We start from the raw sequence: 121,896 nt of genomic DNA on the forward strand, positions 1-121,896 counted from the left end.
AGAATTCAAAGGAAATACAAATAAATAGCTGAGTAAAATAAGGAAGACTATGCAAGACATTAAAGAGGAATTCAATAAAGGTATAGATATCCTGAGAAAAACGAATGAAACTCTGGAAATAAAACTTTCAATATTAAACAAAAAACTCAGTTGATAGCCTCACCAATATATTGGATCAAGGTGAAGACAAAATGTCAGGGCTTGAAAATAAGGTAAATGAACTCACATACAAACAGAATGTGCAAACCCTATGGGACACCAATGAATGACTAAACCTATAAATCATGGTCATAGAAAAATGAGTAGAGTTGCAAGCTAAGGCTATGGAAAAATATTCAATGAAATAATAATATGAAATTTCACAAATTTGAGAAAGATATTGACATCTAAGTATAAGCTTTTTTTACTACAAACAGACAAGACCAGAAAAAAACCTCTTCACATCATATTATAATTAAAATATTAAGTATACAGAACAAGAAAAGAACATTGAAAGTTATAAGACAGAAGCATCAAGAAGAGGAAGATAAAGGCAACCATAAAAATACTAAAAAAGAATGAATCTCCCTAGATGAGTAGATAAGCAAATGAGAATTAGGAAAGAATCAAACACTACAAAAAGAACAAAATGACAGGAATTAGTACATACCTTTAAATTAACTTTGGATGTTAATAGTCTCAATTCTTCAATCAAAAGACACAGACTGGCAGATTGTATTTTTTAAAAAAGAACCAACCATGTGCTGCTTAGAAGAAATGCATCTAACTGGCAACAAAAGACAAAGTGTTAAAGTGAAAACATGGAAAAAGATTTTCCAAGTGAATGAATCTAGAAAAAAAAACAGAAGTAGCTATACTCATATCTGACAAAGCAAATCTCAAACCAAAATTACTCACAAGAAACAAAGAAGGTAACTTCATATTGATGTATGGAATAACCCATCAAGAGCATAAAACAGCCAGACACCAGTGGCTCATGCCTGCAATCCTAGCTATTCAAGAGGCAGAAATCAGGAGGATTGTGGTTTGAAGCCAGCCTGGGCAAATAGCTCCCAAGACCCTATCTCAAGAAATCTCATCACTAAAAAGGGCTGGTGGAGTGACTCAAGGTGTAGGCCCTGAGTTCAAACTCCAGTACCACAAAAAAGAGCATAAAACAATTATAAACATATATGTACCAAATGTCAGCCCAATTCATAAAACAAACACTAATAGACTTAAAAGCACACAAGAGTGAATGACTTTAATGCCACACTCTCAATAGATATATCATCCCAATAAAAAAATCAACAAGGGAACTTCAGAATTAAATGACACTATAGATCAAATAGATTTAAGACATTTATAGAATATTCCACCCAGCAGTTTTAGAATATACTTCTCAGTAACACACAGAATTTTCTCCAAATTAGAGCATGTGATAGGACACAAAGCAAGTATTAACAAATACTTTGTTAACTTATTTAATAAAAAATTAAAATAACTTCCTGTATTTTATTAGACCACAATGGAATAAAATTAAAATTCAATAGCAAGATAAACTACAGAAAATATTCAAACAGATGGAGACTGAAGAATTAACTTTTAGATGATCAGTAAGTCATTAAAGAATAAGTAGAGAAGTGAAAAACGTTACTAGAATCAAAGGAAAATGAAAAGGCAACTTACCAGAACCTCAGGGAGACAGCAAAGGTAGTGCTAAGAGGAAAGTTTACAGATATGAATGCCTATATTAAAAGATCAGAGAGATGTAAATAAATAACCTAATGATGTACCTCAAGCTCTTTGAAAAACAAGAACAAGTCAAACCCCAAATCAGTAGATTAAAAAGAAATAAAGATCAAGGCAGAAATTAATGAAGTGGAGGCTAAAAGAATACAAAGGACCAATAAAACAAAGAGCTTGTTCTTTAAAAAGATAAACAACAGTTGATAAACCCTTAGCCAAACTAACCAAAACAAAGAGGGAAAAGAACCATATTAATAAAATTAGATATGAAAAGGGGCTATCACAAAAAAAAATTAATGAAAATCAGAGGATTTTTAGGGAATACTTCAAAACTTATATTTGAATAAATTGGAAAATATGGAAGAAAGGGATAAAAGTCTAGATACATATGATCCATCAAAAGAATATAAACCAATTAACACATCTATAATGAGCAATAACCTAGAAGGATTAATAGAGTCTCACAAGAAAGAAGAGCCTGGGGCCAAAGGGATGCACTACTGAATTCCAGCAGACATTTTAAAAAACTAACACAAAAGGCTCCTCAAACTATTCCTTAAAAAAGGAAGCGAAGGAACTCTATCAAACTCATTCTATGAAGCCAGTAATACCCTAATATGAAAACCAGATATGGACACACACACAAAAGAAAATTGTAGAGGGGATTCCAAGATGGTGGCTAGAGGGAGGAAGCAGAAAGCGAGCCTCCTATAGTGAAATCTTGGAGAGACGCTGGAGACACACTTTGCAGGCATAATCACTGAGAAGAGGCATAACTTTGACCCCTCCACACCTCCAGCCAGCGCAGAGAATCTCCACTTCATGTTAAACGGAGAAACCAGGAGGGCCCCCGGGCTGCCAGTCACCCGCGCCCAGACAGCTTGGGAAGATGGGGACCGTGAGCTTCACAGTACCGCGGTACTCCCACAGACAAGCCTAGGCCAGAGCAGCATAGCCCCCTGGACAGACTGACCTCCACCCGGGGAAAAAAGAGAAACTGACTAATAAGCAATAAGAACAATAAAGACATGCAGGAAAGAGGGTGGGGTGCCCTAAGCGCCAAAGATTGGGGGAAGGGAATCCTTCCCAGGACTGTAAATAAATAAGCCAGGTGGGCCAGAGAGGCTCTGGCAGGAGCTGGGGTGCGTGCCCAGCAACCAGGAGCAGGAAAGCTTGTGAGAGTGGCAGAGGGAGGAAAACTCCACAGGAGAGGAGGGAAGACCCATTTCCCACATGAACTGTAAACAAACATGGCGGCTGGCAGGAGCAGCAGCACCACGCAGTAATCAGGAGCAGGAAAGCTTGTGAAAGTGGCAGTGGGAGGAAAACTCCACAGGAGAGGGGGGAAGACCCACCTCCCACATGAACTGTAAATAAACACGCAGGCCTGACAACGCAGGTGCAGTGTCACCTTTCCCAGTGTGCTTGGAAAGGGGAAAGCTGTAGCAGAGGCTCCCACACAAGAGAACTCTGAGCAAACAAAGCCATCGGGGCCAGGTGAGTGCTAAGCTCACCCCAGAGATCTGCATAAATAACGCCACCAGCAACAGCAGGCTGACAGCAGTGGGCAGGCAAGCCACAGCTGGAGATACCATTCTCAGAACTGTCTCCAGACTTGTTTTTTTCTTTTTCACCCTACTTTTGATGAGAGAACAACTGAATTACACCTGCATGCTGAAAAACTTACTGAAACTGTATTGCATTTGAACCTGGGACACTTGGTGGGGTTGTGTGTGTGTGTGTGTGTGTGTGTGTGTGTGTGTGTGTGTGTGTAGTTGTCTTCTACTTTATGCATCCCATTTGATGAGACAACTACAGAACAACATCTGAGGCACCATCTCCAGGATTGGAGACTGAGACAGACACCGAAATTATTAAGACTGAAACTTCATTGCATTTGAACTTGGAGGTTTTTTGGTTTTTGGGGTTTTTTTTAATTTTCTATTTTTCATTTTATTTTAATTCGTTTTTATATATAGATATTTCTTTCATTTACTTATTTTTTATTTTTATTCTTATCTTTATTTTTTTTATTTTTGATTTTCAATCCTCTCTCTGTCTCTCTAATGTCTGTTCAGCTTACTGTCGATTAGTACACTAACGCTCGCTGTTTATACCTTTGAAACTTTCTTGTCTGATACCTTCTTCTATTTTCTCCTTCTTCTCTGTGTATTTGCTTTTCCCTTTTCTTTAACTTCTTGCTTTCCATCTCAGCTCACACTTCCATTCCAAATATTACCATTGTATTATTACAAGCTAGAAAATACTTAATTGCACACAGTACAGGGACAGTAACAACACCAAATACAATGACAGGAAGACAGAAAAAACAGGGAAACCAGTTTCCCCACAGCAAAAAATTAGTACAGGAACCAGAGGGGAATGAAGAAAACATATACTCAGATCCAGACTCCAACAAAATGAAGATAAACTATGCCAAAGGACCCAATGAAGCCCACAAGAATAATTTAAAAGAAGACATACTACAGGTACTCAATGAGAATTTTATAGAGATGATACTGGATAGGGTCAACCAAAATGTATAGGAGACACTCAAGAAATTCCAAGACAACAAAAATAGAGAATTTGAAAAAGCAAAAGAAGAAATAAAGGAAACCATAGAAACACTGTATAAACACCAAAGTGAAACAGAGAACACGATAAATAAACGGATAAATGAACTCAGTACAAAAATAGACAACATTAAAGAGGAAACCACCCAGGATATGGAAAACCTCAGAAAAAAGAATGAAACAGAATTGCAAAACAAAACGGAAGGCCAATCCAGCAGAATAGAACAAACAGAAGACAGAATCTCAGAACTTGAAGATGAAATGGTAATGAAAGGAAAAACCAAAGAACTATTAATTAAACAACTCAAGACCTGTGAAAAGAAAATGCAAGAACTCACCGACTCCACCAAAAGACCAAACTTGAGAATCATGGGCATCGAAGGAGAAGAGGTGCAATCGGAGGGAATGCATAATCTATTCAACAAAATAATAATGGAAAATTTCCCAAATCTAAAGAAAGATATTCCCATACAGATGCAAGAGGCCTCCAGGACACCAAACAGACCAGATCAAAATAGAACTACTCCACGACATATCATCATTAAAACAAGTTCAGAAACTAAGGAAAGAATATTGAAGGCTGTAAGAGAGAAAAAACAAGTAACATACAAAGGTAAACCCATCAAAATCACAGCACACTTCTCAACAGAAACATTAAAAGCAAGAAGAGCGTGTGGTGAGATCTTCTGGGCACTGAATGAAAATAACTTCAACCCCAGGATACTCTACCCAGCAAAGTTATCATGCAAAATAGATGGAGCAATAAAAGTCTTCCATGATAAGCAGAAACTAAAACAATACGTGACCACAAAGCCACCACTACAGAAGATTCTGCAAAGGATTCTGCACACAGAAAGTGAAACCAAACTTAACCATGAAAAGACAGGCAGCACCAAATCACAGGAAAAGAAAAGCAAGACAGTAGAGAGTAACCTCAACTTAGGTACACACAATCAAACCTTCAAACAATTAAGACAACTAAATGACAGGAATCACCACATACCTATCAGTACTAACACTTAAAGTTAATGGACTTAATTCGCCCATCAAAAGGCACTGCTTGATGAAATGGATTAAAAAGGAAGATCCAACAATTTGTTCCTTACAGGACACCCATCTCACCAACAGAAATAAGCATAGGCTTAGGATGAAAGGCTGGAAGAAGATTTACCAAGCCAATGGCCCCCAAAACAGGCAGGAGTAGCAACTTATCTCTGACAAAGTAGACTTCAAACCTACATTGATCAAACGAGATAAAGAAGGACATTCCATACTAATAAAAGGGGAAATAGACCAAAAGGAAATAATAATCATCAACCTGTATGCACCCAATGTCAATACACCCAATTTCATCAAACATACCCTGAAAGACCTAAAAGCATATATAAACGCCAACACAGTGGTTGTGGGAGACATTAACACCCCATTATCATCAATAGATAGGTCATACAAACAAAAAATGAATAAAGAAATCCTAGATCTAAAATATGCAATAGATCAAATGGATCTAGTTGATGTCTACAGAACATTTCATCCAACCTCTACACAATATACATTCTTCTCAGCAGCCCATGGAACCTTCTCCAAAATACATCATATCCTAGGGCACAAAGCAAGCCTCAGCAAATATAAGAAAATAGAAATTATACCGTGCATACTATCTGATCACAATGCAGTAAAAGTAGAACTCAACAACAAAAGTAAAGACAAAAAACATGCAAACAGCTGGAAACTAAATAACTCATTACTTAATGAACAATGGATCATCGATGAAATAAAAGAGGAAATTAAAAAGTTCCTGGAAGTCAATGAAAATGAGAACACAACCTACCGGAACCTATGGGACACAGCTAAGGCAGTCCTGAGAGGAAAGTTTATAGCCATGAGTGCATATATTAAAAAGACTGAAAGATCCCAAATCAATGACCTAACGATACATCTCAAACTCCTAGAAAAACAAGAACAAGCAAATCCCAAAACAAATAGAAGGAGACAAATAATAAAAATAAGAGCTGAAATCAATGAAATACAAACCAAAAAAACCATACAAAGAATTAATGAAACAAAAAGTTGGTTCTTTGAAAAAAATAAACAAGATCGATAGACCCCTGGCAAACCTGACTAAAATGAGGAGAGAAAAAACCCAAATTAGTAGAATCAGGAATGCAAAAGGAGAGATAACAACAAACACTATGGAAGTCCAGGAAATCATCAGAGACTACTTTGAGAACCTATATTCAAATAAATTTGAAAATCTTAAAGAAATGGACAGATTTCTAGATGCATATGATCATCCAAAACTGAACCAAGAGGAAATTAATCACCTGAATAGACCTATAACACAAAATGAAATTGAAGCAGCAATCAAGAGTCTCCCCAAAAAGAAAAGTCTAGGACCTGATGGATTCTCTGCTGAATTCTATCAGACCTTTAAAGAAGAACTGATACCAACCCTCCTTAAAATGTTCCATGAAATAGAAAGGGAAGAAAACAGCCAAACACATTTTATTAAGCCAGTATTACACTTACCCAAAACCAGGCAAAGACACCTCCAAAAAGGAAAACCATAGGCCATTCTCCTTAATGAACATTGAGACAAAAATCCTCAACAAAATAATGGCAAAACGAATTCAACAACACATCAAAAAGATTATTCACCACGACCAAGTAGGCTTCATCCCAGGGATGCAGGGGTGGTTCAACATACGAAAAATCAATAAATGTAATAAACCACATTAACAGAAGCAAAGACAAAAACCACTTGATCATTTCAATAGATACAGAAAAAGCCTTTGATAATATCCAACACCATTTCATGGTAAAAGCTCTAAGAAAACTAGGAATAGAAGGAAAGTACCTCAACATTATAAAAGCTATATATGACAAACCTACAGCCAGCATTATACTTAACGGAGAAAAACTGAAACCATTCCCTCTAAAATCAGGAACCAGACAAGAATGCCCACTATCTCCACTCCTATTCAACATAGTACTGGAATTCCTAGCCAGAGCAATTAGGCAAGAAGAAGGAATAAAAGGAATACAAATAGGTAAAGAAACTGTCAAAATATCCCTATTTGCAGACAACATGATCCTATACTTTAAAGACCCAAAAAACACTACTCAGAAGCTTCTAGACATCATCAATAGCTATAGCAAGGTAGCAGGATATAAAATCAACATAGAAAAATCATTAGCATTTCTATACACTAACATTGAGCAAACGGAAAAAGAATGTATGAAAACAATTCCATTTACAATAGCCTCAAAAAAAATCAAATACCTAGGTGTAAACCTAACAAAAGATGTGAAAGACCTCTACATGGAAAACTATACACTTCTGAAGAAGGAGATTGAGGAAGACTATAGAAAGTGGAGAGATCTCCCATGCTCATGGATTGGTGGAATCAACATAGTAAAAATGTCAATACTCCCAAAAGTAATCTACATGTTTAAAGCAATTCCCATCAAAATTCCAATGACATTCATTAAAGAGATCGAAAAATCTATGGTGAAATTTATATGGAAACACAAGAAGCCATGAATAGCCAAGGCAATACTCAGTCAAAAGAACAATGCAGGAGGTGTCACAATACCTGACTTCAAACTATATTAGAAAGCAATAACAATTAAAACAGCATGGTACTGGCACAAAAACAGACATGAAGACCAGTGGAACAGAATAGAGGACCCAGATATGAAGCCACACAACTATAACCAACTTGTCTTTGACAAAGGAGCTAAAAATATACGATGGAGAAATAGCAGCCTCTTCAACAAAAACTGCTGGGAAAACTGGTTAGCAGTCTGCAAAAAACTGAAACTAGATCCATGTATATCACCCCATACCAAGATTAACTCAAAATGGATCAAGGATCTTAATATCAGACCCCAACTCTAAAGTTGATACAGGAAAGAGTAGGAACTACTCTGGAGTTAGTAGGTATAGGTAAGAACTTTCTCAACGAAACCCCAGCAGCACAGCAACTAAGAGATAGCATAGATAAATGGGACCTCATAAAGCTAAAAAGCTTCTGTTCATCAAAAGAAATGGTCTCTAAACTGAAGAGAACACCCACAGAGTGGGAGAAAATATTTGCCAACTATACATCAGACAAAGGACTGATAACCAGAATATATGGGGAACTTAAAAAACTAAATTCTCCCAAAACTAGTGAACCAATAAAGAAATGGGCAAGTGAACTAAACAGAACTTTCTCAAAAGAAGAAATTCAAATGGCCAAAAAACACATGAAAAAATGCTCACCATCTCTAGCAATAAAGGAAATGCAAATTAAAACCACACTAAGATTCCACCTCACCCCTGTTAGAATAGTCATCATTAGCAACACCACCAACAACAGGTGTTGGCGAGGATGCAGGGAAAAAGGAACCCTCTTACACTGTTGGTGGGAATGTAAACTAGTACAACCACTCTGGAAAAAAATTTGGAGGCTACTTAAAAAGCTAAACATTGATCTACCATTTGATCCAGCAATACCACTCTTGGGGATATACCCAAAAGACTGTGACACAGGTTACTCCAGAGGCACCTGCACACCCATGTTTATTGCGGCATTATTCACAATAGCCAAGTTATGGAAACAGCCAAGATGCCCCACTACCAATGAATGGATTAAGAAAATGTGGTATCTATACACAATGTAATTTTATGCAGCCATGAAGAAGAATGAAATGTTATCATTCGCTGGTAAATGGATGGAATTGGAGAACATCATTCTGAGCGAGGTTAGCCTGGCCCAAAAGACCAAAAATCGTATGTTCTCCCTCATATGTGGACATTAGATCAAGGGCAAACACAACAAGGGGATTGGACTTTGAGCACATGATAAAAGCGAGAGCACACAAGGGAGTGGTGAGGATAGGTAAGACACCTAAAAAATTAGTTAGCATTTGTTGCCCTCAATGCAGAGAAACTAAAGCAGATACCTTAAAAGCAACTGAGGCCAATAGGAAAAGGGGACCAGGAACTAGAGAAAAGGTTAGATCAAAAAGAATTAACCTAGAAGGTAACACACAGACACAGGAAATTAATGTGAGTCAACTCCCTGTATAGCTATCCTTATTTCAACCAGCAAAAACCCTTGTTCCTTCCTATTATGGCTTATACTCTCTCTACAACAAAATTAGAAATAAGGGCAAAATAGTTTCTGCTGGGTATTGAGGGCGTGGTGGGGAGAGGGAGGGGGTGGAGTGGGTGGTAAGGGAGGGGGTGGGGACAGGGGGGAGAAATGACCCAAGCCTTGTATGCACATATAAATAATAAAATTTAAAAAAAAGAAAATTTTATACCAATGCCCTTGATGAGCATAAATGCAAAAATTCTCAAAAATTGAAAACAGAATTCAAAGGACACATTAAAAAGATCATACACTTTGTGTATGTGTGTGTTGTTCTTGTCAGCTTGGTGGTGGTGGTGGTGACTTCCTTCTCTCCTCTGTCCTTACCCCCTTCCTACCACTGCACCAGTGGCCTATCACTAGGCATAGGAAATGAACAATAATTGAGGTAGAGAGCAACAAAGCGCAACTGTGGCTGACAAATGAGCTCATCATAATGCACTGGAAAATTTAGGGACCACACCAAAGACAGCTTTCACTGTTATGGGACTCGGTCCCATCACTCCAAGGAGAGCAGGATCCCAGGCCCAAATCCTAGACAAAACTATTGAGCATATTCAGTAGATATGCAGGAAAAAACATATATTTCAGAAAGATATTGATAACCTTAAGTGGGAGAACACTCTTCTACAACAGCAAGTCTGGAGACAGTGAGGTCAAGGGCCCAACTGAGGACGATACTACCTCTCCTTACACAATAGTCCCTACACCAATGCCTAGGGAAGCACCATTTCTGCCTTAATGAGAGGTTGTACTCTAGTTCAGAGTCAAAGCCTGAAGAGCCCCAAAGCAGGAAGAAACTGGATGGAGGGCAGCTAAGCCGTGTGAGGCAGGTCAGCAATTAAAAAAGCATCTGTCTTCTCTGTAATCTCATCCACCTCTCAGTTCATTGATAGAACCCTCAGAACCATTTAAGAGACTCTATTCTTTTTCTATTTTTTAATCTTTTATTTTTACATAGAAGTTCACAGACAAAAGCTCTCATTCACCTTCTCTGTTTTCACTGTTTTTCAAATGTAGTCCTTTCAGGGATTCCCTGTCCCCTCCAGCAGTTTTTAAAACAAAGTATCCAAACTTGGCAGCTTTTTCTTGAAGGACAGAAGGCTGGCCAGACTTCTGAGCACATGGTATCCTCCTCTAGCTACACCAGCTACATGCTTGAAGGATGCCTGCACTGCCAGGCCTCTTTTTCCAGTTTCCCTTCACCTCCAGTTGATAGGCTTGTGAATCTGTAACTGCTGTGCTTTGAGAAGATGACTGGGTTGGAGTAATCAGAATTATCCCCCACTTAAGGAAGTTTTTTTTTTTTCTGGAAAGACCAGATCCTTGAAGAAGTGTGGGTGTAAAAGGAAAGTGGGAACATATTTTCAGAGTCCTTGACAATGTTTCATTCCCTCTCTCCTCAGTCGTCTTTTTAAATCTGCCATGCTTGCCTTATGGAGGGCCACATGACACCTGTGGTGTGTATAGGAGACAGCAGCAGTGAAACAGCAGTCACCAGAGTGGTAGGGGGTGATTATTTGGGGGTGGGACAGAGTAGAACTGGGTGGTATAGAGATTTTATGTTGAGGGCAGGGGATATTTTGATCACTGCTACTGAAATGGGAATCTGACTGAATTATCCCTATTTCTGATGATGTCAATATTGCAAAGCAACAGATTCATAAAGTAATGAACAAATCTTCTTTCTTTTCATATGTGTCTGTGAAAAATAGAGTCAACTGATCTTGTATGTAAATGTCAAGATTAATTTATCTGTTACTAAACCCTCACCCAAGCATGGCCCCTTTCCCACCCTTGCTGCATGTCATTTCCCCTATCCTAGAACCTATCTCCACTGTATGATCAAGCCCTAATTCCAGCTGTGGTCCACAGACTCCAATGAAAGGCTTTACCTCCTTAGGGCTCATTTGTCTTTTTCTTACTCTGTTCCCAGAATTTGCTGATCTCTAGTATATACTCAGTAGTCTCAGTCCATTTTTTATTCCATTCCACGGAAGTAAAAATATGAAGTACATACGGGCCAAAGATGTCTTGCAAGTTAAGTCTTTTCCCGTTTTTATAAAACTATAAATAAAAACTTATTTTACACTTTTTAAAAACATCATACATCATAATCAAGTTGGTTTCATTCCAGGGATACAAGAATCATTCCAGGGATGCAAATCAATAAACATAATACAACGCATAAATAGAATCAAGGATAAGGATCACATGACCTTCTCAATATATGCAAAAAAATCCGTAACAAAATTCAACAAACCTTCCTGGTAAAAGCACTGAAAAAACTAAGAAAAGAAGGAACATACCTCAACATAATAAAGGCTATACACAAAAACATAACTAACACTGTACTAAATGGGGGGAAATTAAAAATATTTCCTCTAAAATCAGGGACAAGACAAAGGTATCAAATGTCTCCATTCTTATGAAACATAGTGCTTGAATTCTTAGGCAGAGCAATGAGGCAAGAGAAATAAAAAGGATGAAAATAGGGAAGGAAGAAGTCAAATTATCCCTATTTGAAGATGATATGATCCTATATTTAAAAGATCCTAAAGACTCCACCAAAAACCTCTTAGATCTGATAAACATGTTCAGCAAAGCATCAGGATTCAAAGTCAACATGCAACAATCAGTAGCCTTTCTGTATACCAATAATGAGCAGACTAAGAAAGAAATAAGAAAAATAATTCCACTCACAATAGTCTCAAAAAAGTAAAATACTGGGAATAAACTTAACTAATAGATAAAAGACCTCCACAATGAAAACTATAAAACACTGAAGAAAGAAATTGAAGAAGACACGAGAAGATGAAAAAGACCTCTCATGTGTATGAATCAGCAGATTTAATATTGAGAAAATGACTATGCTGCCAAAAGTAACCTCATTTCAATGCAACCCCATCATAATTCCAATGTCATTATTCATGTAAATGGAAAAATCGATCCTAAAATTCACATGGAAGCAAAAAATACTTCAAATCCCCAAAGCAATCCTCAGCAATAAAAGCAATGCTAGAACCACAATGCCTGACTTCAACTATATCACAGAGCTCTAGTAACAAAATGAGCATGGTACTGGGACACAACAAACACATTGACAAATGGAATAGATAGAAGACCTAGAAATAAGACCAAACAGATGTTTCCATTCGATTTTTGACAAAGATGTCTAAACATACATTGGAGAAAAGATAACTTCTTCAACAAATAGTATCCACATGTAGAAGACCAAAACTAGATCATTATCTTTCATGCTATCCAATACTCAATATGAAATAGATGAAAGATCTTAATGAAAGACCTGAAACTTTGAAACTGTTACAGGAAAACACTTGAAGATATAGGTATAGGCCATGGCTTTCTAAACAGGATTTCATTTGCTTAAAAAAGAAGAGCAAGAATTGAGGTTTGGAACAGTGCCTCACTCCTGTAATCCTAGCTACTTGGGAGGTGGAGAGAGGGAGGATCACAGTTCAAGGCCTGCCTGGGCAAAAGTTTGTGACACCCCCATCAACCAACAAAAGCTGGGCATTGTGGCACACTCCTGTCATCACAGATACACAGGAAGTGTAAATAAGAGGATCACAGTCAAGGCCAGCCTAGGCATAAATGCAAGACCTTATTCAAAAATACCTAAAGCAAAAAAAGTTAAGAGAATGGCTCAAATAGTAGAGTGCTTGCCTAGTCATCATAAGGCCCTAAATTCAAACCCCAAAGTAAAAAAGAAAGAAAAAGAAAAAAGCACGAACTGATAAATGGGATTTTATCAAATTAAAAAGCTTCTGCACAATAAAGGAAACAAATACCCAATGAAGAAACAACCTACAGAATAGAAGAAAATCTTTCTCATCTATTAATCACGGAATGAATATTCAGAATGTTTAAAAAACTCAAAAAACCCCAAAAGAACAAATAATCCAATTAATAAATACAAAATAATACATGTCTGTAATTCTAACTACTTGGGAGGCTGAGGTTGAGAGGATCACAGTTCAAAGTTAGCCAGAGCAAAAACATTCACAAGACCGCATCTCAGCCAATGACTGGGTGTAGTGGCACGCGCCTGTCATCCCAGCTACTGCAGGGGAGCACAGAATCATGGTTGAGAATGGCCCAAGCATAAAGTGAGATTCTATTTAACCAAAGCAAAAAAGGGCTGGTAGAGTGGCTCAAGTTCTGGAGTACCTGCCTAGCAGGCATGGCAATGAGTTCAACCTCCAGTATCGCAAAACAAAATTTACATGAATGTAAAATGGGGACTATTTGATGGAGGAACCAGAGAGAGTGACGCGGTAGCAGAGGAGGTTGATGGGGAGGATGAATACGATCAAAGTTCTTTATATGCTTGTATGAAAATAGAATAATGAAACTCATTAAAACTTGTATACAAAAGTAGGGTAGCTCCCCATGACTCAAGTGGTAGGTCACTTGCCTAGCAAGTGCAAGACCCTGAGTTCAAACCCCCAGTACCACCAAAAAGGAGAGGAAAATAAGAAAGGGTAATTGAGTGAATTTAATCAAAGTACATTATATGCATGTATGGAAATAACATAATGAATTACTCTTTCTTATCACACCTCCCCACAACCTTCCTTTTTTAACTTTCTTTCAAATTTTATATGGGTTTCATTATGACTTTTTCACACGTATGCATAAAGTACTTCGCTCATGCTCTCCCCTCATCCTCTTTTTTCTACTTTCCACTTCCCACTAGTCCCCCCGACAAAATAGTTATCCATTTATGTTTATGGTGCTCTTTTTTTAAATCTAGCTCCACATAAGAGAAAACACGTGGTATTTGTCTCTATGAGTTTGACTTATTTCACTTAACATGGTGTCTCTAGTTCCATTCATTTTCCTGCAAACACCACCATTTCATTTTTTGTCTTAATAATAACCTACTGTGTATATATACCACGTTTTCTTTTTCATTCATCTAGATCAGCACCTAGACTGAGTCCATAACTTAGTTATCATGAATAATGCTGCAATAAGCACGCATGTGCAGGTATCAGCATTGTATGCTGTCTTAATTTTCCTTCGGGTATATGCCCAAGAGTGATATAGAAGGATCCTATGGCAGTTCTATTTTTAATTTTTTGAGGGGTATCCCTACTGATTTCCATAGCAGCTGCACTAATTTATATTTGCACCAATAGTATAAGTGTTCTCCCCCTCATCCTCACCAGAATTTATTTTCTTGATGATAGCCATTCTGAATAGAGTGAAATGGAATCAAGATGTTATTTTCATTTTTATTTCCTTTATGTGTTTTCCTTTTTGCATTTTCTTCATGTGTTTGTTGGCCATTTGTAATTTTTCCTTCAAAAGTTACCTATTCAATTCACTTGTCCATTAATTGGATTACTTATTCTTGTGGTGTTTAATTTTGGGGTCTTCATATATTCTGGATATTAATCCTTTCTTAGATGAGTAACTGGCAAAAATGTTCTCCCATTCTATACTGTCTCTTACTCTGGTAAGTGTTTCCTTTGATGTGCAGAAGCTTTTTAATTTGATTCAATCCTACTTGCCAATTCTTGCAAAACTACTGGAGTCCTATTCAGAAAGTCTTTGCCTATGCCTATATCTTCCAGAGTTTTTCCTGTTTTCTGCTAGTAGGTTCAACATTTCAGGTCTTACATTGAGGTCTTTGATCCATTTTGAATTGGTTATTGTACTGGGTTAGAGATAGAGATCTAGTTTCAGTCTAGTACATCTGAATATCCAGTTTACCCAACACCATTTGTCAAAGACGCTATCTTTTCTCCAAGGTATGTTTTTGGTACATTTGTCAAGAATCAGATGACTGTGTTTATATGGACTTATTTCTGAGTCCTCTATTCTACTCTACTTGTGTACATGTCTGTTTTGGTATCAGTACCTGCTGTTTTGTTACTATGGCTCTGCAGTATAATTTGAAGTCAGATTTTGAAGCATCTCCAGCATTGCTCTTTTTTATCAGGACTGCCTTATCTATTTGGGGTTTGTTGAGATTACCTGTGGATTTTTGTATTGATTTTACTATTTCTGTGAAGAATGTTATTGGGATTTTTGTGGAAATTCCATTAAATCTGTAGACCACTTTCAGTCATATAACCATTTTTTTTCAATATTATAATTCTACCTATCCATGAACATGTGGCATCTTTCCATCTTCTAGTGTCTTCTTCAGTTTCTTCCTTCAATGTTTCATAGTTTCCATTGTAGCGGTCTTTTATCTCCTTAAGTTTAGTCCTAGGTATTTTATGAGGTTATTGTGAATGGAATTATTTTCCTGACTTTCTTTCTCTGCCTGTTCATTACTGGTACACAGAAAAGATACTGATTTTTGCATGTTGATTTTGGGCCCTGATACTTTATTGAATGTGCTTATCAGATCTAAAGTTTTCTCTTGGATCTTAGGTCTTAAGTATAGGATTATATCAACTGCAAATAGGGATAATTTGACTTCTCCCTTTCCTTATCTTATTGCTGTGGCTAAGAATTCAAGCTCTGTGCTGAATAAGAATAGATAGAGTGGACACCCTTGTCTTGTTCTTGGTTTTAGAGGAAATGGTTTGTTTCTACTCATTTACTACAATATTGGCTATAGGTTTGAAATGTACAGCCTTTATTATGTTGAAGTATGATCCTTCTACTCCTAGTTTCTTCAGTACTTTTGTCATGAAGATCTGTTGAATTTTGTCAAAGGCTTTTTCTGCATCTATTGAAATAATCATGTGATTCCTGTCCTTGATTCTATTTATGTGTTATAGTAAGTTTATTCATTTGCCTATGTTGAACTATTCTTGTATACCTATAATAAACCAACTTGATCATGGTATATGATCTTTTTAATGTGTGATCTACTTAATGTGCAATTATTTTGTTGGGAATTTTTGTATCTATGTTCATTAAGGAAATTGGTCTGTAGTTTTTGTTGTTGTTGGGTCCATATCTGGTTTTGGTATTGAGTAACACAGAGAAATACAATAGGGACAGAAAAAGTAAAAATAAGAACCAAAAAATGAAAAATAAAAAAGCAGCATTTCTTCTTTGCTGAGGAGGAGAGGGTATAGCATCTGGTCTTTGTCAGGGCAGCAGATATTTTCCTCCTACCTCTGACTCTCAGAGTTCTGTCTGTGGCTCTCCCAGTGTGTTCACTTCCAGTTCCGTGTAGTCACAGGGTAGTCCATGATTCCACCTGGGTGCAGCCTGAATAGGGTGGTCAGCTAAGGCTCTGGGTCTGTGGCTCTGGAGGGGATAGAGGTGGAGTGATTTTTAGGCATACAGCAGTAGCTGGGGGAGCAGGGTAAGGAACATCTCCTTGTGTAGCAGCAAGCACTGGAAGCAGGGCAGGTCTGGTATCTTGGCAGCAGCTCCAGGGGCAGGGCAGTTGGGTGACTGAAGCAGTGGATCCAGGGGGGCAGAGCAGCTCCAAGCACACAGTAGCAGCTGGGGGGTGGGGCGGTGTAAGAGCAGCTTTAACATACTGTTAGCACTCTCTACCAAAGTACACAGGGCAGTGACTTCAGGTAAAGTGGATCAGGGCTCTCCCTCTGAAGTTTTCACACTCCACTGGCTTGCTCAGGAGACTCAGGACATTAGGGCAGCTCCAACTCATCCCAAATAAGGTTTATAGTCTCCACTCAAGACCTCTGAGCTGGCACCAGCTCCCCACCCAAGTATATGGGGCAGTAGATCCAGGCAAAGAGTGAGTCAGGGTGTGTACCCTGTGCAATTTGCATTCTCCACTGGATTATGCAGGGGATATGCTCAGGGAACAGGGAAGCTCTAGACTTAGAGCAAGGTTTTTTTCTTTGTTAATTTGTAGATCTAAAGTTTAATATTTCTAGTTTCCCTAGTCTCTGTCTACTGTTTACTGGTTTCCTTCCCTACCTTTCTAAGCCACCCTCCTTTCCTTACAACCACATACCCAAGGTACTATTTGATTCATGAAGATGCAAGAATGTGGTTGATATCTCTAGTCTTCCATCTCACTCATAGAAAAGGTTGATAGGACTGTAAATTAGTGCAGCCATTATGGAAATCAGTATGGATATTCTTCAAAAAAGTAAAAATAGAACTACTATACAATCCAATTATACATTCCTGAATATGCTTCACCATTTAAAAATCAAATTGAGCAGGGATGGAGGTGTAGCTCAGTGGTAGAGCACTTACCTAGCATGTTTGGTTCAATCTCCTTGTTATTCTCAAGTATGAAATGTCCTCCAAAGGCTCATGTGTTAAAGACTTGGTTGCCAACAATAGGTTTTTGGTAGGTGACCAGATCGTGAGGGCTCTGACCTAATTAATGGCTTCCCCACTGATGGATTCATAATTTGATAACATTTGTTGGGAAATGGTAGGAACCATGAGGCAGGGTCTTGTTGGGGGAATTAGCTCATTGGGGGCATGTCATTTGAAAGATATATTTGTAGAAACTGTAAAGATTTCACACACAAAAAAGTCTAATATTACCAATTCAGTGAAGTTTCAGGATATCAACACACAAAAATCAGTTGCATTTCTATATAATCTGAAAAGGAAATTAAGAAAACACTCCTATTAACAAGATAATAAAAAAAATAAAATAGTTACTTAACAAATGAGAAAAAAGACTTGCATACTGAAAACTACAATATAGTACTAAAATAAGCTACAGAAGGTACAAATAAATGAAGCGATATTCCATGTTCATGAATGGGAAGAATTAATATTGTTAACATGTCAATATTGCCCAAAGTAATCTGCAGAGTCAATCTCTAACAAAATCCAATGGCATTATTTGCAGAAACAGAAAAACCCATATCCTAAAATTCATATGGAATTTCAAGGGACACAGCATAGGCAGAACAATCTTGAAAAAGAAGAATAAAGGTGGAAATCTCACACTTCCTGATTTCAAAACATATTACAAAGCTTAGTAATCATAATAATATGGTACTGGCATGAAAACACGCCTATAACCCTATAGAACAGAATAGAATGGAACAAAACAGAACAGAATAGAATAAGAGAGCCCAGAAATAAATACTTATGTTGTATACACCCAAATGATCTTTGACAAGTATTCTGTGACTACTCAATGAGAAAAGGTTAATCTCTTCAACGAATGATGTTGGCAAACTTGATATTCACATGTAAAAGAATCAAGTTGGGTTCTTATATAGCACCATATACAAGACTTAATTCAAAATGACTTTAGTCAGAACTAAGTATATAAAACTCCTAGAAGAAAATAAAGTAAATACCTTCATGATATTGGATTTGGTAATGACTTCTTGGATGTGACATCAAAAGCAAAGCACATAAAAGCAAAATTAGACAAATGGGATTACATCAAACTAAAAAATGTCTGTGCATTGAAGAACAAAATTGCCACGCATGGTGGGGAATGCCTGTAATCTCAGCCCTCTAAAGGCAGGAGGATTGTGATTTTGAGGCTTATCTGGGATCCATAGCAAGACTTTGTCTAAAAAAAATAATAAAAATAAATAAATGAAAGTGACACTTGCCTGTAATCCAAGCTACTTGAGAGGCAGAGATAGGAGGATTGAAGTTCAAGGCTAAGCCCAGGCAAAAGTGAGAACCTATCTGAAAAATAACTAAAGCAAAAAAGGGCTGAGTGTGTGGCTCTAGCAAGTGTGAGTCTCTGAGTTCAAACCCCAGTACCACAAAAAAAAAAACATAATCCAGAGTGGAAAAACAGCATATGAAGTGTGAGAAAATGTTTGCAAATCATGTATCTGATATATGAGGTGTTACTATCCAGAATATATAAAGAATTCCTACAATTGAACAACAGAAAAATAATCCAACTACAATTAGGCAAGAGCTGAAATAGACATTTCTCCAAAAATGATGTTGGATCTGGGAACCTAAGGGACAGATGAGTGAGTCAGTATCCCATCCCCCATGGAGAACACTGTGAGCCCTGTACCCTTAGGAGAAGATACATGGTCTCATAAATCTGCCATGGGACTGATAGATAGGATGCTCTCAAGGTTGTTTCCCCCCATAAGGGGCAAACAGACCAGCTCATCGAGGAGAGCCCATGGCCAATGAGAAGAGCCCATCTAACCCTTACCCTGACCCAGAGTTAAAGCATCCATAAAAAGCCCCAGCCTTCACCTCAGTGGGAGCCACCGGTTTCCTGGCTCCACTGCACTGCTCTAGCTGTAGCCTTTTCTTTCTCTAATAAATCCTACTTTGTATGCCAACCTTATTGTCTCACAAGTCAATCAGCTGCCACATGATCCAATTCTTTGGCCTGTGAAGGCAAGAACTCTCAACACCGAGCTGCAACAATGATACACAGTGATTAGCAAAAATATGAAATATGCTCAATATCATTAGTCATTAGATGAATGCAAATCAAAACAACAATAAATATCATCTCCCACCCATTAAGCTAGGAAGGAAAGAAAGAAGGGAGGGAGGGAAATAGCAAATGTTGGCAAGATTGTGGAGAAACTAAACCCTTTGTGCACTGTTGGTGGTATAACCACTATGGAAAACAATATGGAAGTTTCTGAGATTAAAAATATGTATAGATTTTTGGACAGCATAGAAGCCACTTCTTAGTCTTAAACACATGGAAATAAAATATAGCCAAAAACAAATATGTCATTGCAGGAACAGGATAAAAGCTAGAGAAATGCTACACATAGGAATTGGAAAAGGAAAAGACAGAAATCTTGTATCATTCATCTAAGACTAAGACTAAGAATTTAGAGGTCATCTAATGTAGCCCTCTCACTTTAGGAACAAGAAATCTGGGTCCAGACAGGTTACTTGCCTAATTATCAAAGTAATATGAACTTCATAAGAAATTACTTGATACATGTGTATATATGGTAGATAACTGAAAGGACGAAAAAATAAATTGATTGGGAAACGTAGAGGTTGGACAGAAAGTCCCAGGTTAATTTTTTTTCTTTTTTTCTTTGTTTGTTCATTTAGTCATTTGGAGGCATTTTAGTGCAAGGCATGTACAGTTACAGAACAAAATCATAAATACCATGATTTCTGTAAACCTAATCACAGAAGCATGCTTTGTTCCTTAACTCTTCCATGTAGGCAGACCCAGAGAGACCTGAGCAATGCTGTCAATGAAGTCACTCTCCTATTCCTATTTTGCCTTTCAAAACGGCATTCCAAAACTATCCAAAGTTGTTTACTTTAAAAGCCTTATTAGATATTTATTTCTTTACCATTCTAGCTACAGTATCCAAAATGAATTAAATCCTAACCTGAAGACTTATGTTCCTTTGTAGTTATATCAAATAGTGTGCAAGCATCCCAGGTATAATGTATGTTTGGTTATATTTCAACTCCAAGTGATACCACATTGAGATCTCTTTAACAGTCAAGTAAATGTGACCTGAGTCATAACCTGGATCCAAAAATGTCATCTAATACTGTGTTATGCAGGTGATGATAAAAGAAAAACAGTCCAACTTAGAACTTCAGCCTAAAGGGATGCCTGGCTAGAGTTTCACACTAGGTGTTTCCTAGCTTCAACTGCGGTTTCTGTCCAATGGACCAGAAGTACCTTCCTCATTGTCTTCAGCAGCTCCCCAGGACACCTGAAGAGGTGGCCATCCTCTCTCTGTCCAGGAAGTAGACCTCCTCTCTGTATGGGTGGCTTTATGCCTTGCAACATTCAGTGACTTGCAATCTTGGAGATCTTGCAATAAGTTCATTCTGGTATTCATGACCTTGCAATCCATAACTTTCCCTAGGATTCCTGTAGACAGTTGTATCCTAGAATGGAGACGTGGTGTGATTTCTAAGACCTCCCAGGGGTCTCAAAGTTCTGAAAGATCAGGAGGCATAATTTTACCGTCATGTGGGCACCTGAACTCAAAACTCAGCTCCTTGAAAACCTCAACCAGCCTCTCCCCAACAATCCTGAGTGGATCCTGTCATTGGAATATTTTTTTTTATTTTATTACTCATATGTGCATACAAGGCTTGGGTCATTTCTCCCCCTTACCCCCACCCCCTCCCTTACCACCCACTCCGCCCCCTCTCTCTCCCCCCCACCTCCTCAATACCCAGCAGAAACTATTTTGCCCTTATTTCTAATTTTGTTGTAGAGAGAGTATAAGCAATAATAGGAAGGAACAAGGGTTTTTGCTGGTTGAGATAAGGATAGCTATACAGGGAGTTGACTCACATTAATTTCCTGTGCGTGTGTGTTACCTTCTAGGTTAATTCTTTTTGATCTAACCTTTTCTCTAGTTCTGGTTCCCTTTTCCTATTGGCCTCAGTTGCTTTTAAGGTATCTGCTTTAGTTTCTCTGCATTAAGGGCAACAAATGCTATCTAATTTTTTAGGTGTCTTACCTATCCTCACCCCTTCCTTGTGTGCTCTCGCTTTTATCATGTGCTCAAAGTCCAATCCCCTTGTTGTGTTTGCCCTTGATCTAATGTCCACATATGAGGGAGAACATACGATTTTTGGTCTTTTGGGCCAGGCTAACCTTACTCAAAATGATGTTCTCCAATTCCATCCATTTACCAGCGAATGATAACATTTCGTTCTTCTTCATGGCTGCATAAAATTACATTGTGTATAGAGACCACATTTTCTTAATCCATTCGTCAGTGGTGGGGCTTCTTGGCTGTTTCCATAACTTGGCTATTGTGAATAGTGCCGCAATAAACATGGGTGTGCAGGTGCCTCTGGAGTAACCTGTGTCACAGTCTTTTGGGTATATCCCCAAGAGTGGTATTGCTGGATCAAATGGTAGATCAATGTTTAGCTTTTTAAGTAGCCTCCAAATTTTTTTCCAGAGTGGTTGTACTAGTTTACATTCCCACCAACAGTGTAAGAGGGTTCCTTTTTCCCTGCATCCTCGCCAACACCTGTTGTTGGTGGTGTTGCTAATGATGGCTATTCTAACAGGGGTGAGGTGAAATCTTAGCGTGGTTTTAATTTGCATTTCCTTTATTGCTAGAGATGGTGAGCATTTTTTCATGTGTTTTTTGGCCATTTGAATTTCTTCTTTTGAGAAAGTTCTGTTTAATTCACTTGCCCATTTCTTTATTGGTTCATTAGTTTTGGGAGAATTTAGTTTTTTAAGTTCCCCATATATTCTGGTTATCAGTCCTTTGTCTGATGTATAGTTGGCAAATATTTTCTCCCACTCTGTGGGTGTTCTCTTCAGTTTAGAGACCATTTCTTTTGATGAACAGAAGCTTTTTAGCTTTATGAGGTCCCATTTATCTATGCTATCTCTTAGTTGCTGTGCTGCTGGGGTTTCGTTGAGAAAGTTCTTACCTATACCTACTAACTCCAGAGTAGTTCCTACTCTTTCCTGTATCAACTTTAGAGTTGGGGTCTGATATTAAGATCCTTGATCCATTTTGAGTTAATCTTGGTATGGGGTGATATACATGGATCTAGTTTCAGTTTTTTGCAGACTGCTAACCAGTTTTCCCAGCAGTTTTTGTTGAAGAGGCTGCTATTTCTCCATCGTATATTTTTAGCTCCTTTGTCAAAGACAAGTTGGTTATAGTTGTGTGGCTTCATATCTGGGTCCTCTATTCTGTTCCACTGGTCTTCATGTCTGTTTTTGTGCCAGTACCATGCTGTTTTAATTGTTATTGCTTTCTAATATAGTTTGAAGTCAGGTATTGTGACACCTCCTGCATTGTTCTTTTGACTGAGTATTGCCTTGGCTATTCATGGCTTCTTGTGTTTCCATATAAATTTCACCATAGATTTTTCGATCTCTTTAATGAATGTCATTGGAATTTTGATGGGAATTGCGTTAAACATGTAGATTACTTTTGGGAGTATAGACATTTTTACTATGTTGATTCTACCAATCCATGAGCATGGGAGATCTCTCCACTTTCTATAGTCTTCCTCAATCTCTTTCTTCAGAAGTGTATAGTTTTCCATGTAGAGGTCTTTCACATCTTTTGTTAGGTTTACACCTAGGTATTTGATTTTTTTTGAGGCTATTGTAAATGGAATTGTTTTCATACATTCTTTTTCAGTTTGCTCAATGTTAGTGTATAGAAATGCTAATGATTTTTCTATGTTGATTTTATATCCTGCTACCTTGCTATAGCTATTGATGATGTCTAGAAGCTTCTGAGTAGTGTTTTTTTTGGGTCTTTAAGGTATAGGATCATGTTGTCTGCAAATAGGGATATTTTGACAGTTTCTTTACCTATTTGTATTCCTTTTATTCCTTCTTCTTGCCTAATTGCTCTGGCTAGGAATTCCAGTACTATGTTGAATAGGAGTGGAGATAGTGGGCATTCTTGTCTGGTTCCTGATTTTAGAGGGAATGGTTTCAGTTTTTCTCCATTAAGTATAATGCTGGCTGTAGGTTTGTCATATATACCTTTTATAATGTTGAGGTACTTTCCTTCTATTCCTAGTTTTCTTAGAGCTTTTATCATGAATTGATATTGGATCTTATCAAAGGCTTTTTCTGTATCTATTGAGGTGATCAAGTGGTTTTTGTCTTTGCTTCTGTTAATGTGGTTTATTACTTTATTGATTTTCATATGTTGAACCACCCCTGCATCCCTGGGATGAAGCCTACTTGGTCGTGGTGAATAATCTTTTTGATGTGTTATTGAATTCGGTTTGCCATTATTTTGTGGAGGATGTTTGCATCAATGTTCATAAAGGAGATTGGCCTATAGTTCTTCTTTTTGGAGGTATCTTTGCCTGGTTTCACGATAAGTGTAATATTGGCTTAATAAAATGTGTTTGGCAGTTTTCCTTCCTTTTCTATTTCGTGGAACAGTTTAAGGAGGGTTGGTATCAGCTCTTCTTTAAAGGTCTGATAGAATTCAGCAGAGAATCCATCAGGTCCTGGACTTTTCTTTTTGGGGAGACTCTTGATTGCTGCTTCAATTTCATTTTGTGTTATAGGTCTATTCAGGTGATTAATTTCCTCTTGGTTCAGTTTTGGATGATCATATGTATCTAGAAATCTGTCTATTTCTTTAAGATTTTCAAATTTATTTGAATATAGGTTCTCAAAGTAGTCTCTGATGATTTCCTGGACTTCCATAGTGTTTGTTGTTATCTCCCCTTTTGCATTCCTGATTCTACTAATTTGGGTTTTTTCTCTCCTCATTTTAGTCAGGTTTGCCAGGGGTCTATCGATCTTGTTTATTTTTTTCAAAGAACCAACTTTTTGTTTCATTAATTCTTTGTATGGTTTTTTTGGTTTGTATTTCATTGATTTCAGCTCTTATTTTTATTATTTGTCTCCTTCTATTTGTTTTGGGATTTGCTTGTTCTTGTTTTTCTAGGAGTTTGAGATGTATCATTAGGTCATTGATTTGGGATCTTTCAGTCTTTTTAATATATGCACTCATGGCTATAAACTTTCCTCTCAGGACTGCCTTAGCTGTGTCCCATAGGTTCCGGTAGGTTGTGTTCTCATTTTCATTGACTTCCAGGAACTTTTTAATTTCCTCTTTTATTTCATCGATGATCCATTGTTCATTAAGTAATGAGTTATTTAGTTTCCAGCTGTTTGCATGTTTTTTGTCTTTACTTTTGTTGTTGAGTTCTACTTTTACTGCATTGTGATCAGATAGTATGCACGGTAATTTCTATTTTCTTATATTTGCTGAGACTTGCTTTGTGCCCTAGGATATGATGTATTTTGGAGAAGGTTCCATGGGCTGCTGAGAAGAATGTATATTGTGTAGAAGTTGGATGAAATGTTCTGTAGACATCAACTAGGTCCATTTGATCTATTGCATATTTTAGAACTTGGATTTCTTTATTGAGTTTTTGTTTGTATGACCTATCTATTGATGATAATGGGGTGTTAATGTCTCCCACAACCACTGTGTTGGCATTTATATATGCTTTTAGGTCTTTCAGGGTGTTTGATGAAATTGGGTGCGTTGACGTTGGGTGCATACAGATTATTATATCCTTTTGGTCTATTTCCCCTTTTATTAGTATGGAATGTCCTTCTTTATCTCGTTTAATCAATGTAGGTTTGAAGTCTATTTGTCAGAGATAAGTATTGCTACTCCTGCCTGTTTTCAGGGGCCATTGGCTTGGTAAATCTTCTTCCAGCCTTTCATCCTAAGCCTACACTTATTTGTGTCAGTGAGATGGGTCTCCTGTAAGCAACAAATTGTTGGATCTTCCTTTTTAATCCATTTTGTCAAGCAGTGCCTTTTGATGGGTGAATTAAGTCCGTTAACATTAAGCGTTAGTACTGATAGGTATGTGGTGATTCCTGTCATTTAGTTGTCTTAATTGTTTGAAGGTTTGATTGTGTGTACCTAAGTTGAGGTTGCTCTCTACTGTCTTGCTTTTTCTTTTTCTGTGGTTTGGTGCTGCCTGTCTTTTCATGGTTAAGTTTGGTTTCACTTTCTGTGTGCAGAATCCCTTGCAGAATCTTTTGTAGTGGTGGTTTTGTGGTCACATATTGTTTTAGTTTCTGCTTATCATGGAAGACTTTTATTGCTCCATCTATTTTGCATGATAACTTTGCTGGGTAGAGTATCCTGGGGTTGAAGTTATTTTCATTCAGTGCCCGGAAGATCTCACCCCACGCTCTTCTTGCTTTTAATGTTTCTGTTGAGAAGTGTGCTGTGATTTTGATGGGTTTACCTTTGTATGTTACTTGTTTTTTCTCTCTTACAGCCTTCAATATTCTTTCCCTAGTTTCTGAACTTGTTGTTTTAATGATGATATGTCATGGAGTAGTTCTATTTTGATCTGGTCTGTTTGGTGTCCTGGAGGCCTCTTGCATCTGTATGGGAATATCTTTCTCTAGATTTGGGAAATTTTCCAGTATTATTTTGTTGAATAGATTATGCATTCCCTCCGATTGCACCTCTTCTCCTTCTTCGATGCCCATGATTCTCAAGTTTGGTCTTTTGGTGGAGTCGGTGAGTTCTTGCATTTTCTTTTCACAGGTCTTGAGTTGTTTAATTAATAGTTCTTTGGTTTTTCCTTTCATTACCATTTCATCTTCAAGTTCTGAGATTCTGTCTTCTGTTTGTTCTACTCTGCTGGATTGGCCTTCCGTTTTGTTTTGCAGTTCTGTTTCGTTCTTTTTTCTGAGGTCTTCCATATCCTGGGTGGTTTCCTCTTTAATGTTGTCTATTTTTGTCCTGAGCTCATTTATCCATTTATTCATCGTGTTCTCTGTTTCACTTTGGTGTTTATACAGTGCTTCTATGGTTTCCTTTATTTCTTCTTTTGCTTTTTCAAATTCTCTATTTTTGTTGTCTTGGAATTTCTTGGGTGTCTCCTGTACATTTTGGTTGACCCTATCCAGTATCATCTCTATAAAATTCTCATTGAGTACCTGTAGTATATCTTCTATTAAATTATTCTTGTGGGTTAAGCCCCATTTTAAATGCTCCCTCTTCAATGAAACCTCTCATGAACCTCTTGTTTAGGAATGATCCCTCTTAGGTTAATTCGAGGGCAATGTAATTGAGTAAAACATGACAGATTAACTTTAGCCCATAGTGGTGAAGTAAGTGCACCACAAAAAGATCAACTGAGTAAATCAGAAAGAAAAAGTAGGTATTTAACTAGAGAAAATCCAGTTATAACAGTGGTTCTCAACCTAAAACATATTGTGTGTTGGGATGACCTGATAGAAAAGACATACCCATGACAATAAATGAACAGCTACTCTCCCAGGCCAAAGAGCATTGGCTCTTGTTTCAGAAACATCTCAGATGATTCTAAGACCCAGAGACAAGAACATTTGAGTTAGATTATAAACATGTATTGGGAAATTGTGGGAGTTTAAAACAGCAAGGAAAGCCAGGTGTGGTGATACATGCTTCTGAGCTCAGCACTCAAGAGGCTAAGGCAGGAGGATTGAGAGTTCAAGGCCAGCCTGGGCTACATGCCAAGATCCTGTCTCAAAAGATTTTTTAAATAAAAGAAATAAGAATACAAATTTAAAAGAAAGCCAAATGCATTAAGTTTCTATACTCATTATAGATTAAGGAAGTATTGCAGGTAGATGCTCTGTAGGACATTGTGGTTAGTTATATGTGGGTTTAAGATGAAGGAAATATCAGTGGATAAAAAAAATGGTAGAAGTTTCACTTCGGGGACTGTGGAATAGAAAAAGCTATGAGCTCTATTGGGACAAATACCTAAGGTACCGGAAGGATTGCCAACAAATTGTTCTTAAGGAGGTCTAGGTGATGGCCTATCATCTACATGAAGCAACAGAAGATCCAAATTTTAGAACTCTAATGGGAAAGAATGGATTTAAAGTCAAATTTGGGACACATTTTGAAAAATTATCTGGGAAAAACATATGACCAATATATAAGTCATGTGATCTAAGAAACAGAGTAGAAAAATGGTAGATTTTAGAAACTTAAGAAAGGAAATTTCAATATGAAAATTAGCGATAAAGTGTCAAAGGCTATGGACATTCCTTACTGAATTTGGTCAATGGTATTGGAATAAAAAATCAGGTGGAATGGGACAAGCAAAACTTACAGATGGTGAAACATGCAGAAACAGCAAGGGATATTTCTTTTAGAAAAACAGAGGCTTAAGCCTTTTGAAGGAAGATGACAAGAACAATCAAGAGAGACGTAGAGATTGTATGGTGTGAGGTGCGTGTTCAGACTCTCACCGTCCCCGCACCCGCACCGCGGCTACTGCCTTTCGGTCCGCCATTACACAGCCAGCCTTGGGACCCGTCAGCCATGGACGTGCCGCGTCTACAAAGCACGCCTGAGCTACAACGTCCGGGAAAAGGACATCCAGCAACTTTTTAGCGGCTATGGCTGCCTCCTCGAAGTAGACCTCAAAAATGGGTACGGCTTCGTGGAGTTCGAGGACTCCCGCGTCGCCCTTTACGAGCTGAACGGCAAGGAGCTCTGCGGCCAGCGCGTGATCGTGGAGCACGCCCGGGCCGCGCGGGATGGCGACCGCTACAGCTACAGAGGCCGCAGTGGTGGAGGTGGCTGCAGCAGTCGGAGAACCTCTGGCAGAGACAAATATGGACCACCTGTTCCTACAGAATACAGACTTAGCGTAGAAAATCTTTCTAGTCATTGAAGTTGGCAAGATTTAAAGGATTTCACGCAGCAAGCAGGTGAAGTAACATATACAGATGCTCACAAAGAACACACAAATGAGGGGGTAATTGAATTTCGTTCCTACTCTGACATGAAGCGTGCTTTGGATAAGCTGGATGGTACAGAAATAAATGGCAGAAATACCAGGCTTATTGAAGATAAGTCACGAACAAGCCATAGGTGATCTTATTCTGGGAGCAGATAGATCCAAGTCACGCTCTAGAAGGAGGTTACGAAGTAGGAGGTGTAGCCGCAGTAGATCTCGAAGTGTCTCCAAAAGATGCTCCCGGCCCAGGTCGAGGAGCAAAGGTCGATCACTGCCCAGGTCGAGGAGCAAAGGTCGATCACCGTCTCGATCAAAAGGCAGGAAATCTAGATCAAAGAGCAAATCTAAGCCCAAGTCTGATCGAGGCTCTCACTCACACTCTCGAAGCAGATCTAAGGATGAGTACGAGAAATCTCGAAGCAGGTCTCGGTCTCAATCTCGGTCCCCCAAAGAAAATGGAAAGGGTGATATAAAGTCAAAGCCCAGATCAAGGAGCCAGTCCCGCTCCCGTTCACCCCTACCTGTTCCACCCTCAAAGGCTCGTTCTGTGTCCCCTCCGCCAAAAAGAGCTACTTCCAGATCCCGTTCTAGATCTCACTCAAGGTCAAGGTCCAGATCAAGTTCCAGAGATCAACCCAGAACCCTGTGTTCTTTGCACACTGTTATGGAACACTTTCCTACTTGCTTAGGCAGTTACTCTTACATGTTTGTACTTGGCCTCTTCTGTGATAGGAGCTCCTGAAAACAGGAGCACACAAATTTGATTTGTGGGCAAATTTGATGAAAAAGATGAGGTTCTAAAATGATGGCATGAAGTCAAAGACCCTCTCTCTCTCCCTTCTTTGTAGAATCAAGATAACTTTGATTTTATAGCTTTTGAGATAAAATAACTTTTGTAAAGATTAAGCTCCTTTAGATTTTTTTTTTTTAAGTATTTCAGCAGGATCTGCTGCAGGGGGTTTTGTTGTTTTATTCACTTATTTTTAAATTAACTGTTTCAAGTTTTGGGTACTTTCAGGCTTTAGAGGGAGAACCCAATTTTCAATTATGTTGGCTTCTTATAAAGCTTGAGTTATGTAAGATTTAAATAAAAGTTTGCTACCAAGAAGAAAAAAGAGAGAGAGAGAAGTAGATCAGGGCAAAGAACTAAAGAAATACCATCTTGAAAGAGGAAAGTAGGGGGAAAGGCTATTTTTTCCTGGAGGCCCCTATGAGCCTCCAGGATGGTCAAGGCTCTTCCAGCACAAACTTCAGCTCAAAAGAAAGATTTTATTGCTCTAGTTAAAGTCTCACAGCTGGAATGCGATACGAGGTTAGAATTTTTACTATTGGGTATGTTAATAGATTAGTTTCTGGGACAAACAGCTCCCCAGTACTCAGAGAAGTATTAATTATATTGCTAAGGGATATAATAAAAATCTCCTCAGGATTGTGGACAGATAAAGGGGATCAGATTCTCCCCCCTGAGGCTAGCGAGTGGAAGGTCATCTAGGAGCCTCATATGGCAACACATGGGCAGGACTCTCTATAATGCCTACTCCATAACTCATTTATAATGAATAGGCTTAGGAAGATAATTAAGCATGTGGCTGAAGCTTGTGACCTTCCTGTACCTTAAGTCACACTCCATTCTTCCCACACTGGCTCACTCAGTTCCATGTATTCCCACTAATTTATTCAGTTTATGGGCCACCTATAACTCCAGCAGGACTGTCACTCACTCTTGGGAGGGAAATTGTCAGATCTACTTTTCCGTACTTTTTTATTGAAAGGTCAATAGCGTGGCTGGTTGGGAAGGAGCATCTGGCAGATAGTGCAAGTCTTCTTCCTCAGTGGTACATGTACACATCACTGTTCACGAATAGTGCTAACACTCCCATCATGTGCACCCAGGACTAACCACCTTCTTAGAGTTCATGGACTTTTTCATAGGAGATTGAGACTTCTTTTCCAATTTCTCTTTTCTTTGTCAATAGTAAAATTAAGAAGGATGAAGACTGAAGAGGGAATGAAACAGATCAAAGCCCAATCCTCCCTAAGGGCAAGAAGTTAGGGCTTAAGCATGGTTAAATACTTCGAAGAACTTTAATTTCCTAGGTATAAGCACCTTTTAATGTTTTTTTTTTCTTGGTGAATAAGCAAAACTGCCAGGAGCTGCCACTCACTCCATGAATAACAACGGACAGACCCTCGCCTTATGCACAGCTTTCTTGAGCAGAGAGCTATCAGCCAAGCAGCCCCTGCTTTGGCAACCAGTCAGTTGCCACCACGGCAGTCTGGCTGTTTCACATACTCCAGGATCACTCTGAGGAAATTCCACTCCATCTGCAAAAAACCACTGCAACCACAACTAGACTAAAGTCATGACTCCTGCTTCAAAAGGCCCTGCTCCCATCATGCCACCCTAGACAACTGGATGACTCCACTCAAGGCAAAACAAGCCTCGGGGAACTTTATTTCTTTTCCACATTGAAAGTGTTTATTAACATAGTCAAGTCACACAGAGCAGGTTGGCAAGCCCATGGCAAAATCTGCTATATGAAGAGCACACACCTGCCAGAACCAGAACAAGAACTTCAAATAACTGCTACACTTACTAATTCCTAAAACTTCTGAGACTCTGTACATCAGATATCCTGCTCTCAAGTCTCAGAACTACCAGCTTATGCAAGAAGAATGTGGCCTGCCCTCTAGTCCAGAAGCAATGTGGGCATTTCCCTTTCCAGCCCGATGGCTGGCAGCTTTGTGAGGCCCTGTGAAGCATGCACCTGTTGCTCAGAACCTCCTTCTACACTTCTCATAGTTTACTTCTTTTTATTTTTATTAGTGTATATTAATTTTACAGAGGGATTTCATTGTGATATTTCCATACATGTATATAATGTATTTTGATCAAATGCACCCGCTCTTTATTCTTTCTTATCCCCCTTCCTCCTCCCTTCTCATAGTTTATTTATGAAGTAACTTTAGTTCTTCATACCCTTCTACATCATCTTTTGTTACATATGAGACACTGAAAAAATGTTTTCTTTTTTAGATGGCTAATGTTTAACTAGTCACAGAGGACTGTGACTTTCACTCTCAGGAGGCCCCTTTCTGGCCATGCTGAGAATATGGTTTATAGTCTGATTCTAAACTGAAGATGTACTATTAAAATGCACAAAGGCAACCCAGCACAGGCATGTACAATAATCCCAGCACTCTGGAGGCAGAGGCAAGACTGTAGAGAGTTCAAGGCCAGTCTGAGCTACATGGTGAGATTGTCTCAAAAAAACAAGGGCTGTGGATATAGTTCAGTGGTAAAGCACTTGCTAGCATGTTGTTTGGCCTTGGGTTTGATCTCCAGCCTAAAGGGATAAATGAGAGAGTACCTAAGAAAATGAATGTGGCTACAGACTTTGGCCTCAAGCCTCTAGGCACAATTTGCCTCAAGAAGTTATACTTTATAGAAGTTAAACTTTAGCTTATTAAGAACATATTAATGGGCTAGCCATGTGGCTCAAGTGGTAGAGCATTTGTCTAGTAAGTGCAAGGTCCTGAGTTCAAGCTCCAATACCACCAAGAAAAAGAAATCCTTACAAACAGAACTCAACAACTTGTTAAAAAGATCATATGCCAAGATCAAGTTGGTTTCATATCAGAAATATAAGGATACTTCAAAATATGCAATGCAAAAGGCATTAATATAGCACATAAATAGAATCAAAGACAAAAATCATAGAATTATTTCAATAGATGCAGAAAAAGTCTTCAACAATTTTCAACAACTCTTCATAATAAAAGCCATGAAGAAACTAGTAACAGAAGGATCCTCTCTAAACATAATAAAGGCTATATATGACAAACCAACTGCCAACATAATACTGAGTAGTGAAAACTAAAAGCGGACTGGAGGTATGGCTCCAGCAGTAGAGCACCTGCCTTGCAAGCATAAAGCCCAAGTTCAAACCCTAGTACTGAAAAAAAAAAAAGAAGAAAAGCTGAAAGAAATTCCTTTAAAATAAGGAATGAGACAAGGGTGTCCACTCTCATTATTCTTGTTCAATATAGTGTTTGAAGTCTTAGCTAGAGAAATATGGCAAGAAAAAACAATAAAACTGATACAAACAGGAATAAAAGAAGGTGGCCCATGCCTACAATCCTAGCTACTTAGGAGGCACAGATCAGGAGGAGCATGGTTCAAAGCCAGTCTGAGCAAATATTTCAAGAGACCCTATCTCAAAAAAGCCCATCACAAAAAAGCACTAGCAGAGTGGCTCGAGGTGTAGGCCCTGACTTCAAACTCCAGTACCACAAAACAAAGAAGTCAAATTATCCCTGTTTGCAGAAACTGTACTTCAGACTTGACTAGAACACTCTATCAGAAGACCCTTAGATCTGATAAACACTTTTGGCAAAGTAGCAGGATACAAAATCCACAAACAGTAGCTTGGCATGGTGGTTCGTTCCTGTGATCCCACCTACTTAGTTGGTGGAGACAGGAGAATTGCAGTTTGAGGCCAACCCAGGCAGAAGTTAGCATGAGACCCTATTTGAAAAACAAAAAACTAAGAGCAAAGGGGCTGCAGGCGTGGCTTAAGTGGTGGAGGGTCATGGAATTTTGTAAAAGGTTTTTTTTTTTCTACATCTATTAAAATGACTGTATGATTTTTGTCCTTGATTCTATTCATGTGCTGAATTATGTTTTTTGATTTCCATATTTTGAAGTATACTTGCATTCCTGATATGAAAACAACCCGATCATGGTGTATGATCTTTTTAACATATTGTTGAATACTGTTTGCAAGAATTTTACTGATTTTTTACATCTATATTCTCCAGAAAATTGGTCTATAGTATTGTGTGTATGTGTGGTTGTCCTTATCCGGTTTTAGTATCAGGGTAATTCTGGTTTGGTAGAATGAGTTTGGAAGTGTTCCTTTCCTTTCTGTTTTTGTTTGATTGGTTTTTTTGTTTTCATTTTGTGGTACCGGGGTTTGAACTCAGGGCCCTGCACTTGCCAGGCAGGTTCTCTACTACTGAGCCATAGCCTCTAACCCTCTACTTTACTATTTTTCAAATAGGGTCTGGCTTTTATGCCTGAGACAGCCTAAATTGCAATTCTCTTATTTATGCTTCCTGCATAGCTAGGATGACAGATGTGTGCCACCACATCCAGCTTTTTATTGGGTGGGGGGGTGCTAGTGATTGAAGCCAAGGTCTTTAGCATGCTAGGCAAGCACCCTTCCACTGAACTACATTCCTAACCTTGCACCTCTAATTTTGTTAATTTAGAACTTCCCTCTTTTTGTTAGTTTGGGTAAGGGTGTATCAGTCTTATCTTTTCATAGAGCCAACTCCATTTCATTGATCCTCTGCATTGTTCTTTTGGTTTTCATTTCATTAATTTCAGCTCTGTTCTTCATTGTTTTTTTCCTGTAGGAAGGTTTGTCTTAGTCTTGTTTCTCTAAGACCTTGAGATATATCTCTAAGTTATTTTTTTAATTTCTCTGATTTTTTTAATGTAGGCACTCATAACTATAAAATTTCCTCTTAGAAATGTTTTCCTCTAGCCTAAAGATTTTGGTAAGTTGTGTTTTCATTTTCATTTTAATCTAAGAATTTTTAAATTTCCCCTCTGATTTCTCTAATGAATCCCTGGTCAATCAAAAGGATAGTGTACAATCTCTATGCTTTTGTGTGTTTATGATAGTTTCTCAAGCTGTTGACTTCTAGTTTTCTTTATGATCTAATAAGATGCAAGAAATTATTTAAATTTTTTGTATTTGTTAATTGGAGAGTGAAGATCATTCACATTTAAGTTTATTATTGAGAGATATGTGTTGGTTCCTGTAATTTTGTTGGGTTACTTTCCTGACTGATTCAAGTATACTTCATTATTCTTGCTCCCTTATTCATCTTAGATGTTTAATGATTTCTGAGTTGAACATGCATTATTCATTCCTACTTCTCAATTTTTCACCTGTTCCTCTTATGAAATTTTTTTTCTTCTAAAGCTCTGGTATTGTCACTGTCTTTCTTTCTCATCTGTATATACAATGCCTTTAAGTATGTTGTGTAATATTGGCTTATTGCTCATGAACTGCTTTAATTTGTACTTATCTTAGAAAGCCTCTTTTATCCATTGATTTTTAAGGATAAATTTGCTGGATATAATAATCTTAGTTAACAGCTGCCTTAATGAAATATGTTACTCCATGCTTTCCTGGCTTTTAGGGTTTCTGCGAGAGGTCTGGTGTAATTCTGATGAGTTTGCCTTTGCAATAAGTTGGCACGTCTCTCTTAAAGCTTTCAATATTCTTTGCTCTGCATGCTTGGCATTTTAACTACAATGTGACATGGATAGGTTGTCTTCTAGTCATGCCTATTTGGAATTCTAAATGCCTCCTGTATTTGGATGTCCATATCTTTCCCTAGATTTGGGAAATTTTCTACTAAAATTTAATTGAACAGTTTTGTATGCCTTTAGTTTGCATGTCAGCTCCTTCTATCCATGAATTCTTAGGTTTTGTCCCTTGATCATGTCCCAGAGTTCTTGAAAGTTGTAGTCATGATTGCTTTTTTTGCTATTGTTGCTATAATTCCTCAGCCTTGTCTTCAAGACTTGGTATTCTTTCTGCTGATTTATCTTGTCTACTGATGATATTTTCCACTGAGTTTTTCATTTGATATATTAATTTCCAAGATTTCTGGGGGTTTTTATCTCAATTTCCTTGCTGAATTTTTCATCCAGCTTTTTTTTTTTTTTTTTTGGACAGCACTGGGGTTTGAACTCAGGGTCTTACACTTTGCTAGGCAGGTGCTCTTATCACTTGATCCACTCCACTTTTTTGTGATGAGATTTTTCCAGAAAGGGTGTCAGAAACCATTTGCTTGAGTTGGCTTCAAGTCACAATCCTCCTGTTCCCTGACTCCTAAGTAGTTAAGATTACAAGTGTGAGCCAACGGTGCCAGGCCCTCTTCCAGCTCTTGAATTGATTTCCTTACTTCATCTGTTTGTTTGAATCTTCTTTGAGGTCAGTGATCAATTTTTAAAATATACTTTTGAATTCCTTGCCCAGCATCTTAATCATTTCAGCATCTTCATATTTAGTGATTGAAGCATTATTAACTTTTGGAGATGTCATGTTCCCTTGCTTTTTCATATTTCCTGTGTTTCTGTGTTGTAATTTGCACATCTGTTTGATGTGTCTTTCAGTTTTTTTTTTTATGAGGATCTTCTTAATGGGAAGTCTTCTCTTGGGGCCTCAATTCTCACTACCCTCAAAGATCAGACAGTAGAAAGCCATAATAAAAACAATTTGATAAACAACCAGATATTTAAATGCAGAAATTTTTTTTGAAACACCAACTCTATTCCCAATAAAGTCAGAAAAGAAACTGACTAAAGTACTTATAGGATAAACTACGAATTTAAAAATCATTAAAGCTAAAAGTATTAAATAGCAATAAAAAGGGTAATGGAGTAAGAAAAAAAAAAGAGAAGAAGCAAGGTAGAAAAGAAAGCTTTTGGAATGAAAGTATAAAAAATAAAGTGAGGAGCTGAGCACCCGTGACACACCTGTAATACTAGCTACTTGGCAGGCTGAGATCGGGAGAATTGTAGTTCAAGGACAGCACAGGCAAGTAGTTTAGGAGACCCCATCTCCAAAAATAACCAGAATAAACATGGACTGCAGGTATGACTCAAGCAGTAAAGCACCTACTTTGCAAGCATAAAGCCCTGAGTTCAAACCCCAGTGCTACCAAAAACAACAAAGAAAACAAATACAGCAAGACAAAAACAAAACAGATATTTAGAATGGAGATGCTTAACAAAAATACAGAAACAAAAACAGAATGGAGATGCTTCATTATTCCCCCAGGCTTGTCATTTTGCAGTTTACTTGATGTGGCAAGTGGGGGTTGATAGAGTAATAATGTCGCCATTTTGTGAATCAGCCAAAATGGCAACCTCGCCCCTTACCAGAAATTCCCATGCTCTAAGACAACCCCACCCCTACCAGAGTCTACCACGCATGTGCTAACTTCCTTAACCTCCCTCTTCTATAAAAGCCACACCTGGCCCAGAGTCTGTGCTGCGCCATCTTTCCCCAGCCAGCCTGGCAGTTCGAGCCTGCCATTAAACCTTGCTCTTGGACGTGAGACTTTTCTCATGACCTTTCTTTGTGAGTGGAGTTTTTCCTAACATTTTGGTGCTGTGACTCGGATCAGGTGTGCTCCCAGCACTGACCTTGCTCTCCCGGCTTCCCCCACCCCATCCTGCACTCTCTCTCACTCTCTCTCTCTCTCTCTTTCTCTCTCTTTCTCTCAACTCCCATTCCCTTCCTCCAGGATCTGAGCTGCTTTGCCGGAACCCCCATCCTAGAATGCACCACTCCCTCACTTGCTCACAGGGAATTTCCTCTGCCCCAGTGCACCTCCAATTGCCATCCATCACCAGCCAATCTTCCCTCAAGGTCCTCTCTTTCAGTGAGTCCTCCTCGCATGCAGAGCTGTGATCTCTTTCTCATTTCCTTGAAATCCTAGCACTAGGTCTTGGCTCACCCTCATCCCTGGGAACCAGGTTCCCTAGGACTGTGAACCCCAATTGTGAAGACATTCCCTCTGGGTACTCCATATCTCTCTCTCTCTCTCCTGAAGAACTGACATTTCAGGGATGCCCGCCATATCTCTCCTCAGGTCAGACCTCACTATGGGAGTTGGACCACCCAAAATTCCTTCAGACTCCCCATCGGGATGTCTTCTGGCCAATCTTGGGCCCCTACGCTTCATGCCTGATCTTAAGCCCCGAAAGCTCATTTTTCTCTGTAATCAGGCATGGTCCCAATATCCATTAGATAATGCCTCCAAATGGCCACTTAATGGCACTTTTGATCCCAATATTTTAAGGGATTTATACAATTTCTGTGAGCATGCTGGTAAATGGAAGGAAATACCCTATGCCCAATCCTTTTCCTATCTGCACACCAAACCCTCCCTCTGTACTTCCTGTTCTCCTGCACAGGTTCTGTTAGCCTCTAAACCAGCTTCTAAATGAACCAAATCCTCTCCCAAACCTCCTCCTTCCCCATGTAAGTAGACTTCTTGCACTACTCAGGCTGCCTGTCTCTTCCTATCTTCCTGAGGGACTTTCCCATCATGGTGTCAAGCCACTCCTTGCCAATTCTGGCCTCAAGGTGATTCCAGCTCTGGGAGAGCTCATGCTCCCTCCCTGTGGGCTGAGACCAAGCCCAGGGTTTATTCAGTGACCAGAGAGCGGAGGTTTCATGTTGCTGTAAGTGTTCCAGTACCAGTCAATGAGAGAGACCTAGAGGCACAGGTGATGGCTAATCCCTCAGGTGTGTGTCATGCCTCCAGGCGCTGCCTTCCCTTCCCTTACCTAAGATGTCAGAACACCTTTTCTGCTTCCTACATGGTCTCACCATGTGTCCTTTGTCTCTGTCTGCCTTTCCCTCCCTGGGCTTACTGGGACCCTGCTTACCATGAAAAACTTGCAGCATGGTACATTATGACTTAAGTTATGCCAACTAGTTTTCCAGGCCTCTCAGTCTAAAGTAACATTAAATCAGCTGCTAGGCACCCGGTGAGGCAAAAGCGCTTACAAAAAAACTGCAGCTGCCATGCTAATGCCATAACTCCACCCCTACAAGGGGAGGAGGGAAAGCAAACAGGCACACTTGTGCACAGTGGGAATGCCTGCCATAGCTAAGAGAATCCATAGGCCAACCCAACACACATCCTAAGCCGCCAGCCACACATGGCAGTGGCTGCGGCCCACCGCAGGAAGGGGAAAGGGGCAACAAACCATAGGATCAGGCCTAGGCAGTCAGGCTCACTTGTCCCAGGTGTGTGTGGAGGGCATTGGTGCCTTGCACACTCCCTGCTCCTAGCCCCACCTCACATCCTGGGGCACTGGACCCAGGCCTTGTAAGCCAATTGTTAGCTCAAAGTTATAGTCCCAGAAACTGCAAAATGGACAGTATGGTACTGTTATTGGCCTGGGATGCCCTCTGAATGCCCTTCTGTAACTTTACAGATGATTTATTCCTTTGTTTAAAAAAAAAGTAGCCTTTATTAAGGAGGCTGCATGCTGTTAGCTAAAAGACAGGATCCTAACATTTTGTTCCCTCTAGATGGGATCTGTACCTTCCAGTCTTCTGGCTTGTAGATGTTGGAAGCTTTGTACTGAGGCCTGGACTCAGAATGCCTTGGGTGACCAAGAGAAGTGGCCTTCACAGGGTTCCTTAAATTACAGTACCATACACCAATTAGACCTTTCCTATAAAAGGGAAAAAAGTAAACTGAGGTCCCCTATACAAATTTTCTTTCATCTCAGATTGGCTCCACAATTACTATTTAGATACTCAAATGCTGACCATTCTTTGTAAGCCACAGGATAAACATGGAAAGGAGGCCCAGAAAAGCACCTTATCAATGACAAAGCCCACCCCTACTGCTCCACCCTCTGCCCTACCTTCTAAGCCACCCCAATATTCAAAACATCCTAATGGGTGCTTCCCCCTTCAACAGGTAATGGAAGGAAGAGGATGAGTCTATGTCCCCTTCCAGCTATCAGATCTAAAGGAAATTTAAAAACATCTGGACAGCTATACTGATGCCCAAATACATTTCAGCCTTTATCTCTGTGATCCAAACCTTTCAATTGACATGAAAGGATATTATGCTTGTACCAGACCAGACTCTTTTCTCATTAGAAAAGCAATGGGTTCTGACCCAGGCCACTCAGGTTGGAAATGATTACCATTTACAATGAGCTTGAACCCAGGTCTATATATTTGGGGATAAGGACATAGCTCAGTGGGAGAGTGTCTGCCCAGCATGTGCAAGGCCCTGGGTTCAATTCCCCAGCATTGCTAAATCAAAAAAAATAAAAAAGGTAAGGAATATAAGTGTTGTTAATGTCACTTCAGCCATCTCATAGTGGAAGAAAGTAGTTTAACCTAGACCAGATCCCTCATTCTTCAAGTGAGGAAACTGAGGCCCAGAACAGTTCAGAGACCTCAGAAAGCATACCATGGTGGACCCAGAGTCACTGGTGAGAGAAGTTCTCCTCAAAGATAAATTTCTAACACAGTCAGCCCCAGATATTCATAAAAAACTCAAAGTCTGTGGCTGAAGGAGAAAAGTCATTGAACCAAATAATACAGCTAGCCATGTCTGTATTTATAGCTATGTCTGTATGTGCAGGACCTTACTAACAGGAAAGAAAAAGATAAGAGACACCATAGCCTCACTGCTGCACTCAGAGAGGGCCCCACCCAACTGGGGCCTGTATCCTGAACTTGCTACCATGGTGGACAGGAGGGGCACTTCTGCAGAGAATGCTTAAGGGGGGACAGCCCGGGAGACAGCCCTGCCCCCAACTGGGACCCTGTCCTCTCTGCAAAGGTAACCACTGGAGGTCTAAGTGCCCCCGCCTCCAGATGGAAGGCAGGGTGCCACCCCCTATGGATTGATGAGTCCTGGCCCCCTGTCCACGCTCCACTTCTTGGCATCGATGTTGAGGAGCCTCATGGTAGCCATTATGGCAGAAAAAAACAAAAGATCATTTTCCGGCTAGACAGTGGAGCTCATTTCTCTGTTTTACCTTTCTCTCCATGTCCCCGGTCCAATGACAAAAGTTATCATTCGGGGCAAATCTGGCCAGGCCCTAGAACGCTAGTTTACCTGGCCTCTGGCCTCTCTTGGGGAGACCTCCTCTTCAGTCACACTTCGTCATAGTTCCTGAAACTCCAGTGACTGCTGGGATGGGATTTACTATCTCAACCAAAAGCTCAATTCTCCTCCCCCCAGCCAGCTATCTCTGCTGCTCCCTCCTTCAGGAACAAAGAAGATTCCACAGAGTGGACTGATGAGTATAGGGCAAGCCTGGATGGCTCTCCCTATTCAAATAAAACTCAAAAATCCCTCACAATTTCCACACCCAAAACAATATCCCCTCAAGCCTGAGGGATGATGAGGCCTTAAGCCTATCATAAATTCCTTAAAACAACAAGGTCAACTAGTTAGTTGCTTCAGCCCCTATAATAAATTCAAAATTCTTCTACAAGTCAATTTTAAAATACAAGTTACAAAGTAAACAGCTGGAAAGAATATAGATAGGTAGTGAATGTATTTTTTGAGAAGTTAAAGGAAAAAGGAATGTTTTTTGGATGAGAAAGGATTTTATAGAGAAGAGTTTGTCCTAAAGATTGTTTCAAGTAGGATGGATAAGGACAAGCCATCAAAGGGTTTACTATGTTATATAAAGGTCTGGGTAAGTTTTAAAAGTGTATAATAAAAAGCTTTGGTGTGTGATAAAGTTAAAGTTGAATATAATCTAAGAGTTGCCTAAAAGATTTTTAGGGTCATGTCAAACTAAAATCAAATTCTCTATGTCTATAAAATAACAAGGTTCTCTTAATATTGTTCTGCTCTGAGTAACATCTACAAAAAACCATTACAGAGAAAGATTTTATCAAAGAAATTATTTGTGTTTTCTGCTGATCTTGTCAAGCTGCAAGTACTACTAAATCAGAGTTCATTTACATATTTGCTTATGTTCTTAAATGACCACCTTGTAACAGTGTTGTGTCTATACTTTATCTAAATATGGTACAAACATTTACAAAGTTATATAAAAAATGAGCTGGAGCTCTCTTTTATCCAAGAGTGTTACATTTAAATTCTGACAGCCCCTGCCTCCCACAGGTCACCTACCTAGGTGTGGCCTTAAAGGGACAGACTCACTCCCTGAGTCATAAATGCATCAACCCAATCTTCCATTTCCCTCCCTCCCCCCTGCCCCATCCATACCATAAGGCAGCTTACAGCTGTCTTGGGAGTTACAGGATTTTGCAGAATCTGTATCCCTAGATATGCAGTCCTTTAGCAGACACTTGTATGCTCCTTCTAAAAAACCTGCCTCCAACAGACCCTGCTCCTCTGGCTGACTATCTACCTTATCTTAACCTTCTCAGGGAACTTCTCAGATAGCATACAGACCAGATCCTGCCCCACCCTATAACAATTTCTGTTAAACCAGGGGATCTTGTTCTCCTAAAAGATCTTCTACCCTCTCCATTGGGACTTCAGTGGACCAGCCCTCATCTAGTCATTCTCACAACACCCACTGCTGTCAAGCTCAATGGGATCCCCCAGTGGTGACACCTCTCAAGAAACAGTTAGAAAAATGGAGAAGGGAGATGGAGGACTCTTGGAATCCTTTGGGAACATTTCACAGTGGTTCTCCTGGCCAATGCCCATCCTAATGCCTATGTTCTTGCTCTGCTATTCTTAAGCTTCCTCCCTTGTATCATACCACATGTCTGCCATCACTAATCAAAAGTTTAACCAGTTGTACCTCCAGGGATACCAACCTCTCCAAAACTGTCCAGAGGACTGCTATGAGGGCTCCTACCAGGACGCCACAGGAGTCTGAGGATCTCACCCCATCCAGTGCCCCCTACCAGCAGGAAGCAGCTAAGAGACTGACACTTCGCCCCAATTCCCAATTCTCAGTCCCTACCCCCACCACTATTAAAGAAAAAATGGGGGAATGATAGAGTAATAATGTTGTCAATTTGTGAATCGGCCAAAATGGCAGCCCCGCCCTTTAACAGAAATTCCCATGCTCTTAGACAGCCCCACCCCTACCAGAGACTACTGCACATGCACTAACTTCCTTAACCTCCCCCTTCTATAAAAGCCATGCCCGGCCCAGAGTCTGTGCTGTGCCATCTTTTCCCCGGCCAGCCTGGCAGTTCGAGCCTGCCATTAAACCTTGCTCTTGGATGTGAGACTTTTCTCATGAGCTTTCTTTGTGAGTGGCATTTTTCCTAACAGGGGTGGTGAGTATTGAGTCATTTTCTCTCTGAACTCCAAATAGGTTAGACCCAAAAATGTGTTTTTTCAGGCTTAGCCCCATTGCCTGCCAGGAAACAAGCTGGACCAGTGGCTCATGCTTGTAATCCTAGCTATTTGGGAGGCTGCAATCAGGAGGATTAGGGTTTGAGGCCAGCCCAGGCAAAGAGTTAGTGAGACCCCATCTCAACCAACAGCTGAGTGTGGTGGTTCCCGCCTGTTGCCCCAAGCTATGCAGAAGGCTAAGACTGGATCATGGGTTCAGGCCAGCCCAGGCAAAAAATGTTCATGAGACCCCACCTCAATGGGAAAAAAGCTGGGCATGGTAGCATATACCCATCATCCCAGCAAGTCAGGGGAGTCTGTAGGATCCAGTCTGTGGCTGGACCCACCCTCGGAAAAAACACATGCATGACCCTACCAGAAAAACAAAGCAAAACGGGGGGCTGAGGGTGTGGCTGAGGTGGTAATCCCTGAGTACAACCCCCAGCACAGCAAACGGAAGGAAGGAAGGAAATAACAAGTAAGGATGTGGAAAAATTAGAATATTTCTGCAGTCAGTGGGAATGTAAATTATGAAGCCACTATGGAAAGCAGTTCCTTAAACAATTAAAAATAGAACATGACCCAACAATTCCTCTTCTAGGCAAATATGGAAAATGACTGAGATGGGTATTTGTTATTTAATGTGCAAATAACTGAGAAAATAACTGAAATTGGGATTTGTTATTTAATATGCATAGGTTCAGTTTCACCAAATGAAAAGAAATCTGGAGATGGACAGTGGTAATCATTGCACAGCAATGTGAATGTACTCACCACCACTGAATTGAACATTTGAAATGGTTAAGATGGTAAATTTTACGTTCTGTGTATTTTACTGTAAGCAAAAAAATTTTAAGTAAAACAAAAACAAATGAATTGGCTTCCAGATTTCCATAGAATAATATCAGTCTCCTGAATTTGAATCTTTCGAATTTCAGCCACATCCTAAAAACAAAGCTAAGGAGAGCAGATAAAACCACCAACGTCTACAGCATCACTTGAGACAGAGACACTTATGAGTCTTGTTTTACACAAATGCAGGTAAATATTCCTCCCAAACCAGCAAACCCAGTCACAGAGCCATGCGAAAGAACAGAAGCCAAGAAGGCACAGAAAAGGTTAGAAAGTAATAGTGGGCTAGCAATGATGTAAGACAGGTAAAACCATCACCGGAAAAAGCCCATCTTAAATGGAGAAATACGGACAGATTTAAGAAATGACTGATGAACTGAGAAATCAGAACTTGAAAGTTTGAGACTAGAAACGGCAATCTTGGGAAAGCCTGTCTTCCTAAGGAAAGAGGTGATGTGAAGGGGCTGGAGACTTTCGAAGCTTAATTATGAAGAGAAAGAAGGTAGCACGCAGTGAAAATTAAGAATCCCACGGAAATAAAAGAGAATCACAAAAATCGAAGACCTCAATCCGGGTTCCGTCGCCTGGCACCCAACCCCCACACCTACGAAAAAAGGGCCTTCTATCTGGGGTGCATTTTGCTCTTCTAACACAAGAGGGCGCTCTTAAACTAAGAAACCTGGTAAACTGCCTCATTTGCAATTGTGGAAACGAAAATAAAACATTTCAAAATCCACAGAAAATAACAGACATAATATTATATGAAGGAAATTAAAAATGAAAATCAATATTTAAAAAACTAACCCTGGAACATGAAATTTAAAAACACCCCAACCTAAATTAAATAACCTTAAACATTCATTCAGTGACATGAAAAAATACTGTGAACCACAAAAATAATTCAGAAAAGGGACAAAAAATAAAAAGAGTTGGTCAAAATTAGGAGCTTCTAAAAAACAAAAACAAATTTCAGGAAAAAAATAAAAGGAAATTTATAAGAAAGATGTCCAAAAGGGGGCTATGGCTCAAGTGGTGGAACACTTGCCCAACAAGAGCAGGGAGACCCTGGATTTGAACTCTCAGACAGACAGACAGACACACACGCACACGCACACACACACAACACAAATCCAAAGAGAAATTTTTTATATAATAATAACTGGTATTGAGGAAAGGAAGTTAAATAGCTAAGAAAATAAAAATAAAATCAAGAAATTAGCAAGGATCAGTCCCTGAAGAAGAAAGTAACGGAACAGATGTAATATTCAAAACTGTCATACAAGAAAACTTTCTAGAAACAAAACTTGAATCTTTATATCGAAAGTGTCTTCCAAGAGCCTGGGAAAATTCATCTAGAATGACCAACTCTACGTATGTCTTATAAAATTAGTTAGATCTGAAACAAAAATCCTCTGGGTCTCAGGCAAAAAAGGATATTAGAAAAAGATATAAAATTACCTACTGAAACAGAAACAGAAACATTACTAAACATCTAAAGTAATTTAAAAGTTACTTGCTTTTGTTTTTAAGCACTCCCTTATTTTCTGGTACTTTACAAGATGCTCCTGGTTTATGTCTACAAGTCTTGCTTGTGGTTTCTCCAAGACGCCTGATTCCTTTTATCATGGAAAGGGGGCTGAACTGCCGAGGGAAACGGGTCTTTCCCGACTAAGAAGGGATCTCAAAAGTGTTCTTCCAAGGCGGCGCTGGCTGCCTGGAAAAATGAAGGCAGCTCGGGCGGCAGCAATAGGACTGGAAAGCGCCCGCGGGTCTCGAACCACCCACGAGTGGGTAAGTGGTTGGTGAAGTTTGTACGAAGGAACCGCTGAGCTAGAGCCAGTCCGGGAGCAGGTTCCTGGTTGTGTTGTCTTGACTGGAAGTGAAGCGTGCGTCACAAAGGGCGAGTCCACTTAGGAGTGTCCAGGCCGGCTCCAGGTCCACCGTCCAACCGCCTGCGGAGTGCGCGGGGCGGCGGGGACTCAGCCCTGCGGATAGCTATTCCGCGGTAGTGTCCAGCCTACCCTCAAATCCTCCATCCTCGGCCTCCTGCAGCGGTCACCTGGTTCACAACAAATCTGTAGAAGCCCCGACCCCACCTCCACCACCTCCACCACCTCCACCACCTCCACCACCCAGTCTCCGCGCTCCCCCAGCAGCCACGCGAAGTCACTATGCAAATCAACTTTTACAGCCAGTGCCTGACTCCACTCGAGGAACTGGAAGCGTTACACCGCGCAAAGTGTATTTCGGACTTTTCTTGGAACTTTGCTACTTAGACCAGGTAAGCCCCGAAGTCCCTCTCCCATGTGTTATATATTTCTCGTATTATTTCCTCTTACTATTTTTAAACTTTCAAACGCCACACAGTTGGCCTATACCTTTTATGTGTAAACAGCTTAACTTTCCTCAAAAGTCCTACTTTTCTATTATTGCTTATACTCTCTCTACAACAAAATTAGAAATAAGGGCAAAATAGTTTCTGCTGGGTATTGAGGGCGTGGGGGGGGAGAGAGAGGAGGTAGAAGGGGTGGTAAGGGAGGGGGTGGGGGCAGGGAGGAGAAATGACCCAAGCTTTGTATGCACATATGAATAATAAAAGAAAAAAAAAAGTTCTACTTTTCTTCTGCCAGCCACTATTAATACTTCAGTGTGGATCCTTTCTATCCTTTTCCTAAATCTGTATATGCAACTATATACAACATATAGGTTTGTGGTTTTGTTTTGTTTTGTTCCTGGTTGACGGAAATGATTGCTGAGGGTCTTTTTTTTTTTTAATGTTTTTTGCTTGCTTAACAGTCTTGGAGAGCTTTTCTGCCCTGACATATAGACCCAGTTCATCTATATTGTAATGGCTGTCTTTTATTCAAGTAGAAATGCAGTGGGGTTGAGATGTTTCACCACTGTAAAACTGAGGTAAATATCCTTGTACATCTGCATACACATGAAAGTATGCAAGTGTACATGTACATGTAACAAACGATAGAAGCATGTACAAGAATGTTGTTTTGTTTTGGAGGCAGGGTCTCAATATGTATCCCAGGCTGGCCTTAAACTTTTGATCCTCCTGTCTCAGCCACCCAAGCACTTGGGATTATAGACATGCACTAACACACTGGGTGCTTTTTTGTTTGTTGTGCTGGAGATCAAATCCAGGGCATCATACACACTAAGCACATCACATGCATGTTGGTGCTTAGAAATGCTGGGCAAATCTGCACATTTAACTTTTTTTGGAGTTATGGTGGGAAAAATGCAAGCCCCAAGAATGCCTGCAGTCAGAGGGTCACCTAAAATCACAAGGATCTTTTGTTCTGTTTTAAACAGCAATTCCACCAGAATGTGAATCCCATGACCTTTGATGCCTTACCCCAGAAGATGCTATCAGTAACTATAGCTTGCACACCTCTTTAGCACTGGCTGAATGAACACATGTAGGTCAGTCACAGGTATACTCAACTAGAATGCAATATTCACGTGGATTAAACAAATAAGTTTAATCACATCAAATAAGTTTCTCTTCCCGATTTCTGAGTTATCTGGGATTGTTCTGGGTTAATTTTCATGCCGTCTCCTGCCTCCCATTTTCCAAGCACTACCTTAAGTCCCTCCAAACACTGGAGACCTAGACAGATCCCTTTAAAAACACATCACTTACTTGCTTGTCCCATGAGAATTTAGGCAGCCTGGGATTCACTACTTTTTGGTAGAGATGATCAGAGGGAAAGTCTCATTGTACTAAAGAAAATAATCATTTGAAACTGAGTTGAATCAGGTTTCCTGAAGAATGAATACCGAACCACAGGAGGAACTCCCCTCACTGAAACCTTCTCCAGCCTGCCTTGAAAGGGGTAACAAAAAGACCCAGTTTAACAAGGCACTTTTACCCAAGGACTTGGAGTGTGCACAATCCTGTCAAGGAAAGCACCCATAATCTACTCCCAGTTGGCCAGCAAATACTGTACCTAAAATTTTTGAGCCGGGCCTTCAGCTTATAGGCAGACATTTTCAGTGTTCCCAGTGGCCAGATTCAGTGTCAAAATTCACTAGACAAAAAGCATGCCTCACAGCAGGGGAATTTTACAAGTCCAAAGGGAAGAGTATGGTGCTTTGTGGGACCAAAAGAGGTTCAGACACTACAGAAAAATGTGTGAGGAGCAACATGGGCAAAAAAAGAAAGAAAAAAAAAGCCATACAGTGGCCATCTTTGTAACCCAAAAGGATCCCTTTATTCAGGGTATAGAACCAGCAAAAAGGCATCTGAAGTCTACGTGTCTGTTGTTCTTTTTGGTGTACAACTTTTTTTCCTTTGCATTCCCTGGACCTGGCACAGTACCTGATCCAGGAACTATCAGTTTTTTGTTTTGTTTTGTTTTGTGGGGGAATGTTTTGTTTCTAACTAGTCAGTCTATGTCATCTAATTCTGAAGTTAGACAACAGTAGAGATGACAGCTTCTCTTCAGTGATTCTCAGTGAGCAGAAGGGAGAGGGAATGTGCCTCCTCCCAGGGAATGCAGACATTTTTAGCTGTCACAAATTGGAGGGTGCTACCAGCATCTAGTGAGGCTGAGGATGCTGCTAAGTATCCTGCAATGCACAGAATAAAATACTTATCTGGCCCAAAACATCAATAATGCCAAGACTGAGTAACCCAGTGCCTAGTCCAATTGCACACAGTAAGAAAACCCAAAGTTTAACCCTTAGCTCTGCTGTTCAAGATCAAATAGGCTGGCCAGATGCCAGTGGCTCACACCTATAATCCAAGCTAGTCAGAAGGCAGAGATCAGGAGGATCATGGTTCAAAATCAGCGTGGGCAAATAGTTCTTGAGACCCTATCTTGAAAATAAAGCAGGACTGGTAAGTGGCTCAAGTGGTAGAGAGCCTACTGAGTACATGGGGAGGCCCTAAGTTCAAACCACACTACTGCCAAAAAGGAGGCTGAAATTACAGGTGGCTGAATAGTTCTGTGAACACAAATCTTGGTATCGGAGAAGAAAAGGCTCTATATGGAAATCTCAGTGTGGTAAGGAAAAATGTAACACACACACAGGGCAGAATATAGAATGTTCCCACCAAATGTGAAACGGGCCCAGACAAGGTCATTTATTACATGTGTTGAATACCCTGTGAGACCCAAGGTCTCTCATAGCAACCACAGCAAGTTTATTTGTTTGGTTTTTTGTTTTTGTTTTTTGCATCAAACAGGTTCCTCCAAGAGCCTGCTCATAAGGAAGACAAAAACAGAGAAGTGTTCAGTAAAATGAAACAAACAGGAGAAGCTGAAACAGTCTACATCTGAAGAACAATGTAAAAAACTCACCAGACACAAACCACACCAAACACTCATCCCATTTAATTGCCTGTTACATGCGCTGAGGAAACCAAGAACATCAGGCCTCAGGGCAGCAATGCTCTGAGATTCTAGCTCAGGCCCCCTCTTGTGACAGATTCATGCACACATATCCACACATACCATTGACCCAGGCAGAAGTACACATGCATGCACAGATGGCTAGAGAACCACAGAGTGGGGTGGGAAAAGGAGGACTGGTCAAGAATATGGTATCAACTGGAAACTAGGGACCCAGAAAACCTTTCCATTACAGGCTAACAAGAGTCAAAGTTTAAACAAAGGAAAAAGGTAAGATGCTGGTAAGATGCAAGAGGTTGGATAGATGAAGAGGGAAAGATGCAGGGGGAGTTTTGGGAAAGCATCCACAGAGGGGGAGGTCTTTCTTTATTGGGAACTCAGATGAACAGAGGTCTTGTGACTCCAGTGATAAACGAGGCTGAAGGAATGCACCACATCACTACCTCTGCATCCTTTGACTACCCCCAAGGCAGAGGGAAACACCCACCCTCTATCCCTGCCTGTTACCACTCTAAAGGACTTTCCCCAGTACCCAAAAAGAAATTACCCCCCACCCCAACAGACACACAAAGTTTAGGTCCAGCATAGGCCAAACTTAGGCCCTACACAGAAAGCCTCAGTAACTCTTCTTGGTGGAACCAAATCCAGAAAAACCCATCACAGCTGCCATCTCGTCATCTTCCTCAAATGTCAAGTCCTCCTCCGCCCTCCTTTTCTTCTCCTTCTGTTTCTCTTTCTTGTAAGCTTTAGCCTTCTCCTCCTAGAGGTGGGGGTGGGAGGAAGGAAATCACTCAGAATCAGTTCAGGCTCCTGAGCTAATGTTGTTCAAAGAAATGTGAGCTCTGAGATTCCTTTCTGTCTTTAGGAGAAAATAAAATCTCAAAGGCAGAATAAAAGCCACAGTAAAGATTATAGGTCAGTGATAGAGCACTTGCCCTAGTACATACCAGGCCTGGGTACGCATGGCAAAAAAAAAAAAAACAAAAAGGACAACAAAGAGAAGTTTTAGTCACTGGAGAGTTGAGTTGTTCTCAATCCTACACCCAGGCTCATCTCTAGTTCTTAACAGGGTGTGGAAGTAAAACCACATAACATTCTGAAGCAGCAGTACATGCCAAGAACTGTTCCGAGTACTTTATGTATATTATACTAAAATCTCATGTGGAGAAACTGAAGCACAGAACAGTTATATAACTTGCCCAAGATTCATAGCCAGCAAGTAGAAGAAACAGAATTCTGACCCTGTCAGTCTGGATTCACAGGCCACTTGGGGACTAGGTACATTTAGTTAATTCCTCTTTAGTTAAAACAAAACAAAAGTTTGAGAGCAGGTACGCATGTGTGGGAGATAGGATATAAATGGGAAGTCTCGATTTTGCCATGAACCTAAAACTGCTCTTAAAAAAAAAAAGTCTTTAGGCCAGGTACAATGGTTCACACTTATAATCCTAGCTATTCGGGAAGATTGTGGTTCAAAGCCAGCACAGCAAAAAAGTTCATGAGACCCAATCTCAACCAATAAAAGCTGAGCATGGTGTATTCACAATAGCCAAGTTATGGAAACAGCCAAGATGTCCCACCACTGACGAATGGATTAAGAAAATGTGGTATCTATACACAATGGAATTTTATGCAGCCATGAAGAAGAACAAAATGTTATCATTCGCTGGTAAATGGATGGAATTGGAGAACATCATTCTGAGTGAGGTTAGCCTGGCTCAAAAAACCAAAAATCGTATGTTCTCCCTCATATGTGGACATTAGATCAAGGGCAAACACAACAAGGGGATTGGACTATAAGCACATGATAAAAGTGAGAGCACACAAGGGAGGGATGAGGATAGGTAAGACACCTAAAAAACTAGCTAGCATTTGTTGCCCTTAACGCAGAGAAACTAAAGCAGATACCTTAAAGCAACTGAGGCCAATAGGAAAAGGGGAACAAGTACTAGAGAAAAGGTGAGATCAAAAAGAATTAACCTAGAAGGTAACACCCACGCACAGGAAATCAATGTGAGTCAATGCCCTGTATAGCTATCCTTATCTCAACCAGCAAATACCCTTGTTCCTTCCTATTATTGCTTATACTCTCTCTACAACAAAATTAGAAATAAGGGCAAAATAGTTTCTGCTGGGTATTGAGGGGGGGTGAGAGGGAGGGGGCGGAGTGGGTGGTAAGGGAGGGGGTGGGGGCAGTGGGGAGAAATGAACCAATCCTTGTATGCACATATGAATAATAAAAGAAAAATGAAAAAAAAAAAAAAAGCTGAGCATGGTGGCCCACATCTGTCATCCCAATTATATGGGAAGCATAAATAGGAAGATCATGGTCCAGGCCAGTCTGGGCATAAAATTAGACCCCCATCTCAAAAACAAACAAAGCAACAAGGGGTGGGAGGGCAGGGGAGGAGGGCAGAGATGATTTAGATGGTAAAGCAACTGCCCAGCAAGCACAAGGCCCTGAGTTCAAATCCCATTACTACCCAAAAAAAAGTTTTTAAAAAAATTAAAGAATAATTGCCCAAAACAAGTATGGCCCAAAGAGCCCAGGAGAAAAGGAGGTTTGGAGCCATTAGCATCTCAAGTGGGAAAAAAGGTTTCTCCTATCCCAAGATACTGAAATTCAGAGACAACACTGGGAGTGAAAGGAATGGGATGAGAAAGAGAGCCACTCATAATTAACAAAATAAATAAAAGGGCCTCACCTCTTCTCTGAGCTCCTTCATCCTTTCCTCGAAATCATAATCCTTCTGCTTCTCTTCCATTTTTTTCTTATTGACCTCAAAACGTTTTTTCACCTGATCCAGAGTGGAACGTTCCACACGCATAGACATGCCCAGGTTTCGCTGATCTAGGTGGCATCAACAGCAAAGAAGGCAAGGTCATTACATCTTCAGCCCCTCAAAAAGTTTGGTCCTAGCTTTTTTCAAAAAAATATTTTTTTATAAAATACACAGCAAACATAATTATGTCTAAAAAGGTCTCGGCCTCACCTCTTCCCAGAAGCAGCAGCTGTAGATACCAAGATACAGGTGGTTTTCAACTGCTTACTGAGCAGGTGAACAACAGTGAGACCACCTAGACCCAGGTGAAGACTATGGTTTGGGTTTGCTGAGAACCTAGAACAGTATCTCACCTCATATGGTTTCCAAAAATATTACATAATGAAGTAAAGGATGGCCTGATGAAGCAACTGGAGCACTCCGTGGGCATCAAAAAGGGCTCATAAGAAATCACCCTTCCCCTCTCCCCCATCTCCATAAGCCAATCCCAATCCCAGCCACAAACTACCTCCAAGCCTTACGTTTCTTTCCATTAATGTGATCCAGGAAGTTGATGGAGTCCTTTACCACACAGTCACACACATTGCAGTAATATCTGACAGATGGGAAGAAACAGCACATGGGTCAAATCTGGTTTTAAGGATGTTACTGTTTTCAACTAAGAAACTCAAATTTTTAACCTTTTTTAGATATTTTATAAGGTCCCATTTCCAAAAAGCCTTAGCTCTTGGAAGAGGGTATCAGCAATCCTCCAAAGTAATCCCACCCTGGGTATCCTCTCATTCTGTACCAGGGTGGTCTGTGTGACCAACAGAGAATGTCAAAAGTGATGGCATGTCACTTCCAAGATTAGGTTATAAAAGCCATGGCTTCTGTCTTTGGATCACTTGCTCCGGAAAAGCTATATGCTTTATTGTGAGCAAACCTATGGAGAGGCCCACAAGGTAAAGAACTTTAGCCTCCAAACCATAAGCATGCGAGAGAGCTTAAAGCAGATCCTCCAACCTCATTCAAGCCTCAGCTAAATGCAGACCAAGCCAACTCCATAACTGCAGTTTCCTGAGAGACCCTCATCCAGAACCACCTACATAAACTAAGATTCCTTTTCCACAGAAACTACGAGCTGTGTTATTTTATGATGCTAAACTTTTAGTTAATTTACATAGCAAAGGATAACACAAAAAGAGGAATGAAAATGGGCTTACTAAACAGCTCAGAGAAGTGTCACTAATTGCTATGTGTGTTCCTCCTGCTGGAAATTCTAGCTGGACAGAGAAAGAGTGGTAGGAAAAGGTTAACAAGCTCTTGTGGTACCCTTCTTCCTACAAGTCTTGGTCTGGTAAGAATGTACACAACTAGGAACCTTCCATGACAACTACACCCTCTGCAATTAGTCTGGAACCTCAAACCTCTTTTTTCCCCCAATAACAGCTCCTGGCCTCCATTCCAGCTCCACCTCTTTTCTCCCCTAGAAATCGCTCAGTAGTCCTTTCATTTCTTCTGACAGAACAAATAATTCCTTTTCAGATATTGAAAGGAAGTCATAGTGCTAATATGATGAAGCCCACAGACTGACCCGCCTAGAGATACTACAGAATTAACTTGAGACTTTGAGGGACAAAGCCAAATCTAAGGATGGAATTAAGGGCACCAAGGTAATTATCCTGGGGCCAAGGACTCTCAACACTTCTTTTTTTTTTTTTTAGGTTGACTTTATTTATTTTTTTTTTCATTTTTCTTTTATTATTCATATGTGCATACAAGGCTTGTCAACACTTCTTAAAACCAACATATGTAATTTGTTAGGCCCAGTCTTGGCTTCAGAGAAAGACAAAAAGTTACTCACCCTCCCATCTCAGACTGTGGAGTGGTCTTGGTAATAACAATTGTCTTCCCAAGCTTGGATTCCAAGTCCACTTTGTAGTCCCTGTGCCGCAGAAGCTCCCTCTTGACTGGCTGTACTGGTTTCCCTGAAACATAGTGGGGATGAAAATCTCTCCAATACTAGTTTCTCAACCAGAAAGGAAAAAAATATATGAAACCCAAAATTCAGAGGACTACTCTCATTCCTTTTTTAATTCCTTAAAAATGGGACACAGCAGATACTTCAAGCAGCAGTTAGCAGCAGCTAGGGAGAATGTGAAAACAAGAAAAAATGATAAACAATCACCAGCTCATCACAACTTTTCTCCAAAGCCAGCACATTTAAAAGCAGTATGTCTTCTACTCTGAACTGAGGGTGGAGAAGTTCTGAATTTTCACTAGAATCAACTGTTTCAAAAGAGCAAGGGCCAGGCTCTGGTGGCTTATGCCTGTAATCCTAGCTACTTAGGAGGCAGAGATCAGGAGGATCACTGTTCAAAGCCAGCCCAGGCAAATAGTTCAAGAAGACTTTATCTCGAAAATACCCAATACAAAAAAGGGCTGGCAGAGTGGCACAAATGGTAAAACGCCTGCCCAACAAGAGTCCCAGTACTACAAAAAAAAAAAAAAAAACAGTAATATGTTCAGGAGATACACTAAGCACAGCAAAAAAGGAACTTGCTGGGGGCTGGGTCTAATTTTAAAAGGGGACCAACGTTTAACACAACAGACATGCAAAGCGCTATTTATAATACATGTTACATAAAACTAAAAGGATGCATACAAGATGATGTGGGAGTAAAGTAGAAAAATGTACGTTTAAAAACATGAAAACAAATATTTCTTTTTGTAAAATGAGATCTATCTAGGAGAGGAGCACCAACTTCCTGACACTGTGCAAGGCACAGAGAAACTGCAACACTAAGCACTAGATGAAACAATTTCTGGTGAGTTTTTCTCAGGCTAGTGGGAGGGTCTTGATTGGACCAGAAATGTTTTCCTCCCCCCATAAAGTTTCAAAGAATAAAGAGTGTCCTCAATAGCAGCAATGTCCTGCAGCAAAATACTCTTCTCTGTCGCTACTAAGTATTCCAGTCTCTTCTCTGTAAGAACTAAATAAGCCAAGTAAAAGGAAGGCAAGGAAACAGAGAATAACAGAGCTGAACAGCACCTCAAAACCCCTTCAGGTCGCCTCCTGACTCTCATTTTTTACAAGTAGAAAAACCGAGGGCTGGGGAAGTAACACTGCCAGAGATAGCACTGAGTAGGAGCGCAGCGCATTTCAATTCCCCACCGGCTCTCGAGCCACTGCATCGCCTCTACGATCCCCTTAGCCCTTGATGAAGTGAGCACCCACCATCCTTCTTTTCTCTTTCTTCCGTGAGCCTCTTCTCGGCGAGTTTCTCATATTCATCTTTATCCCACTTTCGGCGAAAGTCCAAGTTTTTTGTCTGTAGGGGGAAAAAGCGCTCAAGATCCGTCGCTCTAACTATGTCCGGACCCCTAGAGAAACTAAGACAGCTGCCTCCTCGTCACCAAGACGACCCCAAGACCTTTCGAAAGTGAAGCCTCTCTGGACCTCATCAGGAGGTTCAGGTGGACTCAAGACCCCAACCCAAGAGACCTCCGTGATTCCACCTTCTCTGCGCCAGGGCCTTCCGGAGGTTCTCGAACCCGGACCCTAAGATCGCGAAGAGGTATCAAGAAGTCGGTCAGGTGCCCGAGTTGGTCTCTATTCAGCGATGAGAAAGTACCCCCACCCGACCCCACAATCATCCTCCTGGCACACAACACCTACCCCGCTGCCCGACGCCATCTTCACAGCGAAGTGAATGGGAGGCCGGAAAATGCCGTAAAAAAAGGCCTGGAGCCGTAAGGCAAGATCGCCCTCCAATAAAGTTAGAGGCTCGTGTTCTTAACGCGCTAAGGACTGGAGGGATTCTAAAACAGGCTTGTTGGCCCCGCCTCTATTCCAAGGAGATGGCGCAAGCGCAAAGAAAACGTGAAGCAACACGGAAGTAAGGGCGCCTGCAAACGTCTTTGGTTTTTTCTTTGCCCTGGCTTTCAAAACAAGCATGGAAGGATTAGTCAATTTATTTTACAAAAGTTAGGAAGCAGTGCCCTCTCATCTAATCTAATCAACTTTATCATTGTCAAGAGTTTCTACACCTTCGCTTAAAGGCTGAAGAACTCTTAGGTATTCTAAATGTCCCATTTACCAGTATGCACTCGAGGAATATGGTCTTAACTGTACCAGTGTTTGCAATGGCACCTTTCCCAAGGCACGGAAGAAAATCACCTTTTGCACTTGGGAACTTTTTGGTTAAACTCATTTTTCTTTAAACTGGGGAACGTAACAGTCATTCCATGCGTAGGGCACAATTTAATCAACATGATTGTACTTGAGAAGGCAGGTCATCAGCAACACCCTAAAGCACTCTGGCAAATGGCAGATAGCAAATGATTTTTAACAACATAAGTATGTCTACAAGTTAGGGGGAGAGAGAGAAGGGAAACTGATTGTTCCTTTCAGTGAATACAGAAGCATTTCCCCAGGGAGCTTACTCCTGGCTTAGAATTCTCCAGTGTACATTCAAGCATTTTTTTCTATGACCTATGCAAATGAATCCCTTGGTAACAAATTGCCCAAACTACTACCCTTAACATTTTATTTAACATATTATCTAACCACTTCTATAACAGCCTTCATGGCAGGATAATAATCACAGCCGTGATTTTGGCACAGAAAATGGGTTCCAAAATCTCAAAAGATCAGATCTTCATCTTGTCATCTATGAAGTTCAGTTTTCAAGATTATTATACAGCCCCACCCTGCTAGTATTAGCAGTGGATACAATCAGTATGGATACTGCCATGCCCCTAGGATAGCATCTCTGTCCTCAAACAAAGCAGAAAACAGCCATTATTCATCCTTGCTCTTTCCAAAACTCCTGGCCAGGTCAAGGGCTGGATGTAGACAAATTCTCCAGAAGCTGGTTCCAAAGCTACAGTGAAATGCTAAGTATCTGATTGCTGGTCTCAACGGTATAGAATCCTTGGCACAAGGCAATTCTTCCAGGGTCTTGCCCACAGCAACCATCTCAGCTCCTCTTGACAGCATTCAGAGGCATTTTAAATTTGCTTCTGCAGCTAGTGTGTCTTTTCTCATACAAGCCACCTGTACCCATGCACAGTTGCTGCTTACACAAGCCTGTAAGTTCTTAGAGCCTTCTGTAGTTCCTTATCCATGAACGGGAAGAGGAGGCAGAAGGCACTTGTCACCCATGTTGGCTAACTTGTGAAGTCAACCAGGAACTCAGTCCTAGATGAAAACTTTTCTACAAAGAGCAGCAGATGGCAATCAGGCAAGGATCAAGACTCAGACAGTCGCTTCTGAATTTCAGCCACAAGATTTTCCCGTTTGATGGCCACCTGAAACATAAGAGAACCCTTACATGGCAAACTAAAGTGATACTAGCTCCTTAGCCACTGTTTTTCCGGATTCATTTTACTCTGCATCTGTTTCTGCTATTTATTCAACCAGCAGGGAGTAGTGTGGGCATCAAGCTGACCTGGATAATGTATACCCTTGAGACTATAGGCATCCAACCAAGTACCAGTGACTCACACCTATAATCCTAACTACTTGGGAGGCTGAGATCTGGAGGATTGCAGTTCGAGGCCAGCCCAGGCAAACAGTTTGCAAGACCCCCATCTCCAAAATAACCAGAGCGAAATGGACTAGAGGTATGGCTCAAACTGTACAGCATCTACAAATTTGCAAGCACAAAGCCAAGTTCAAACCCCAGTCCCATAAAAAAGGAAAAAAAAAAAGACTATAGGGATCTAAAATAAAGATCTATGTCTATTTCGTCCATTAGTCTCAAAACACCATGTTGAATTTCATTTGTTCTTCTGCCCACACAGTCAATACTAACAGCAACGGTTGCTTGAGATGGGTCTTCATCCATCTCTATCACTCTTAAACCTGAAGACATTTCCTCAGTCAAAAGAACACATTTCTTAAAGAATGTGGGAAATGGGTGTGGTGGCAAACACCTGTACTCCCAGTACTTAAGTGGCTAAGGCAGGAAGATTTCAAGTGTGAAGCCAGCCTGGGCTAAATAGTTCTAGGCCAGCCTGAGCTACATAGAAGACCCTGTCTCAAAAAAAAAAAAAAAATTGGGGGAAAGATAGAAATATTTGGTCTCTTCTATTTCTGCCAGCTCCCACTTACCTCTTCTCTACTGGGCACTGAACGGAGTTTGATGACACCTTCTTTCTGTTCTTGCTCACCAATAATGACCACCAGCGGAATGCCCATGTTCTCACAATAGTGCAGTTGGGTTAATAGTTTAGGGTTGTTCTTGTACAGCATCTCTGCCTGAAAAGGGTAAAGACAGAGTAGGGGAATTAGAGTGACCACAATACATAAGCCCCAAGAACATACACTGCCAAAGAAGCCAGAAGTAAGTGGCTAGCCCTCTAGTGGTAGGCTAAAAAGGTTGAGTTCCACCCTAGGCATAAGGTAGAAATGAGGCTTGCTCATGAATTCCACATATACCTAGATGGCTCAGATATCAGCTCCACCATACCTTGATGCCAGAATCCCAAAGCTCTGCAATTAGCTTCAACCGTTCTTGAAGAAAGTTCTTCTGGGGTGTGGCCACAAACACTTGGGTTTCTGTGGTTCGTACCTTCTCACCAGAAGCCTGATTAAAAAAAGAAGAAAACAAAACTAATTTTAAAAAAAATTCCTCTGCACTAGTAATTTCAAAGAAGAAAAGAATCATCAGAAAAATAGTCCAATTGTACCTTCAGAAACAGGTAATCAGACCTCCAGACCTACCTCACCCCTATCTAGGACCTACCTTCATCTTCTGTTCCATAATGTAGAAAATTCGCTCTACTCCAATGCTCAACCCCACACACGGCACCTTGTGGCCCTTGGGGTCAAACATGGCCACCAGCTCATCATAGCGTCCACCAGCAGCCACACTGCCCACATTCAGAGATTCCTCCCCGGCCTTAGCTGCAGTCTGTAACAGCACTGCTTCATAGATCACTCCTGTGTAGTAATCCAGTCCCCGAGCCAGGCTTAGGTCAAAGGAGATCTGTACAGACAAGACTGCAATCAGTCCCAGACCAGATTCTGAGAGCCCTAGAGATCAGCAGGTCCGTTAACAACTCAACTTAACCTTCTCAGAGATTCCAAATAAAGTCAGGTATTCAAAGAGCAGTTTCAGGTCAGTCAGGCCCTCCAAGGCCTGCTTGTTCTGGGATAATCTGGGATCCTGGAACATTTGTTCTACCAGGGATATTCCACCTGGGGAGAAAAGTGGGGAGAAATAAGATGTATACTATTTACCCAGATGCATTTCATCCAAATTTATTTGTAAATATGCTCTATCTATTCCTCCTCATTTTCATTTTTCTTTTTTTTTTTTTTTTTTTTTGGTGATAACTGGGGTTTGATCTCAGGGCTTCACACTTGCTACTTTTTAAAGTTATTCCACCTGCTCAATTTCTTTAAAAAGAAAAAGATTCTGGTCTCCTATGACCAGACCCTCCTCTTCCACCTCTACCTTTTTATCTGAGACACAAAATAGTTATAAAGAAAAGGGAAATTAAATTCAGGAACTTAAAACCTCTATGGAAAGGAACCAATTCAGAGGTAGAAGTTGAATACATATCACTTTCATCCTGCATCTATCACAATTCTGAAAACCCTGGTTCTTACCGTGACATTTGACATAGTCCCCAATTTGATCAGCCACCTCCGGAGCCAGACCTTTCTTTGCCACCATCTCATGTCTCACATCTTTCCAAGACATCTGCATAAATACCCAAATGTAAGCTCACCCCCAAGTCGTCCTTTCTCTAACTGGAAAAGTACATCTCACTTTCATTCAGTATGTATGTCATGAGTAGCTAATGGTATACTCAACAAAATGAGAGGCAACTTAAGAAATCCACTCACAATCTCTATTGTGAATAGATTCAACACACTGCTTTGGAATATCTCCTAACTTTCCCCCAAAAAACAGCTCACTTCCAGCCACTGTCTCCTTATTTTTCCCTAATGGTATAAATTTGAGGGGAGGACAAAACCCAGACAAGGTCTACTGAAGCATGTTTTCTTTCATTACCTTGTCTAGTTTGTCCATCGAGGCACAGATGGCACGGAATTTGCTTTCAGGAACACCGCAGACAGCAAAAATCCCATCTATAATCCGCCGGTCATTAACCTGTGAACTCAGTGTAACTGAAGTACCCTGTCAATGCTCTTTCCCCCAAAATAATAGCTGTCCCCAGTCTTTTGACTCTAAATTGGATAGAAAGGAAATTTCATAGGAAAAATATGTGCGTATTTAAACATATATTCAATATATTATATACATTTGAGTATATATTCGAATACATATGCGCACATATATATGTCTGTATACATGTATGACACATGTGTATGTATATCTATATACATATATACATATAGGTATGTACATATATAGAGACGTGTACACATACACACACACACATACACACATATATACACACACATGTATTACACACACACACATCAAGCCAAATCCAGACGTCTCCCCAAGTCCCCAGCCCGGGCCTCACCTTAATGAGAAAATCCCCCAGCTGCAATCCACTTAAGATCTCACATATGATCTTCAAACACTCTGCATCCGGGATCATAGGATCAAACTGACCAGCAATGTCGAAATCCTGTAGCAAAGAAAAAGACAAGAAAAAACCTCCACTGATCAACCAATTCCCAGGTTTACTACCAAGTTATGCTGTCCCTGTCAGGTCACTTACACACTGGCAGAATTCCCTGTAGCGGCCTTGGGCTATGGTAGGGCTCTCCCGCCGCCACACCTTTCCAACTTGGTAACGTTTCATCTTCTTCAATTTATTCATGGCCAAATAACGAGCAAAAGGGACCTCACATAAATAGATTAAGGAATAAAGATATTGTATCCAAAGTTTTAGGCCTAGCCTACAGGCATTAAGGAGGACTGGGCCTCTAGATGAAAAGGCTCTTCTCTGTTTTGTTTCTCACTATCCCTGAAACATAGCAGTACTTCCCATTCAATATATATATATTGACTAGTGTCACATGAAGGAATCTTATCTAGCAAAACTGAAACTTGAGCAGAAAAGAGGGAAGGCAGAGATAAAAAATGACCAAAGAAATTCACGTTTCAGCCATTTCATCCCATTCAGATCAATACCCAATGAAGTCAAGCTTCAGAATCTGAATTTACCTGTAACTTCAGACCCTTGTTTCTAAAAGTGCAGGTCAAGGACTACATGCATTTTAGTTACTCAGAATGTCTGTTTAAAATGCAAATTTTTGAACCCCACTTCAGTTACAGAATTAAGACTCCTTGGGGCCAGGCAGTAGTGGTTCATGCCTATAATCCTAGCAACTAAAGAAGCAGCGATCAGAAGGATCACAATTCAAAGTCAGCCTGGGCAAATAGTTCCAGAGAGTCTATCTTGAAAAAACCCATCACAAAAAAGGGCTGGTGGAGTGGCTCAAGTGGTAGAGCACCTGCCTAGCAACATGAGGCCCTGAGTTCAAACCCCAGTACCAAAAAAAAAAAAAAAAAAAAAATCTAGGGGTTGGACCAGGAATCTGTGTTTCTGCAAAATTCCCCAAGGGATTCTCATACACACTGAAATTAAATGACGGGGAAGAAAGAGTAATAGAGGGATGAATTTAACCAAAGCACATTATATACATGAATGGAAATATCACAATAAATTGCTTGTACAATTAATACATACTAATAAAAAAAGTTGGCGGGGGGGGGGGGGGGGTGATTAAATGACAGGGCTCCAAGCCAGGCTCTGATGGTAGAACTGCCTTCTGGGAGAAACTGAAAGTAAAGGCTACTGCCAATCGAGTTATACCTCCACAGAGTTACTGTGTTTCCTTTTGTCAGAGAAAGCATTCTGGATTTGGAAAGAGATAGGTCAGGCTCCAGCACTCAGAAGGATACAGTAAGGTCATAGCGAAGGGACAACAGCTCTCCACCTTGATCCTTCAGGTCATAGATGAGCCCAAAGTTCTCTCCACACTTCTCAGTGAGCATTTCCTGCAGGAGTCAAACAAAAAGAGCCACAGTTCAAAGGATGACTACAGAACACAGATGAGTTCTTTGGAACACTGAAGGCGGGTTAAAAAAAAAGGGGGGGGCGGTATTCCAGGCAGGGGAGACCCTTACCTTCAGTTCAAATGCTGGAGTGTCCAACCCTTTTGCTCCATGACGTTTAAAGCAGCTAACAACCATATCAAGAATTTTTTCTCTCACGACTATCTGCTGAGGACTATGATCCCTGGTACCCTGGAAAACAAAAGCAGCCCTAGTACAAAGACAAAAAAAAGCCCATTTAAGACAAAAAATTAAACTACACTTAAAATCTAAGGTTTAAAACTGAAAGTTCTGAGATCAGATAACCCTGATTTCCATCTAGGATTGCAATACTGGTAAATGAAGTTAGGGCCTCATGCATACTAGGCAAGCACTCTACCACTTGAGCCCCAGTCCCAGCTCTTCTTTTTGTTTAATTGAGTTTAAAAGGCTATTAAATGGGGTCAGAGAAATAAGCAAAGCAGAGGTCAATCCTCCATGACACTCAAATGAGACAGAGTAGGCAAAGGGCATTTACCTTTGGGATCTTGACAATAAAATTTGGTTTCTCTTGATCTGATTTCAGTTGGGCTGTTAACACTGCCTCTGCTACCTAGAAGAAAAAGGAATATGAGATGTGGCTCCCCTGGACACTGGTCAGATCTGTGACATCTCTGACCTATGGATCACCAACCAGCAAAGACCCTTGACAATGAGAAACAGGAGACTGAGCACCATTTTATCTATCCTGACCTCAGCATCCCACCTTCAAGCACCCACAATGTATATACAATTATGCATGCAACATATACAAGGTCAGGTCTCCACTTAAATACAGTGAAACAATATTCAATGTATTTGGAGTTTTTAAAATGCCAGAAAAGGCTCAAGCTCTGAGAACAGTGAGGGCACTGAACAACACTACTACCAACCACCGTGTAGGAGTGGAATTTATATGATCTTTTCTTGTTCTCAGTTCCTACTTAAACAGCAAAACTAAGAATTCTCAACAAGGTAGCATTACTTATCAGGCTTAGAGATAGGGGAAATGTAACTTGAAGAGGTCCAGTCCAAGAACAAAAAACAAATGTGTGGAAGGAAAAGGAATGGATTTCCTGATTGAACTCAACTCAAACTAATAGATGCTGTGACTGAACATAAACAAAAGATCTGAATTCTGTTGTTCATGATAGCATAAAGTAGCTACTTGGGGCTTTAGGGACTTTCCCAAGTAAGGCACAAAAAAATCACTGGCTTTATTACAACCAAGTTGCATGCCCTTCCAGAAAGAGAGGGTGTGGTAATTTCACACACTCTACTGGTGATTCTCTCCCCAAAGATAAGTACAATTCAAGTCCACAATCCCTCCTCCATAATTCCAAAATCCAAAAATCTCATAAAACTGAAAATGTATTCCTGAAATTCATCTCAGTTTCAATTCTTTTGTGAATTTAGTCTACTTAGGATCTTTAACCATCTCATTAATGGAACTATCCATAGGTTTTGAATAAGAAATACGTCAACAATTTTAGATTTAGTGTGTATCTGTATTAAAATACTTCCTTTCCATATATCAGTAGATAAATCACTTTTCAGTCTCCGTTTCGTCAAACTATAAAATGAAAACAAAAGCCCCAACCTCTCAAGATTGCTCTAAATATTAAATGCTTAGCTCAATGCCGGTACAAAATGGGCGCTCAGTAAAAACCAATTGTAATAATACAATACAGGCCACGCGTGTCCATGCTTTCAGACCTCGTCTCCCGGCCCCCGGCAGCCCCGAGACACCTCAGTCTGGCTCACCTGGCCATGACAACCTGCCTCCCGGATGCACACAGCGCGGGGAGGTCGCAGGAGCTGGCTGAGCAGTGTAGCCCAGGCCCTCCTGGGCAGGAGTCCGAGCTGGGGCATCGTGCAGCAGGCTTTCCGGGACAGGAGCCAAATGCCCGAGAAGCAGACAGGCAAGAACCCCACAAAGATGTAGAGCGCTGGAGAAGAGAACGTGGAACATGAAAGACCTGCGCACTGACTTAACCCCGCAGGCTGACCGCCGGTTGGCCCAAGCTCCCTGACCCGGAAGTAGTTTTTGCACTCGGTGGAGACTCTCTAGGCATGCGGGCGGGGGACTCGATAGCCGGAAGTCATCCCGGCTCAGGCTGCGTTCATCCCTGCGGGTGTAGACAGCAGTCAGCTTAAGGTGGCAATCGGAATGGCAGATCGAGCTGCGCTGGAGGAGCTGGTGCGACTTCAGGGAGAGCACGTACGGGGCCTCAAGCACCAGAAGGCCAGCGCTGAGCAGGTGCGACATAGGCGGCAGGAGAGTGGCCAGGCACAGTCAGGGACTTAAAACGGGGGTGGGCTGGCCAGAGGACAGGGATGTGGACGAAGGTACTGGGCTGGGGTGGGGAGGTTAGCCAGGGTGGGTCCCGACAGAAGCAAGGCTGGGCCCAGGCAGAGAGGTCTGCCCCAGTTCCTGATGTGGGAGGAATATCGAATGAATGGCGAGGGAAGAAGGGGCGACATATGGATCGCCCAGAGGCTTCTTTCCCCCACAGATCGAGGAGGAGGTGGCAAAACTCCTGAAACTGAAGGCACAGCTGGGCCCTGATGAAAGCAGACAGAAGTTTGTGCTCAAAACCCCCAAGGTAATAAGGGGCCTCTGAGAGAGTCCCTAATCCACTCCCAAGGGTGGGTAGATCTGCTTCCCTGAACCGGGTCATTGAAGAGGATCTGAAATAATGCAGAGAAAACCATAGTTGCTCTGGGTACTGGGCTGGATTAAACTCCACCTGAGTCATTCTGAGATGGCAAAGTGATAACAGAAATGACTCTGGGTGTTCAAGGGAGTCACCCTGCTGCTCCTACTCCTTTCATTCAGTAAATACTCTTTCAGGGCTTACATTACCCCTAGCACTGAATACACCATGGTAGACAATACAGCCTGCCCTTACGGAACTTACATTCTACTGAAAGAGACAGATTTAGGACAGATAATCCCACACATGGATATATAATTACAAATTGTGATCAGTGATAAAAAGAAATTGACAAGGATTCTCAGAGGAAGGCTTACTGAGGAAGAGATGCACTAATGGACTAAACAGATGGGTAGGAGATAGCCAGGAGAACAGTGTAAGAAAGATACGGCCACAGACTATGGAAGCTCTGAATCAAGAAAGACTGATACTTTCCAGGACTAGAACCCAATACAGAGGGACAGTAGGGTGAGGTGACATTGGAGATTCCTACCTCATCCTCTGGGATTTCAGTTAAGATGCCATTCTCTGTAAGTTCTATGGGTAAAAGTATTTACCTCTTTATTTGGGTTCACTTGGCATTTCATATTACTGTGCTGACTTTTAGTAGTTATTCCTGTGGTTTATTTACCTAATGCTGGGATTAGGTGCCTGTAAATAAATAGGAATGTATTGAATGTATTTGAAATTCAATTTCAAAGAAGAAGATGATCTATTTTCATGTGTTAAGGTTAATTCTTTGAGCTACTAAATTCATTGAGCTGTTCCTTTCCACACACAACTCTTGTTCAGAGGTTAAAGAGATAGTGTAAAATCTCAAAGTAATAATGATCAATAATTATTCCAATTATTGAGTAAGGTAAAAAACTTAATGAAGAATTTATGATAGATCAGTCTATCTAAACCCAATGATCAGTACCCCACCACCATCTTTTTTTCTTCTGATCAGTCTTAACATCACTTAAAAGCAGGAGAACCAGATATGTTCCTGCTGATATGATGCAATCAATAAGAAGTACATAGCACCACATATGAAGAATTCTTGCCAGGAGAATTTGAACTTGAATCTAATTAGGCCTTCAGACTAGCTACCAGTTTATAGGAAATACAAGATGGAGGAACATGTTAAAAAATCTAACTGTGGAAAACTTTTCAGTACAAGATTCCCTCAACAAATAAATGACATGACAAGAAAAAAAAAAAAAAGGAAGATGGGGTGTAACTCAGTGGTAGAGCACATGGTTAGCATGCTTGAAGCCCTGGGTTCCATCCTCAGGACCACAAAAAAAGGTGACTGTTGTAGATTAAATAGCTATATCAGCCAAATACAATGTATAGACTTTATTTAGAATCTGATTAAAATAAGCCAATGATAAAAGGATATTATTAAGGCAGCCAGGGGAAATTAAACATGGCTTTAAAATACTTAAGGAGAAAATGTCAGGGATTAAGTAAGAATAAATGTTACTGGTTGTTGAAGTTGGGTAATGAGTATATGGTGATCTATAATACTATTCTCTATAATGTACCTGAAATTTTCCATAATGTTAAGAAAAAATGAGGTTATGCTGAAAAGTTAATATTCGCTTTAGTTTACTGAAACATTTCTTTTTCTTTACTAGCATATATTATTTGTACAAAAGGATTTCGTTACAATACTTGTAGATGTGCATATGGTGTATCTTGTTCAAATTTATAACCTCTGTCCCTCCTCCTTTTCTCCCCTCCCACCTCCTTAAAACAATTTCAGTAATCTTCATAATTCTAAAGTACTTCAAACATATTTCCCCACACACACCCTCTCCTTTTGCCCTCCCCGCTCCTACTGATAACCACCTCCAAACAGAATCTGTAAACCTTATTTCTTTTTTTTTTTAATTTTTATTTTATTCATATGTGCATACAATGTTTGGATCATTTCTCCCCCCTTCCCTCCACCCCCTCCCTTAACCCCCCCTCACTACCCGGCAGAAACTATTCTGCCCTTATCTCTAATTTTGTGGAAGACAGAGTATAAGCAATAATAGGAATATAAAACTCATTTCTTAATGTGTGGTTCATATTTACAATAGTAATATGGAGACAAGACTTTCAAGGAGTCTTTGTGGTCAAACTATTTTGATGTTATTTTCTTTTTTTACTATGTTAACGTTTGCACTGAAAGTACAAAAGCACTCATGAATAGAACTCCTGGTATCTTAGCAGGAAGGAAAGAGGGGAAATTTACTGGACTTTGGTGTAGTATGAAAAAAGAATATCCACAGTTCTTTGAAAAGTTCATTAAAATACCCCTCCTTTTGTAACTACATATCTGTATAAGGTTAGATTTTGTACATATACTTCAACCAAAACGATACACAACAGAAGTGAGATATAAGAAGCACATATGAGAATCAGCTGTCTTATTAAAGCAGACATTAAAAATTTGTAAAGACGTAATCAGTGCCATTTTTCTCACTTGATTTTTTGTTTTGGAAAATAGTTACACTTTCCTAAAATATTATTTGTGTTAGTTTGTCATGAATGTTAATAAATATTTTAATTTCTAACCCAGTAAATATTGTAAGTATAATCCACTTTGGATTTATAGTGAAAGTGTTAAGAGATCCTGAGACCAAAGACTTTGGAGTAGATTGTAAAAGCCCAGACTAAAAGTTCTGACCTGGAAGGAGAACAGAGTTCTGCCACAAACTGGCTACATGGCATAAGCTAATGACTTAAGCTCTCAACATCATTGATTTACTAGTAAAATGTATCTGCCATGCCTGTGTCTTATAGCTGTTATTGAAACAGGTAACAAATAGTAATATTAATGAGAATTTAAAAGACAATTATGGGGAGAGAAGTAGAGGTTGAGAATAAGAAAGGGGGTGAATTTGATCTAAGTACAATATATGCATGTGTGTAAATATCATGAAACCCCTTTGTACAATGTATAATTTATGCTAATTTTTTTTAATTATGTTGACTCAACTCATTGAGCTAGTTTGAGTTGGTTATGTGCTTGTCATCAAGTAGGTTTGTAGGTGTTTTTTGTTGGTTTTTTTGTTTTTGTTTTTGTTTTTGGCAGTACTAGGGTTTAAACTCAGGGGCTCAGGATTCCTAGATAGGTGCTCTACTACTTAAGCCGCTGTGCCAGTTCTGCTCTGATTATTTTGGAGATGGGGTCCTATGAACTATTTGACTTGGACTGGCCTCAAACCTCAATCCTCCCCATCTTAGCCTCCCAAGTAGCTCAGATTACAGGCATGAGCCACTAGCACCCAGCTAAGTATGCAGGGAAATTTTATTTATTTGTGGTACTAAGGTTTGAACTCAGGAACTTGTGCTTGCTAGGCAGGCACTCTACCACTTGGGACACACCCCCAGCCTAGGGAAATAGTCTCCTATTCCCAGAAAATGTTTTTAGAGCACTGCTTAGAGAAAAGTATTTTAAGAGTTCTAGAAAATAGGGCTGGCAGAGTGGCTCAAGTGCCTAGCAAGCAAGAGGCCCTGAGTTCAAATAAAAAGAATTCTAGAAAACAGAATCAAACTTAAAAGGAAATAGAATGGGATGTAGAAGGCTGTCAGCAAATGAATGTAGGAATTAATAGGTAATTATTTGTTTTGTGTTACTACACAGTGGCCTGTAGGAAAATCTAAGTTTTGGTCAGGATTTGCTTTCTTCATTGTTTAGATCAACCTTACATATTTTCAGAAATTATTACTCTTTTTGTTTTAAGTCTCATCCTTGGTTCTTTGACTGATTTTGACTCTAAGGGCACAAGAGACTACAGTCCTCGGCAGATGGCAGTTCGGGAAAAGGTGTTTGATGTAATCATCCGGTGCTTCAAACGTCATGGTGCAGAAGTGATTGATACACCTGTGTTTGAACTAAAGGTGAGAAATGGGGGATGAGAAGCTGCAAAGTAGAAGAGTGAGTATATGAAAACCAAAGAGAATAACAAAGACAGTCTGTGGTTACTAGAGGTTAGAACTTAACATATGAATAAGAGGGACACACAGTTCAACCCATGACAACAATCCATGTACATATGTTTGAGTCTACACACTGGCAGTTTTCAGGCTTTTTAACTCTTTGCCAGTCTGGTAAGTAAAATATGTTATGCCCTATTGAAGACCTCACTGGGCATGGACTGCTACAGTAATGCCCTTAAGACATTCAGTCTTAGCTTTTAACATTGTTCAGATATCAGATGGTATAAAAACACCTCATGTTTGCTGGTCTGATAATTCATTCCTAGAAGCTTGTCCTCAAGAAAAATAATTTTTTTTTTTTTTGGCAGTGCTGGGGTTTGAACTCAGGGCCTCGTGCTTGCTAGGCAGGCACTCTACCACTTGAGCCACTCCATTAGCCCTTTTTTTGTGTGGGCTGTTTGCTCTGGGGCTGGCTTCAAACCTCGATCCTCCTGATCTCTGTCCTGAGTAGCTTTATACCCAAATATGTTTATTGAAATGTTAAGAAAATTTTGTTTTAAATTGCAATAACCTGAATATCTAACAGTAACATTAGCAAGAAAATAAGTACATAGCTTTTCCTCACTGGAATAATATACATCTTTTAAAAACAATACTTTAGTTCTATCATTAAATAGAAGAAAATCAACTCAAAATGGGTGTTTTCTTTTAATTGTAACTACATCAAACATGTAAGCACTGGAATAAAAAGAGGGAATATAGACACATGGAAACTAGCCAATTATTCATGTTAAAGTAGTAGGTTTTATTCATAATGTTCTTTTAGGGCCTGAGTATGTACCTCAGTGGTAGGACGCTTTCCTACCAAGGCCTGAGTTCTACCCCTAGCACAGCAAAAAATAAAAATAAAAAGTTCTTTTAAATTGTTATATTTATTAGTGTGGTCACATTTCTTTATGGTTTCTCTAGGAAACACTGACTGGAAAGTATGGAGAAGACTCAAAGCTTATTTATGACCTGAAGGACCAGGGTGGGGAGCTGCTGTCACTTCGTTATGACCTCACTGTATCTTTCTAAACTTGGGCTCTTTGGTGTGTGGGGTGGGGGAGGGAACCTGGGTTTGAACTCATTGCTTTGTACTTGCAAAGCAGGCACTCTGCCACTTAAACCACACCTCCACTCCATTTTACTTTGGTTATTTTAGAGATGGGGGTCTCGCAAATTATTTGCCTGGGCTAGCCTCAAACTGCAGTCCTCCCAATCTCAGTCTCCCAAGTACCTAAGATTACAGGCATGAGCCCCAGGCACCCAGCTAAACTTGGGCTCTTGAGACTTTGGATGGATTGGCCCTCACTGGGCTGGGGCTATTTCTAGCCTCACATTTAGGGACAGGCAGACATAGATAAGATTAAATATGAAGCCTCTGGCAATTAGGGGAATTGTTTCTCAAACCAGGATGAGACTTTGGCTAAATAGAACATAGCCTTAGAAATCTTCTGAATCCTGAATGAGACCTCAGCTTTCTGTCAGGGCCCAGTTCCCAGTTCTATAATCCCCTGGCTCTTGAATACCTCTCCCCTACCCTGTCCAGTGGACAAAGTTTTCTCTAATTGACCAGTAGCACATTTTCTTTATTCACAAACTACACAGAGAATCAACTGCTTAGGAATTCTACAAGGGGCCCATTTTCTGCTGTGTCAGTCTGCCCAGACCTTTGCTGTGCTCAGCATAGTCCAGGGAGACACTACCAAAGAGGAAGAAGCCTTAATCTTTTTGAGACTTTAGCTGCCCCTGTGGTAGCACAGTTGATTCTTTCTCATGTTCAGAAATGTTAATCTTATGGGTGGTGGTTTTACCCAGAAAGAAGGGTGGGGAGTGGGGGGTTAGATCCAGCTTCTGTGAGTAATGATAACTTTGAAACAGCAATAGGAGAGTCTTTCTCCTTAACTCTGTCATCAGGTTCCTTTTGCTCGATATTTGGCAATGAATAAACTGACCAACATTAAACGCTACCACATAGCAAAAGTGTATCGGCGGGATAACCCAGCCATGACCCGAGGCAGATACCGGGAATTCTACCAATGTGTGAGTGTTGGGAAACTGTGGGATACAATGGGTAGGTAATTCAAGCTCTTCCTCAAGTCAGTAGAATGAACAAACCAAATGCCCCAGATAATGCTGTTAGGTATTTTCTGCAGTGTTTTATGTAGATTTCACAATGACTTTGTAGAGAGTGGAAGAGAGGGATTTTCTCCATCTTACTTGCATATGAGTAAACTCAATACTCAACAGATGAAGAGATCTTAGGGGTAAAACAAGCAATCCTGGCCCATTGTTCTTTATATTAAACCACAGCATGAGATGAGGAAATTTGAAGTATCTAGATTGATAGCAGGCCTTCTGGTAGATAAAAAAAGTAGTGAAAGACTCAGGCTGAATAATTATGCCACAGCAGAAAGAGGAATTAGGGAAGAAGATGATGAAGAAATAGATGATGAAGGAAAATGGTCCCACAGATGAAATGGACACTGAGACTCTTGAGAACCCAAGAATGCTGGGATTTTCCTCTGAGGTTATGATTAGACATAGAGAAAGAAGGGAGCATGGGAAGGCCTGTGCCTGAGTGCGAAGAAAGCAGAACTCCCAGGATTCCTCCATTAAGATGACTAAATCCCTGAGGACCTCTATAGCCACCCCTTTCCCTACAGGATTTTGACATTGCTGGACAATTTGACCCCATGATCCCTGATGCAGAGTGCCTGAAGATCATGTGTGAGATCCTGAGTTCACTTCAGATAGGTGACTTCCTGGTCAAGGTCAGAGCTGAAGGGGCTGGGAGGGGAAGATAGGGCCTGGCCTCTCAGGAGAAAATCCTATGCAGAGGGACCAGTAGCCCAAGTGACCAAGCCTATTGAGGGTCACAGAAAGAGATTCCCTCCTCACTATGCCTTGGGTCCCCACAGGTAAATGATCGGCGCATTCTGGATGGGATGTTTGCCATCTGTGGTGTTCCTGATAGCAAGTTCCGTACCATCTGCTCCTCAGTGGACAAGCTGGACAAGGTAACTACCCAAACACCTAACTTCTTTTCCCAGATCCCACCCTACTTTAAGCAGTGGAAAACAAGATTAGGAGATGTGACTGCCTCTATGCATTGGAGGAGGATTTGTCCCAGCATGTAGGTTGAAGGGCAGTTTCTACTAGAAAACTACTCTCCCAAGAAGGGTCCACATTTGTTTTGTGGTTGGGATGTTGCCCAGTGGTCTCTGACTAGTGTTGTCTGACCCAGGTATCATGGGAAGAAGTGAAGAATGAGATGGTGGGAGAGAAGGGCCTTGCGCCAGAGGTGGCTGACCATATTGGGGACTACGTCCAACAGCATGGTAAGGAGCAGAACCCAGCTTCCGCACAGCCATGCCTCTGTCCTCAGTTGTACAGTTGAAGAGTGTGTGTGTGTGTGTGTGTGTGTGTGTGTGTGTGTGTTAAGGGAGAGAGAGGTGTGTTCATGTGCACAGTACTTGCAATCCAGGCAAAAGATAGACCCACTGCTTTTTTCTTCTTGTCAGTCTGGCCCACAAATTTGTCTCCCCAGGCGGAGTGTCCCTGGTGGAGCAGCTGCTACAGGATCCTAAACTATCTCAAAACAAGCAGGCCTTAGAGGGCCTGGGAGACCTGAAACTGCTATTTGAATACCTGACCCTGTTTGGCATTGATAACAAGGTGAGTCAAGTTGGGATGGGAGACTGGCTGACCTCTGGCTGATCAGGTCCTTGATATTAATCTGGTACTGGCCATATCCTTATCTCCACAGATCTCCTTTGACCTGAGCCTTGCTCGAGGGCTGGACTATTATACAGGGGTGATCTATGAGGCAGTGCTGCTACAGACCCCAACTCAGGCAGGGGAAGAACCCCTGGGTGTAGGCAGCGTGGCTGCTGGAGGGCGCTATGATGGGCTGGTGGGCATGTTTGACCCCAAAGGGCGCAAGGTACCATGTGTAGGACTCAGCATTGGGGTGGAGCGGATCTTCTCCATTGTAGAGCAGAGACTGGAGGTAAGTCCTAGAGGTGAGTAAAAGACAATCTGGGCAGTTGGTGGCTCCCAAGCTACCTTTGATATTTAAGGGAGTAAATGGTGCTGCTTTTGACAAAGGAGCATCTCTCAGAAATGCAGAAAAGATGATCACTGGTCTTCACAGAGTCTCACTTCATTATAGGCCAGTTTTATGGATTTTTTTTCATTTTTATTAGCACTTATTCATTGTATGGGGGGTTCATTGTGCCAATTCCCAATAGCCTTACATTGTACATTGGTTAGATTGCCCCCACCATCTCCACCACCCCTCTACAACCTCTCCTCTCCCCACTTAAAGCAATTGAAAGAGGTTTCATCATTCTATTTCATGTATGTATATGAAACCCATCAACCATATTCCTTCGCTTTCATCTCCTTCATTCACCCCAAACACACACAAGTACCACCCCAGTTTTAAGGATCTCTAATCTTTCTCCACTAGATCATCTGTGCTGGGCACCTTCCCTTGGAACTGTCTGGAATCTAGGCTGCTGTATTCAAGACTTAGATCTTCCTCATGACATAATACTTAACATTTTTACTGCCATGTACCAGGCACAAGGCTTGCTTCTTTTCATTCATTAGCTAACATAATTCTAACAACAGCCCTCTGAGAGTAGCTACTTCTATTTGCATTTTTTTCAGATGAGGATACTGAAGTGCTAAAAATTACACACTTTGTCAAGTTTATAAAACTTGTGTCAGAGTCAGAATGTGAATCCAAGCAATCAAAACTCCAAAGTCTTGCCTATAACTACTCTGTAATACTCACTCTGTCTCAGTGGGAAGCATGTGTCTGAGGTCCTGGAATTCCTCAGGCTGCTTCCATTCTCTAGCATCTACAGTAACACCAATGAAGCCCCTCATGACCTCAAGCCCTTATTTGTGGTGCTACTCTTAAACGGCTGGTTGTGTTTGATCCTAGGGAATGTATGGCAACCATCCCAATAACTCCTAATCCTTTTCTGTAGGGCAGACACCACCCATCTTTCCCAGTAAAGGTTCTAGTAGGCACCTTACATTGTAAGAACTTTAAAAACTGTTTTCCAGAAAATGTCAAGGGGTATCAACATTCTCCCTTTCTTCCCCTCCCCAATCCATCCACAAATACCTTGGGTTCTGCCCTGTAAGTGGAGTATGCGGGGCATAGTCTCACGAATAGGCAGGTAGAAAGTGGGAACTAAAACTCCAGGGGTGATTTGATTGCCTGGGGTGGGCTCATAGTAATACTTTTTTGTGAATGTTCTTATGAACTCTTAACCAGACAGGTGGAGAAAAGCTTGAAATTACTATAAGTAAGTTTCCTTTGCCCTTGCCCTAAATTATTTATTCTCATAAGTCATATGTACAAGTCAATTCATTTATCTTTCTAAGAGCTACCATATGTCATGTGGCTAGATGAGAAGACTGGTGGAATTCACTGAGTTGGACCTGGTCTCAGAATCCTAACTAGAGCTTGAAGAGCTTTGCCCTTTTTTCTCCTTGGTGGTGTTAGTCTTGCTTTCCTTCTTTTTTTTTTTGCGGTGCTAGGGCTTGAACTCAGGCCACTCCACCAGCCCTATTTTTGTGAAGGCATTTTTTCGAGATAGGGTCTTGAGGAACTATTTGCCAGGGCTGGGTTTGAACCACGATCCTTCTGATCTCTGCCTCCTGAGTAGCTGGGATTACAGGCGTGAGCCACCAGCATCTGGCAGTCTACCTCTCTCTTATCTGCCCCTTCCCCAGGCTTTGGAAGAGAAAGTACGGACCACAGAGACACAGGTGCTTGTGGCATCTGCACAGAAGAAGCTGCTGAAAGAGAGACTGAAGCTTGTATCAGAGCTATGGGATGCTGGGATCAAGGTACAGGAGGCAAGCCACAGGGTGGCAGCAAACTTGGGGTACTAGGCACAAACTACATACAAGTTCACCCTTAGTGCTTTCTGCCATTACTTCTTGGAGTGGATCTAAGAGCAAGGTGCCAACTTGGGCCCCAGGAGGTTGTCCCTGAGGACAGCAGAGGCCAGCCTTCATCTTCTGCCCTGGTCCCATGCAGGCCGAGCTGCTCTACAAGAAGAACCCAAAGTTACTGAACCAGTTGCAATACTGCGAGGAATCAGGCATACCACTGGTGGCCATCATCGGCGAGCAGGAGCTCAAGGACGGGGTCATTAAACTACGTTCAGTTGCTAGCAGAGAAGAGGTGAGGGCGCAGGCAGGAAAGCTAAGGAACAAGGAGTGTTTTCCATGTTGGCAGACCCATGCCCATTTGAGACCCGAGCAAAGCCTGACATAGTACCAATCTGTAAAGAACTTAAAGGCTTAACCTGTTACTGTGATCGTGATAGTTAAGCTCTCCAATCCCCCATACACAGTGTCTTTCTAGCCCCCTAAGAGATACTGTCTACCAGGGGTGCCTGAGTTCCTGTTCTCAGCTGAGCCAAACTTGCTGCCTAGAAGTAGGCACTCAGGGAGCAGTGGAACGGAAGATGCTTATACCACCTTCTTCCCCTATCCTGGCCAGGTGGATGTCCGAAGAGAAGACCTTGTGGAGGAGATCAGAAGGAGAACAAGCCAGCCCCTCTGCATCTGCTGAACTGAGCAAACTACTGGAGGAAGCGGGCCTGGCACTATATGAGGCTAAACCAAAACTGCATATGTACTTCAACAGCTTTGCATACTTCATGTTCCAGCAGAACACCTGAAGAGTGGTCAGAACAGAGACTTTTGTTTTTATTATGATTATCTTATTTATAATCACTGGCAAAAAAAAAAAAAAAATGGCCAGTTACTGTCCCTTGGGGATTAGTCCAGTTTCTGCCTCCTAAGCTCCTGGGATGGACCTGAGATGACCTCGTCTGCAGGGCCCCACATCAGATGGAGCAGCCTCCCCACAACCTGTGGCCAAAGGTCTAATAAAATGCCTCAACCATTGGTGCCTGTCTGTCACTGATGCCTCGCTCTTCCTTCCGCATCAGCTTGACCTACACATTCAGACCACTTTAGCGGTGCAAAAGGAAAGAAGAGAATGAGCCCACCAGTCCTTCCCTTCCCCAGGGTGCAGAGCTGCAGTCAGCGGACAGCCCCACCGCCTGAGGAGTGGCTCCCTAACGATGGGACCTGCAGGATTTCTACCTTTCCACCTGAGGGTCCGAGGGTCTACGGCGCACGTGCAGTAGATGCCACCGCCCCCCGAGAGGCGGGGTCGCGCTCAGAGCCAATGAGAGCTTGGGAGGGGTGGAGGGTAGGGAAGCTTCCAGAGGCCGGATGGGGGAGAGGAAGTTTTAAAGAGGGCACAGGCGGGTTTGGATTCCAGCCATGCAGTCCAAACGGGAGTGTGAGGTAAGTTGCTGGCGCTCGCGGTGGGGGTCTTAAAGCCCCGCCTGAACAGGGGGTTGGTCACCCACCATCACAGGCAAGATGGGGGGCGTGCTCGGTTATCTCCCATTCCAACCTGGTTTTTTCCTCTTAGCAATGGTGTGAGAGGGTGAATCCAGAGAACAAGGCGGCCCTGGAGGCGTGGGTCAGGGAAACGGGCATCCGCCTGGTGCAGGTGAACGGGCAGAGGAAATATGGCGGGCCACCCCCAGGTACGGTAGCTGCAGCTCCTACACCTGTTGTGCTACACCAGCCTCGACGGCTACGCCCGCACCTTTTGGGGGAGGGGTTACATTCGGAAACCCCGAATTACCCGACCTTGGGCCCCTAAGTTGATGAGGACACTTGTCTACGACTCCCCATCTACCCTCCCGTGTAGGAGGGCAGTCGGTCTTGATGCACCTATTCTGTGGCAGCCCTGGTGTTAGCTTGGATACCTAATTATTCCTACTGCCCAGACGCCGTAGGGTTGTCCCATTTTATATACGCGTTTGCGTATACCATCCGCTCCTTTGCTGGGTCCTTGGGCCCAGAATCATCGGTCGATGACAGTAGCCCTCCTCCACACCCTCTTCCCCCAGGCTGGGTAGGCAGCCCGCCGCCGGCTGGGTCAGAGGTGTTTATCGGACGGCTGCCTCAGGACGTGTATGAGCACCAGCTGATCCCACTATTCCAGCGCGTGGGCCGCCTCTACGAGTTCCGCCTGATGATGACCTTCAGCGGCCTGAATCGCGGCTTCGCCTATGCGCGCTACAGCTCGCGGCGTGGCGCGCAGGCCGCCATCGCCACGCTGCACAACCATCCGCTGCGGCCCTCCTGCCCACTGCTGGTGTGCCGCAGCACCGAGAAGTGCGAGCTGAGCGTGGACGGGCTGCCGCAGGGTGTGACCCGCCGCGCACTACTGCTCGCGCTGCAGCCGCTGGGTCCCGGCCTGCAGGAGGCCCTGCTACTGCCCAGTCCCGGGCCGGCATCCGCGCAGATTGCGCTGCTCAAGTTCAGCTCCCACCGCGCCGCCGCTATGGCCAAAAAGGCCCTGGTGGAAGGTAGGGGTGGAGGCTGAGGGAGGGCGGCTGGTTGGGAACAAACGCTTTACACATCTGAGGTTAGAAGTCCGAAAATCCTAAATCAAGCATGTGTGAGCTCGTAGTCTGACACTGTTTTATTTATACTAGTGCTCTACAACTACCACTATCTAAACTTAAAACTTTCAATGCATTATCTCCTGATTTTAATCTTTAGTATTCCAATGGAAAAATTGACTTGCCCAAGGGAATTCAGCTGGGTCTACCTTTTATCTACTGTAGAACCTGTTTTCTCAGACAGTTGTGAGAATTAACAATGGGTACTTAACACATTTCCTGATTCATAGCAACTGTTGACATGAAAGGTTAGCTGTTCTAATAGTTAGCAGACCAAGTCCTCCTCCCAAGAAACTCAAGGTAGCAGTTATTACATCCCTTTTATAGATAAAGGTAATGAAACCTAGAAAAATTGTTTAACAGAATTACACCATCAGGTAATGGTGAAGCTATATATTAAAAACAGGCCTGTGTTACACCCCTAAAGGGCTTGCAAACCCTGAAGGCTTGGGCCCAGGGCTTAGACCTGTCCTGTCTCTCCCCTTTTTTCCTGCAGGGCAGTCACGCCTCTGTGGAGAACAGGTGACTGTGGAGTGGCTCAAGCCAGACCTGAAGCAACGACTCCGCCAGCAGCTCATGAGTCCCTCCCTGCAGCGCCTACAGCCAGATAACAGCCAACTGGCCCTGACCAGGAGCAAGCTAGGGTCCCAAGGGGCTCGGGCTGCCCTGCAGCTGCTGTGCCAACGAATGAAGCTGGGCAGCCCAGTGTTCCTCACCAAGTGTTTGGACACAGGGCCTGCTGGCTGGCATCGCTTCTGGTACCAGGTGGTGATCCCTGGGCATCCAGTGCCTTTCAGTGGCCTTATATGGGTTGTGCTGACCCCAGATGGGCAGGATGGGCATGAAGTGGCTAAGGATGCTGTGTCTGCACAGTTGCTGGAGGCACTGAGTGAGTCTGGGGCCAGCCTCTTGTGGTCTGCAGGGACTGAGACTGGTACTCTGGTGAAGCAGTGACATCACTTCCTCACCCTCACAGGCAGCCTTAACAGGTAGACAGAGCCTATGTCAACCCCCAGCCCAGCAGGCCTGGGCAGCCACTATCTGATCCCAAAGTGGGGAGGGACATGGGCCTTCCAACAGCCTCTCTGCTGGGGCAGGGCCCCACTGCACCTGGGGGCTGCTCAGGTCTTAAGTTGTGGCACGGAAGCTTGCTCTCTCCCTCTGAACCTAGGGTCTGACTTGACCTTGTGAGACACACAGAAGTTTAGCATGAATCTTTATTTCTTTGTTTTTATAATTGAGGACTGGCTGAGCCAAAAGGTGAAATTCTGTCCTTCATTTCCACCACTTGTCATGGTTTTGGTTTATTTGGTTTTTTCTATGCTGGTTGTATTTATATTAAACCCCTGGTTAGTATACATATGTGTCTGTGCTGTCTTGCCACAGCTGAAGGTTTTACATCGATAGTAAGCAGCTACTACCAAACATACCTCCCCACTTCAGTGCCCTGAGTGTGTATAACTCTTTATAATGCTCTCCTGTGGCATGTAAATTTATCTTAGGGCTGGAGGTGTAGTTCAACAGTAAGATTTAAGGGCTTAGCTTAGCATACGCAAGTCCTCTTTGGGGATCCATCCCAGGAAACAAAACTGTTGCTCCATGAAGACCTGTCCTGAAGATTCTGCTCATCCGTCTCTTCAGTCACTGTCATCCTCACTCTCTTCCTGTGGTTCTTTAGAATCCTCTCCATCTTCCCTCAGCCCTGCGAAGAAGTCATCAGTGCTCCAGGCCTTGCTGTTCAGAGCACGCAGAGACCCTCCCTTTTTCTTGCGTCGACGGTAGTCATTCACCACCACAGTTCGCAGCTGAGCCATATCCCAAAACTTAAGGTGCTGGTCATGGCCACTGCTGGCCAGGAAGCGACCGCAGTGGGAGAGAGCCAGCTCCTCCACAGGCTCCCCAGCATGCTGGCCCACAGTGCCTACCACTCGATTTGGCAGGATGTTCACAGCCCTAGGCAGGGAAAACAGTGTTGGGTTCTGGCTAGCTGGACTTTGCCCTTCCTGTGACCTGAGGGCTGTCCTGCTTTCCTCACCTGATGATTCCATCGGTGGAGCCAGTGCACAATAGACTCTCAGTGACTGGTATCATGCAGTCAATGGACTCAGCTCTCAGGGCAAAACGGTCACTTGTGGCCCCAAAACCATTCCAGTTAAACAGGTAGATGGTACCTTCACTAGAGCCACAGGCCACCTTCTTTCCACACTGCAGGGAATAAGGCAAAACCATGTCTGTAGAGCTACCTCAAACCAAGCGCCTAGGCTGAAATCCCATCCCATCATACCCAGCTGTACTTTCATGAGGGTGATAGAGGTCAGGTCTCCTGGCTGAGGCTCTGAAAGTAGCTCGAACCTGCATCTCTTGATGTTGAAGACACCAAGGCAACCATCCCCACTGTAGAGACCAGAGCAGCAGGCTTAATGGAAGCTCCCTTTGAGGAGGGGAGGAAGACAGAGGCAGATACAAGGTTTTACCTGGCTGTCAGCAGCAGCTTTTTGTCTGGGTCCAGAGCCATGTCAGCAATGTACTCTTCATGCTGCCTCATATCCATTAAAGGGCCCTCCTTCCGCTGGTCCCAGAGCCGGAGACCACCTGTGTCATCCCCAGTGGCCAGAACATTCTCATCTACCAGCAGCAGACTGTTGATGGGAGCACTGGAGACAGATGCAGAACCTTAGAGCATCTCTGTTCTAATAAGAACCTCCTGGTTCTTACCCCTCACCTCCATACGTATACACACACTTTGCTCCTCTTACCCATGAGCCTTGGAAATTCGTCTTTCCAATTGGCCTTGCTCCACATTTAGAAAATGGATTGCTTTGTCCTTGGAGACAGTAACAAGTTCTAGAGGAAAAGGTGCGCAGGTCACAATATTGCTCGTTGCCCCATCCACACATTGCTGTCTGCCTTCCCAAGTACTTACTCAGCCCATCTTCAGAGAAGACCACGGCTCGGCAGGACTTGAGGTGGTGACCTGAGGACCAGACCTCCTTGGTTTCTCCTTCTTGACACGAGTAGGAAAAGCTGAAGAGAGGGGGAAGAAGATGAAGGACCCCAGATCCTACCTGGAATGCAGAGAGTAGAGACCAACTAGGTAGACCAACCTGTGCACCTACCTAAGAGTTCTTGCTTACACACCTCCAAATGCAGTGAGCTTACCACTCTGTTTATCTATTTCCAGTAAGCTTCAAGTGTTAGGTCTTGTTTCAGTACACATTAATTCAAGGTATATTTACACAGAAATTTTTTGTGACCTCACCCCACCCTGTCCCTCTTCCAAAGCCCCGAAAGTCTGGGTTTCTATCACTATAGAGAGCAGAGAAACTCATTAAACCAATGACAAACTGGGCATAGTGGTGTACACCTGTATTCTAGACACTCCAGAGGCTAAGGCTAGAGGAGTGTTTGAGCCCAGGATTTTGAGAACAGCTCAGGCAACATAGAACAAGTCTCAAAAAAAAAAAAAAAAAAAAGTGCCAAAAGTAGAAAGGGTAAAAATGAGACAAGGTATTTGCACTCCAGGGCCACAGAAGCTAGAGAAAGCCAGTTAATTACAGCACATTGTGAGGAAAGATGGAAATGAAGGTGGAGGCATGCACAGGGCCCTGGTTTCAATCCCCAGCAGGGGGTGGAGGGAGGAAAGGAGGTGGAGCAGAGAGGTACCAGTCTTTAAACTCAGCTTTGAAGCAAGTACCTGGCCCAGGAATATTCCCAGAACCTGCCTCAGAGCAGATCCTCAACAAGGGCTAAGTGTGTAAGTGCTTAATTGCTAATTAGTTCCAGACAGAACTGGCTTTGCTCATTATTCTCTGTCCCACTGCCTAGCATGAAAAAGTTGCTTAATAAACAGATTGAATACTTGAGAAAAAAAAGCCCTGACAGGCTGTGAATGCTCAGTTTGCTTGAGGTTGAGGTTGGATCCCCAGAATCACAACCAAAAAAAAGCCCTAGAAAGCTAAGGTGATAACATGTCAGTGGATCAAGAGATCACTTGACGGAGAAGGGGCAGCAAAATGGAGGCAGGTATCAATATCACTTCTAAGACAAAGATAAGCAATGAGGAGGGCTCAAGAGGCAGGTAAGTGGTATGGTTGAATATGGAAAGATGGACCGGGCTTGAGATCATATAGGGCAAGCAGAAGTCTGAATTTAATCCTACGGGGAAAGGAACATCTTCAGAATCGTCATGGGTAGCAGAGTTGGAGGCCCACCAAAAGGTAGTGTCTGAGGGTGAAGAATTAGTGAGGACAGCCAAAGGATGTTCTCCAGCTTTTCTGAGACAGAAATTGACAAGAAACGGAAATGGGGAACATAAAGAAAGGTGGAGGTCTAGGGTAATTCTCAAAGCACTATAAATATGGATAGTAGTAGAAGAAAACCTACATTTATTAAATAACTCAGGGGCTGTACTGAACTCCTGTCCCCTCTGCAGGCTAGGTGTTTTTATTTTCAGAGATGAAAATACAGAATGGCAAAGGCCATTACAACTATTGAAGGGTTGAGTTTAAATTCACTAAATATCATAACTCTCCCAATTGTAAACCTTCGATGACTTTCCACCATTTACAGCCTATATATAGAAAGTATGAGCACTTAGCACTTATCTTGAACTGGAGGTAGATAAAATGAACAACAAAATGGACTAGAGATTACACTCCAGAAATGTTTTTCAAATTCTTGTCATAACCCACTAGTGAGCTGCTATCGGCATTTTGTTTGTATGCAATAATGAAAGAGTAAAATGAACCAGAAATTGTCAGAATGCATCATTCATTAATGTAAATGATATTTTAACTGCAGGGCAAGGTCAGAAAAGTTTGAAAAGCATTTCCTTAATGGAGGAGACAAGGATTTAAATAATTACAAAGCAAATGTATGGGTACAAATCATTCTAAAGTTTATGAGGGAAAAGTACTTTGGTGTTTGGTGCCATGGGCAACATCTAACGTATCAAATTTAATCCTGGGCATGAAAGAAGAGGAAAGAGATGCTGAGAACCCAGGGACAGAAGGTAAAAGTGAGGGGGAAGGGAATTTTCCAAGCAGAAGGAATAGTGTACACAGAAGCTGAGGCTCCAAGATACTAAGAAAGGTAAGGCACAGAGAGTAAAAGGAAGAGCAAGGGAAAGACCAGGTGGAAGGCGCCTTGAAAGTCGGATTAAGGAGTTTGTTCCAAATCCTAAAAGCAAAATATCGAGCGGTTTTACAAGGGAAAGATCAGTTAAGGGGCAAAAGCAAAAGTTGAGCCTCTCTTAGGGAAATAACAGGGCCTCAGACGACTTTTTGTCCTGCTATGGTATCGGCTACTTTATCGTTTCAACTCTTTCGACATCGTCGTTACCTTTTTTTATTTTTATTTTTTCCAGGTGGGGACTGGAGTTCTTTCGACAGCTTTGTATGACAACTTATTTATAAATGAACGTTACTGAACGAATCAGACCGGATGAGACTTGCACAATTTGTCTCTGCATCAATCTCTCCTCCCTCCTGGCCCCAGCTCCATCCCTGAGGAGCTTCAAGACCTGGCGCCCCGCGGCCCAGCACCTCACTCACACGAACACGTCCCCGTCTACGTCCCCTGCCGCCAGCAGGTCTCGGATCGGATGGAACGCCAGGCCACTGGCCGGCGCTTCCAGCACGATGTCTTCCGGCGTGTCCCGGATCCGAGCTGGAGCTTCAGTGGAGTCGGAGTCCTCGTCGCTTCCATCGTCTGCAGACCTCTCCTCACACGTGAGATCCATGCTAAGTAAACTCCCAAGCCGCCAGCCCAAGAACCGCTGGAGGTGTGGCCCACGACACGCTTTCGCGCCGGGGACGCTGCGGAACCGGAAGTGCATCCGAGCGTACGTCAGAAGAGGCGGGCCAGCCGTCCCTGAAATGGGTGGGGCGGACCAAGAGGCCACGCCCCCAAGGTCTTGCCCCTTACTTGTCGGGTGAGACCTGCGTTTGGGTTAGCTAGAACATGCGACTCTCTCGGTATTCTCCCTCCCTATTCACTTTGTTTGTGACAGAGGTAAAAGTGAAGAGGAAAGGAGTTTTTCCCAGCATGTGAAAAGGAGCTGAGGCTTCACATAAAGTTGAGAACTACATATAAGTTCCTTCTCATCCTTCCCCATGCTGACAGATGCTTCCTCCAGCAACCAGGAGAACACACTCAGGACAGGAAAGACAGATACCAATCATTCTAGATTGCTGAAACCCACGACTATGGCAAGCAGCAGGCAGGGACCTCAAAAAGCAACCAGGTCCATACAGCCAGAAGATGACATACAGGGGTGGTGAACAGGAGGCAGCCCGCCAACACACTCAAGCCCAAAATATTGGGGCAAAAGAACAATGTCCTGCTACCGTTCCCACAGTTTGGCTTCTATTGTCAGCAGGCCAGACCCATAGTGCTCAGGCTACCAAGGAATTGTTAAAGAGAAAATGTCCAGCTGATGTTCTGGACATTCCCATTACCAAAGGCTCCAATGAGAGTGCTCTGCATAGGGGGCAAAGAGCAATGGGGCTGAAGAGAAACTGCTCACATCTCTGGGGAACTAAGGCTTCTAAGACATTGTATATGCTCATGCCTAACACTCCTAAGAGAGGTGAAAGTGAGGTTAAGGACTTCAGAGAGGCAGTTATGTCCCATTTTCTGAGTGACTGGAAAAGAGGCTGTGGGATACTGAGAGCCCTTATTACCCACCATGTGACCAACCAGGAAGCCTCAATCACTTCCATGAGGCTCAGTGGTGCTTGCAGAAACCAAATTTTGAACTGGCAGTCAACCCCCCCAGGTCTTGTGCTTACTAGGTATCCTTATGAGCCATGTCTTTATGATCTTTTTTCCTCATTGCTACTGTGTTCTACAACTATGGGACCATTACATCATTTATCTGAAATTAGCCATTTCAGGTGCTGTCACAGACAGGGCCCAATTTCAGCCTCTTAAGCACTGTTGATAAAGCTGGCTTTCTCAAAAAGCCCTTTTATTAGGCCTGGGGAGATAAGCTTAGTGGTACAGCACTTGCAAAGAATGTACAAAGCCCTGATATCCAACACTACAAAAACAAAAAACACCTATGAAGGTGAAAATGATCAAAGACAAAACAATGGCTAAGCTTAATGACTTTGTAGCTTCCTTTGGATCCGGTGAACTCACAGGTCTTGGGCTCACAGTAGGTACTGACAGCTTGGCATCCAACCATGAAGTGGCAAACCCTGCTAATGCACACCAGACTAAAGTGTTGGCAATGAACAAAAAGGAAAAAATGGGAAAGGGACACAGTGATAGGAAGGCTAGTAGGCCCACCCTGGGCATTGGCAACTTTTCAGGGTGATGAAGGGCACCAAAACCATTTGGCACAGGAGGGGGATTCTTGTAGCTACAAGACCTGGGTACACGTTTTAGCCCCAGGTTAATCCTTAAACCATGGGGAGGCAGTGATTTGCACTCAGCATTAACGAAGCTCCCAGGAGGGCATAAATTAAGACATTTTTGTTCCATAGGTAATTTTTTTCTGATGCCTTCACCAAAAGCTCAGTCCTATACAGGCTTAACATCAGTCTGGCAACCCACTTAGGATGATCTAAATCCCCAGGGAATCTCTGCTTTGGGACTAGGCCCTAGAGACTAGAAAATGAGTGAGTCTGACACTTGAGACCAATCATCCTTACATCCCTATCTACTTCTTGTCCATCAGTGAATCCTTCTTCCCTTCTCCACTGGTCATACTGGATAGTAATCATCATTACTGCCTAGGATTCCAGAAACACAGCTGAGAAAGAACTGATAGGACTTTCTGCTTGTATAAAATAATAGAACTAGCCATGTTGCTGCTATAGAGGCCTTAGAGGGAAGGGGGAAATGCTCAACACACAGACGACAAGGCAGGAGGTTAACCAATTTTAATGGAACCAAATGCTTATACAATAAAATTTTATACACATTCACAAACAAACAACACCTTGCAACATTCTAGGAATTGTAGAAAGAAAGTAGAAAGGAGTACATCCATGTGGAGATTCTCCAGTTGGAGCTGTAGATTAGTATTTTGGTCTTTTCACTTCAACTCTGCAATGGAAGGAAAAATGAGTCAGTATATGATCAATACACTGAGCAATTTCCACCAGTCCCACAGAGGAAGAATGCTGCTACTCACCCATCAGCTTCCATCTTCTTCCTCTTCTCAATGATCTGCCAAAAGAACAGTGTTAATGTAGTCATACTATGATCTAAGCCCACCTGAGACCCAATCTCATTTCCATGCCTCTCCAACCCCCTGCTTGTTCCTGATGTATAGGCGAGTGTCTCTTCCCAACTGAAACCTTCAATCTGAGTCTCACTTACTGCACTGATCTTCTTCCACTGGCGATCAAGCTCTGCCTTATCATTGGTTTCTTTGAAACGCCTGGTTTTCCGTCCTTCAGACATCTTGATACCATACTGGAATGCAGCCCTGAAAATGTCCATTGGGTGAAGGAAGAAGGCATTAGAGGTTGCATAGCAGTAGTAAGGTTTTCCCAGAGGATTCTGTGGGCAGAGGACCTATCTGAGAATATCTCAGCAAGATCACACCCTTTAAACCTGGTATGGCCTAGTCCACCAAAACACCACACCCCCTTCTCCCTCTCTGTCCATACTTAGTACCAACTCACTTAGGCAAAGCCTCCTTATTATTCATATACTCGCTGTATTCCTCCTGCGTATCAAAGTCCCAGCGGCCTAGAGGACCCTTCTTGTTACCCTATGGCAGAGCAGAATAAGGGAATGAGAAAGAGATGTCAATGGAAAACAAATTGTAGCCCTGAATAAAGCCAGACTCTCACATAATCCCAGGTTGCACCATTTATAAATCCTACCCTAATAAATAATAAATACTTCCTACATACTTACTACATGCCAGACAAAATTCTGAACATTAAGCATGTATCTTAACTATATCTCACAAAGAGCCTATTAAGAGGAAATTATGTTTCTATTTTCCTGATGAAGAAACTAGCATTTTTAAGCAGTGAAAAGACTTGTCAAGGTCACAAAACTACTAATAATTAGCAGAGGCAGAACTAAACAAGGCTCCAAAATTAAACCATGCTTTTAATTACTGCAGTACACTGAGAATAAGGTAAAAGCAGATGAGATTTCTTCAGAACTAATATTATTACTTGTGTTGGGGTATTTTGGGTTTGTTACTACTACTTATATTGTTTAAAATAGAGGAAAACTTCAATCCTGGCTAGAATAAAATTCAGTTACTTTCTAAATACTGCAATTCCTTCCTTTTTTTCCACTTACATGTTAAAGCTTGCTTACTGCCTAGGATGGGAATCAAAGCTTGATACTCTGTTAAAGGATATAAATTTTTGGTCCTATCTCATTTGACTTGTGCAGACCCTCTAAACAGTTAAGTTGCTCATGACCTGCAATGCTGCTGCTTCTATGGCAGCCATTAAAGGTGAGTGGGGCCCAGAAAATAAGTCAGAGTGGGGAAAGGGAGATGTGCTAACGTATAACTGCCCAAAGGCCCCAACCATTCTCTTACCTGGTCCATTTTGCTATAATCCACCTCCTCATCACTATCCACAGCCATGTCATCCATCCTAAAAACAAAGACATACACAGATGCTGTTGACCCAGACTGATGTATTTCATCCAAATCCCACCCAACTAAGAGGCCATTTGTCTAGGTAAAACCACACCGCTAGATCTCCCACTGAAGAGCCTAACAAAACAGTTCATCCAAGTAGAAATACCCTTGGGTCCCAACAAGTCAATTTTTCATTTCACTCCACCTTGTTTCCAGTCATCCCAGCCTCCCTTTACAGGATGTCATACGTACGTGGCTGGGTAGCACTCTGCATAACTGTTGGACATGCCAAAGAAATCTCCCAGTTGCTTTTTATCTTCTGGCTTCTTCAACATATGCTATGATAAAGAAAATTACACTTCTCACAGAAAAGCTCAGACAAGAGGGATCAGGGGCTATGTGCCTCAACATAATTCTCAGAAGCCAACTGTCAGCCTAGATGGGTCCTCTGGGGAAGGAGCAAACCATGCTATCATTCCTGCCAAAATTCAGCACAAAAGGAAAGGAGCACATACGAGTACAAGGGAGCAGGGAAGCAAGTAGCTGGAATGAAAAGAGATAGCTCCTTAAATCCCAAGAACAGGGCTGGGGGCATGGCTCTGGTAGTAGAACCCTACCTAGCAAGCACAGGCCCTGAGTTCAAATACCAATACCACCACCACCGCCCAAAAAATTAAAAAACAAAACTCAGGAGTGTATTTAAATAAAGGATATGATTCAGTGCCTTCCCAACCAGCAGACCCAGCAAACTTCTCATTGATAGATTTGATCAACTCCTTGGCAGATCCAGGCCCTGGGGGAAGAGAACTGTGCTTAGACTTTGGACTGATGTTCTCTCAACCTCCTCCCCACAACACACTTCCAACTTCATTAAAACTTTTTTTTTTTGAGCCCAAGATGGATTCAAGATTGTGATCCTCCCACCTCAACCTCTAGAGTGCTGGGATTATAGGGATGCAAGTAATAATGAACTACTCTGGTAGAACTGACAGTGGGGTACCCAAAACACTGTACATTCGACCTAGGCCTCACTTCCTCAGAACTATAGGACTGGAGGAATTATATCTAAAAGCAAATACTCCCTGCCATTGTCTGAGAACATAGGAGAACTTCAAATTTACTCTGACTATTCCACAAAGCACAACATGGTTCTTATGAGAACCTAGAACCAGGAACTCTCCCCATCCCAACTTCACCAGATCAGGTCAGATTATCAGTCCAGGGGAAAGTAGGACTGTAGAGACAATGCAAGATGTGTATTTAACCCACCTTTGTCGACATCCATAGGCTAAAAAGAAAACAAAAAACAAAGTGAATATCACTATGAGGGATTCCTACTCATCCCTCCCACAAGTCTGAACTGATTCTCTTGACCACCTTGCCCCCATTTCCAGGATCATTCCTACCCTTGGTTTGTTGACTCAGTTGTTGCTGTGGAACCACAAGGCACCTACAGAGTATAGCACCGGACTACACAGGCAAAGAAGGGCAGCTCCACCACCTGGTATCCAAGGGCCACATCTCACCTCATCATCCACTTTTGGCTTCTCAAAATAGCTGTGCCTCTTCTTTTCCTCTTCTCTCTCCCGGTCCCGCTCTCGCTCCCGCTCCCGATCTCGTTCTCGTTCCCGTTCTCGATCCCGGTCTCTATCTCGATCCCGATCACGCTCTCGTTCCCGGTATCTCTCCCGCTCCTTGTCCCGAGGTGTCTTCGTTGTAGAAGGAACATAGTCCCCAATGTCTTCAAAAATACTGGGAAAAAGAGATCAATAACTGTCAAAGTTGCATATACTTTCTACTTATCCTAGTCATTTCTCCAGATTCTCACACCAAGGCCTCCCCAAAATGCCAACAACAAGAAGCCCCTCACTCAGATCAGGTGCATAGAGTTAAGATACATACTTCATGTCCGCCTCAGGAGGTTTCTTCTCTTCCATCTTTCCTACAATGTAAAGAGAGGAGTCAGTAACACTGTCCTGAATTAATTCCTATTCAGCCTCACCATTATCTCCAGCTCTCAATGTCCTTTAAAATATCTTCTATTTAGAATGCAGAACAAAAACTTACCCACTTCTCCCTCTTGGTTTAAACCTGACCACTGTTTTTTTGGGTAAGTCAATGCTCCACTGCTGCCATTTTTCTCTGCTCCCTGGGAGCCTCCCACTGTCCTGGAGACAGAGGCTCCAGAAGATTGGTTCCATTCCCAAATGCCCTTCTAGGAATAATGTTTCTCTCCCAACCCTCCAGATACCTTTATCCTTCTTCTTGAGTTTCTTGTTGCGGGTACCCTGCCTCAGGTATGAAAGGATCTGGGTGAGCTTGCTGATGACAATGTCATTTGTGGTCAGTGTAGTCTGAGCCTAAAAAATTCCAAGCAAAAAAATCATCCCACTGAGCAGGAATTTCCATTTGTTCACTTAACAAATTCAAGGGTGAGTTATAGTTAACAGGTGGAAGATAGGGAAAGGAGGGATAGTGGGACATTCCAGACAGATGAAAAAGCTTGCAAAAAGACCCTAGATTAAAAGTAAATCTAGAACATTCAAGAAAGCCAGGATGACTGGAGAGCAAACAGAAGGGAGGCACAGTACATAGAGGCTAAAAAGACCAGATTTTACAGAAGTTCATAAGAGATTTTGCTCTTTACCCTAAGAACCACAAACCACAGAAAGCTTCTAAACTGTGATGAGACAAAAATTTGCATTTAAAAAAGATAACCTCCACCATATGGAGAAACCATAATGGAAGCGGAAATGGACAGACTAGAGTGATGGATAGCTAAAGAGTACAGGGTTTCTTTTTTGCAGTGAGGACAGTATTCTAAAATTTATTGTAATAGTGGTTACAATCACAGTGGATATACTAAACAATCACTGAAATATACACTTTGAAAGAGTAAATTAGCTGGGCACCAGTGGCTCACACCTATAATCCTAGCTACTCAGGAGAGAGATCAGGAGGATTGAGATTTGAAGCCAGTCAGGGCAAGTAGTTCACAAGACCCTATATGGAAAAAAAACCATCACAAAAAAGGGTTGGTGGAGTGGCTTATAGTGTACACCCTGAGTTCAAACCCCACACCACCAAAAAACCAAAAAAAACAAAAAACCAAATTATATGGCATGTGAATTCTAGCTTAAAAAGAAGTCAACAATATATTGTAATGGAAATCAGAGTAAAAGTGGGAGTAGGAAAAAAAAAATCAGGATCCTTTTTTAATAGCTCAGCAAGACACTGTGGTTTAGACTGGAATGTTACTGGTGGAGATAAAAAGTAAATTGATTTGATTGAGACTGAAGAGGTAAAAAATGAACAGAACTAGTGATATGATGGATGAGGGACAGGGCAGAGGCCAGGCAGATTGCCAGGTTCTCAGAACTCAGTTTCTCACCTCCATGGTGGGGCAATCAGCCTTGCTTCGGATAAGAGTGGTGGGAATATCTGTGTCAGCATATTCATCATCCAGGTCTACCACATAGGCCATGCGGCCTGGCAGAAACAGTTCATTCCGCTCATATGATTTGCTCTTGAAAAGCATACGGTAAACATTGCGACCTACGTAACAGGGAAGAGTAGCAAGTAACCAATAAGAAATTCCTATAACACAAGAAAGGAGGGAGGGAGAGAGGCGCTGAGGGAAGGAGGGAGGGACGGGGGAGGAACTTCTATAACACTCAATTATTAAGTGTTCCCTCTATGCCAGGCACCAGACCAAGAGCTACACATGCTCTTTATTTGCTCTTCAAAACAACCCTGTGAAATAGGTATCATTACTTTTTTACTGAGAAGAACACTAAAGCTGAGAATTAAGTGATTTACCTAAAGTCATACAGCTACCAAGTAACAGAGAAAAGAAAGGGATCTGGGCAGTATAACTTCAAAGCCTGGACTCCCTCCCTATTCACTCTTCTATACTGCCTTCTCAAGGGCACTCTATGCCTGCATTATAGTAGGCCCTGGGAAGAAGGACGAGATTTAAAGTAATATTTATGATGATGGAAAAGACAGCTACACTATAGACATGTCCTATATCTTGTTTCTCTTCATCTCTAAAATAATTTTATGAGGTACACATTAAGGCAGTTTTTACATATGAACAAAATCACACACCTAATGAAGTTTCATCATGAGGACTCAAACTCAAGTCTCTGACTCCATATTCTGAGCTTTGAATCACTAATCATGCTCTTCATTTTTGTTTGTTTACTTATTCTGAATGCTTTTGAGACACCTTCTTTAATGCACAAGCCTGACCTTGAAAGAGCTACCTGTCTAACTGAGGAAACATAAATAACATGTGAAATAAGTAAATCCACGTCTGAGTTCCATTAAGGGAACTTTAGGAGACCTAGCTGATTTGGAGGCAAAAAGAAGAAAGGAAGCTGAGAAAGAGAGGAAGAATAATCCGCTGAGACCATTAAATTCCCTACAATTTACCTAGAATGCAGTCACTGGCGTAGAAACTCTGTACTCACCAAGACGTGTTTTAAATTCAATTTTGTTTTCAGGATCCTCATCTTTCCTGAACAGACAAAAAAGAATTTTTGTTTTGTTTTGGCTAAATGTGTTCCTACTTTATACCTCAGTTTTCTAAACTCCCAAGCCTTCCCTGGGATTTACTTACTTGGTTTCCTTCTGAGGCTTTTCCATCAGTTCCTCTTCCTCTTTCTCTTTGCTGGCAATCTCAGCTCGTACCTAACAGGAAAACAGTAGAGTTTGGGCATGCATTCATTTTACTTACATTTACTGAACATCTACTATACCACACTGTATCAGGAACTAAGAACACAATCTTAAACAAGACAAGACCTTTCCTTACTCTAATGGAGCTTATAGCAGGAAAGACAGAGAAGTTAAACAATTTCAACAAAATGCAGTAACTGTTTTGATAAGTGAAATAGAAAAGCTATGCAAGGGTGCAGAAGTGAGGAATAAAGGGACTTAATCATACCTGAATGATCAGAAAAGGATCCCCCAAGAAAATAAAATTTATGCTGATACTTGAAAGATGAAAATCCTACAGAGGGGCTACACTTTAGTCCTTCTACACTAGATGGTTTGGACTACCTAGTGTCTCCCTCTTCACTTCACAAAGATGCAAACAAGAGCACTCAGTACTCTATTGTTACTCCCCACCTGATCACCAGGACTCACCTTTTGAAGTAGAGCAAAATCCAAACCTTTCACCAAATGGGTGTGTTCCATGTCACCACCCAAGAATTTGGACTCCTGGATCAACTGTCTTCTCTTCTCTGCAGCTGATTTGTCCCTGTATAATGAAAAGGACACATTAGAACAATCTTTTGTGAGTGGCAAGTACCTCATGAAATGGCTTAAAGTAGGCTCCAGAGAAGGGTAAATAAGTGGAAGGTGCATATTGTGATTATGACTCTGATATGCTAAAAGAACTATGCCCCAATCCCTTTAGTACTCACGCTTCAGCAGTAGGGCCCACAGCCCTATAGTTAGCTGTGGTGCTAATCAGCTCAGTTTCCTCATAATCTTTGTTCACACCATCTCTCCGTTCCTTAGCTCGGTCCCGGTACTTTTCTGCTAGTTCTCTCTCTCTCTCAATTTCTTGTTGGCGTAGCTTAGCATAGTAACTGTGAGCAGAGAAAGCAAGTATGTGAGACTCACCAGCTGCTATCTCAGGATAAACAGAACTATACCTGCCTATTTCCCTATATCTTTATCCAGCTATAAATGTTCTAACAGAAGTTCAGGCTACCTCTTGATAGACTTTAAAACTAGAACTACAGTTTCTTTCAGGTCACAGATCATACTTTTCTAATGCCATCATAGGAAACCCCATCTGTCACTATAGAACTCCTTAATGGCTGAGTGCTAGTGGCTCACACTAATTATCCTACCTACTTGGGAGACTGAGATCAGGAGGACTGCAATTTAAGGCCAGTCCAGGCAAGTAGTTTGTGAAACCCCATTTCCAAAATAACCAGAGCAAATGGGTCAGGGGTGTGGCTCAAGTGGTAAAGCACGTGCTTTGCAAGCATGAAGCCCTGAGTTCAAAACACAGTCCCACCCAAAAAAAATAAAAAAGAACTCTTTAATGCCACTTAATTCTACTGATTCTCTACAGGTATGAGACTTTGCCACAAAACAACCAGAAAAATCTCTGAACTTTTATTACCTTTTATATTTCAGCTGAAAATAACTCATTCCTTTCTAGTCTGTCCCAAGACAGGAAAAGCAAAGTAGTAGGTTCAGAAAGTTCAGTACTATGTAGATAAGGATGATGAAAACAGTAATGATGGTAGCAACCAAGTTTTAGTGGATGGTTACTATATGCCCTGGCACTAATGCTTACATGAAGTATCATAGTTGAAACTTGTAGCAGCCTAATAACCATTATCTATATCCTACCCATGGATTAGAAAAGTTAAACAAAATACCCAAGGTTATCCAGTTAGAAACTAGTAAGATCAGATTAAAATATAGGGAGGCTGACTCCAAAGCCCTATCCTTCCACTGTTGAATACCACTCCTCTCCATTAAGAAACAGAGAACCTCAAACAACAAAAGAAAACCTCAGACTCTACTCCTTTCACCCCAAACAGTCTCCACCTTAAAAAGTAACACCTCTTCACCATTCCTTCACCTTTTCTTTTTCCTTCTTCGTGCAGCTGGGTCTTCATCCTCATTGTACTCTCTTGGCATCCTTGAAGAGACAAGAAATTCACTAATAGTAAAATACTGCTCCAGCACTAGAAACCCCAAGAGGCCTTGAGGATTTAAGAAAGAAGACTGTCCAAAACAACAGTTTTAATCAGGCAGAGATCTAAGTCAGTATTTGTAGGTAAGTAGTTCTCAAACTCTAAAAACCATCATAAACATGTAAGGGACTATTAACATTATATATTCCTCAAGTATCTGTCCCAGAAAGTCTGAATCTGTGGGACTGCAAAAGGCCCAGGAATCTGTCCATTTGCACCAACAGTAACTAGTACAAGTGGTCCATGCAACATATTCTGAGAAACCATGAGAACCCAGAACATCCTGGTCATCACTGGCGCATCAGTCTTCACAGGGAGAAAATCAGAACCACTGGGTTCAAAAAAGGACTAGCCTTGCAGCACCTAAGAAATTCTGGTTTGATACAAAGGGTGGGAGACAGATGTGATGACCTAAAGACTTACTCATGGTGACGTGACTTAGAAGGTGGTGCAGAGGTAGGTGCAGCCCTTGGGGTCATGAGAAGTTTCCTGAAGTCTTCATTGGTAAGTTTTGATCTAGAAGAAATGGCAAGGATTTTAAAAATTAGCACCCAATAGAAAATGGAGAAGAAACTTGTAAAAGACATGGTTAACTTTACTAGGAAACAGGGAAATACAAATTAAGGAGATACCACTTTTAGCACATGAGTATTAACTACAAAAAAGTTTAATAAAAAATGAATGTGAATTTAAGAAGTGGATATTCTTGTATACTGCTAAAAGGAATATAAATTAATATAACCAATTTGGAAGGCAATTTGGCAGCATTTGCTAAAATTGAAGTATATATATTATATGAATGAGCAATTCCATTTAGCTATATTTAACCTAAACAATTACTGTCATATGTATGTAAGAAAGCTACAAAGGAGGTTCAAATGTAGTCTGGAAAAATAATGTTGCAAACAATCTAAATGTTCATTAACTAGAGAATAACTAAACAGTGATAATTTTTCTCAACTGTGGCATAGCACTAAGGTAAAGCACAGATATAATTTTAATTAGTCCACTGACAAGGACTTTTTTTTTCTCCTTTTGTTGTTTTTTTTTGGGTTTTTTTTTGGTGGTACTGGAATTTGAATTCAAGGAGTACACCTCTAGGCTGATAGGACTCCTTTGACCAAGCTAGAGTCACATTTCTTTGAGAACCTCTCCTGACAAGGGCTCTCCTTTGGCCTGATGACCCGTTTCAAAAAGCTTATCCTGAGCTAGATGGGTGGCTCACACCGATAATCCTGGCTACTTTGGAGGCTGAGATTGGGAGGATTGTAGCTCGAGGCCACCTAGACAGTTCACGAGACTCCATCTCCAAAATAATCAGACCAAAATGGAATGGAGCTGTGGCTCAAGTGGTAGAGTGCCCGCTTTGCAAGTGCGAAGCCCTGTGTTCAAACCCCAGTTCCATAAATAAGTAAATAAATAAAAAGGAATCTTGTTAGGCCAATTTATTGAGAATCTCATCCTTGATATCTAATCAAGTTCTTCTTCCCTCAAAGGAACTTTATTGCAGTCACGAATACTATAATAAGGGGAGAGAAAGAACTTAACTTCAATACAAAAGAAACAAGTGAGAATTTATAGAAAATTGCTAAGAGAAACTTGGTTAGGTTGGAAGTGTTTAATTCCTTGCTAAAACTGGGTTCAGCAAGCCAAGGACAAAACCTAGTAAAAAAATAGGCCTCTTTGGTTGGGTGTGGTGTCACATGCCTACATTCTCAGCAATAGGGAGGCTGAGGCAGGTTTGTGAATTTGAGGCCAGCCAGGAGTGTAGAGCAAGACCTGTATCAAAATACCAAAGTAAAGGTATGGCTCAAGTGGGAGAGTGCTTGCCTATGCCTATCAAGTGCAAAACCCTGAGTTCAAACTCTAGCAGTATGGGTTGGGGGGTGGGAGTAGGGGAGATGGGGAAGGGTAAGAGGGGGGGAAGCCCATGAAAGTAAATAAAGCTAGCCTGGCACAGATGGCTCACCCTTGTAATCCTAGCTACTCAAGAGGCAGAGATCAGGAGAATGGCGGTTAAAAGCCAGCCCAGGCAAATAGTTCAAGAGACCCTATCTTGAAAAAACCCTTCACAAAAAAGGGCTGGTGGAATGGCTAAAGATGTAGGCCCTGAGTTCAAACCCCAGCACCACAACACAGAAAAAAGAAAACAAATCTTAAAAAGGGCCTAGAATTGTGGCGATTATCAAAGAGCCTTATTTCCGATGCTTTAATTTTGTACAAGAATAACTCCTATATTGTAAATTTAACTATGATATGTTGTAAGAACTTCTGTAAATTTCAATGTACCTCCAGTACAATATAGAAAAATTTTTTAAAGAATTCCTATATAATGTATAATTAACTGACACATTTAAAAAACTAGAATCTTCCCTAGTTTTTCTTCTTTAATAATCTTAAGTAATGCACCTGATCCGCCTAATGTTCACAGAGATATAAAAGTACCAAATGGTACAGTCTTTTCACTGCTTTTGCTGACAAGATAGTAAGAACTCTCACCGTTACCACTACTACTCCTAATTATTATTCAGCTCATTTCATGGTCTTAGGACAAAATACTCACTGGTGGAAAGAGTGAGGATCATCCACATCGTGGCCATCTGGGGCCAAAGGGTTGGAGAACGGCTCACCTAACGAAAAAAATTGACGTTAATTTAATCAGGCTCTTATATGCCAGGTCCAGTGCAAAAACTGGGGATTACAGTAGTGAAGACAGGAGAAAGGCAATAAGAGCGGCGATACAATTGTGATAGTACAATGTAGTATGTGCTGAAATTGGACGATGCAAAGACCTAAGAAAGCACAAAGGAAGGGCCACTTAACCTGAGGAGCAAAGCCTTTCCTAAACATGACATCGAAGAGGACACTCCTGTAATCCCAGCTACTCGGGAGGCGGAGACAGGAGGGGTAGAATTGGAGACTAGCCGGGCCAGCGAGAGCCTCTCAGAAACAATACACAAAAAGGGGGGGGAGTGGAGGCTGAGAGCGTGACTCAAGAGAGAGACCTGTGTTCAATCCCCACTAACGAAAATTCAACAATAAAAACTACGGAGGTTTGTGACGGAGTCTGGAGCTGCCTGCCCTCTTTTGAGGCCCAACGGCTTATCTGGGTTCCAAGTGTCACTCAACACCCTACTTAAATTCTGCCAAATTAACGCGCAAAATGTCCCTAATCCTGCAGGGAAGAAAAGACAGTTGACCGAGTCTTACTATCTCGCTCCGGCATTTTGTCCGCGGTCTTTCAACGCCACCAGGAACCGAACATCGAACAACAAAACGGCGGCGGCAGGCTTTTTCCCACAGTGCTTTGTGCTCGGGCCCTTCCGGCTTCCTCTCTAGCACGTCGGTCCCACTGCACCGAGAGAAATTGGAAAACCTCACTGAGGCCCTGAAATGCTTTCATGTCATTGGTTAAGATTTGTCCCGCCCCTCCCCCTGCGCCAACCAATCTGTGGCTAGACCGAAGGCTCCTCTATTGGTTTGACTGGAGTTGGCTGGAAAGCTTGGGATTGGATGCATCAGTGCTAGCGAAGATGGCGGCGGCCGCGGCGAGTCGAGGGATCGGGACAAAGTTGGCCCTGCGGGAAATTCGCATCCACTTATGCCAGCGCTCGCCTGGCAGCCAGGGTGTCAGGTGAGGCGCGGCGTGGTCAGGCGGACGGGCTTCGGGATACCGGGGTTACGGCCTCGACTTCCCGGGTGTATGGGAGGTCGCATCCACAGAACGGCGGCGCTCTCTCCGACCCCCGCAGGGATTTCATCGAGAAACGCTATGTGGAGCTGAAGAAGGCGCACCCCGGCCTGCCCATTCTAATTCGTGAGTGCTCGGATGTGCAGCCCAAGCTCTGGGCCCGCTACGGTGAGTGCTGGTCACCGGAGGTCTGAGACCCGGTGGGGAACAGGACTCGGGAAAAGAATGGGCTTCCCAAGGTCACGCAAAGACTGGAGACTAGAACTCGAGCTTCAGCCTTGCTATTGCTGATGAAATTCCCATTCCAGGGTTATATTAGGCAGCATATATGTAGAGCCTGGGAGGTCTTGGCGTAAACGCCAGGGATTTTTGCTGTTCGGAATGGGCTTCAGGTAGACGGTTCTTCCAAATTATGTGTGGCCGATGCTGGTTCCGGATACTGCGTGAGAATTTCAGTAATGTTGAGTAATATCCTAGGCCCTGTGCTGAGTGCTTTCCTGCCTACATCTCAATCTTCGTTCTTCATTAATCATATAAGCGGGTGGGTTCCTCCACCCCGTAAAGATTAGAAAACTGAATCAAAACTTCGTGGAACCCACTGCTCCATTATTTCCATCAGTGGAAGGTAACTTTGGGTACAGTGCTCTTTTGTAAGATAAGTGCATCGTACATTCGAAGTAAAATTGTGGATGCAGTGAGCTATCTGCGTAAATGATAAATGACGTTTAAAGGGTATAGCTTGGAACAAGTGAATTTAAAGTCTACCAAAAGAAAAAAAAAAAAAAACTTTGTAGAAGGTATCTAAAATTATGCAGCTAGTGTGTAACACAATTGCTCCTAAACCTGGCCCTCTCTCAGACCTCAGTGGCTTGTGCCCTATTATTATTCTGCCTGGTCACAGATATTACCACTTCAAGGCCTCCTCTGGACTGGGGATGTGGCTCAAGTGGTAGAGTGCCTGCCTGGCAAGCATAAAGCTGAGTTCAAACCCTAGTACTGCAAAAAAATAAATAAATAAGAAGCATCCCTTGATCAATTATTTTAACATTGCCCCAGCCCCTTTTTATCATATTACTATATTCCAGTTTGTCACAATCTAGAAACTTAAAATGTTGCCTAACAGACAGTAGGTATGTAATATATTGGCGGGCACCAGTGGCTCATACCGGTAACTTTAGCAACTCAGGAGGCAGAGATGAGGAAGAGTGCAGTTCAAAGCCAATCGAGCAAATAGTTGGAGAGACCCTATCAAAAATACCCAACACAAAACAGAGCTGGCAGAGTGACTCAAGTGGTAGAGCTCCTGAGGCCCTTAATTCAAACTTTAGTACCACCAAAAGAAAAAAGGAACTATATATATGTACCCAATGGTGGAATTTTAATCATGGCTTTTAATTACATCCTGCCCTAGGAATGTCTTAAGGGTAGGGAAGAAACACACCTAGGCAGATTGATTCTAACAGTGGACACCTTTAGTATGTCATACACTAATTGAGGAAGGAAAAAAACGTTCTTCCTAAAGCCAGTAGACTAGAAGGGGAGATAGACACAAGTAACTTCAGTGTTGTGCTTTGTATTATGCTAGATGGAATATGGGAGCCCAAAGAATGTGCACCCAACCAAGGATAAGCCTGTGTAATGCACTGCTCACTGCAGTTAATAAAAAATGCCTATGGTGACCCTTTACACATCCTTGAAACACCTTCTAATTGAGGCCACCCAGAATCAGCCAAAATTAGTTGGACCTGAGCTTCTAGATATGTTTGACTCACTGGGTTAATTCTAGGCATAGCAAATCCATCTTGGTCATGTCTCTTTACTATCTTTGCCATCCTAACAAGACTTTGAGATAGAGACAATTATAAAGGTATAATTTCATAGCTCCACTGTGCAGGGTACATACTTAGTCATTTCTCTCTCCTTAGCATTTGGGCAAGAGAAGAATGTCTCTTTGAACAACTTCAGTGCTGATCAGGTAACCAGAGCCCTGGAGAATGTACTAAGTGGCAAAGCCTGAAGTCTCTCCAGTATGGATGATGAGGAAGAGCCCCAGAACCCTGGGTTCTGCTGGACTGCAATGTGGAAAAATGTGTTCTCTTATTCCTTATAAAGCTTATGCTGAAAAACACTGCCTCTGGATATTCTTGTCCATGTTTTACCCTGTACATCTTATTGTACAACTACTGAAGCAAAGCAATTTAATATAAAAATAAAACTTTATTCTTATTTAAAGCCACCAGTTGTGGCTGTAGTGACACATGTTGATAAACAAGCTGAAGAGAATGAGAGAAGAGGATCAAGAGTTCACGGCCAATCTTGGCTACACAAAAAGAAAAGCCACCAGCTGATAAATCAAAAACAAAGGTGGGGGGTGGGGGAGGAATGAGAGCCAAGGCCTCAGAAAAATTAGGTCACACAGATCTGCCTCTGGTCCTCATACCTAGACAGTGCTGGGTAAAAGAAGAGAGGTTGGGGAATAAAGATCTTGGCTTAGGTATGAGAGCAGAGGGCATGAAACATTGCAGTTATCCTAATCCCCCCGCCTCCTTTTACGAGGCTCCACTGTTTCTTCAAAGAAAGTGGGCCAAAAAGTCAGAGATAAGGATTACAGCATCAAGAAGCCAGGTCATATCAGGCATGGGTGGCTCACTTCTGTAATCCTAACTACTCAGGAGGCAGAGATCAGGAGGATGGCGGTTCAAAGCCAGTCCCCAGGAAAAAAGCTATCACATAAAGGGGCTGGCAGCAAGTGGCTCAAGTGGTAAAGAGTGCCTGCCTAGCAGGTGTGAGGCCCTGAGTTCAAACTCCAGTGCTGCCAAAAAAAAAAAAAAAAAAGTCCAGGTCACCCATGAAGAGCTGTCTGCCAGAGAGCATGCACCCGATCTTGAAGCTGGGCCTCCTCCTGATGCCTTTCCAAGGCCTGTAGCCCTGACTGCTGCAGGAAGTCCTGGGCAGCCTGAGGTCAAAGAAGAAAAGGATTCAACACGTGGGTCCCTATGCCCTAAGACTCAATTCCCACAGTGACCTGGGTTAGCCTACTTCTCGGAGTGGGTACATTCCCAACAGGATGGTGAAAGTTCTGAGCAGCCACCACAGGCTAGCCCAGCCCAGAAAGCAAATACAGTTCAGACTGGAAAGGAGCCATGGTGAGACCAGAGGCTTCTGAGCAGGAGAGATTGGGGACCAGGTCCGGAAACCTACCTCTGGCTGATAGAGGAACAGCAACTGCAGCAGCTCCAAACTCTGACCTACTACTTCAGTGTCAGAAAGAGCCAATGTGTTCAGCAAGCAGGGAAGCAGGGGCCCTGGCCACAGGTGCTGGCAGTAAGCTGGACCCTTTTCTGCAACGTTGCACAGAACTGTAAGAACCTAAAGAGATACATATACAGTCCCCAAAAGGATGAAAACCGAAGATCATAATTATAGCTAGAATGTATGTAGTGCTGACCACATGGCTCAGGCACTGTGCCAAAATAGACTGAAGCTTCAGGTGGTCAGTTGATTACCGTGAGGAAATTAAGTAGTAACCCATTTTACAGACATAAACCTAGACTGCTCTACCTCTAAAGCCATATCACACCACCTGACCACTCTAAGAGTACTTCTGAGAGACTTCTTGTTTACACTGACCAGGAAGTCTTGGATTCAAGTGATCCCAGTACATACCAGTACGCTCACCACATTAGATAGTGGCACCAGCTGCAAGAGGGGCTCAATCAGATCCAGAGAGAGCAAGGAAGTACAAAAAGTAGGACTGTTTGCTGGAAGGGAAAATGTCAGTGTGAAATACTTTAAACTGGGGCCTGAAGTGCTATCCCCTCCCAGTCCTACCCCTACAGCCTAGGCACTAAGAAAGTACCCCTATGTCTAAAGATCCCAGCACTGCTCAGTTTGGAGCAAGAACTGCTGCTGCCCAGATGGGTGGCCTGCAGTCCCCTGTGGACAAAGAATGCTTGTTCTTGCAGATGGCTACCAACTCATTCCTGGAGCATGTACAGAAGAACTTTGGCCTTCTCCCTGAGTCCACTCCCCACTTTGATTACCACTTTAGCCTCCCAGAGGACAAGGGTATCAGAGATCTCTTTAACTACAACTTTAGGGACCTGACACCCCTGGGCTTCTGATGGAGCTTGGAGGGGTCAGGGTCTCCCAAGAAGCACATCCTGTCTCCGTAGCCTTGGAGACTTCTGCCCCTGGCTGTCCTCCCAACCCTACCTCCAGTAGCTTCTATCTCTGGGGTCTGGTCCCCAGCAGACTGAACAAGTCAGTAAAGGAAGGATTCCATGCCTGTGACATGGTATTTGTATGCACCCAAAACCCTACACGTGCACCTGGGGTGAGTATGTGTGAGCATGTATGTGTGTGCAAATTCTAGGGAATTAAGGTGAACACACCTGTGTACTATGCACATGCCTGGATGTGCATGAATCCATGCATGCACTAGGGGGAGCTCTAACTGCATTTTCACTCTCCTTGTTCCGGAAGTCTAGTGAGGCCCTGGGCTACCTGTCCCAGAATCCTGTGCCAGGACTAGGTCAGGTGGGTAAGGCCTGGCTGGCTGGGTTTTCAGGACAGCAAGAGCACTTCCATTTTAAAAGGTTTTTCTCATCAAAGCTTTAATGGAGTATTATTTATTTATGAAGGCCTCTTTGGCTAGCCTGGCTAACAAGCAAAGTGTAGAAGGGGGGTATAGGGCTAATACCTCACCTCCCTATACTCTTGAGGAAGGATAAGGGGCCCTGAAATGTACTTTCACCCCATTCTGAAAGACCCAAGGCGATTTATTTATTGAGGAACTTGGGCAAGCAAGAGTGCTGACAGTGATGGAGAAGTGGTCCCTCTCTGGGGGCATCACTCGGGGCCCCATCTGCCACCTCTCAGGTTAGATATGAGCTGGGAGAGTTAAAGACCATTACAGACAGGGTGGGCAGAAGGGGTGGGAGAAGGGCCTCCCCAACTGAGAACGCAAGGGCCCAACCTGTAGTGTGTGAAGTGCCTTCTCCCCACTGGGCTCTTCCCCATCCTCCAGTCTACACTTTGTTTCATAACAGCTATGTCCCTCCTGCTTTTGTTTTAATAAATATTTTGATAAAGTTAAAATTTTAAAAAGGTCCTGGGCAGACTGTGGTGCATACCAGTGAGGTTGTTGAGGAGCCACAGGCCCTCAGGAAGCAAGCTGGGCTGTTTCTGAAGAAAGAACTGAAGAAGGATAAATAAGGCTGCCATAACACGCTCATCTATGAGCTCCATTTGCCCTCCCACAGCCTCCACTGGCACGTCTGTTAGCAGGTTACTTAGACACCGAATCACAGGGCATATGAGCTGCAAACATAAATTGAGGGTCAGGTATAAGGAGGAAGGGGAAGGCAGACACCAGACAGGAAGAACATAAAGAAACATGTCCCAAACCCTGACCTGTCCTTTTCACCTACCAGCTCCAGTCCTGCATCCTCCGTTCTCTGGACAGCCCCAGCCAGGTCCAACAGCAGCAGCCCCAGAGTAGACAGAGCACCATGAGTGATAAGCAGGGCATTATTGACCTGGCTGGGCAACAGGAAGCAAGCAGTCACTATCCAGTCGATCCCACCTTTAAGCTAAAACACAGCCTAGGTCTGTGGGTCTCCTAGGCAAAAGAGAGGACCACAGAGGGATGAAAACTCACTACAGCAATTCCAGAGACTGAATTCAGTTCAAAGACCTAAGTGACATGGAAGGGAAAGATCTCTGGATTTTCCCAATTGTCTGTGTACCTGCAGATGATGTAGTGAAGGCACCAAGCAAACTCCACAGCCACCCCAGGGCTCAGCTTTGGGCCAGGTAGCATCAATCGCAGCATGTGCTTCGGGAGAGTGGAGTCCAGGATAGAGCTGCCAGCAGAAGTAGAGCTGTAAGCAATAACCATGAAGATGCCAGAGGCTCTTCCTAAACCCTTATAGCAGGAGGAAAAGTGTCCAAACCCAAAGCTCTTCCTAACCAGATGCATGCAGTTAAAATGTGCAACATCTTTGGAAATCAGATCTGATCAGACACCCCTGGGCTATACTACCAAAAGGGTCAACCCTGGATGCACATCTGAAGAAGTAATTTTACTTACATAATGATCTTCTCTGGAGCTTCCTTAGCCTGCAGAAGCTGAGATAAGGCATACCCAAGAGCTTCTAGCACTGCTGCATGGGGGGACTAAAAGTAGACAGGGTAAGGATCTGACTCTGGAAACTGGGTCATAAGATCTCTGAAGACTTTCAGCCCCTTGACACAGCAGAGGTTGGAGATACCTAGCAAAGCCAGTGGGGCATGTAGAGAAGGCTTGAAGGGAGCCTTGCCAGGGAAGGAAAAAGGAGGCACTCACCTGGATGCAGGCAGCCAAGGCTGGAATGATACCCTGTGGCAGGAGTTGCCTTCTCACAGCCTCACTCTCCACGATGAGGTTCCCCAGTGTATACAGACACAGCTCCTGAAAGCAGGCAACAAAAGCACTGGGCTGGGCTTATCCCATGCCAAGCCAGGGATGTGAAGAGGAGCATGGAGCAGCCCTGTCCTTGAAGCTCACAACAAAAGGGTGGGGAGATGACGGGTGTATGCACTGCTATGGACAAGAGAGAAAAACTTTTTTCCTTCCCTCTACCTCCCAGCTCAAACTGGATCCAAAAGCACAATTTTAATTCAAAGCCCAGGGGCTCAGGGTGTGGCTCAATTGGTAGAGAACCTGCCTGGCAAGCACAGGCCCTGAATTCAAGACTCTGAGTTCAAACTCCAGTACCACAAAACAGAAACATAATTAAAACCCCAGAACAAGGTAGGGAGGGACAGAGCTTACTATAAAGTCTGAGCTGTGACCGGAGAGGTAGGTGAGGAGGTAGGAAGTAGCTGGCAGGCAGGCTTCAGCCACCGTAGACTGCTCAGAATGAGAGAGCTCATGCAGGCACCGAGCGGCCTCAAGCTGCAACAGAGCCCGGTTGCTGGTCAGGAGCCCAACAAGGGTCCGCATGCTGCTCTCCAGCCTACATGAGTGAATACCAGAATCCTGCTAAGCTATAGTCTCTTCCTTTCACACTCTACCCTTGGAGCCCCAGCCAACCACTCACACCACCCACACTGACCGGATGAAGGTTTGCTGTGTCTCAGGGTGCTGCAAGCCATGACGGAGGCTGACCAGAGCCTTTTCTCTCTCCTTTTCATCTGTCCCCCACTGGGCTAACCTCAGGAGCTGCTGGACCTAGACACAATCAGCAGAAGCAAGTGGCCACTTAACTAGTGAGACCTCCAATATCACACCATACCCAGAACTTGTCATTAATACTAATATGGCTAATAAGTAGCAATCTTTGCACAGCAGTAGACAGGTAGGGTTATCAGAACTGGGTCCTAATCCCAGCCCTGCCACTTACAAGGGACCTGAACCTGTTTCCTCATCTGTAAAGTAAGAATGACATTATCTGCTCTGCCTTCTTACAGGGTACTTCAAGGATAGCATTTAAACCTCTTAGCCTGGCAAAACCTACCCCTCCAGCCATTCTCCCTACATTCCAACAACACCTAGAACAACATATGTTTTAACATTTCCAAGCTTTTGCATGTCTATTCTCTCTGCTTGGGATACCCTCTTCAGATTGCAGCTCTGTTCAGATTTCTACTAATCCTGGCCTAGGGAAGTTAGCTCTTTCTGGCTTATTTAAACAGATTTAGTAGTTTTTCTTATGCCTCATGCTTCCTTCATTGTAAGTGGTAGGACATCTCTCTCCTACACTGGTTTGTAAAGCCCTTCAAAGCAAAGAACGCTATCTTGTCTTTGTGTACCTCAGTGCCCAGCACACTGTCCTGACAGAAAGTAAACACACAATGAATAAGTAGTATAGCCTAGGAGTAAGTGTGTTGTAAACTAGATGTGTAAACATGAGCATAACCAATGCTTGCTGAACATAACGTTCATTTACTTTTCAATTTCATTTACTCATTCAAAAAATACAGGATATATTCCAGATATTGTGCAGACTTCTGGATTTTCAATGACAGCAAATGAGATAGGGTCTAGATTCTTCTGCATTTAACGTCTAGTAGGAGAGATAATAAACAACCAATTAGATAATTGAATACTTGGCAAGAAACAGAACCAGGCATGGTGGTACACTCTTGTAATCCAGCACTAGCGAAGTCGAGGCAGAACTGTGAGTTCAAGACCAACCTGGACTACAGTGAATTCCTGGCCAGCTACCAAGGCAGAATACCAAAAGGGACCCACTTTAGACGTAGCAGATGCAAAGGCCTTGAGACAGTAAAGAGGCTGGTACACTGTTCCAGGAACTGAAAATGGGACAGTGGTTGGGATGAGTAAACTGAGGTCGGAGGTATGCTGAGGTTAGTTAGATCATGCAGGACTTTACAGGTCACAGGAAGGATTCTGGTCTGTTTTCTTTTTTCAAACGAACTGTGAGGAGCAAGTGTACTATCCAGAGATGGTGTCAGCTGACTCCAAAGATCTTTAAAAGGTAAGTAAGGCTAGGATGTGTTGAAGGGGGACAAAACAATGAATTGCAGAGGATGATTTCCGTTTCTGGCTTGCCCCCATTGGACGCGTGGAGTACGTGTAGCGTGGATCAGCTTTGGGACAGAGTGCGCGAACTCGCGGAAATTTGGCAGCGCACACCCGCCCTGCCCCCTCACCTCCGCTTCCCCAAGAGTCGTGGCCGCAGCCTCGCCTCCGATTTCCTCCTGGGCGTCTTCTCTCAGCAGCCTCTTGCTGACCAGCTGCTGCTCTCTCCGCGCCTTCCGCAGTGCTGGGGGCACAGGACTGGGTTCAATTTGGGAGCGCAGCGCCAAGGACCAGAAGCCTCCTCCCCTATCTCCAACCGCCACACCCATCGCTTCCCCAGTTCCCTTGCCGGCCCGCACCAGCTTCCCGCTCCCGCCGGCGGCGCCGCAGCTCCTCCATCCCGCAGGCCAGCGGCTTGAGTCGGCGTTGCCGTGGGTTCCACATTGCGGAGATGGATGAAATTCACCCTTAGCTCTGCGGCCTGGACGCGGCCTGGAAGCGTAGAAAACGCCTCCCAACAGCGCAGGCGCAAAGCAGAGCCTCGGCCGCGCGTTGTGAGGGCGGGGCGGACCCGGGCGAGGGGCAGGGAGGGGCGGGGCGAAAGTAGAGGGGGCGGGACAAGCCGGAATTCCAAGAGAAGGCGGGGCAGCTGTCACTCGATCTCTGCTTGGTTTCTCTCTACCAATTCTTTTTTTGAGGGGGCGGTACTGGGGTTTGAAATCAGGGTTTAACACTTGCTAGGCAGACGCTCTACCACTTGAGCCACACCGCCTACCCCCTTACCAATTCCTTTTTTTTTTTTTTTGCCTTACTGCAGTTTGAACTCAGGACCCTTACTATTTGAACCACGCCTCCAGCCCTTTTTTGCTTTAGTTACTTTTTTCGGATAAGGTCTCGCATTTTTGCCAGGGGCAGAGACTGGGATCCTCCTACCTGGCCTCCACATCTGGGAATCACAGTCAGAGGCCACACCCCTTACCGCACCCACCCTTCACTACATCCCCATCCAGTTTATTGGTTGGGATGTGGGGGGGGGGGTTCTATACCTTTTTGGCCCTACAGGTCTCCATCCTAGATCCTCCATGTCTGTACCTCTCTACCAGCTGAAATTACAGGCGTGAGCCAAGGCACCTGGCTCTCCTTACCAATTCTAAGGAAAGAAACTCATCCTGAATCTCAGCTTCCTCAGTGAGGATGTCACTATCCACTCAGCAAACACAGCTTCCCCATTCCCACCACACTCTAAACGAATTTTTAAATAGCCCTGAATTAGAGGAAGAACGGCAACGCCATTTCACGAATAACTAAGCTTCCACTGATGAGCTCTGCCTAAAAGCTTCAAAAAGCTTGAAGAAAACCTTTTTTTTTTTTTTTTTTGCAGTACTGGGGCTTGAACTCAAGGCCTTCACCTTGAGCCACTCCACTATCCCTATTTTTGTGAAGGGTTTTTTGAGATAGGGTCTTTCGAACAGTTTCCCCAAGCTGGCTTCTAAACACGGTCCTCCTGATCTCTGCTTCCTGAGTAGCTAGGATTAGAGGCATGAGACACTGGTGCCCAGCTTATTATCCCCTTCTTACTGGTGAGGAAAATGTAATTTCATTGCCCTGTGCAAAAGGAATTCCCATTTTTTGTAGTAAAAGTAAGGGCAAAGTACTATTAAGAAAGGAAATTAGTATCCACAGGATAGACACGGGGAAAGGGGGAGAAACATTACCTGCTCCTCATGCAGAAAATGGGAGTAAAATATCCACTTTTGGGGGTCTGGGTTGGGACTGGGGTTTGAACTCAGGGCTTCACACTTGCAAAGCAGGTGCTCCACCTCTTGAGCCACACCTCCAGTCCATTTTGCTCTGGTTATTTTGGAGATGGGGTCTCACAAACTATTCACCCAGGCTGGACTTGAACCTCGATCCTACTGATGTCAGCCTCCCAAATAGCCAGGATTACAGGCGTGATTTTTTAAGATAAAATAATTCACCAGAGTGCTCGCTTCAGCAGCACATACACTAAAATTGGAACGATACAGAGAACATTAGCATGCCCTCGGCACAAGGATGACACACAAATTCATGAAGCGTTCCATATTTTAAAAAAAATTCACCAGAGTTTGAGCACCACTACTCTACCCAGCACTGGGGAAACACTGGTGTTGGGGGGGGTGAAGGGTTCCCACACCCTCAAAATCCAAATTGTGGCCAACTAGGCCCTGCTCTCTTCTCCAGTCTGAATTTTCTTCTGCAGTCTGAATTATAAGGGCATTTCACCTTACCCCATTTCAAAGATTTCTTTATTCCTTAAATAACCCCTGCCCTCTCCATCCCCTGAACTTTTGCACAGGCCATTCCCTCTGCTTTGAACCCTAGCTCTGCCCTTACCAGCACTCTTCCATTAATATCATCCTCAACATCTAAACTGCAATGTCACTACTCAGAACCACCAGACCCATGCACCTGTTATGTGTTCTTCATAACCCTTTCACGGCTGTCACTAAGTTATACTGTAATTGTTTCATTTTGTCTTCTTTCACATCCCCTTCATAGCTTTAAGTGAGTAGGGTCCTGGTGGCACTGAAGAATTTTTATTGGAGGCCTCTAATTTTTATTAAACTATTACTTAGGCAAAGGTACAAGAGAAAAAAGGAAGGAAGAAAGAAAGAAAGGAAGGAAGGAAAAGAAAAATTGTTCTTTGAATCACCTTCCTTCAATTCTATCCACTTGGAGTCATCAATGAAGTCTGCAATCTTCTCCACAAAACAGCCAATTAAATACCAACAGACTGTCATCCTGTCCTCCATATCTTCTCTCCAGACCTAATATATCCATATATCCACCCAACCCTGGGTAGCATTTTTTCTTTTTTCCGGTACTGGGGATTGAACTCAAGGCCTGGTGCTTGCCAGGCAGGCTCTCTACCATTTGAGCCATTCTACCAATTCTTTTTGTGTTGATTATTTTTAAGATACTGTCTCACTTCATGTCCAGGTTGGCCTGGACCTGACTTCAGTGGCCTGAGTCTTCTGAATGCAGAGGTTCAGAGAGAGAAGAACAGCAGTTAAGGCTACCCACAACAGACATGGCTCTGTACCAAATACTTTACTCACAGAAAGGTACTACTGTTATCTCCAACTTTAAAAAGCAGGGCCCCAGAAATCCAAGGCACAGAAACTTACCCAAGTCTTATAACCTCAGCAGTAAAGCTGGGATTCCAAGCCTGGCTGCTGACTCCAGAGTTAGTATATTTAACACTGAGCTATAGTCACATCTTGGCCCTCAGGGATGTCACAGTGACCTGGCATGGCTCAGGGTATCAGGGCACATTCAACAGAGACACAGAGAAGCAGTGCATTCTGAGAATTCCCTGTTTGGGTTGGGAGCAAATGTGTAGCTACTCCTTAATTAAAGAATAAGTAGGGGACACAGAGTAGCTCAGTGGTAGTGTGCTTGCCTAGCATGCATAAGGTTCTGAGTTCCATCCCCAGTACCACAAAATAAATAAATAACAGAGGATGTATGAATTTAAAAGATTTTCAAGTAGCACTTTTCCCAAAAGTCTAGGAGTATGGACCTGTGAGGGCTGTTGTAAATGTGTAATCCCTATCCCCACCCTCTGCAACATTTGCTTCTGGCCCAAGGCCATGGAGGGGATCATCCCTTTCCTGTACCTACTGCACAGGCCTGAGGTGCATGAATCATCTGGAACCGCCTGGCCCCAAATGCCCTAAGTGCCCAGAAGAATTCTTGTTTTGGTCCTTCTCCTTGCAACTATTTCATTGCAATATTTCCTAGAAGGGAAGTGAGTAGTGCTGTGAGGAGGAAGAAAAGTGGGGCCGTCACCAGAGTTTACGGAGGCGGGAACAGCGTGACATCCCAGGATTACACAAACTCTTAGGGGCTGCCAAAAGAGCTAGGACAGATAAACGCGTGGAACCTAGAAGCCGGAAGGTGCTGCTGGACAGGAAAGAAGCCAAAGCCGTTCCCAGAGCCAGCCTGGGCCATAGAGGCTTTCAGGACTTATCGACTATGGTAAGTTATACGGTCTTGGGGGTCAAAGCACAGTCACTTGAGGAACCCCAGGAACTCACTGGGGCTTCCCTGACCTCTGCTTTTTCTCCCAGGAGCGCGTTCCCTGCCTGTTGCTGCTGCTTCTACCGCTACTGTGTATTTCTGGGGCCACACCAGAGCCCTGCGAGCTGGACGACGATGACATCCACTGCTCCTGCAACTTCTCGGATCCGCAGCCCGACTGGTCCAGCGCCTTCCAGTGTATGGCTGCCGTGGACGTGAAGATCCATGGCGGCGGCCGCAGCTTGGAACAGTTTCTAAAGCGTGTGGACCCAGACACCGACCCTCGGCAATATATGGACATGGTCAAGGCTCTGCGCTTGCGGCGGCTCACCGTGGGGGGTGCACAGGTTCCTGCTCTGCTACTGTTCGGCGTCCTGCGTGTGCTGGGATATTCCCGTGTCAAAGAACTAACGCTGGAGGACCTAGAGGTAACCGGCACCACCCCGCCGCCGCCTCTAGAAGCCACAGGGCCTGCGCTCACCACCTTGCGCCTCCACAACGTGTCGTGGGCGACAGGGGGTGCCTGGCTCTCCCAACTGCAGCACTGGCTCAAGCCTGGCCTCAAGGTACTGAGCATTGCCCAAGCACACTCGCTCGCCTTTTCCTGCGAGCAGGTCCGCATCTTCCGGGACCTCACCACCCTGGACCTGTCTGACAATCCTGGGCTGGGTGAGCGCGGACTGATTGCGGCACTCTGTCCGCACAAATTCCCTAATCTCCAGGTTTTAGCGCTGCGCAATACGGGGATGGAGACGCCCAATGGCGTGTGCGCAGCGCTGGCGATCGGCGCCGTGCAGCCCCACCAACTAGACCTCAGCCACAACTCGCTGCGCGCTTCTGGCGCTCCCTCGTGCGTCTGGCCCAGCGTTCTAAAGTCCCTGAATCTGTCATTTGCTGGGCTGGAGCAGGTGCCTAAGGGGCTGCCGGCTAAGCTCAGCGTGCTTGATCTCAGTTGCAACAAGCTGAGTAGGGAGCCTCGGCCAAATGAGCTGCCCCAGGTGGGTAACCTGTCACTAAATGGAAATCCCTTCCTGACCCTGGAAGCTTCCAGCCCATCAGAGAGCACCATGAACTCTGGTGTAGTCCCATACTGTGCGGGTTCACCGCTGGCTGTGGGGATGTCAGGAACACTAGCTCTGCTCCAAGGGGCCCGGGGATTTGTCTAAGGGGCAAGAGAGGAGAATGAATGGGTTTAGATTGTCTTGACTTCCAGGAGTCCTATCAAAATCTTGACCAACCATGTGGCTGCTTACTTTTATTAGGATTTTAAACCACGGGCCATATCACTCACTCAACAGATCCTTACTGGGTGTCTGCTATGTGTTGGCCTCTGTGCTGGATGGGGAATCCATCCTACTTAGACTTTCTTCACACTAACTCTCTAGAAACCTACCTGGTCCTTCTCAAGAAACTGCAAGAGCAAAATGGCAGAGAAATGTTGCCTGACTAAAGCTGCGTGGGAGAAATAATTTTCGTGTAATCAGGGCTTTCTGGGAAGCTTACTGGCACTTGGGTTAAAGGATGTTTGAATGGTAAACATACCTTGGAAAACAGAAGGTTTCCCTTCCCCCACTCACTTTCCAAGAGTCAAAGGTAATAAAACCAGAGCCGTTTGCTTAAACTCCTCTTTTTCCCCCATTCCCCAAGGGGAAGGGGCAGACATGCCTCCTGTCCAACATAAACTCTGAGCTGCATAATTTCAGGAGTCCTCTCTGCTGATGTAAAACTCCTCTGCCCAAGTATGATGGCTTTCACCGTGTCATTACCCCACACAATGAGAGATTCCAGCATACGCCAAGGATGTGAGATACAGCGTATTTCCAAGGCAGAGATCTGTGCTGTTCATACATATGAGGGTAATAAAAATAACTTTTAAAAAAACATACATATGAGGATAACCTTTTCAGGCTGGTTTTTTAAAAATTTTTATTTGCATATAATAGTTGTACAGAGGGGATATATTGTGACATTTACATATGTGCTTATGATACATCTTAATTAGATTCATCCCCCTCCATTATTCTCTTCATCCCCCTCCTCCTTAGAACAATTTCAACAAATGTCATTGTTCTATTTTCATAGTGATTACAAAATGCATCCACCATATTCATCCTCCTTCACCCTCTCTGTTTACCCTCCCCTCTCACTGGTACCCTCCCCTGGACAGGACCTGTTTTACCTTCCTGTCCTTCATTTTTTAAAGTGTATATTGATTATTCAAGGCAGTTTTGCCTTGGTATCTCAGACATGTATATATCACACTTTAATCAATTAACTCCTTCTGTTACTTTCTCTTTCTCTATTGCCCTGCTCCGCCATTATTCAACAGTTTACAGATACATCTTCATATACAGATAAATGCATTGTGTTTCAATATTATTCACTCTCTATCATTTTCTTTTCCTCTACCACCTCCCCATAGTTCCCTCAAACGGACCCACTAATACATTCTCTCCTTTCTCTCCATATATATATATATATATATATATATATATATATATGATTATATATGTGATAATATATGTATTTATGTGTACATTTATCTTAGCTTCCACATATGAGGGAAAGCATGCAACCTTTGTCCTTCTGAGACTGGCTTACTTCACTTGACATGGTGATCTCCATCAGGATGACTCCTTGAATAAGATAACATCTCAGCACCTTCACAACTGCAGAATGAACATAATGTGCCCTGTAATCCACATTAACTCAGAGACTCAGAGCTATCACCTATCAAGAAGTGTGTTGCTTCTGAATCCCTTTCTCATTACAATGAGGAATCAGCTACATCCATCACAGAGCTAGGCACCTACCTCTCAGAGCATATGGGACAGGGGTTAGAAGAAGCATAGAGTCTGGTGCTCCTGCCTGCCTCTGGCCTGTGTCCAGAGCCACACCTTGATGGGAGAATCAAGAGGTCACCAAAACCAGATTCAAAGGATGGCAAAACACAACTATATTAGCCAGACATACACTGGTGTGTTTCCAAGGGACCATCTACCAGAATGTTGTGAAATTTTTTAAAGTTTCAGAGAATCATCACCTCAAGGCAGTTACTTACATTTGAGTAGATATAAACACACTTCATCAAATTGTTACAGAGACCTGTTCTACTTCAGACTCTGTGCTTAAAGCCTGGTAGATAAAGATGAATCAGAAACATATATGCCCTCACAGAATTCTCTATCCAGTAAGGGAGGCAGACACATGAAAGTTAGTTGTAATTCAAGAAGAGGAAGGAATCAACTTTATAAGGGGAAGTGGCCCTAGGAAGGATTTGCAGAAAACAGACTTGCAAAATCTGAGTCTTGCAGCATGAATATCATTTCTTCAGGAAGGTTATCCCAGGCAAAAATGGGCAGCATGTTCAAGGCTCAGAAAATAAATGAGCTGAATTGAGAAATTGTATCTGGTTAGATAGGGTGTTGTGATGGAAACTGAGACATTCAATTCATTCAAGTGCTCATTCCATGTTAGGTACTATACTGAACCCTGAAAATATAGCAGGAAAAAAGCAGAAGTTCCTTCTCATACAGTGTACAGATTCTAGTTGAATGCTGGGTGTTATGGACTGAATGTTTGTATCCCCTCCAAGTTCACATGTTGAAGCCAGGCATGGTAGCACATGCCTGTAATCCCAGCACTCATGAGACTGAGAAAGGAAGATCATAACTTCCAGGCCAACCTGGGCTTCACAGCAAGACCCTGTCTCAAAAAAAAAAAAAGACAAAAAATATTCTTGTGTTGAAGACCCAGAGTGGCAGTAATTGGAGATGGGGCCTCCAAGGAAGTAATTAGGTTAGTAATAAGAGTGGGGCCCTAATCCGATAGAAATAGTGTGCTAATAAGAGACACAGAGAGCCCACACATGCTCTTTCTGCCTCCCTATAAACTCACCGAGGAACAATCATATAAGGACACAGTGAGAAGGTGGCCTCTATAAGCCAGAAAGTGAGCCCTCACCACAACCCAACCAGGCTGGCCCTTGATCTTGGACTCCCTACCCCCAGAACTGTGAGAAAATAAATACATTTATGTTGTTTAAGCTACCCAGTCTATGAACTGTCTGAGACAGTGGTGGTGATACAAAATATCTAATTGTGATAGTGCTGTGAAGACAAATGAAACAGAGAAAGGAGACAGATAATGGTGATATGAATGACATGTTATTTAAGATTGTCGGGGAAGGCCTCTCCAATAAGGAATATTTGAAAAAAGATCTGGGTTAATTGGGAGAGAAAACTTGAGCATTTATGAGGGAATATCACTTCAGTCAGAAAGAACAGCAAATACAAAGACCCTGAGGTCTTTGGGATATTAAAGGTAGCAGTGGAGAGGCCAGTGTGGTTGCAGCAGAATGATCAAGATAGGGGAGGTGTAGAGATAAGGTCAGAGAGAGGCCATATCACATAGGATCTTGTAAAACACAGTATAGTCCAAGGCAAGAACCAGTCGGCAAATTATTATTGTGCCATGAGGAAATAAGTGCAAAAGTTAAGACTGTTTATTCTGAAATAGTACATGATCAAAACTATGCCTCAGTCTACTTACTTATCATTTTAAAATAAAATTGAACTTTCAACCACTAAAAGAAAAAAAAGAATAAGTATTGAGACAATTTATTTTTGTGGGGCTAAGAATCAAACCCAAGGTCTAGCACATGTTAGGAAAGGCACTACCACTGAGCTACACCCTATCCCCCCTTTTGTTTCAGTGCTGGGGATCAAACCCAATGCCTATCTGGAAAATAAACCCTATATGAGCAAACGATTTTCGACAAGGCTGCCAAGACCATTCAGTGAAGAAGAACACAGTCTTTTCAATAAACAATGTAGAGGAAACTGGATATCCGCATGCAAAAGAATGAAGCTTGAGCCTTACCTAACACCATAAACAGAGTCTAACTTAAAATGGATCAAAGGCCTAAATGTAAGAGCTAAAATAACAAACTCTTAGAGGAAAATACAGTGCAAAAACTTGACAATGTTAGGTTTGACAAAGACTAACTTAAAATAGATCAAAGAGTTAAACGTAAGAGCTAAAATAACAAACTCTTAGAAGAAAATACCGTGCAAAAACTTTACAATGTTAGGTTTGATGATGATTTATTGCACATGACACCAAAGGCAGGTAACAAAAGAAAAATAGGTAAACTGGACTTCATGAAAAATTTTAAATTTGTGCATCAAAAGACACTATCAGCTGGGAATATGTCTCAAGTGGTAAAGCACTTGCCTGGAAAGTGCAAGGTCCCTGAGTTCAAACACCGGTATCACCACCACCAAAAAAAAAAAAAAGAAGACACTATTTACAGGGTAAAAAGGTAACCCAACACATAGAATGAGAGAAAATATTTGTAAATCATATATCAATAAGAGATTAATATCCAGAGTATATTTTAAAAACTCCTAAAACTCAACAAGAGAGAAACAAAAAACCCAAAGAAGTGTTGAATAAACACTTCTCCATAGAAGATATATAAATGGCCAATAGGCACATAAAAATGTGCTCAACACCACTGATCATAGGGAAATACAAGTCAACACCACACGGAGGCTGAGTAGAAGGAGATTCAAGCCCAGGAGTTTGGGACTGTGGTGCTGTGCCAATTAGGTCTTTGTGCTAGGAATGAGTATCAGTATCGCAAGGTTGAAAAGCCTCTGCACTCCAGCCTGGGCAACAGAGACCCTCCTCTGTCTATAAAAACAAAAACAAAAAATGTTCAAGGAGATAAACTTACAGTTATTAGGAAGTAACCAGAAAACAATAAGCATTGTAAACATGTATCGCACTTGTTCACTGGTGGTGGGATGTAAAAATGGAACAACTTCTGTGGAAAACAGGGGACTACCACTCTTGTTCAACTCTGAATATCCAGTCCCCAAAATGGTGCCTTTATAAATCATGCCAAGTGTTCTGTCGGTCTTTACTGAATGATTGAATGAGAAGAGTAGGCTTAGGGCAGGGTATTGCTGCCATGTGGAGAGAGAAAAAACACAGAAAAGCCTTTTATTATAAGGTAAACAAAAGATTTTTCCCATGTGATACATCTTTTTTTCTGACAGTGACCAACAACCCAGAGACAGGATTCACTCATCCAAAGTTTGGGTGGAGGGATAGGGTATCTCCAATGAAGCCCAAAGATTGAGAAATTGAACTGATATAGCAAGACTGAATGATGAACCCCAGAGAAGGAAGGAAGTGAAGTAAGTACAGGAACATGGAGTAAGAAGAACAAGGTTCCATTTCCACTTGTCACTCTGTGGTCAGATATCTGGTGTGGTATGATGAATTTTCTGCTGAAAGAATATGACTATGCTGGATGCCCGTGGCTCAGGTTTGTAATCCTAGCTACGCAGGAGGCAGAGATCAGGAGGGTTGTAGTTGAACCTATGGCCAGCCAGGGCAAATAGTTCATCCTATCTCAAAAATACCCAACACAAAGAAGGGCTAGAGATATGGCTCAAGTGGTAGAGTACCTGCCCAGCTAGTTGAGGCCCTGAATTCAAGCCCCAGTATTGCCAAAAAACAAACAAACAAAAAAGGATATGACCATAGGACTTCTTTTTTTGAGACAAAATCTGTTCCCTTGTAGCTTCCTCTTTTGTTTTTGTTCTATCATCTGGAACTAAACATACACAAGTTTTTTCCTTTACTACTGAAACGAGAGTTGTTGCTCTTAAAAAATTATTTTTTGCTCTCTTCTAGTCTTCTCTTTTCTAATACAAACCCTCCAGCCACATTTTCTAATACTTCCTTATTCATTCTCCACCTCATTTTCTCCATCTTTTTTTTCTTTCTTTCTTTCTTTTTTCTTTTTTTCCAGAGCTGCGGTTTGAACACAGGTTCAGGCTCTATACTCCTCCAGCTTTTTTTTTGTGAAGGGTTTTTTTTGAGATAGGGTCTGAGCAGCAAACTATTTGCCTGGGCTGGCTTTGAACCTCGATCCTCCTGATCTCTGTCTCCTAAATAGCTAGGATTACAGGTGTGAGACACCGGCAGCCAGCTGAAATTTTTTAAAAGACACTTAAAATCATATGCAGTGGAGAATATTTGAACACTAAGCAGAATCTTTGTGGATATTTTGTTTTGTTTGGCTTTGTTTTTGGTGACAAGGTCTCTTGCTACATAGCACAAACTCAGGATCCTCCTGCCTCACCCTCTAAATGGTGTCCCATCACACCTGGCAGGATATTTTTTAAATTGCTAGTTTTTAAAGACATGGTATTATAGATTAAGTACTGCAGCAGGGAGGAGGGGATGGATAGCAGGTAGATAAAACTTAAAGAATCTGAACGTGAGGAAGGTCACATAGCACTGAAGGTGAAGTAGCCAACAGAAATGCATGCAACCATATATTGGTTAAACTTTGCTTCTTGCTTCTGTAGTCTGCTTGCAAGGGTATATAAGGCAAGGCCCCTTTGTTGTCAAGGCTCAGCCTTTGGATGGGAATCTGCTGAGCCACTGCCGGCATGCTAATAAATATTGTTTCCAGAAAAGCAACCGTACAACATTGGATCATATCACAAGGAAAGACAACTACAGGGCAATATCCTTTATGAATATGGGCACGAGAATCCTCAACAAAATGCTAGCAAATCAAATCCAGCGACATATAAAAAGAATTACATGCTGTGATTAATTGAAAGGTATCCCAGGAATGGAAAGTTGGCCTAACATCTGAAAAATCAATGTAACCTACCATATCAATAGCATAAGAATGAAAACTACATGATTATCTAAATAGATGTAGTAAAAGCATTTTTAAAAATCCAACACCTTTCTTTTCAACAAAAAGAAAAGTAGAGGGTCACCCTCTCTTGGGACCTTCCCCCCAACTCTAGAGGCTCTACTCTCCTACTCTACACTTTTCTATCTCAATAAGCACTCTTGCTTTACTCACAAAAACAGAGAATTTAAAGAAAAGAAGGGAACTTCCTTACATGACATTGGACATCTACCAAAAAACATCAGCTGAGATCATATTTGATGATGAGGCTGGATGTTTTTGTTCTAAGATCAGCAAAAACATAAAGAAGCATGTTCTCACCACCTCTATTCAACATTGTTTTAAATGTTCTGGCCACAACAATTGATTATGAAAAAGAAATAAATGGCATGGAGATTAGAAAACTAGAAGCAAAATTATCTCAATTCATAGATGATATAATTATTATACAAATACTATGGGTTCACTAAAATATATGAGAACTAGTCTACAAGATCAGCAAGGTTTGCAAGATACAAGTTCAATATATGAAATATATTATGTGTCAGTACACTTGCAGTGAACATTCTGAAAATTAAGAAAACAATTCCATTTACAATAGCAACCAAAGAATAAAATATTTAGGAATAAGTATGACAAAAGAAGAGCAATACTTATACTTGTAGAACTATAAAACATTACTGAAAGAATTAAAGAAGATCTAAGTTAATTACATTCCATGCTCATGGATCTTACTATTGCTAAGATGTAAATTCTCTACTAATTTACCTACAGACTTAATGAAATTTGTATAAAAATATAAGCAGCTGATTTTTTATATAAATTGAGAAGCTGATTTTAAAGTTCCTGTGGAATTTCAATGGTCACAGACTAGACAAAATAATCAGGTAAAATAAGAACAAAGTTGGAGGACTAAGACTTTCTGTTTGTGAAGTAACAGTGATCAAGAAAATGTGGCACTAAAATAAGGATAAACATAAAGATCAATGTAATAGATGTGAGACTTCAGAAATAAATCCATGTAGGACTGGCAGCATTGCTCAAGTGGTAGAGTGCCTCCCTACCAAGCACAAGGCCCTAAGTTCAAGTCTCAGGAAAGAAGGAAGGAAGGAAAGAGGAAACAAGGAAAGAGAGAGAGAGAGAGAGAGAGAGAGAGAGAGAGAGAGAGAGAGAGAGAGAGAGAGAAAGGAAGAAAGAAAAGAAGGAAGAAAGAAAAGAAGGAAGAAAGGAAGGAAGGAAGAGAAAGAAAGAAAAGAGAAAGGAGGGATGGAGGAGAAGAAAGAAGGAAGGAAAGAAGGAAGCCATGTGTCCATTCACAACTGATTTCGAAAAGGGTATCAAGAATATTAAATAAGGAAAAGCTGGGCAGGTGACTCACACCTTAATCCTAGCTACTCGTGAGGCAGAGATCAGGAGGATTATGGTTCAAGGTCAATCTGGACAAAAAGTGAGCCAGACCCCATATCAACCAATTAGCTGGGTGTGGTGGTGTGTACCTGCCATCACAGTGTTTGTCATCTCAACTACTGTGGGAAGCATAAAGAGGATGATCCCAGTCCAGGCCTATTGCAGGCATAAATATAAGGCCTTATATGAAAACTACCTATAGCAAAAAGGTCTGGGGATGTGTGGCTCAAGTGGTAGAGCACAAGACCCTGAGTTCAGACCGCTGTACTGCTGTGTGTGTGTGTGTGTGTGTGTGTGTGTGTGTGTGTGCGTGTATGTGTGTGTGTGTGTGTGTAAACATTAGTCTTTTGAGGAAAGATTAGGAATGAGGAATGAGGAAACATTTAATCTTTTCAACTAATGGCACAGCGTCACCTGGACATCCATATGCAGACACATGAAATAGGGTTCTTACTTCAGATCACATATAAATTAACTCAAAATGGATTGATGACATAAGTGTAAGCCAAAACTAGAAGGTACTTATAATAAAACATAGGAACTAATCTACATAGTGGTTCATTAAAAATCTAAACATGTAATTAATTTCCACATGACCCAACAACACTGCTCTTACTTATATACCCGAAAGAACTGAAAAGGGGTAAAAAATTTTGTACCAAGATGTTCATGCTAGCACTATTCACAACAGCCCAAACTTGGAAACAATTCACATGTCCATCAAGGGACAAATGAATATGCAAAATGTGGTTTGCACAAACAATGGATTGTGATTCAGCCATTGGAAGCAATGAAGAAGCCAGCATGTTGACCCGTGCCACATACTGGAACTTTATCAGATCTATATATAATTTTCATAATTTTCTCTTATTTTACAGTTTTTTAAAATTTTCTTGATAGTGTGTATTTTAATGCACCAAGGATTTTAGTTTTTATGAACTCTAATCAATTTTTGTTGTTGCTCATGCTTTTGGTGTCATATGTAACAATCCATTGCCAAATAACAGATTATAAGGATTAATCCATGTTTGTCTAATGTTTTTATAGCTTCATCCCTGACATTTAGGTTGTTGATACTAATCAAGTTAACATTTGGATATGGGACAGAGGTGGAGATCCAACATCACTCTTTCGAATTGGCTATCCTCTTATCCCAGCAGTATTTGCTGAATATTTCTTTTTCCATCGAATGATCTTGACACCCTTGTCAAAAATCAATTCATTGTATTTTTAGCTAGTTCTGAACTCTAATTTTACTTACTTGTTCTGTATATTTATTTCCATGTCTGTACCACAATTGCTTTTTTGTTGTCATTTTGTTTTACTGGGATTTTTTTTTGGAGGGGGGTAGGACTGGGGATTGAACTCAGAGCTTTCACACTTACAAAGCAGACTCTCTACCACTTGAGCTATGGCTCCAGTCCATTTTGCTCTGGTTATTTTGGAGATGGAGTCTTGCCAAGTATTGCCTGGGCTGGCCTTGAACAGATCCTCCTGGCCTCCTAATTTCAGCCTCCAAGTAGCTAGAATCAATTACAGGTGTGAGTCACTGGCACATGGCTGCAATTTTCTTTTGTCAATCTTTGGCGTCCAAGCAATACTGCTCTTTAGAACATGTTAGGAAGTTATTCCTCTTCTATTTTTTGAGTGAATTAAGTAGGACTACTGTTAATTCTTTTTTTTTTTTTTTTTGAGCTTCTGAGGTTTGAACTCACGGCCTTGTGTTTGCATTCTGCCACTTGAACCATGTCCCTGTCCAATTCTTTTTAATATTAGTAGAATTCACTAGTGAAGCCATCTGGTCCTGAAGTTTTCTTTGTTGTGAGATTTTCGGTTACTGACTTAATCTCTTTATTTGCTATAGATACGTTGAGATTTTCTGTTCTTCTTGAGGCCGTTTTGATGATACATGTGTTCTAGGAATTTATTTGTTTTTTTTCTACATTATCTAATCATACAATATTCAAAGTATTTTTCTTTCAACGCTTTTAATTTCTGTAAGATTAGTAGTAATATCCCACTTTCATTTTGGGTTTCAGTTGTTTGCATTTTTCTTTCTTTTTTTCTTAATTTATCTAAAGGCTTGCCAATTTTGTTGATCTTTTTCAAAGAAGCAGCATCTGGTTTATTTCTATTCCTTATTTAATTTATATCTGCTCTAATTTTATTATCTTCTAATTTCTTGTGGCTTTTGGTTTAATTTGCTCTTCTTTTTCTAATTCCTTAAGGTGTAAAGTTAGGTTATTGATTTGTGATAGATGCTCAAAATCATTGGTCATTAAGGAAATGCAAATCAAAAACACAATGACATATCACTTCATACTGACCATGATGGTTGACATGTTTTTGGTTCTTTGAGGCAGGGAAGGTCTCACTAAGTAGCCCCGGCTACCCTAGAACTTGCTATGTAGCCCAGCCTGGCCTCAAACTTGCAATCCCTACTGCCTCTGCCACCTGAGTTCTGGGATTACAGGTGTGTACCATCACACCAGGCTTTAAGACCTGAAGTAGGAAATATGCTGATGTCACCTAGTATTTAATTCCAGCTCAATCACTAAGGGCAGTAAGAACTGTGATCAGTTTTTATTCCACAAAGCAATTTTTCATGAATGCTTAAGGTCAGTATAGAGTCAGCGCAGCTTCCAGTATCAATTTGAGTACTTCATCGTGGATATTTATGTGAGAATGATAATGATAAGGTATTGTAAGTGCTACATTACCAAAATTTAAACTGTATTTTACTATATATATTGTGGTACTAGGGCTTGAACTCAGGGCCTCAGGTGCTCTACCACTTGAGCCTTAGCCCTTTTCCTTTACTTTTCCTCTTTTTTTTTCACTTTCTGTGGGTTTATGTGCAAATAAAACGTGCATGTGAGCCATCTATTCATTTTCTTCACTACTCAACCTGGCATTTGTTCTTTTTTTTTTTTTTATGACACTGGAGTTTGAACTCAGTACCTCATGTTTGTAGGCAGGCACTCCACCACCTGAGCCACTCTGCTAGCTCAGCCTGGCATTGGGATTGGTGACTGGTGGCCAGCTGAGCCGATCTTTCCAGGATGATTTTGTGTTCTTGGAGGAAGCATGGTGAATAACCTTCCAGCTCCTTAATGTGGACCAGGAACATCTGGAAGCCTCTGGGCAGCATGTGTTTTGTTTCCTCGTTGTTCCCATAACCAATGGTGGGCATCAAAATCTCGCCCTTTAATCTTCTCTGCACCCTGTTGTCAAAACCCTTGGGTTTCCACTAGTTACACTTTATTTTGACATTGGTCTGACTGTTGACTGGTGTTGGATGAGTTTCTTGGTCCTGTTTTTGAGGCTCTTGGGCTTCACCAGAAGTCTGAGGGCAGCCATGATGCCGAGTAGGAGATGGCAGCCACAGCTGAGAAAACAGTTTAGTTACTTTTCGAATAGGGTCTTGCCATTTATGTCCAGGCTGGAC

The 121,896-nt window shown here is 42.2% G+C and overlaps 9 protein-coding genes, 1 non-coding gene and 2 pseudogenes across 21 annotated transcripts; 7 read left to right on the forward strand and 5 right to left on the reverse strand.

Annotated features, from left to right (window-relative positions):
* The first annotated feature begins 9,814 nt into the window (after positions 1–9,814).
* LOC109682177 (protein max pseudogene) lies at positions 9,815–10,287 on the forward strand (annotated as a pseudogene).
* A 17,214-nt stretch (positions 10,288–27,501) lies between these two features.
* On the forward strand, positions 27,502–29,687 carry LOC109682176 (uncharacterized; annotated as a pseudogene).
* Positions 29,688–48,393: 18,706 nt separating this feature from the next.
* On the reverse strand, positions 48,394–55,276 carry Zmat2 (zinc finger matrin-type 2). Its single transcript, XM_020157072.2, has 6 exons — positions 55,132–55,276; positions 54,691–54,784; positions 53,317–53,440; positions 51,992–52,065; positions 51,393–51,538; positions 48,394–49,447 (listed from the first exon to the last, which is right to left on the reverse strand). Exons 1-6 carry the CDS (start codon positions 55,147–55,149, stop codon positions 49,304–49,306), a joined length of 600 nt encoding a protein of 199 aa, XP_020012661.1. The 5' UTR covers positions 55,150–55,276; the 3' UTR covers positions 48,394–49,303.
* A 712-nt stretch (positions 55,277–55,988) lies between these two features.
* On the reverse strand, positions 55,989–63,563 carry Hars2 (histidyl-tRNA synthetase 2, mitochondrial). 3 transcript variants are annotated; one of them, XM_020157145.2, is made up of 13 exons: positions 63,287–63,563; positions 62,022–62,096; positions 61,577–61,696; positions 61,352–61,447; positions 60,162–60,287; positions 59,961–60,068; positions 59,483–59,581; positions 59,074–59,167; positions 58,532–58,659; positions 58,205–58,447; positions 57,929–58,045; positions 57,571–57,717; positions 55,989–56,765 (listed from the first exon to the last, which is right to left on the reverse strand). In XM_020157145.2, exons 1-13 carry the CDS (start codon positions 63,392–63,394, stop codon positions 56,706–56,708), a joined length of 1,521 nt encoding a protein of 506 aa, XP_020012734.1. In that variant the 5' UTR covers positions 63,395–63,563; the 3' UTR covers positions 55,989–56,705. The 3 variants fall into 3 exon arrangements, with proteins under 3 accessions (XP_020012734.1, XP_020012735.1, XP_020012736.1); XM_020157146.2 differs by lacking the exon at positions 59,483–59,581; XM_020157147.2 differs by lacking the exon at positions 63,287–63,563 and having other exon boundaries at positions 61,577–61,715.
* A 39-nt stretch (positions 63,564–63,602) lies between these two features.
* On the forward strand, positions 63,603–75,144 carry Hars1 (histidyl-tRNA synthetase 1). 2 transcript variants are annotated; one of them, XM_020157144.2, is made up of 13 exons: positions 63,603–63,782; positions 64,039–64,128; positions 67,999–68,118; positions 69,127–69,222; positions 70,117–70,242; positions 70,866–70,973; positions 71,121–71,219; positions 71,447–71,540; positions 71,750–71,877; positions 71,969–72,224; positions 73,957–74,073; positions 74,267–74,413; positions 74,735–75,144. In XM_020157144.2, the coding sequence occupies exons 1-12, from the start codon at positions 63,693–63,695 to the stop codon at positions 74,383–74,385; spliced, it is 1,443 nt and encodes a 480-aa protein (XP_020012733.1). In that variant the 5' UTR covers positions 63,603–63,692; the 3' UTR covers positions 74,386–74,413; positions 74,735–75,144. The 2 variants fall into 2 exon arrangements, with proteins under 2 accessions (XP_020012733.1, XP_020012732.1); XM_020157143.2 differs by having other exon boundaries at positions 71,969–72,211.
* A 155-nt stretch (positions 75,145–75,299) lies between these two features.
* Dnd1 (DND microRNA-mediated repression inhibitor 1) lies at positions 75,300–77,839 on the forward strand. The gene is made up of 4 exons (XM_020157149.2): positions 75,300–75,552; positions 75,683–75,800; positions 76,170–76,631; positions 77,224–77,839. Exons 1-4 carry the CDS (start codon positions 75,529–75,531, stop codon positions 77,679–77,681), a joined length of 1,062 nt encoding a protein of 353 aa, XP_020012738.1. The 5' UTR covers positions 75,300–75,528; the 3' UTR covers positions 77,682–77,839.
* Positions 77,840–77,926: 87 nt separating this feature from the next.
* Positions 77,927–82,564, reverse strand: Wdr55 (WD repeat domain 55). The gene is made up of 7 exons (XM_020157148.2): positions 82,280–82,564; positions 79,651–79,751; positions 79,484–79,571; positions 79,202–79,381; positions 79,022–79,121; positions 78,763–78,932; positions 77,927–78,680 (listed from the first exon to the last, which is right to left on the reverse strand). Exons 1-7 carry the CDS (start codon positions 82,561–82,563, stop codon positions 78,365–78,367), a joined length of 1,239 nt encoding a protein of 412 aa, XP_020012737.2. The 5' UTR covers position 82,564; the 3' UTR covers positions 77,927–78,364.
* A 2,037-nt stretch (positions 82,565–84,601) lies between these two features.
* Ik (IK cytokine) lies at positions 84,602–96,395 on the reverse strand. Its single transcript, XM_020157142.2, has 20 exons — positions 96,237–96,395; positions 95,590–95,656; positions 93,450–93,542; positions 92,912–92,971; positions 91,731–91,898; positions 91,450–91,564; positions 90,920–90,990; positions 90,771–90,817; positions 89,687–89,850; positions 88,547–88,655; positions 88,198–88,237; positions 87,822–88,047; positions 87,565–87,583; positions 87,010–87,088; positions 86,548–86,628; positions 86,251–86,308; positions 85,367–85,455; positions 85,059–85,167; positions 84,871–84,905; positions 84,602–84,782 (listed from the first exon to the last, which is right to left on the reverse strand). Exons 1-20 carry the CDS (start codon positions 96,250–96,252, stop codon positions 84,755–84,757), a joined length of 1,674 nt encoding a protein of 557 aa, XP_020012731.1. The 5' UTR covers positions 96,253–96,395; the 3' UTR covers positions 84,602–84,754.
* A 106-nt stretch (positions 96,396–96,501) lies between these two features.
* On the forward strand, positions 96,502–98,845 carry Ndufa2 (NADH:ubiquinone oxidoreductase subunit A2). Its single transcript, XM_020157140.2, has 3 exons — positions 96,502–96,660; positions 96,779–96,885; positions 98,643–98,845. Exons 1-3 carry the CDS (start codon positions 96,560–96,562, stop codon positions 98,732–98,734), a joined length of 300 nt encoding a protein of 99 aa, XP_020012729.2. The 5' UTR covers positions 96,502–96,559; the 3' UTR covers positions 98,735–98,845.
* A 69-nt stretch (positions 98,846–98,914) lies between these two features.
* Positions 98,915–105,807, reverse strand: Tmco6 (transmembrane and coiled-coil domains 6). Of its 9 annotated transcripts, none has more exons than XR_012449043.1 (12): positions 105,607–105,807; positions 105,379–105,491; positions 103,818–103,933; positions 103,535–103,718; positions 103,067–103,171; positions 102,812–102,897; positions 102,468–102,602; positions 102,150–102,261; positions 101,853–102,039; positions 100,384–100,478; positions 99,919–100,058; positions 98,915–99,673 (listed from the first exon to the last, which is right to left on the reverse strand). XR_012449043.1 is itself a non-coding variant. In XM_020157136.2 (12 exons), the coding sequence occupies exons 1-12, from the start codon at positions 105,689–105,691 to the stop codon at positions 99,560–99,562; spliced, it is 1,482 nt and encodes a 493-aa protein (XP_020012725.1). In that variant the 5' UTR covers positions 105,692–105,807; the 3' UTR covers positions 98,915–99,559. The 9 variants fall into 9 exon arrangements, 7 of the variants coding, with proteins under 7 accessions (XP_020012725.1, XP_073932944.1, XP_073932946.1 ...); XM_020157136.2 differs by having other exon boundaries at positions 99,919–100,086; positions 102,468–102,584; XM_074076843.1 differs by having other exon boundaries at positions 99,919–100,086.
* Positions 105,808–107,230: 1,423 nt separating this feature from the next.
* LOC141424395 (U6 spliceosomal RNA) lies at positions 107,231–107,337 on the forward strand. Its single transcript, XR_012449332.1, has one exon. It is a non-coding gene; the product is annotated as a U6 spliceosomal RNA (small nuclear RNA).
* A 1,705-nt stretch (positions 107,338–109,042) lies between these two features.
* Positions 109,043–111,197, forward strand: Cd14 (CD14 molecule). Its single transcript, XM_020157134.2, has 2 exons — positions 109,043–109,270; positions 109,363–111,197. The coding sequence occupies exons 1-2, from the start codon at positions 109,268–109,270 to the stop codon at positions 110,476–110,478; spliced, it is 1,119 nt and encodes a 372-aa protein (XP_020012723.1). The 5' UTR covers positions 109,043–109,267; the 3' UTR covers positions 110,479–111,197.
* The last annotated feature ends 10,699 nt before the right edge of the window (positions 111,198–121,896 follow it).

The sequence above is a fragment of the Castor canadensis genome, chromosome 6 (genome assembly GCF_047511655.1).
Source record: "Castor canadensis chromosome 6, mCasCan1.hap1v2, whole genome shotgun sequence".
NCBI lineage: Eukaryota > Metazoa > Chordata > Mammalia > Rodentia > Castoridae > Castor > Castor canadensis.

Coding starts and splice junctions, on each gene's coding strand:
- Zmat2 (XM_020157072.2), bottom strand. Junction 53,441..54,690: donor AGAAAGAGAAAAGAAGGATG/GTGGGTGCTCAC, acceptor ACTATGTTTCAG/GGAAACCAGTACAGCCAGTC. Junction 51,539..51,991: donor TCACATTAATGGAAAGAAAC/GTAAGGCTTGGA, acceptor GATGCCACCTAG/ATCAGCGAAACCTGGGCATG.
- Hars2 (XM_020157145.2), bottom strand. CDS start 63,394: ATGCCCCAGCTCGGACTCCTGCCCAGGAGGGCCTGGGCTACACTGCTC. Junction 61,697..62,021: donor TTATTGTCAAGATCCCAAAG/GTAAATGCCCTT, acceptor TTTGTTTTCCAG/GGTACCAGGGATCATAGTCC. Junction 61,448..61,576: donor CTCCAGCATTTGAACTGAAG/GTAAGGGTCTCC, acceptor TGACTCCTGCAG/GAAATGCTCACTGAGAAGTG.
- Hars1 (XM_020157143.2), top strand. CDS start 63,693: ATGGCAGATCGAGCTGCGCTGGAGGAGCTGGTGCGACTTCAGGGAGAG. Junction 63,783..64,038: donor AGAAGGCCAGCGCTGAGCAG/GTGCGACATAGG, acceptor TTTCCCCCACAG/ATCGAGGAGGAGGTGGCAAA. Junction 68,119..69,126: donor CACCTGTGTTTGAACTAAAG/GTGAGAAATGGG, acceptor TGGTTTCTCTAG/GAAACACTGACTGGAAAGTA.
- Dnd1 (XM_020157149.2), top strand. CDS start 75,529: ATGCAGTCCAAACGGGAGTGTGAG. Junction 75,553..75,682: donor AGTCCAAACGGGAGTGTGAG/GTAAGTTGCTGG, acceptor TTTTCCTCTTAG/CAATGGTGTGAGAGGGTGAA. Junction 76,632..77,223: donor CAAAAAGGCCCTGGTGGAAG/GTAGGGGTGGAG, acceptor TTTTTCCTGCAG/GGCAGTCACGCCTCTGTGGA.
- Wdr55 (XM_020157148.2), bottom strand. CDS start 82,563: ATGCACTTCCGGTTCCGCAGCGTCCCCGGCGCGAAAGCGTGTCGTGGG. Junction 79,752..82,279: donor GTAGACGGGGACGTGTTCGT/GTGAGTGAGGTG, acceptor CCCTCTCTTCAG/CTTTTCCTACTCGTGTCAAG. Junction 79,382..79,483: donor CGAATTTCCAAGGCTCATGG/GTAAGAGGAGCA, acceptor ATCTGTCTCCAG/TGCTCCCATCAACAGTCTGC.
- Ik (XM_020157142.2), bottom strand. Junction 91,899..92,911: donor CGAAGAAGGAAAAAGAAAAG/GTGAAGGAATGG, acceptor CTCTGCTCACAG/TTACTATGCTAAGCTACGCC. Junction 84,906..85,058: donor AGTGGAAGAAGATCAGTGCA/GTAAGTGAGACT, acceptor TTCTTTTGGCAG/ATCATTGAGAAGAGGAAGAA.
- Ndufa2 (XM_020157140.2), top strand. CDS start 96,560: ATGGCGGCGGCCGCGGCGAGTCGAGGGATCGGGACAAAGTTGGCCCTG. Junction 96,661..96,778: donor CCTGGCAGCCAGGGTGTCAG/GTGAGGCGCGGC, acceptor CGACCCCCGCAG/GGATTTCATCGAGAAACGCT. Junction 96,886..98,642: donor CAAGCTCTGGGCCCGCTACG/GTGAGTGCTGGT, acceptor CTCTCTCCTTAG/CATTTGGGCAAGAGAAGAAT.
- Tmco6 (XM_074076843.1), bottom strand. CDS start 105,691: ATGTGGAACCCACGGCAACGCCGACTCAAGCCGCTGGCCTGCGGGATG. Junction 103,934..105,378: donor CGACTCTTGGGGAAGCGGAG/GTGAGGGGGCAG, acceptor GATTGTGTCTAG/GTCCAGCAGCTCCTGAGGTT. Junction 100,479..101,852: donor GCTCCTCAACAACCTCACTG/GTATGCACCACA, acceptor TTTCCCTTCCAG/CAAACAGTCCTACTTTTTGT.